A 144,179-nucleotide genomic window follows, 5' to 3' on the forward strand; every position below is an offset into this window, starting at 1 on the left:
TTCTTGGCCACAAGGAGGCAACAAGAATTAGTTTATGTCTTTCTTTCACGAGCTTTGCAACATGTAAAACTGGCAGGAATGGTAGGATGCATATAGCACATTCCCATGTCAATGAAAAGATAATGCATCCATCACTACCTCCGCTTGCCTTGGTGACTAACAGGTGACATTCTGGAGTGCACAACCCCAGGTGAACCCGGTAAAGCAGGGCTCTGAAAGCTGGAACTCCAATAGATGAATGCTTGGCTCAGAGCATTCATCATCTTATTTATCCTTTTTGATGTAAATCTTAGAAAAGAATGCCAATATCTATAGCCTGATGCTGGTTGGGCAGTGCTTCTCAGCACAGGAGGTACAGCCTTGCTTAGCCCTGCTTATTTAGATACCCTATGACCGAAGGATTGGCTGATGGTATGAGGAAATGTCTCGGAAGCAGACGTTTCTATGGAACTGAGGGACAAAAACAATGCCCAAAGTTCCAGCTAGCAGAAGTAGAGCATATCCTCTACAGTGAGACCTTACAGTCTGCAAAATGTGGGAGCCCAGGTGTACCCCCCAAAACAGCACCATTATGATTGTAGTCAAAATCTCTAAATGGCTTGGTTACAGAGAAGGAAAACCTACCAGAAGGCTGGTGAGGATTTATTCACCTCTCTAAAGCCCAGCAACAAGGATCCAACAATCAAATGAAGGTTTACAAGGGCAGGATAGCCCTGAAACCACTGACACTTCTCAGTATACAGCAGCACCTGCATTTTCACATATGCAAACAACTCTATGAATACTGTGGCTGCCACTAAGCCTACAACAAACAGTAAGTACCAAGCCTAAGCCCTTCACTACATCCTCACCCTGGATGCCAAGATCATTATAATTGTGGACTCTCCAAAGACCAGAATGACTGGCAATAAACTGTGATTTACCACATCCCAGACAGGCTTACTTTAAACTGGGGTCAGGAATATGCATTTTCCAATTTATGGGTTTCAACAGGAATTGCACCCATGGATGTGCTACATTAAGGCAGCATCTGGGAAGTCCTATCCAGAGCCAGTTGTACATGTAAAAGACCCTTTCTCGTGCAAAGCTTTTGGCCACCAGGGCAAATATCCTGATGAAGACTTCAGGTGCAAAGAAAAGCCAAAAAAGCAATAATTTGTACTGGAAGTGACACCCATCCCCAGCAAACCACAGTAGTCTCCTGTGCGGACTACAAATGCTAATATACCAAAATGCACCCATCACATCTGCAGACACCATTTAGGACCCTTATAGGAGCAAGTGCAAGGACAAGATCCCCAACAAGATGAAAATCCAAAATTAGGCATACCAGATGTGGAAGCTAACAATGAGGGCTAAAATGGAACTGAACTGTGTGCCCCTTTTCAGATCCAGGAAGAACCAGAATTAAGAACCCTAGTCCTTGTCTCTCCACAGGACAGTCTATTTGGCCCATTTCAGTGGTACAGTCTAGGCTATAATTGTATCCTAGTAGCCCTCATGGTTGGACTGAGCAGAAGTGGGTGTGATCTATGTGACTGATATGCCAAATGACTGTGATGTCATATACAAAAGAATCGTGATTGACTGACATGCAGATTTGCCAGTGACATCTTGTGCAAACTAGATACCCTAGATTTTACAACATTAAGCCTAAAATGAGGGAACAATATATTCCTTTTACGTACTACAACAACAAGAGCATGTACAGAATGTACAAAATCTGACATAATTAAATTAAATTATGTACATTAATATATTTTTGCACTGTTTACAAATCTCAGCTGTTTGTGACAGTCTGACAGGTACAAGTATATGATAAAAGTGAGACATATTGGAAAGATAACAGGATAAACCAACATTCTTGAAGCAGGCACAAATATAATTTATGTTTAATTGTATAATTCACTTAAAGTTGGGCTGTTCTAACCTGATGAATACATGATGAATATTCATTAGGTCAGTGAGGACATCTCCATGAATATTCATTAAATATTCATACACATCACTGGGTGTTGGGTGGTGGGTGATCTGTCTTGCTACTGTGCATCCCTGAGGGGTGCTAGGATACATTTATGCCGTGTCTAGGTCTGTCCCAACAGCTTCTCTGAAGTGGACTGATTCACCTTCAAAGCCCATCTGTGTGATCCAGCACATATTTGGAAATAATTCCATATAGACCCCACTAAACCCCTGTGAAGTTTCTCCAAGCTGGGGCAAATTCAGAGAAGAATCATTCACATTGGAAGCCCACAATGTAACTAGGAGTACTGTAGGCCCAATGGGTGGCTAGTTGACTTTGCCAGGAATTGGGGGGGGGGGGGCAAGACTACCTGATGCCTGAAGACCTCCCTTGAAATAACTGGTGCACAGGAAATGAACTAAAACTAAATGCTAAAATGTGCAATATTATTGCATTTGGTAAATAATCCCTCAACCCACCATACAGTGTAGACAACATCCCACTCCAAAATGAAGATGTTGTGAGTAACACTGGAACATGGGTAGATAGTTTCCTCTTCTTTGATCATCATGTTGCAACAGTAGTAAGGAAATTCTTCTGTTTAGCACAGATGATTGCAAACAGTATCTCCTCAAGATCCAGAGAAGCCCTTACTTCTCTGTATTCCACAATTACACTGATCAGGCCCATCATAGAACACAATGCTCCCTTTGGGATGTATCCTACTAGACATATTAGGTGGTTGGTGAGACCTCATAGGTTCCTAACAAAAAATATCATGGGCCTGAAAGGCCTGAGCTACCAGGAGAGGCTGGAGGCTCTGTCCCTGTATTCAGTGTCCTGTAGTCCTTAGAGGCAAGCTGTGCCTTGTTTTTGGGGCCATTAGAGATCCATCAGAGCAAGACCACTTCTATCTCTGCGAATCAAACAATATAATGAAAACTAGGACCAGAGATCTGAACCTACTTCATGAGATAAACAAATCACTGTGGAGCGACAGCTTTATCATGTAATGACTACCCCTTTACTGGAGCAAACTTCCACTTCAGGTCAAGCAATGTGACATACTATCTTCCTTTAAAAAGAGTTACATGAGATGAATATTCACAAATCCATCCCTAGTATGACTGGACAACCTCTCTTTGAAAAAAATGAGGTAAGGCCTGTACTTATCCGGAATGAGAAAAAAAGTCAAATGTTTATGTTTGCAATGAAATTAATTGAAAAGTGTTTTATTAGGAAGGCTATACTATTGCTATAATAAAGTAATGACTTGGAAAGCCAAAACTGAAACACAATTCAGAAACATGAAAATCTAACATTCGACCTCCATATCCATAGCAACATAAAAAAAGCACATAAAAAATTAGGTACCCTCTATAGACACAAATACTACTGTAATCTTCTTCTTTTGGCTTTTCCCTGTTGGGGGTTGCCACAGTGGATCACTTGTCCACTCATGGTTGGCAGTGGAGTTTTACAATGTCGAGTTGCCAGCCTGATGCCCAACCTTCCACAGAAGGCACACACATGCATGCACTCACACCTAGGGCCAATTTAGTGTGCCCAATCTACCTACAGCATGTCTTTGGGATGTGGGAGGAAACTGGAGCACCCGGAGGAAATGCACGCAACCACAGGGAGGACATTACTGCTAAAAAACTCTAGCATCATCCTTCCTGCTACTCTCTCTATTATATGGTGTCCCAATCCTCACCAATATCCAGTCCTCCCTGAAAACCAAACTGGACTCATGTTACAACAAGTCTGCCAAATTTGTAACAAATTCAAAAAACTCAGTACACCGCTGCTTATCTCTATAACAGCTAAACTGAGTCGAACTCCCACACTACCTCACGTATTCACAATTAACCGCTGCACATAAACTCATATATAAGCTTTCAACATGCCCCTGCCTCTCCTCCTTATTGACTACATACCACCCTAACAGGCTGCTAAGATCCAAAAACACAATGATTCTGAAAGTTGAAAAACATTGTGGCTGGTCAAATGCTGTACACTTTTACCATCTCAAAACTATGGAATGCCCTCCCACCTTCTATCAGAACAATCAGTAACCCTGCTGTCTTAAAGAAGTCTCACAGATCACCCCTCTCTTCTCTCTGGCAATGTACTTGTGCCAAAACAGTAACTCCTAACACCTGATGCACTACTATATCCCTCTACAATAACACTACTTAGGAGTTCTCTCTGAGTTGCTGAATTCAACTGCTTATGCCTACAAAACTCCAAGAAGTAACAATCAAAACTGCTACTCCTGACTAAACCCATCCTCAATGATCAAATTATACACAATGCTGATGCGTAATGTTTGTAAATAATTTGTACCATTGTGTTTAATATTTATTTCCATGCATTGAGACTGTATATACACTGTATATTGTGCTTTTTCTTGTATGGACTATTAATGTTATGTGGAGCTTTTCTCCCTGGGCCTCTACTGAAAATGGGCCCACCTAGGCCCAGTAGACTTTCCTAGTTAACAAATGTAATAAATAGTAAATAAATAAATAAATAAATAAACAAACCAACCACAGGCTTACTAGGTCTTTGAAGTGACAATGCTGTCTTCTTAAATCAGCAGTAGTGATAGCTATCACACCTAACAAGACTGAGAGGGACAGGGTGTCTGGAATTTTCTTTTTTATATAGTATGAGCTTTTAATATTGCTTTTCTCACCTCTTTTGTGTTGAAAAAAATGTAAATGCATTGTAAAAATGTAAATGTAAAAGTATGCAGCTTTTAACATTGCTTTTCTCACCTGTTTTGTGATGAAAAAAACAAATATCTTCTTAACAGATTTACAGTAATTCAGGAAAAAAGAAGCCATTGACATTTGTTTTTTCTTTTACAGATAAGGATCTAAAAGGCCAATGCCTCATGCATTACGAATGCTTATTTTTTCAAGCAGTCCACAATTATAGTACCACAGTAGTGTGAAATACCTCTACCTAGACCTGTACAGCAATCAAACTCCTGCAGCTGACATCATATCTATCAAGCAGACATCTCTTACCAGACTCAAAAAAAAAAGTTCACTTGTCCCCAACACCACTACCCTGTTATTAATGAACTGTGGTCCACACGCAGAAATCAAGTTATATGCAAGTGTTTTACATGTCCAAGTAGTACATTAGAAATCTGTCACCAGTACCCTTGCTGGCAGCACTAATTATTTTACTGTTCAGGTGCATTAAAATGGCTACCTGTGAAAAGAGATTGCAGTACCCCTGGGAGTACACCAGTACCCTACTATTCTGCACTATAATGTTATTTATTGTATTTCTTTTCTTAACCAGGATATGACAATAGAGCAAGAAAAAATACCCCTTTTCAGTGGTGGCTTGCAGAGAAGAGTTCTACACATAAATTTAAAATCTGAAAAAAAAAAAAAAACAGGTATTGTATCCAGGCACAGCAATACTCATTCAGGCTTCAAATGAGACACCCATCATTTGGACCTTCAGCCGTACCATACTATACCAACACAACGCACCACACCATATCATCTCATGAATCTCCATATATAATTTTGCCAAAACCAGGAGATAAACGATCATCTTCATTTGCTAACTAATGAATAACATTTGCCTTTGGGGAAGGAAAAAAATGTAAATAAAGAAATAAAAAAGAAGGAAAGAAAGAAAATGAAATGTACACTACTGATTACCACTACCAGCCAACGTTAACCTTACAAATTGTAAACGAAGCATACAAGACACAACAGGAACTGCCCATGCAATAATGCACTGATAAAAACAAAGCTAAGATTAACAATAACTGTACTGCAGCATATTAAAAATAAAATTAACAAAACACTTTATTCAGAATCTTGGGCTTCTGCAGAAGCTTTGGTTTGAAAATGTTTGGTAAAGTCATTCCATATCTCTCTGCATCATCAGAATTACTTCATAGCTATATCTTTTTATTCATGAATGTGTCGTAGCCCTGCGTAGGTGAAGGAGTGACCACAGAATCATCCTTGTACACAATACAACAGAAATATAACAGGTGCCAAAAATGAAACTGAAAAGAAAGCTTTGAAAGTGGGAGGAATTAACTGAGGGTTTAATTTAGTTAGCTTATTTGTTAACCAAGTTGGTCAAGTGGTCCAAAGGCAGATCTGATCGGTTGTGGTACAATCCTGGCACTCATTATGGAAATGAATATCGAGACTGCTTTTGCTACCTGGAACGAAGCACTAAAGAGTGTGGTATAAGTTGAAGTTTTGTAGCAAGCTGTCTGTGTCAGTTTTTAAAAGTAGAAAGTGTTTTTTTTTGTAGCCCTCAAGTAGAGGACCTTTTTTTTTTTTATTATTTTTATTTTTTTGCTCCTCAGTTTAGAGTGGAAGGGTTCCAGATCAGGAAATGGCACCAGGTGTTAGATGAGCCAGCTGTGGTTCTGATTATACAAGCAGGATTGTAGAATATTTATGCATAATATTATGTGAAACAAATGCAGTGATATATTGCAACAAGTTTTTTCGGTACTTTTCTGTTAACAGGGCAACACTTTCAACTTCCACGCAAACACACAATTGTAAGAAGAGTATCGCTTCATTTGCTCTGTTAAGCCATAGCACACAAAATATTGTTTGAGTATTGGTCTAAGTAAGCCATCAGCAGACTTATACTTTACTGCTATCACTATTATTAGCAAAAGTGTTCCTCCTAGTTGTTGTCAGAAAGATGGATGGATGTAACTGCTGTCCCGGACATTTTATTAAACAAGTTTGTGGTGTGTGTCATCGTGTTTGTGTGTGTATATATAGTGTCATTGCGTTTTAATATTTCAACTTTAATAACTGCGTTGTTTACCTCAGAAGAAGTAGGCTGTTGCTACATGTTTCACTGTAGAGTTGAAAGAGAGGTAGACATCATGTTTACGTGGGCATTTTAAAAGTCTATGGCCTCAGGATCTGGCTCGCCATTTATGTTTGACCTGTCATAAGGGTATTTGTTGTGTAATGGTGCATGTTTTTTTTTTTTGTTTGTTTGTTTTTTTTTTTTTTTATAACTTCCTAAGTTAGGGATCCGGCATAGCCCCGACAGCTTGGAAACAAACACAAAGCATCATCTGTCAAGCAAGATAGCTGAAATTATGCAGAAATTAAAGGTGTTCAGTCTCCTTGACGGCGGGGATTCCCCGCTGTCATTGCTACAGGAACAGACCACTTGATGTTGGCAGTGATCACAGAAAAGTTGCTCTGACATAATGTAAGGAAAATAAGGGTATCAGTACTAATTTCTGCTTTCTAGCCAAACAAAAAAAATTTTGTTTTCCGATGTTGGGCTGATTACGGAAACCGCAAAGCCATTCGTTAACAGTGTTGCCATGATAATGGAAAAGCACCGTTTTTTTTCTGATTATAATGTAATAGTATGGAAAAAATATTCTATACATCTGCAAGAAACAGAACACTAATGAAAATTAAAACAAAAAATGGAGGGGAAAAAAAAAGAAATATGACACCCTATCCCTTGACATGCAGAAGCAGAGGTTTGGACAGCAGAGAAAGCCTTAACTGATGTAGGGTGGCAGAAGCAAGAGAGGAAAACTTTGAATAGCTGTGACGGGATGGAGTGGTCAGCAGAAATAACCTTTAAAAAGGTACCAATAAGCCTGAGAGTATGTGTACAAGGTGGAAGGATTTATGGAAGTTCTGATAACGTAACTAAAAAAAGTGTATCAAAAACATGGAGAAAACCAACTTTAATTAAATAAAATGAGTGATGCATGGAGTAAGCACTTTCACCAGTCAAGTTACACAGAGTTCATCAGGCTACACATGTTAAAGACTAAAACCACCTAAGTAATAAGCATGAAATTATATGGAATAACCAAACACGAGTCTAAGTCCCAACTAATGTGAACCAAATGGTTACCATGGCAACATGTGCACTTAAAACACTGAAGTGTAATGAATTTAATAAACATACAATAATAAAATGCATTACAAAAATAAGAGACCTAATGCCTGTAATTTTTAATGCCTCTTTAATACACTTTTAAAATATAAATGTCATTGTAATGTGGAGAAACAGAAGCATTTTAAGCTATTTGCCAACTTTATTCCTTGTAATCAAGGAAATGTTATTGTTTTACATCTCCCAGTCTTAATGTAAAACACCACATAAAATGAAATCTTTTAAAATTAGTACATACCAAATAATGACAAAAGAAGGCATTATTATTTGATTTTTCTTGTACTGACCATATATGATCATAGATTCTCATACTCAGCCTTCCTGTAGTGCAGAAAATATAAAATGCAGTAGAAGTGCTACAATCTCCAATGCAAACTATGTTTTGTGTACAATGTTTAAAATACCACGGGGGTCCCATAACTTTTGTCAGCAATGACACAAAAGAAGGAATGGAGAATTGGAAATGAATGTGTGCTGTTTATACATGTTGCAGGTGTTATGTCTGTTTCCCCTCATATTACATTGTTGGGTAGGTTCATAAGTTTAGAGGTTCATAGGTTGTTACTAAGCTAATGACCACTAAGGCCCTTACAAGCCTAGCCATGCACCCAAACCATTTGGATTCTGAGTATCATGGGTGTCTATATGGGGGGGGGGGGGTCATGTTATTAGAGAGGTAAATAAAGGATTTGTAAGGTGGGTGTTAGGATAATACTTTTCTTATTGACGGCCTCTGTCCATAATGGACATGGGGCCCAGACCAGGGGTAAATGTATAATTTCCCATCCAATTGTCATGGTTTCATTTGAATAGGGTCAGGGATGAACTATTTTTACATGGGGAGCCTATTTCGTAGTGCAGGATCCTTAGAGACACACATCTGTCTCTCCAGCATGTTCTATTTATGTCACAAGTGAAGTTCAGATCCCTGAATCTAGTGTTTCTGGTGGCTGTTTGATTTACACATGTGCAACAGATCCATCAGGTCTGGGTCAGAGGAAGCCCTGTAATCCAGGCAAAGATCCCCTCTGAGCAGCCTGTAAAAGATTGAGTACAGAAATAGAGTCTTTTGGTGATTAGTGTAGAACATGGTATTCGTGCCCTGAACTCTTTTGATGAGAAACCTTTATGAAAATTCCAACTGGTGCAGGTGTCTGGTTAGATTCATGCCAAAGGGGGCTTTGTATTCAATGATAGGTCTGATAAGAGCTGAGCAGAGCAGTACTATGACTCCCCTGGACCTGGATGCCATACCTTTTCCTATAGGTTGGGTGAAATACAATGATTTTCTTACTTGCTTAGCTACATGTTGGTCAAAAGCCTGATTGCTGTTAACATATGTTCCAAGATCCCTTACTACTGGGTTGACTCTTAGGGGTATTTTATTGATGGAGTAATTATCTTGTGTTGACAGATTCCTAAAGGCATTATAATACACTTTTTGGCATTGAGTTTTAGGCTATGGCACTAGTTATTTGTCTGTGTTAAACCTTCTTGCAAGATGTTGGTGTCTTCGGGGGACTCTATAATAGCTTCCAATTTACAGTCATCTGTGAACTTAGTGAGCCAGAGGCCTTGAACATTAGCCCTGACTTCTGAGAAGTAAATGCCAGACAGGAGTGGGCCCAGCACGGAGCCCTGGGGTACTCTGCTGGTGACCTGTCTCTTGGTAGAGGTGGCCACACCGATCCCGACTTCTTAGATCTTGCCTGTGAACCAGATGACAATCAAGTGAGTTATTTAGGGATTTATGTCTAGCACAGAGAGCTTATCATCAATGCCTGAGTGGAGGTATTGTAGCAAATGCTTTGGATCGGTCAAGATATATAGTATCCACTGTTTTACCTTCATCCATTGCCTTACTGACCCACTCAAAGAAATATGCCAAGTTAAGCAGACATGACCTTCCCTTAACAAAGTAAAATTGTCCAATGTCTGTTGGTTGCCAATGACCTTGTTTATCATTATTGTGATAATTCATTCCATGGCTTTGCATATTAGACTTGTTAGGCTAATGGATCTGAAGTTCCCTGGGATGATTGATGGTCCACTATTCTGGAGGAGAATGACTATTGTGATCCTCAATTCACTTGGCATGTAGCCTGTTTCAGGGCTGTAGCTGAAGACTGCCTCAAGTGGTGCTGACAGGTCATGTTTTAGACTGTTCAGGATGCACCTGGGGATATTGTCAGGACCCATGGAGGTGGCGTTCTTGGCTTTAGTGAGTGCTGCCAGCACCTGGTCTCTGCTAATAGTTGTGAACAGTATATACTGGAGGGGATTTCACCTGGTGGAGCTGGGGTGGAGTGGGGGTGAAGTTTGAGATGAATTTATCAGCCAGTAAATTTGCTGTGTCACCCTAATCAGTGAAGGTGGTACCATTCACCACCAGTTCAGCACACTGCTTTGCATTACCTTTAAGGTTCTGGACATATCTGAAGAAGGCTTTGTGATTATCCTTAGCCTATGAGGATATTCTGACCTCAGAGTTGGTCTTGCTGGACTTAATTAAACCTCTTAGTTTCTTGTTTAGTTGTATAAAGAGCACTTGTCTTTAAAGGAGTTGTTCTTCCTGATTTTGGCCATGCATTTTCTTCTTTTATATACCCTGATTAGTTGAGGATTCCACCAGTGGGGTTTGTTTTTAGTGTTTATTTTGGGTTTACTTCTTGTGGGTATGGCAGCCTCCATGCAGCCATTCATATGTTTGTATAGGGACTACATGAATAACTGTGCATAAGCTGCTGTGGTCTTGGGGTTAGGGGGACCCTTGAATTTTGACAAACTGTCACTTAATAGGATACAGTTTGTTTTAGCATAGTTCCTAACTGTTACTGGTTTAGCTGGATTTTCCTGGTTGATTTTTACTTGAAAGGAGACACCTTTGTGATCTGACCTCACTAGTGAGGACATGACATTTGGGGGGGGGGGTCAATGCTCTCCCATCTTGGTGAGTACCAAATTCAGTATGCTTGATCCTCTAGTTTGAGCATGCAGTATCTATTCAAGGGAGTTTGTGTTAATAAAGTTCATGAAGCCAAAGTCATGGACGAGGGGAAGATGGTGCACACTGATTACCTTGACCTGGACAAAGCCTTTAACATTATTCCCCACTCAGGCATAATACATAAACTCTCTCAAATAAGCATCAATCCGTATGTTACCAGATGGGTAGCAAACTGGCTCACTGATAGAACCCAGCTAATCAAAATAGGAGAAGCCACCTCAAGTAGTAGACCTGTAACAAGTGGCATACCCCAGGGTTCAGTCTTGGGGCCTCTGTTATTTAGAATATACTTTTCTGAGGTGCATGCCAAAACCACTGGGCTATGGCTGACCAAGTTTGCAGATGACTGCAAGCTGGGCGCTGTTATCAATTGGATGTCCTCCAAGAGGGTCTCACTCAGACAAATGACTGGTGCCAGAAACATGGCCTCAAGCTGAATACCAAAAAATGCGTCATCATCTCTGTGACACCACTGCACTGGTCCAGTAATCAAGGAGCCTAAATCCTCACCACTAGCACCAGTGAGGGATGTGCAAATTGGGAAGATAACAAATATACACACACAGTACAGTACAGTTTTCCCTTAAGAGCAGACAGAGATCACAGTCAGTCTGGAGCTGGTTTCTCCCTCTTTCTCCAGATTGCTAATAAGAATCCCCACTGGCACAGCTATAGGGTTAAGATCTTAGCCAAGTGGTCAAGCCAAAACCTCCAGCACCCTCTCTGTCCAACCAGTGCTTCGTGTCCCTGCCCAAGTGGCTGACACACACACACACACACACACACACACACACACACACACACACACACACACACGCACACACATGCACACACATGCACACACACACACACACACACACTTTGAGATTTGATTTATATACAAACGCACAGACACTCCTAGGAAGGCTGGCATAGGTTTACTAGCTATGCCCCCTTCTGCCCAGATTATAGGGTAGTTATCACTCCCACCAACCACCCTTACTTATCAGCTACTATAAGGCCCTTACCAAAGGGTGACAAATCCTAATGTGTGATGTTACTACTATCCAAATGGTAAATGTGACCAAGACTTGCAAGGCTATTTAAGAGTGGCCTGTACAGTGTCGTGTCACCAAATACAAATGCAAATGTTCTAAGAGCTTACATATCTCTAAACAAACCAGCCACAATTAAAAGGTTTGGGAGAGGGTGGCCTAATGGTCAAGGTGTTTGCCTTACAATCACAAGGTACAGGGTTTGAGTCTCACAAGGGATAATTGGCTAGGCTTAAAATGGCTCGCAAGGGCAGTTAGCCTAGTACTGATCTATGGTTGGGGGGTGGCTTAATGGCTAAGGTGTTTGCCTTATAAACACAAGGTGCAGGGTTTGAGTCTCACAAGGGATAATTAGCTAGGCTTAAAATGGTTTGCAAGGGCAGTTAGCTTAGTACTAACTATGAACCTATGAATATATTTAATAATAAATAATAAAAGAACAAGACAATACTCAGAAAGCAAACAGTTACTTCAGAGTTCAGAATCACAGGAAATATTTTAAAACAGTATTGCAGGACAGTCTCACATAAATACAGAAAACATCTAAACTAATCTTTACTATAGTCCTATCTATCTCTAAGAGAGGTACTATGATCTAAGTCTTACTTACAGAGCAAGGCAAATGTAGTGCTGATGAGTGGATGTTTCTAGATCCAAGACAAGATACAAAATGTAAAGTTTCTGAAAGAGTTCCCACATTAACATCAAAACATTACTGCTGGGTCAGCTGGATGACATCACTATTTGTCACCTGCCTCCAGTTCCCAGGCTAAACAGATACCAACAGAATTTAACATTTCTCTGTGAAAAATACTTCTCTTGCAGAAGTTTGCCTAGAACTGGAAGTCGTAAAACAATTAACACTTTTACATTTGGAACCTACTAATTATTTCTGTTTCTAGACAATAGAAAAACCTCTAGCTTTAGACATTGTGCTTGCTTGCTGCATTGAAACTAACTTTTTTCATAGCACATCATAAAACACTTTTAACTTATTTTCCTGAGGTTTTGTAAGTTAATTATATATGTTCCAACTTCTGCTATTAATATTGTTTATATATATATATATCTGTTCTTTTCCGGTAGGGTACACTGTGGTTACATTCTTGAAGCTCAGTACATAACATACAGTTCAACACACACTTCTGCACTAGTAGTTTAATATCCACATAACATATAGTTCTCTTACATTTGTAAGACAAGCCTATGGATCATATTAATATTCACAAATGACATATGATTATTTAACAAATTCCAGATAGCTGGGCTGGCAGCCTCACAATCCTCTTTCGGGAGAGTGATGTCCCCACAAATTATCACATTAATAACAACGTCCTAAGCACCCAATCAGTCATGAAGGATTTGGGCACCCAGGTTGACTGCAACCTGACTTTTGACCACCATGTTGCTTCGTTGTACAGAAAGCCTTCAACATGGCCCACCTCATAAGTAAGGGTATCTCATCCAGGGACAAGGAGGTCATAACATCCCTGTATTCTTCCCTTATAAGGCCCATTATTGAGTAAAACACCCCTTTCGGCAATGTACCTTGCACAGCACATGCAGCAGCTGGACAGAGCACAGAGGTTCCTCACCAGGAGAATCCAGGGCTTCAAACATCTACCATACACAGATAGGCTAAAAGCCCTATCCCTCTACTCAGTTTCATACAGACTCCTCAGAGGTGACCTCTGTCTGGCATACAAGGCAATCACAGACCCCACCTTGATGGGACTGCTGCATATCTGCAAGTCAAGCTCCACTCGGGTAACCTGCACCTGTGGCCTCAACCTGGTCTGCGATATCAACAAGACTTGTTGGCAGGACAGATTTGTGTCCAAGAGACTCCCCCATCTATGGAATTGACTCCCTCTCCACATCAAGCTGAGTATGTCTTTACCCCTTTTTAAGTGCAACCTGGATATCTGGATGGGAAACAGAAAATATGCCCTTGGGATTCCACTCGTGTCCCTGCTGGCCAGAGGCATCGGGTACTGATTTGTCTATACATGGGCTAAAGTCTTGGCTAGGCTTACAAGGGCCTGGAGGACAATAGCCTAGTAACCTCCTATGATCCTATGAAGTGTAATGCCTGTGAGTTTGAGGCAGTGTTAGCTTCCCAGTCTACTCGTATAGAGGGGTAGTTAAAGTTACCCATGAACAGGGTATTTGGTTTGATGGTGAGCACCTCTAGTGGGTTTACGTAAGAGTCGAGAGACTCTAAGGGCATAGATGGTGACCTGTAGCTAACCATGATATGGTGAGGGAGCTTATCTATACTGACTTCCATGTGGATGAGCTCCACAGTATCATCTTGTTTGACCAACATGGAACTATGCTTGTTGTTAATGTTGACCAAGGCACCTCAACCTTTGGCCCTAGTCTGTGCTGTTGTTGGTCTAAATGTGTGGAAGGCTACATAGCCTTGAACTGATGGAGTACTTTCTATGGCTTTAAGCCAAGTCTCAGTCATGGCACTGATATGTACATTCTCCAGAGTAAGGAGAACTTGAAAGGTATGGAGTTTTTTGTTTATGCTCCTAGTATCGAACAGTTATGCCTTAAGGTTACTTGGAGACTTTTTCATTGTGTTGGTAGTTTTTTTTTTGTGGTATTGCCTAAAAAAGGCTCTAAGGATCTGTATAAAGTTTTAGCCATTATCCAAAAACTTAGGGGGGACAGGTGCAGTCTATCCTTGGCAAAGCAATGTGGTCTGTTGACCATGCCCTTCCGTGCTGACAGATATTGGATCCTCCTGGAGTGACACCAGAACTAAGCCAATTATTAAAATCAATCACTTAATGTTTATAATGTGGTGTCGTCCTTGGTGAAGGTAGAATACTGCTCAATGCAAGGCTCATAACTATCTGTGACACATATTCCAAGATCCATTATGTCTCTTTTCATGTAGTCTGATGAGGTACTTCTCAGGTCACTTACAACCACATGGACTATGATAGAATCTTATTGGTACCTGAGGTGCAGTGACTTGAGGGAGTGTGTGATATTGTGGATCCTGGCTCCAGATAGGCAATTAACTGTTATCTTCTGCTTGTCTAACATTGTGAGTGTGGTATCTGTGTGTCACACAGTGGAGTCTCCAATGACAAGAGTATTAGATAAAGTATCTGTTTGCCTTATGTATTTTGTTGTTGGGGGACCATTGGGTGTAGGATTATGTGAGATGCTTCTCTATAGTTGCCAAGTTTGTATTCCCTGAGTGTCAGATGCCCGAGTTGGAAAGAACTGAGGGATATAATGCCAATGACTGTTTTCCATAGTTTTTGGCTTTGACCAGAATTCTTGAGCAAAGAAGTTGAGAGGTATGTGCTATTTTGCACTCTGACGTCATCATATTCAGAGAAAGGCATTGAACTATCAACAGTTATTCAGTGTAAATTTAGAGGGGGTAGCTTCTATACCAGAATTAAGCATTAGAAATACTTCAGTTTAAATGGCAGTTTCCTTAGTTAAAAGTCTTATACCACTATTCTGTGACTATTTGCCAAAATAACCTTGAATCTTTGGATACTATTCCAAAATAATATGAAGCAGGGCTCTTTTGGTTCATGACATCTTACTTACACATCGCAATAGTACCTAGTATTTCCCTTTCTGGAAGGAGAAAATAGTTATGCACATATGAAATAAAAAATATGATTAAATCATTACATTAAAAGACATTTAATAGTCTGCAGTTTGTGTGTGGACAAAATTTTATGACACACACAAAAAAATGGAGATTCTACAAAATGCACCCGTTGAGAGTAAGATAAAGTATTTGTGATTTCTGTAGTCAGATGCATACTATACTATGCATACAACTTCAAAAATGTCAAACAGTTTACTTCACAGATTTAGATTAAAAATAAATGGTCTGGTGTCCTTTGTGGTGCCCATGCCCTGGCCCAGGAATCAAGGAGCCTCAATCCTCACCACTAACACCAGTAAGGGGCAGCTCATATAGGAGGAAAGGATAATGAATACACACAGTAAAGTGCAATTTCCCTTAACAGCACACATAGATCACAGTCAGTCCGGGGCTGGTCACTCCCTTGCTCTCCAGGTCACCATTAAGACTCCTTACTGGCACAGCTAAAGGGTCCAGATCTGAGCCTAGTGGGCAAACTAAAACCTCCAGCACCCTCTCTGCCCAGCAAGTGCTTCGTGTCCCTACCCAAGTAGCTGACAAACACACACACACACACACACACACACACACACACACACACACACACACACACACACACACACACATTGAGAAGAGTTTATACAACCACACAGACAATCCTGGGAAAGGCTGGCACAGGTTCTACAGCTGTGACCCTTTTACCCAGACTATACAGTAGAAATCACTGCCACCACCTAGCTAATGTTTATCAGCTACTCAAAGGCCCTTAAAAGGGTGTCCAATTATTACTGTGCAATATTATTATCCAAATGGTAAGTGCGACTGAACAGCAAGGCTTATTTGGAGTGACTTGGACAGTAATCACTATATACATGCAATGTACTCTAGAGCTTAAATTAACTCTACACAAAACAGCCACAGTTGAAAGGTTTAAAATATTTAATAATAAATACTAAAAACACAGGACAATACTTCTTACTGCACAGTGCTAGTCAAGAGTACAGAGATCACAGAGAAATACTTAAAATAATTCAGTAGTACAGTTCTGACATCACAGAAAAACACTTAGTCTAATCTGTCTAGTTTCTAGTTATTTCTAAGAGAAAACACAAGTCTAAGATAAACTTACATATAGAGCAAAGGCAGAGTGCTGATCAGTTGGATGGTCAAGACAAAAATGCTTAATGCTCTCTGATTCTCTCTGTTTTTAAAATCACATCCCTGGTTCACATTACATCATTCTTCACACTTCCCTGGGTTCTCAGGCTAACAGGCTTCATTCTTTAGTAAGCTCACACCAGGTCAGGAAGCAAAGCCATTAAGGACATTTATGCATGCAACTTCTGGCCATTAAATCTGGCCTTAAAGCAATAGCAATAATTCCTTCACCTAGACTGGCCGGAGCCGTGTTTACACCAAAGGGTCACAACATGCTTTACTTGGTCAGTAGAGTGCACTGTTGTTACATTTATTTCAGTTCCACATGTAACAGTATTTTTACTATTTAAGACAACAAGCCTGTGTTTACATTCATATTTACAGATGACAGAATTATTTCCAAAATTCTATCTGGCTAGGCTGGCAGCCTTCATCTAACTTCACCCAATATTCACATATCTCCCCCCTGGAGAACTCAAGCTAATTTTTCAAGTGACCCTTGAGAAACACTGCTTGTGGGAGTTAGGTCTATCTGAGCATACCTTACCCCATTCCCTGTCTTGAGAGCCAATCCACATTGGCATTGTTAATCCTACTGCGGTGCTGCATGGACATATATGCTTGCAACCCCAGGCTCCATCTTAGCAACTTGGCATTTTTCTGGCTGGCTCTGTTTAACCATGTTAGGGGATTGTGATCTGTCATAACAGTGAATTTCCTTCCATACAGATAAGATTGAAGTTTCTGCAGTGCCAACACTATGGCTAGACATTAATTTTCTACAGCTGCATAGAATTCCTCCCTGGGTTGGAGCCTATGACTGAGATAAACCACTGGGTGCTCCTCCACTTCTGAAGAAATCTGGCTAAGTACAGCCCCCACCCCATGGTTAGAAGCATCCACCTGCACAACAAATTCCCTGCTGTAATCTGGACTGGCTAACACAGGGGGTCCTCACAAAGCTTCTTTAAGCTTCTGGAATGCTTGCTCACATGCTGGGGTCCACACTACTTTATCTGGCCTGTTCCTCCTTGTCAGGTCTGTGAGGGGAGCAGCTATAGTACTATAACTGTGGACACACTTTTTGTAGTATCCTGCTGTCCCTAAAAATCACTCACCTGCTTTTTAGTAACAGGTGCAGGCCATGCCTGAATGGCTTCCACTTTGGCAGGTTCTGGCCTTATTTTACCACTCCCCACTCTATGTCCTAGGTAGGAGACCTCTGCCATACCCACCTGACATTTGCTCAGCATAATGGTCAACCCTACCCTCTGTAGTCTGCCCAGCACCTCTCTGACATGTTGAAGGTGCTCTTGCCAGGAATGACTATAGATGGCAATATGATCCATGTAAGCAAGGGCAAACCCGCCTGCTCCTGCTAGGATATGATCTACCAGCCTCTGGAAAGTTGCTGGGACATTCTTCATCCCAAAGGGCATCTTTGTGAACTCATACAAGCCAAAAAGAGTCACAAAGGCTGACTTCTCTCTAGCACTGGGAGTCAAGGGCACCTGCCATTAACCCTTGGTAAGATCAATGGTTGTAAGATACTTAGCCCCACCCAGATACTCTAGGGCCTCATCTGTCCTAGGAATGGGGTAAGCATCTGACTCTGTGTGACTATTTAATTTCCAGTAGTCCACATAGAACCTGGTGCTGCCATCCTTCTTTGGCACCAGCAACACTGGGGAGGCTCAGGGACTGTTGAATTCTTGAATCACCCATAGTTCCAACATCTCCTGTACCTCCTCCCTCAGAGTCTGTTTGACTCTCTCAGGCACTCTATAAGGGGCCTGCCTAATAGGCCTTTGGGGTCCTGTATCCGCCTGCTGCTGCCCCAGGTGGGTGCACCCTGGTTTCCCAGTGAACATGTCCCCAAATTCCTGCATCACTGCTTGGATTTCTCAAACCTGGGTAGGAGATAGCTGCTGGAACATTGCTACCCCTTCCACTGAGGTGTCAGGCCGAGCCTCACTGAGGAAATCAGTCCCCAGTCCTCCCTCAGACTCCTCCTGCAATCCACTGCAAATGTTCAGCACAAGGGCCTCCCTATCATGGTAAGGTTTCATCATGTTAACATGGTACAGTTTGTGCCCCTGACTTCTGCCTAGCAGTTCCACAATGTAGTTAACATTACTTACCTTTCTTACCCCCTTGTAGGGTCCCTCCCAAGCTGCTTGCAGCTTGTTGTGTCTGACAGGAATGAGAACCACTACCTGCTGCCCCACAGCATAGTCTCTAGCTTGAACATTCCTGTTATACCACACCTTTTTCTGTTGTTAGGCTTCTGCCAGGTTCTCCTGGGCCAAGCTCATGAGTTCCTCAAGCCTTCTCCTGAGGTTTAGGATGTATGCCACAACAGACTCCTTGTGAGACTCGCATCCACCTTCCCACTCATCTCAAATTAAATGTAGAGGTCCCCTCACCCTATGCCCATACAGCAACTCAAAGGTTGAAAAACCTGTGGATTCCTGGGGAACCTGTCTGTAAGCAAACAACAGGGCAAATATTTGTCCCTCTCTGTCTTAAACTGATCTGCAAACGCCCGTATCATGGACTTGATTGTAGAGTTTAACCTCTCAACAAGACCATTAGTCTGGGGATGGTAGGGGGTGGTCTGCATGTGCTTCCCCCACAGGACTTCCACAGACAAGCCAGCAGGTCTGACATGAAAATGGCACCTATGTCAGTCGGTATTTCTTTTGGGAAACCTACCCTGCTGAAAATCTCTAACAAAGCATTTGCCACCTTCTTTGCCTCAATGGTGGACAAAGCCACTGCCTCAGGGTATCGTGTAGCATAATCCACTACCACTAGGATATACTTTTCCCCTGTGGAACTTGGGGTACTCAGAGGACCCACAGTATCCATAGCTACCCTCTGAAATGGCTCCACAATCACAGGCAAAGGCATCAAAGGAGCTCTCACCTTGTCTCCTGCCTTGCCTACCTTTTGGCACTGCTCACAGGTCCTGCAGTACCCTGTTACATCTCTGGAAATTCCAGGTCAATAGAAGTTCAGCATAATATGCCTCTTTGTACGTTTTATGCCCATATGACCTGCAAAGGGAATATCATGGGCTATGGCTAGAAGCACCAAATGGTAGGCTCTAGGCACTACCAACTGCTGTACTCACTCACTTTCTAGCCCTACCTCAGGGGTCCACTCTCTGTACAGTAACCCTTTGTCCCATTATATAGATTCCCCCTTTCCTTGAGAATCAGGTGCCTCCTTAGCTACCTGCCTCAGGCCTTGCAGTGTAGGGTCTGAGAGCTGAGCCTGTCTCAACTCTCTCCTTGTAACCCTTCCCAGCTCCCCTTCCACAGGAAGTCTGGCATCCTCTGACAGTGGTGCCTCACGTCAGCCTGGGTACTGCTACTCACCTTTACCTTTGAAGTCACTCTGTCCAAGGGACCATCAGTACCCCCAAGCAGCTGTGGCTCACCTTCAGTATCACTGCTACAGGGTAGCTTCCTCCCTGAAGTAATCACCTCACCAGTCCTGGCTGTAAGTATGCAGTCTGCCTGGGTCTTCCCCAGGCTACCAGACTTACCTGCTTGTCTCCAAACCTGACTGTGTGTCATTGCACAAGCACAGGGTACTGCATTATCAAAAGTATCCCCCTCTTTAAATTGCAGAAGAAATTTACTGACCTTTTGTTCTTCTGGGGTCCAGTTACTCCCTTCCCCATTACCTCCATGACTCTGGCGAAGAGTCAGCATTTCCCTTTCATGCCTCCTCTTCCTCTCCTTTTCCTCGGCTTCTATCTCCAAATGCCTGGACTCCAACTCAAGTCCCTTTAGCTCCAGATGGATTTTTAAGTCCTCTGCAGAAAGGTTGAGCTGTCCATTCTCCAAGGGTATTGTATCTCCACTGCCAGTCTGATTGTCCTCCTGGTTGCTGTTTTCTGATGCAGCTGTAACCAAGGCTGTAATCAGGTCTGCCTTAGTCAGGGTTCCATGCACCAGTCCCCTAGCCTGGCACGTCTCCACCAGCTGGCTCCTTGTCAGCTTTCCATACTCCTCTGCTGACATGCTGCCTGCTCACCCTGACTAACTAAGCTAACAAAAGAAATAAAACATTTGTGATCTGAACTCTGAGTATTCACTGCGTGGCTGATTTAGAGTACAAAACACCTTCAAATCTCACTGTACACAAGCTACAGGAATTCACTCTATCCACACCACTACAAGCCAATTAGTATTTGCCAACCAATTAATATGTGGTGTGGATATCCCACCACTGCCAAACAATTAATATGTGACCCCCTGCCCTGGCCTAGCAATCAAGAAGCCTCAATCCTCACCAATAACACCAGTAAGGGGCAGCTCATATAGGAGGAAAGGATAACAAATACACACAGTAAAGTGCAATTTCCCTTAAGAGCACACATAGATCACAGTCAGTCCGGGGTTGGTCACTCCCTTGCTCTCCAGGTCACCATTAAGACTCCTTACTGGCACAGCTACAGGGTCCAGATCTGAGCCTAGTGGGCAAGCTAAAACCTCCAGCACCCTCTCTGTCCAACCAGTGCTTCATGTCCCTACCCAAGTAGCTGACAAACATACACACACACACACACACACACACACACACACACACACACACACACACACACACACACACACACACGCACACACTCACACACACGCACACACACACACACACACACACACACACACACACACACACACACACACACACACACACACACACACACACACACACACACACACATTGAGAAGAGTTTATACAACCACACAGACAATCCTGGGAAAGGCTGGCATGGGTTATCCAGCTGTGCCCCTTTTACCCAGACTATATGGTAGAAATCACTGCCACCACCCAGCTAATATTTATCAGCTACTCAAAGGCCCTTAAAAGGGTGTCTGATTATTATTCTGCAATATTATTATCCAAATGGTAAGTGTGACTGAACAGCAAGGCTTATTTGGAGAGACTTGGACAGTAATCACTATATACATGCAATGTACTCTAGAGCTTAAATTAACCCTACACAAAACAGCCACAGTTGAAAGGTTTAATAATAAATACTAAAAACACAAGACAATACTTCTTACTATACAGTGCCAGTCAAGCGTTCAAAGATCACAGAGACATGCTTAAAATAATTCAGTAGTACAGTTCTGACATCACAGAAAGACACTTAGTCTAATATTTCTAGTTTCTAGCTATTTCTAAGAGAAAACACAAGTCTAAGATAAACTTACATATAGAGCAAAGGCAGAGTGCTGATGAGTTGGATGGTCAAGACAAATATGTTTAATGCTCTCTGATTCTCTCTGTTTTTAAAATCACATTCCTGGTTCACATTACATCATTCTTCACACTTCCCTGGGTTCCCAGGCTAACAGGCTACATTCTTTAGTAAGCTCACACCAGGTCAGGAAGCAAAGCCATTAAGGACATTTATGCATGCAAATTCTGGCCATTAAATCTGGCCTTAAAACAATAGCAAGAATTCCTTCATCTAGACCGGCCAGAGCTGTGTTTACATCAAAGGGTCACAACATGCTTTACTTGGTCAGCAGAGTGCACTGTTGTTACATTTTTTTCAGTTCCACATGTAACACTATTTTTACCATTTAAGACAACATGCCTGTGGTTTACATTCATATTTACAGATAACAGAATTATCTCCAAAATTCTATCTGGCTAGGCTGGCCTTCATCTATCTTCACCCAATCTTCACATCCTTCTCTAATGGTATTGAATGATATCCTTGGGAGAAAAAAAATTAACATTACAAGGTGCTGATTTTAAGATTTTTTGCTAAGGGGATCATCCAATGCTATCCAAGGTGCTGATAGTGTAGTAAAGTTCTTTATTTCACAAAGAAAGCATAAAGAACCTTACTATGACCAGTCTAGTCATCTTCACAATTCAAAAAATGCTAGCTTCCCCATTAAAGTAACAAGTTCCATAGTTTTACATGTGATGCTAGTAGGAGTAATGGGTCTGAAGATATCAGTGCCCATCGCTGTTTACAAGTTATGGGACTGCTGTGGTATTTTAATCATAACACAAAATATAGCTGGTATTGCAGATTATTATAAATTAACTTTAAAGAAAGCTGGCCACCTTCAAATTTGAATGTTTATTCTTTTCATCTCCTGTCGTTATCAGCCAGGCACTTGGGCTAATGTCATGTGAGAGGCTGCTGCTTTTCTTAGCCCATTTAATTGGTAAATAAGCACAGTTTAAGACCACTTTGAAGTGGACTCCATTTTTGTTTTAGGGACTAGGTGCCTTATTCTTGACTGGGTGCACTGCAATAGCTAGTCATCTGGGTTGTGTTCAGTAATCGACCTGACAGCAGTCAGCAACACTGTTGTCATGGAACTCACTACTGTGTGCATGTATAATGACAGCTGTGATCGAGTTCTACAACAGAGTATACTGGACAGTAATTTATCCACATTTCAATATTTTTAGTTAAAAAAAAGTAAAAAAAAACACTTTCAGTAAGGTGTCTGCAGTCCACCAGCCAGTATCATGAGTCGCTACTGTCCTCTGGGATATACTGAGTAATAATAATAGTAATGATGTTGTTTAAATGAATAGGACAAAGCCATTTAAATGCACAGTTTACTACATGTATAGAGCAATCAAATGCACAGCTGATTAAATGCACAGCAAAATACAGGTAGTAAATATGTCAGCACAATCTAATTTAGCCACATAAATAAACTATGTCATTCTCATAAGCAAATCATCCTCAATTACTTGATAAATAAAGTCTGCTGTAATCCTCCTCTATTGGACTCCATTGTTAAAGACACTGCCTATGCCTAATATATATATATATATATATATATATATATATATATTGGAATGCCCTTATAAATGAAGCATAATACAAGGGAAAGAAATTACTTAATAGTTATAAGAGGTCTCATTCTAGTTACCTTAATATCGCATTTAAGCAAATAAATGCAGAAATGAAAGATTTAAATCAGCTTTAAAGTAGGCTATCAGATGTGGTGTACAGCCAGGACATAATGTAGATACTAAAGGAGAAGCTAGAAAAAGTTAATAACCATAATGTCAAACCTACCTACAGGTGGGTTTAACATTGTGGTTAAGGCCTTTACCTCAGAAACAAAAGGTACAGGATTTGATTCTGGCCTCAGTTTTATGGCTAGACTTAAAATGACTCTTCAGGGCAGTTATCCTAGTATTCTGTTAGTCAGTGCGTTTGGTACAATGGTTAAGGTTTTCACCTTCGACATAAGGTAGAGGGTTTAATTGGCTAGGCTTAAAATAACCCTTTAGTGCAATTAGCCTAGTATTTACCTTTGAACCTATAAATGAAGAGCTTAAGGGTATCATTGCAAAGCTGAAGCTGACAGTTGACTATGAAATTAAAATAGTTATCGAAACCAAAACTATTTATAATTCTTCTTTAACAATGTCAAGAACTTCAAACTAACACTTTGTAATGTTCCAAACTAGTCCTTAATAATACTGCCCACTTTGATCCAAAGGAAATATCTAATATCCAAGGTGACAAATTTAGTGCAAATTTTACTCCACTTACAGTTAAAATTGTTCCACAAATTCCATAGTGCTAACTTTCCCTGACAATTACTGTGGAACAAGTCATCTAAACCCTCTTAAAATCTAAGAAGCCCTCTTTCATTGGCCCTGGAAACGTATCAGGTTGAGTGACTATCCACACTAAATATGGCCTACCTGAATCCCCTGCTTAACCTTTTTAATCTAACCTCACCACCAATTAAATTCCTGAAGCCTTGTAAACAGCCATTTGTAATGTCCTCACACAAGGGTGACCTAGCGATGGGCACTGATAACTTCAGACCCATGATTCCTTCTAGCATCATATGTAAGCCTATGGAACTTGTTACCTCAGACTGCATTAATATGGACACTGAAAATCTCTTAACCCTGGGTCCCCATCAGTTCTGTTTTATGAAAGGAATGCCCTGCCTCCTTAACTCATTCATGCATATAGTACCTTTTTCTATGCATCCCTTTAACACCCACAGATCCTTATGGTGTCCTGACATTTTTGGGGTCATATTGCTTAACTATGTGCCTTACCACTTAATAATAGGCAACATAAAAAAGGGAAAATTTTAACTTACAATGTGACTCTAAGATTGTAAATATATGATTTACTACAATGGAGCCATTGATTGTTTTGTCACTTTCTATTTATATTTTATATTTAAAATTATATTTTTATAACTGATCAAATTGCTTACTTTTAAGGGGGGCTGTATGAAATATGGTGGGAGACTGAAAATACATTGTAACTGTCCATGTATAGTATTGTGTATTGAAGATATTGCTAGCCTCTTGTAAGTAATTATGAAGGCATATAACATTTCCATATGTACATTAATATTTCTAAAAATAAATGATGTACAAACTATTGCATAGCATCAGTTGAAATCTTAGATGAGTTTGAAGAAAATATATATTTCCATATGTACATTAATATTTTTAAAAACAAGTGATGTACAAACTATTGTATAGTATCATGTGAAACCAGAGATAATGTAGAAAACTGTCATTGATATTTACACTGTAGGCTGTACATCTTGAGATATTCAGTGTTATTTATATTAAATATACAAATAAGATTATTTTTCATATTTCTGTAAACATCTCAGTAAGCACAAACAAACTTTTTGCTTTCATGTGAATGCTCAAAGGGCAGAGTCATAAAAGTTGCCAAAAGGTGTACACTACGTGTACACTTAGTGCAACCTTTCTACAGCACAAGCATTGTGGTAGGACTGTTTTTGAATTTAGAAAGTGTATTCTCTGGCCTCACGTCTGGTTTATCAAACTTGGTAAGACACTATATGCCTATGTTGACAGTTTTCAAGCCATGAATAGCTGCTTCTAAAACTTTAGAGCAAAATACAATCTTGGGTTTGTATGTATTATCCAAACAAAAGAAACCTGAATGTAGCAAGCAAGGTCCAAGAAAACAATACTAATTAAAAAAAAAACAAAACAAAAAAATATAAATGGTAACAGGGTCAAAACTTTTATTGGCTACATCAAATAAAAACAGTAAGTGCTTTCATCTCTAAAATGTATTAGTCAAGACTGCTTCAAACTGGCTGTATTATAACATATTTCAGTACTGATGTAAAGACCATGAATACACCATTTTCAGTGTAAAGAAGACTTTTTAATGATAGCATTGCTGTTTGAACTTTTTAGTAACATTTACAATTCACAGTATATTTACATTTGGTTTATGTATGTACATATGTATGTTATGTATGTATGTATTTATCTGTCTATTTACATGTGATAACCAGAACAATTTAACTGGACTTGTAGTCCTTTTTCAGTACATTTCTAGGGAGAAAAGCTCCATTAAAGTAAAAATACAAATAAAAAAATATATATACAGTTAAGATAGGTGGAGATGCATACAAAATACCGTAAAATGCAATTTATGATACATTAATATACACAAATTATAGGAGAATTAAAATATGTAGAAAAATTATAGACCATTTTAGAGAAAAAGGGAATGAAAACATTAGGAACTGTTGAAAAGAGAAGGGAAAGGCAACATTATTAGTGCAGGTGAGTTGAACAAGTAGCAAATTATATAGTTAATCTGAGATGAGTTAATGAAGAGCCTTATATATAGGGATCAGATAATGGACGTCTGTGAGATTATCTGAGTCATTTTATATTTATTTATTTAGGATAAGTGGAATATAAATTTGCTGTGAAGGTTTATGTAGCTGCTAATGCTTTTCTAAACTTGATTTTTTTCAGAAAAATGCTCTGGACTGTAAGGGTATGTATATGCTGCTAAAGATGTGACACTCCACAGCTGAGAACTGCTAATTAGTTAACTTCATTAATTTATTTGAAAAAAAAATCAACAAAGCAGTATATAGCACATATGTAGTACATGGAGCATCTCTACTCTCAACTCCACTGTCATGCCATAATCATATTTAGCAGAATGGAAGGAATCTAAGAGCCGTTGTTACATCCCAGACCTTGGCTGTTGAAAGATGGCTGCCACCCTATTCATACATCTCAACTGTCCAGAACTTTGCAGAATGTACAGATTTTTGAAACATGTTTTAGTTTGTTCTGCCTAAAATTTGAGTTTTCTGGCAAATACTTGAGGACTGAAGTCACGAAACAATGAAAAACATTTGAGTTTCATACTTTACAGCCTTCAGAAAATGCATGCTAATGCAAAACCTGTTTTTCTGTTAACTTTCTAAGTTTATAAGACCAAAATTTCAATTGCATTCCTTATTTTAACCCCCCCATTATTTTGTTTAGAATTCTTGCTCCAAGGGGTTGAGAGATATGACCTAATCCTTATCCATCGTGGTGTTGGAGGTGTCTGTATGCCTGACAATAGAGTCACCTATTATTAAAACATTACCATGGTTAGATGTAGTCTCAGTGGGCTGTAAGGTCTTAAAGTCTGCATCCTTTTTGACTCTTAGAGTATATGTACTGCTTGTGTATGTGAAGGTTACAAGTAGGTATGTTGCTGTGTGAAGTAATATCTGATATTTATTAGTCTTTAGCCTGGGAGACTTTGGCAGTGTTTTTTTTTAACAATCTCAGCACAAGATAGTTTAGATGAAGTGCTCTGCGTCATGTTTTGTGTGTGTTGTGCTTATTTAATATGCTCTGAGGTCAGAAGGTAGCCACCTTGCTTAGATTACTTTCGAATACTTAGTAATTCTGTACAATATTTCATATATATATATATATATATATATATATTTTTTTTTTTACTTGAGACAAGTTTAAGTTCACTACTTCTACTACTATTGTTTGATCAGATTAATATACAGTGATTAACTAGAGATATATGGACTGAAAATCTTCCACACAGAGAAGTTTCTTACACTGTTTTGTTTTTGGACCCACTATACTTGTTTAGTGTGCTGTTTGAGACTTCAGGGATACCACGGAAATTACTATTATTTTTTTTTCAAATTAAATAAATACTTACACCTCTCACATAGTAAATTATTTTGAAGTAACAATAAAGAGTTTTTGGTAAATACGAGACAGTTACTAGACTGCTTTAAAATACCTAGTGCTATTAGTTTGAGTACAGAAGGGTCAAAGGCTGACTGAGATTTTATATCAGCCAGTGCAGACAAAAGAGTAGGTAAAATTTACTCCTTGGTAGGAGACAGACGGGGATAATTAACTGGACTGGAAAAATGTGATAATATGTGAGATGGGTAAAGGATACAAGAATGAGGTATGACCACTGTAGCAATCTCAGTGCTTTTATACAGTAGCTTAACTCCTGAAGGAGTTGTTAGGCCTTCCAAAACATCCATCTCTGTTTGCATTGCCACCCACTGTGGTCACTCCAGCAATCCCTGTCATTCAGTAGCCCTTCTGATGGGCTAGTGATGGCTAGACCTGTGCCCTCTCTGCTCATAGTCTCTTTTTCAACCCCAATGTGTTGTCAGTTTCACTGCCTGAGTGTTGCTGTTGAGCAATCCCCCCAAATAAATATATCCTGTCTGCATCCCACCTTCTGCAGGCCTCTGTACCCTTATGCTGTAGAACACTTTTACTATATTGAACACTCCAACAGTCTGTGTGAAACATCTGCTTGTTATACTGTATTAATATCGATAGCGATGAGCACGTCAATGGTGACCAGAGCTTTTATTCTGCTATTACTGGGCTCATGGCATAACAATTATGTTGCTGAGGTAATTTCAGTAAAATGATTCTGAAATGCATATACAGCAGAGTGTGATATATTAGCTCTGCATCACAATATGGGGCCTATGTCTACCCATATGCATGTCTGGGCAGCTCTGTTACAACCACACACCCCACAGCCTTTTTCAACCTAATTTGAGGCCTATAGGGATGTGATAGCAGGTCAGTGCCATGATATGCGTCATGTTGTCATGCTACTATACTGCATATGTATGTTGGCAGGAGCACACTACCACATGTGACGGGTATACATCTGCTGCACATTATGTTTGTTGTGGTTGCACTGCTGCACTTTGGTATTGGGCTACATTTTGCTTTTATGATGCCCAGCAATACATGTCACATGGTTTCTGAGATATACATTGAAGTGACTCAGCTACCATTTCCATCCTGGTATCACCCTGCCGAGTAGATATGGCTTCTGGAAGGGCTAAAGTTGGAAGGGTCCCACATGGTGCAATATGGGAGTGAAGATTTTTCTCAACTTGATGCATTTGCATCATTGCGGGCCCCAGTAAAAGGTGGATGCCAGGGGAGTGAATGATGCCATGGGTGACCTGGAGAGGCACCACTGTGATATTCTCCACAGATGAGAAGAAATCATTCAGTAGAGGGAGAACCTGAGTACTACACTGCATATACCTACCTGCTGACTGGATTTGCAAAATTAGGTCTTGCATAACTAGAAGCATTTACTGATGGCTAGTGTGTGTGTGCGTGTGTGTGTGTGTGTGTGTGTGTGTGTGTGTGTGTGTGTGTGTGTGTGTGTGTGTGTGTGTGTGAGTGTGTGTGTATGTGTGTGTGTGTGTGTATGTGTCTATTTGAGGGGTTTAGACTATAATTATTTTTTTCACTGCTTTGTGCCTTTTGGCACCTGATGAAATTTCAGAGAACAGACTGATGTGCCAGTGGAGGCAAACCTACCTGATCAGGTATCAGGATATGTATATTAAATTCCTACAAGCCGGTATATCACTTTGCTTCACATGCTTACCGCACCACTGCCAGGTTTGCAAACACTGCTAATTAATGTAATCACTGCATATAGTTTTGCTTTGATTTATATGACATATAAATTCAAGTGTAATTGTGTTACTGCCAAGTATTCCTAAGAGTGCCTTCATAATGCAGACTGGACTGACCTTGGGTATAGTTGTTTGCCTAACAGAGGCAAGGTACAGGGTTTGATTTTCACCCTTGAGAGAAATTGATTAGACTATGTATGGCTCACACTGGCAGCTAGCCTAGTACTTACAGGTGTTAGTGTTGGTATAATGGTTAAGGTGTTTACCTCTCAGACACAAAGTAGAGGGTTTGATTCTCACCTTTAGAAGGGAAATTGGCTAGGCATAAAATAGTCCATAATAGCAACTAGCTTATATATATGTGTGTATGTGTGTATGTGTGTCTCCATTTCTCTCCCTCCCTCTTTCTCTCATAGGTTCATAGGTGTATACTAGGCAAAAGACCACTTTGGCCTTTATAAGCCTAGCCAACTACCCCAAATGTGTCCCACAAACTATATGTTTTAGACATTTATATAGAGGTGATTGTTGGTTATGATATGATTTACTGACTGCCTCTGTCCATCAAAGATGTGCGTGCCAGACCAGGGGTGAAGTTTCGATTTCCCATCCAATGGTCCAAGTTATGCTTAAGTGGGGTTAGGGAGGGACTTCAAATCATATGGATGGGGAGCCTATTCCAGAGAAAGGGAATTCTCTGAGATACATATCTGTCTCTCCAACATGGCCTATTTATGTTGCAAACGAAATTTAGGTCTTCAAATCTAGTAGTTCTGATGTTGTTTATTTTACAGATGCGCAAAAGGTTCGTTAGAGTGGGGTCCAGGGGTGCCTTGTATGCCAGGCATAGATCATTTCTCAGTAGTCTGTAGGAGACCAAGTACAGAGATCGGGCTTTGAGGCGATCCACATAGGACATTGTGTTTATGCCCTATATTCTTTTTGTAAGGAACCATTGTGGACAATCCGATTGCTGCATGTGTCTGGTCAGGTACATACCAAAGGGGGCATTATACTCAGTGATGCCATGCACTTATTTATAAGTTCAGCAACACAGAAGTATTTCCTTACTACCTTAGATGCATGTTGATTGAAGTCCAAGTTACTGTCTACATATGTTCCCAGATCCCTGACTTGTGGGTCAACTCTTAGGGGTGCTCCATTGATGATGTAGATTCCTGGGGTGGCTGACTTCCTAACAGGTACTATAATGCATTTCTTTATATTGAGTTTTAAGCCATGGCTTTGGCACCAGTCATTTCCTCTTGTAGTGTGTGTATATATATATATATATATATATATATATATATATATATATATATATATATATATATATATATAGACATATATATATATATATATATATATATATATATATATATATATATATATATATATATATATATATGTATATATGGTTCCCATTCAGAAGCCTGAAACATCAGAAGCCTGAAAATCAAAATCCTGAAACCAAAAGCCTGAAAATTCAGAATCCTGAAAACTCAAAATCCTGAAAGCCCAAAATCCTGAAAGACCAAAATCCTGAAACTCAAAATCCTGAAAACACAAATAATGCTAATATGTCACTATAAAGACACTAATATCTACCAACTGACCCTGACCCTAACCCTAACCCTAAGGTCCGTCACTGTCGCACACTCACCTGACCCGCGCCCTAACCCTAACTCACTTAAACCGCCCCTAACCCTAAAATAAAACCAACCGCACACTTACCTGACCCCAACGCATGACCTAACACCACAGGGCTAACAATAGCAAAGCCACAATGACATCAGTATGTCTATTTTGTGTTTTCAGGATTTTGAGTTTCAGGATTTTGGTCTTTCAGGATTTTGGGCTTTCAGGATTTTGAGTTTTCAGGATTCTGAATTTTCAGGCTTTTGGTTTCAGGATTTTGATTTTCAGGCTTCTGATGTTTCAGGCTTCTGAATGGGAACCATATATATATATATATATATATATATATATATATATATATATATATATATATATATACAGACATATATATGGATGAGAGTAATATTATGGGGCATACAGTAATAGCTGTGAGTACTATTATAGGACATACAGTTACATGCTTCGTTTCTGAGAAAGTACTCCTTCAACTTTGTCTTAGTTCAAAGATTCTCATTACAGCTATGTAAGAGAAGGCAAATGACCAACATCCTTAAGTGGCAGGTGTTACAGGAGAGTCTAAAACATGAGTGGTGTGCCCAGATATGTTGACACTGCTTTGGAAGGGTTGCTGGTGACTGTTTCCATTTATGGATGAAGCTGCATATTTTTTGTGGATGAGCTGCTTGCTTCACACTCCAGAAATGCTCCTTCAACATTTTCTAAATTGTGAGTGAAAAAACAGGAAGATCCAAGTGCTGGCGGTTTATTGTAGAAATTTAAGGAGAAGACTGTGGTTATGAGCTGCTATTGTGTTTGATCCTATAATCCAGGGTTTGATTCCCTCAGCCTCCACTTGCCTTATCTATGGCTTTCAGCAAATTATTTAACAAGGCAATGCTCTTATGTTAACCACTGAAAACAGACTTTTGCCTAGTGGATTTACTTATCTAACAAACAAGAAAGTAAAGTAGGAAGAGAAGAAGCAGGACATTAATTAAATACAGATTGGGGCAGGAGATGATTGGCCTGAAACATCTCATGCACAGGACTGTAGAGTCATTTAACTTAAATTAAGCACATAATTGGAGAATGAAGAATTTGGAGGAGGGAGCTGAAAACCACCTGATCAAGTGTGCAGCAGGGAGGGCAGTGGTGATGGAGACCACTGAATCAAGAGAAGTCATTCAGAAGAAGAGATCACCAGAGGGGCTATGTCAAGAGAATACCGGAAGTAAATATGAGAAACTGAGATAAGAATTCCAGTGGGCCAGATAGGGGATAAAGTGATCTATCATTCAGTTAATTAGTTGGTTAGAGTGCTCAGTGCCAAGATTTGCACAGCATCACAATTAACTCAAAAGCAATTCAATAATTAATTAAAATTAATATACTAATTGTGGATGGGTTATTTGATACAATTCAACTTTCAAAGTAAAATTTCACAAATCAATTAAACATGAAATTAGCAACAAGTAAATAGCATTAAAATTTGTAAAATATGAACAAAATACTCAGCATAAGGTTTTATAATCAGTAAAGTTCTACTTTTAATTTCCAAAATACATACAGTACTTTGTATTCATTCCCTTAACAGCTGTTCCTTATCCATCCCAGTAATCAGTCTACATATCACTTAAGCCACAAACAGTCCTAAAAGGTGCAGACTGTGTTTATGTTGTCTAGTTTTGTGATGGTCTTGCAGTTGGCTTAGAACATTAAGGAGTTGTTAACAAGCTGTTTCCTGTGGTCCAGATGTGCAAGGTTTGATTCCCTCAACCTCCATTGCATAACTGTATGACTCTGAGGAAGTCACATTAACAGACACCGCTCCCGGGCTGAGTCTGAAAAAAGTCCATGGTGATCAGTGCTCCACCCCGGAAAACAAGCAGTCATAAATAAATAAAATAGCTATGCAATAGACCCACAGGCAGAAGGGCCCCGGTCCTCAAAAGTAAAATATCATCACAATAATAGTGTACCAATACAGTGTTCCAAAAGATTCCAAAATTTGCAAATTAAGAAATGTTACCAAACAAACAAGGATCTTCATAAAAAAGATGACTAAACACGTATGTTGCTATTTCAGGAAAAAATCAGGATACCCTGATCCTCATACTAAGCTAGTAAGCAATTGTCCAGGTACATCTCCAAACTGTCATCCTCTAAAACAGCCTGTTATTCAACAAACAGTATCTGAGGGCTGGCAAATGACTGGATCACAGAAGCCATGACAGAACAAAGTGACTCCAGAAAATGATTGCTTCAAGTTTCAGGTTTGTATAGTAGTCACATAAATAATATTAACAACTCTGGTTGCTCAATACCATGCGGGCAACATTTTACTGATGGCAGACTGTGCTCGCAAAACTCTGTTACCCTTCCACAACTAAAAGATTGGCTTACAGCAACTATTTCTTTACAGAATGGACAAACAAACAGGAGTGAGGCTGGTAATAAAAGCCTACATTATTTATTAGAGGAATTTGAATATTATTTACCTAAAATAAAATGTTTACAGCTAGACAATGCATATTTTCTTGAATGTTTGAAAGAAAAAGCTGTTCCAAAAGGGTTACGTATGTGGAGGTACCCTAATGGTTTAAAAGCTGGTTCTGTATTTTTTAACAAATTAACTGCTTTGTTTGATCAGCATGGGTTTGATTACATGAATCTAATTGTAAAAAATAATGATAAACTTATTAATGAATTAATTGAAACAGTGACTGAATTGGATCATGTTATTTGTGCACATAGGCAGTATAATGATTTTAAAAGTGAACATTTTAGAATTTTTAAAAGTATTGACCAGCTTACTAATGATATTAAAGTCCGTAAGATGAAGAAATTGAGTAGGGACAAAACAGAATATAGTAAATGAAGTGCATATCCCAATCCCCAAATATCCCAGGAATGGGGTAATAAGTTTAATGAAAATGATAATTATGGAGAAAGTGCTAATAATGCTTCCCAAGTACATTTTACACATGAAGAGGTGGAAAAAACTTTTTTAGACGAGGAGGAATACGCCCCTCTGAGACGTTCAGAACGTCTGAAAAACAGGGCCCCCCAACTGGACAATATGAGAACAGAGAATTACTCAACCCATCAATATCCGAACAATCAGCGGAACAGGGGGAATGGAGGTATGAACAACAACAGGGGAGGGAGTAATTTTTACAACAGAGGGTGGAACAACAGGAAACAGAGCAAATTTACTCTGTTGAAAACATCGGTGAGTCAACGGCATTTTCACCCCTTGAGAATGGTGACCATATTTTACCAACATGTAATGTCACTACAGATAGTTTGGGTGACTTTAAAGTATATAATTTCTGGAATATGAGTTTTAGTAAGGAGCATTGTGATGTGTTTGCCAAGGGCTTTACCTGTGTGCCTTGGCAGCATAGTAATGTAGCTAACACTCTAATGGATTTGAAATTATATACACGAAAATTGAATTTTAGAGTATTGTTCCAGAACTCATTTACAGAAGAGTTTATTACCCCCCTGGCAGTTTCTAGTAATTATAACCCCCATAACATCCAATGGTTTTATTATTTGAGAAAATATGTGAACTGGACATTCAGAATTTAATTTCTAAACATAGATGGGCTGATGACATGGACCTTAAGGAAGGAGCTATTATTAAGGAAATTAATGGTTTATTGGATAAAATAAGGATCATGAAGCCTGATAAGGGAGGGGGAACTGTAGTGATGAATTTGGATGATTATAACAAGAAAATGCTGTTCATACTTAATGGAAAAGCCTATGTAAATTCCTCTCTGAGTGAGCTGAATGGAGTACATTAAAAAATTAAAAATGAATTGCAGGATTTATTTATTGATGGTTTTATAACCATAGAGGTCCTGAACTATTTAACAGTCACACATCCAAGGGTATCAGTGATGTTTGGTCTTCCCAAACTGCATAAAGATCTACTACAACCCCCCATGCGCCCCATAGTGGACTCAAAAGGTTCCATTACACAACCACTAGCCAAATATTTGTACTCTAAGTTAAAGCATCTTGTATATAGTGAGGCCCACATTTGTAAGGATTCATGGGGCTTCTTGATGGCTATTAATGAAATTCCATTTAAGGATACTTATATATTTTTAACAATAGATATAAAAGATTTATATTCAGTAATCCCTCATAATGAAGACTTAGAGTGGTTTAATGAGTACCTATATGAGAAAAAGGTTGAACATTTTGATGTAGTAATGTATACACAACTTATGGAAATTATTTTGAAAAATAATTTCATTTTGTTCAATAATGAAATTTTCCTAAAGCTAGAAGGGGTTGCTATGGGATCAGCATGTAGGGGTTTGTATGCGAATATAGTAGTAATGCAGTGGGAAAATAAATATTTATTTTCGTCTGACTTTTTTACTTATACAAGATATTATACCAACTTTTTGGATATTTTTGTTTTGTGGTTTGGACCCTATGCTTTAATCAATGAATTTATAGCATATATTAATTCTACAACTCAGTTTTTGAGGTTCATACATAATTTTGACCCACATGAAATAGCATTTTTGGATATCATGTTAAGCAAGGATCATAATAGCAGAAAATTTACATCCAGAATATACAGAAAGGAGACGTACTCCAATTCATTACTACATTATACAAGTACCCACCCATTAAAACAGAAAAAAGCAATAGTAAAAGGGCAATTTGTCTGTGCTGCTTGAATGGTATCAAGCTTGGACGAATTTTTGGAAGAATGTGATTGTTTGAAAGGCATGTGTTTAAACAGAGGTTATCCTATGAAACTGGTTACTGAGGTCCTTCTGGAAGTTGTTAATAAAAGAGAAAGAAAGTTCTATGTAACCCTTCTATCTGAATTACCTACACAGGATGGGTACATGATTAGCGGAACCTGGGATAATAATGAGATCATGAACAGGGATTATAATACCTCTTTTATTACTGTATTTACAACTGATAGTTTGGATACAAAGAGGATTTTTAAGATGAATTGGTCTATTCTGAGACAGGATAGAAACATTAGACCACATATAGATGAGAGACCATCTATGATATTTAGGAGGGGTAGGAACTTAAAGAGTTAATTTGAAAGAAAATTTCAATTGAGCAATGTAAATAAATGTGGGCAGATGAATAAGTGTGGGATGTGCCGGTTTTATAAATATGTAAAAGAGGGAGGGGTATTCAATATTAATAATATTACCATTAGTATTAAGTGTAAATATAATTGTAACTCAGAAAGAATAGTATATTGTGCTTTGTGTAACCAGTGTAGTTTTTCTACATTGGTAAAACAGATAGGAAGTTAAAAAAAATGTGTATATGAGCACCTATACGATATAAAAACAAAAAGGAGACAAATGCATTATGTAAGCACATTTTGGAGAATGAAGGACATTCATTTTGTTTTTTTGTAATAGAAAATATTACAATAGATACCAGGGGTGGTGCTTGGTCAATTTTACTTGAAAGGAGGGAACTTTACTAGCAGTTGTTATTAGACTCTAGCAACTGGCCAGGTTTGAATGAGAACATCTCTATTAATTCCCTATTGAAATTAAAAGCTTTAAGAAGGTAGCAAAAAAAATAAAAAATAAATATACATAAATAATTATGTTATAGTTGTATGATTTTGTATTTTTAGAATGTGTATGCTTTTGTATTTATATATATTTATTATTTTAAAAAATGTATTTGTGTTGGATGTGATCTTATAGCTTTAAGGGGGTGTGGTTAGAAGTGAATATAGTACTTGTGATTGCCTTTAAAAGCCTTTTGCTTTTTTGTCTTAATTGTCTGATGAAGTTCTGTGGTTATGGGATGAAAGCGCTTACTGGCTTTCTATCGATTGGCATTTTATTGTCTTTTACCAATATACTTGGATTTTGCATCCGTGGATTGTGACATTCTCATTTGGAGTGGTTCGGAGACTTTCCTCATCCTCTGCTGCATTTTGTTTTGTTCAGTGTTTTTTTGGTGTTTCGTTTCCAATATTAACAACTCTGATAGATACAAAGTTCCTGGGATGATACGATATTGTACTATAACAGTCCAGACACTGGGTCCCTATTAATTTGACAAAACTTTAGCTTGTCAAACTACAAAAGATTGACAGCTAAAGATTGAAAGAGCCAAACCAAGAACGGCCAGCTAAGCAAATTTTTTCTCAGGGAAATAATTTGTTTGGACATTAATGGGAATTTGCCCTTTCTCCAATGTGGATCGATCTCGGAGTTAGTATATTTAGTTAGGGGGGAGTGGGGAGCAAAGCCCCAACTTATTTCAGGTTGAAATGTTGTTGTTTTGTGTAACGGCCAAGCAAATTTTTCCCATGGAAAGAATTCGCTTAGCTGATCATTCGCGATTTGGACGTTTTGTTCTTTAGCTGTCGATCTTTTGTAGTTTGACAAGCTAATGTTTCATCAAATTAATAGGGACCCCAGACACTCATATCATCATGTTACATCATGTATAATAATCAGTTCCTCTTACCAAGATCTTTAATATGAGTTACAATTCAGTTAAATCCAGGCAACAATTAAGAATAATTCTGAGGGCAGAATGTAAAAATTCAAATGAAAAACTGTCAGAATTTTGTCCACCATCAAGCTATCTGCAGCAACCTTGGATGGTCAGCATATAAATAAGTGGACACACAGACTGCAAGGATAAGAACAGGTAGCTATCAAAAGGAAAGCTGAGTGCTGACAGATGCTTTCTTTTACCTTTTACTTTAGTATGTGGCACTTCAGTATTTGGCCTGATGACCTGAGGACTGTAGAGAGATGAAACAGAGACATGGCACTGACAACCAGACTAGGGGAAGAGACGCATGTGACCAGACAATAACCCCAGATATGGGAAAATGAGAGAGCATTTTGATAAGTTGGCAGTGCAAGGATGGGAAAATGAGGAGCCTTGAAATTACAGCATAAATAAACGTATCTGATATCTGACAAAGGTAGGTTTTGTGTGTTTTATTCTTTTTTTAAAACACCGTTATTGAATTATCATTTGTGACATAGGCAAATTTACATTTATATAAAAGTAATCAAACTATTAACAAGTTCACGTTTATTTCATATATATTGCTATATATCATATAACCTAAGTAACATTACATAAATTATTTAATTCCTGCTTTTTTTAAACAAGAACCATCTTTATTAAACCATCACTTATGACACAGGCAATCATACATTTATATAAATGAAAACAAACCACAGCAACACAATCCTAGCTGCAAGCATTTTATATCACAACCAACTGATATTGCCAACATCCTGGCAGATAGGTTCAGTGCTAACTTTACCCCTCTCTCACCCCCTAAAGGACCCATCTCTATACTGGAAGAATGCAAAGTTCCTGTAATCACAGCTGCACAGGTAAAAACCACACTCTCCAAAGCCAAGAACACAGTATCCATGGGACCTGACAACATCCCAGGCTGTGTTCTACACAAACTACAGAATGAACTGCACCCCACCTAAGCACCATGTTCAATCACAGCCTCACCTCAGGCTTTGTGCCCACTGAATGGCGCACAGTGACGGCTATCCCAGTCCACAAAGGGGGAGCCACCACGGACCCCAGGAACTACTGCCCCATTAGCCTAATGAGCCTGGTCTGCAAAGCCATGGTATCATCATGGAACTTATAAACAAAGACATTGGTAATCTCCAAACTCTGGACCCCACCCAGTTTGGGTTTGTAAAAGGCAGATCATGTTTCCTAAACCTGATAGACTTCTTTGAAGCAGTCACCAAAGCCGTAGATGAGGCTAAAGTGGTTCACACAGCCGATCTAGATCTCGCCAAGGCTTTTGACACCATCCCCCACTCTGGGATTATAGATAAACTCACTAAACTAGGTATAAATCCCTATGTCACAAGATGGGTTGTCAAATGGCTCACTGACAGAACCCACACTGTGAAAGTAGCAGACTGCAAATCCGACTTCAGACCAGTGACAAGTGGAGGAGGTCATTGTCCCACTGTACTCATCCCTCATTAGACCCATTATAGAATACAATGCCCCATTTGGTATGTACCGCTCAAGACATTTGCAACAACTGGAAAGGCCACAGAAATACCTCACTAAAAGAATCACAGGCCTAAAGCAGATGCCCTATGCTGACCGCCTTAAAAAACTCCAGCTATACTCTGTCGCATATCGTCTACTCAGAGGCGATCTCTGCTTAACATACAAGGCCATGTGAAACCCAAAGCTGTTGGACATGCTACACTTAAAGAAATCCCAATCCCTCAGAGACACACGCTCCAGGGATCTAAACCTTGTCAACACAATAAACAAAACATGCTGGAGGGATAGGTTCCTGGCCCAGAGACTCCCCAGACTCTGGAATAGATTGCCCATACATGTCAAGCAGAGTGCCTCTTTGGCCCTCTTCAAAAGGAACCTTGATGATTGGATGGGAGAAAGGAAATTCACCCCGGGGATCATGTCAGTCACCCTGCTAGACAGGGGTCCAGGGAAGTAAATAGTGTGGGTAGAAATAGCCAGGGAATTGTTATGGCTAGGCTTGTATAAGCACTAGGGTTGATAGCCTAGTACCAACCTATGAACCTATGAACTAACCCCCCACCTAAACATGCTGTTCAACCTCAGCCTCTCCACAGGCTACATGCCCATAGAATGGTGCACAGCAACAGTTATTCCTATCCAGAAAGGAGGGGCCACAACTGACCCTGGTAACCATCACCCCATAAGCCTGACTAGACAAGTCTGCAAGGCTATGGAGCGCATCATCACAGAACTCATTAACAAAGAAATTGGGAACCTCCAAACACTTGATCTGACCCAGTTCGGCTTTGTTAAGGGCAGATCATGCCTACTAAACCTGGTTGACTTCTTCAAGACAGTCACCAAGGCCATAGACGAGGGAAAGGTGGTTCACACAGCCTACCTTGACCTCGCCAAGGCTTTTGACACCATTCCCCACTCGGGTATTACAGAAAAACTCTCTAGCCTGAACATAAACCCCTACATCATATTGCCAAAGTAGTTAGGAAATCCTTTTATGTGGCCCATCTAATTACTAAAGGGTTCGCATCTAGAAATAAAGAGGTTATAGTGCCCCTCTGCTCGTCACTCATTAGACCCATTATAGAGTACAATGCCCCATTTGGGATGTACCTCACAAGATGCTTCCAACAGCTGGAAAGACCACAAAAGTACTTCACCAAGAGGATTACTGGCCTCAATCATATGTCCTATGCAGCCCGACTGAAAAAACTCCAGCTGTACTCAGTGGCATATCGCTTACTCAGAGGTGATCTCTGCCTGACTTACAAAGCCATGTCCATCTCAGAATTGATGGACATGCTCCACCTAAAGAAATCCAAGTCACTGCGAGCCACGCGCTCTAGTGAGCTAAACCTTGCCACAACAATAAATAGAACATGCTGGAGGGATAGATTCCTGTCACAGAGACTCTCCATGCTTTGGAACAAAATTCCAAATTACATCAGGCAGAGCCCTTCACTAACACTCTTCAAGAGAAACCTTGACAAGTGGAAGGGTAACAGAAAATACACCCCTGGGATCACTTCATTGGCTCTGCTTGACAGAGGATTAGTTAATTAATCAATGGGGTGGCAAAACCTGACACACTCTGGCTAGGCTTATAAATGCCCTCGGGCAGATAGCCTAGTACCTACCTATGAACCTAAGTACCACAGGGTTCAGTCCTGAGTCCTCTCCTGTTTGGTATCTACTTTTCTGAAGTACAGGCTAACACAGAAGGTCTTTGGCTAATGAAGTTCGTAGATGACTGCAAACTAGGAGCCATAATTGAAACTCCTAACGATGTGGACATCCTAAAAAAGAGCCTCACTGAGACAGATGCCTAGTGTCAAAGGCATGGCCTCAAGCTCAATGCCAAAAAGTACACTGTCATCCCCTTTGGTAAAAATTCTGTACCCATGTGCTACCACATAGTTGGTAGTCTACTTAACACCGAAAGTGTGATAAGAGACCTTGGGTACACAGGTGGACAGTAGTCTCTCCTTTGATAATCACATTGTCACAGTAGTCAGGAAATCCTTTTACGTGGCAAACCTCATCACAAAAGGTTTCTCATCCAGGAAAAAAGAGGTCATTGTTTCCCTCTACTCGTCACTCATTAGACCCATTATAGAGTACAACGCCCCTTTTGGTATGTACCTCACAAGTCATCTACAACAACTGGAAAGACCGCAGAAATACCTCACAAAGAGAATTACCAGTCTCAAACAGATGCCCTACGCAGACTGTCTAAAAAAACTCCAGCTTTACTCCGTCGCATATCGCCTACTCAGAGGCAATCTCTGCCTAACATATAAAGCTATGTCAAACTCAGAGCTGCTGGGCATGCTCCACTTAAAGAAATCTCAATCCCTCCAAGCTACATGCTCTAGGGACCTAAACCTTGGCACTACAATAAACTGAACATGCTGGAGGGATAGATTCCTGTCCCAGAGACTTCCCATACTTTGGAACAAACTACCTATCTATATCAAACAAAGCTCCTCATTAGCACTCTTCAAGAAAAATCTTAATGACTGGACGGGAAATAGGAAATTCACCCCAGGGATCACCTCTGTGGCTCTGCTCGACAGGGGAATAGGAAAATCACTTTCTTGGGTGGCGAAAGCCAGGGTACCTTTTTGGCTAGGCTTATATAGGCCCTAGGGCCAATAGCCTAGTACCTACCTTTGAACCTATGAACAAATCATATTGACACACTCCAGCTGCAAACATTATACATCACTTATAATCTACCCAGTCATGTTCAATCAAACATTACATAGCTCATTTAAGTCCTGCCTTCTTTTAAACCTCATTCCTTCCCTGTATGTATTGTTCCCACAATTCCCATTTTTCCCTATGTAGTTTGCTCTTACCCTTTTCTAAAGATCTGAATTCCACTTGTTTTATCTCTGTTACTATATTCACTACTTCTAGTATAGTTGGTTTACATTTTGCTTTCCATTTTCTAGTAACTGCTTTGTTGGCAGCCACCCTAATTAGACAAAGCAAGGCCTTACCATGTCTAGGCAATTCCAATTCTGTATCATAGCTCAGAAAAATCATCTCCCTCATCACACCAATCTGCCCACCTAGCATCTCTGATGGTGCATCCTGCAGGGAATCCTTAAAGTTGGCCAACTCATTGCACTCCCAGAAAATATGTTACCTCTTTCTTTCCTGTCAGACCACCAGCATTTCCTGTCTACCTGGGGTATAAAAATATCTATGTAGACATTTCCAAGCAAAAATCCTAAGTCTTCTAGATGTTGTTGCATATTTGGGAGACATGCATATATCCTCCCATTGTTTCTTTGTGAATTGCTTATCCAATCTCTCTTGCCAATACTTTCTTACCTCCTCTGATTGATTCTTAGAGTTATCATGTAATATTTTATATGCTGTACGAATTATTCCTTTCTCAATGGCAGCTTCTGTTCTAGATTCTACTAAAAACTCTACCAGTACTGGTCTTTCATTTAGGACCCACATATTTCTTTCTCATTGCCTATACTCTGATATCAATCCCTGATAGGGAAGACAATCTTTAACCTGCAATCCAAATAAATTATTGGCATCTTCCTATTCTATCACCTTTCCCTCTCTAGTTATTTGCTCCCAATACCTTGGTCCCTTTGCCAGTTTTCTCCAATAAATTCCAGCCCCCTCTTGCCTGTTGTCTTTATCCCTAATTGTTGTCATCCTATTGGCAGAATCTCCTTTCTCCATTCTTGTATTGGCTTAGTTCTTAGGATACTTACTGCTATTTTATAGCTATAATATTTTGTATGATTATTGTTATTCTCCTTAAAGGCCAGCATCAAAAATCTCAGTCTCTCTTGTTTATTGAGCTTCCCCCTGTTTCATCATCATCTATTTCCACTTTGAATTATAGTTTTCTGCTTGTGCTATTTATAGGAGCCTTAACTGTGTAGCTTTGAAATACCCCTTCAAATCAGGTAATCTCAATTTGCCCTGTTCTACTGGAAGAAACAGTTTATCCCGCTTGACTCTTGCCATCTTCCCCTCCCAGATAAAGTCCTTGAGCTCTTTATTAATTGCTATCAACAACTTCTCCTCTGTTTGCTAGAAATACCTGCGTATAAGACTAATGGGATTAAAAACATTTTAACTGCTTGTATCTTACTATCCAAATCCATATAACAAAGTTTCCATTTTCTCAGTGTTTGTGTTATCTTTTGTTTAGTCTCTTCCCACATATCCTTAGCTACCACACCAGAATCATTTTTGATCCATACTCCTAAATACTTCATTTTATCATGTCCCCATAAATATGGATATTGCTGAATCAATTCATATGTGGGTACATAATTTACCGCTATTGCTTTTGTTTTAGCTTCATTAATTTTGTATCTCAGAAAGATTTGAAACTGTCCTAACATGTTCCACAACACTGTAATGTCTCTTTCTGGTTTTGTCAGGTATAAAATAATATCATCTGCAAAATGAGCCAGCTGTCCTTGATTACCATATCAGTTATATCTTTGAATTTCTGAGTCCGTTATTTTCTTTGCCAGTGGTTAATTCTCTTCAGCCCATGTAGATCCCCTCCCCCAAGTGACCACTTTAGCATCATGTCCAATAACAAAACCTTGATCACCCCAACCACCCACACTAAGCTGCTAGCTGTCGAGATAGATAACAGCCTAAAATTCGACATTCATATTGCCCAAACTATCAAGAAGGTCCACAAAAAACTAGGACTACTCTATTGGAGCAAACAATTTCTCACTAAACACACCAAAGCTACTATAGCTAGGACACATCTGTTGTCTACCCTCCTCTATGCATCCCCAATACTTCGCAAAGCTGACCTTAATAAACTAGAATCTTGTTACAATAAGATTGCTAGGCTTGCTACTGAGACCTCATATTGAACCCATCACTGTGTTTCTTTGAAATAACTAAATTGGTTGGTTGGAGCTGCCTCAACTACTTCAACTCAATTATCATTGGCTCACAAAGTATACTACCTCCCCAATAAAACCCCTGCACTCCAGAATATAATACTTCCTTATTCCCCATCTAGATCCCTAAGATCTAGTACCCAAAACCGCTTACAGGTCATAAAACATAACAATGATGCTGGGAAATCACTCTTCAGTTACTATATTTCTAAAACCTGGAATTCCCTACCCACCCACCTGACCTCTACTAGCTCCACTAAACAATTTAAAAAACTCCTCAAATCTCACTTTATGAATAACTGGTTATGCTCCTGTGTCTCCCCAGGTTAACCACTTACTTAAACTACTCTCCATCCATAATCTCATACTATGATTGCATCCCACAATGTATCCTATTCATAGTACTGATACGACTGATTCCCTGTTAGGCTTGATTTTTATAGTACCACAAAAAGTATATTCACGGTATGTATCCTAACAAAACTGCTGATAAGAGTGATACCTCTGCTAGGTTTGATCTCTATAACACCACAATGACTGCATCATTATGTACTCTAACGTAAGTGCTGATATGAGTGTTTCCTCTGCCAGATGTGATCTCTTAAATACTGCCATGAAAAATGCATTTAGGAATGACTATTGCTGTTTCAATGTATTGATGCTATTATGTTCTATGCAACCTATTCCAAAAGCTATATAATCTTTTGCGGTTTACTATGTTTTAAGTGAATATGCAATAAGTTTGCTTGTTAATACTAATTGCTGTATATATGTACTATGTGTAGCCTAATATTCACTGACTTTGCTTGTTAATACTTACTGCTGTACATATGTAACAATCTGGAGCTTTTCTACCCAGGCGTCCGCTGAAAATGGACCTGTGTCCAGTCGGACTTTCCTGGTTAACAATGTAAAATAAATAAATAAAAGGTTCTAAATATAATGCAAATAACAAAGCGGAAAGAGGACACCCCATCCTCATTCCTGTGCTCAAGCAGAAATTATAAGAGAGGACCATACCCACTTTAAATTTCGCCTCCAACCCCTCAGATATCCTCCTAATCAATCTTATAATTTTTTCAGGAAATGCAAATGCTTCCATTGCCATGCTCATAAAGTCCCAGCTTCCCCTGTCAAATGCTTTCTCTGCATCAAGACCCACCAACAGCAAATTTATTTTCTTACATTCTTCTTCCCCCTGGATCATCAATGTTCTGTTAATGTCAAATGTTTGCCTTCCCGACACAAAACCACATTGATCCACATCTATCAATTTTGGCTTTACTTTTGCCATTCTTTTAGCCATTATAGACAAGAACGCTTTATAATCATGGTTTAGTATTGAAATGGGCCTGTATGAAGCTGGATCTGATGGCTCTTTACTCTCTTTAGGTATTATAGCTACTACCACTTTTTCCAGGATGTTGGTACCTCTCCTCTTAAAATACTGTTAGCAAAATCTTCCTGATCTTTATCAGTTTTTTCCCTCCTGGCTTCCAAACATCCACAGGAATACCATCTATTCCATGGGACTTTCCTGTAGATTGGTTATATATCACAATTTTTATCTTATCTCCTCCTAGCCTAACCTTTAGTAATTGAGCCTCATCTGCCTATAACCTTGGCATATTTAATTCTTCCATAAATATTAATGTTTGTATCTTTTCCTGATTTCCATATTTATCTGCTTAATACAGACTTTCATAGAATTTCCAAAATATTTATAATACTTCTACAGCATGTCTTGTTACCTTCCTTGTTGTAGGTTCCCTAAGCTTGGCAACAGCCCTTTCTACTTTCTGTTGTCTCAGTCATTCTACTAAAAGTTTTTGTGCTCTAGTGTTATTGTCAAAAAACAGTTGCTTAACAGTCATCTTTCTAAACTTGGTATATTAAGGAGGTAATCCCTTTTTTCTTCTGTTTAGCATTCTGCAGTTGATCCTCTTCATGTTCTGTGAGATTCCCCCTACTCTGCAATACTTTAACATTTGTCAGTCTCTCTAAATAATTATTTTTACTTCTTAACCATAGCTCCCTTTCTTTTATTTCCACCCCTATTTTTAAACTCCACCTTAATTTTATCCTACTCCGTAGCTATAATTTCAGAAGTAATTTCCATCTTCTCAAATAGCTCCTGAATAATCTCATCTACCCATTCCTTAAATTCCTCTCTTTTCAACAGATAGGTGGGAAAGCACCAGTGTCTCATTTTTATTTCATTACCCTGTATTTTTATTTTAATTATTATTGATGCATGATCCGAAATAAATATTGAGTGTGTATCAAGACCTTCAGTTAAATGCATGTTCCTGTGAAATGTAAATTCTGTCTTGCCTAGCCCAGTTTTTATATATTGAGGAATAATATATAATTCATTCAGAACTCCTAGTACTGAATTCATGTCTTCCCTGTCAAATATTTTCATAAAATTCTTCAAAAATCTACCCTCTTTTGTTATACATTCCCTTCTGCTGCAAATCTAATCCCAGTTCTCACCTATAAATAATATTCCTTGCTGAAAACTGATTATTTCTCCCAGAATTTTCTTAAGCTTCATTATAACAGTTTTAGGAGGAATATGAATACATGCCAACGTAATCCTTCTCCCTTGCCAGTAGCTCCTGAGTACAAAAATCTGCCATTATTATCTTTTTATCCTCTTCTATCACCATTGAATCTCCTCTTGCAATTAATATAAGTATTCCTCTTTTCCTTTGTTCCAGATATTCCTCTGAATAACCACAATGAAAACATTTCTTTATCAAATTCACATGCTCAGTTCTTTCCACGTGTGTCTCCTGTAACATAGATATTTGTACTCTACATTTTTAATATAGTTTACTATTCTTTCTTTTTGTATTTATCTATGAGACCATTGACATTTAAAGACATTACAGAAAGTATAGTTGTATTAAAAAGTTATTATTCCCACCTTTTGTGTATAACACCTTTTTTCTAAATGTCTAGTTCCAGCTTTTGTATTACATGCATACACTGTCTGGCAGGTTGAACTTTTATATAGTTGTTTCTTGTCATATCCATTTTAGCCTATATCACATCTTACAAAAAAATGTTGTATTATTGAAAGTCCTCAAACAGATAACAAACTAGCCCCCAATACTCCCTAAAACCTATTAATGTAATAAAACACAGAAAACTATGTACATCTTCAAATGTTGAAGTTTTACTCTCCTAATAGGAAAAATGTCCCAAACTGAGAGCCATACTCATAGACTTGAGTTAACCTAAAAGAAAGGTTATCCATGATAAGATGCATGGTGCAGCCTGTGCTTCTAAGTGCTAACTAGTTTTGCCTTATCTTTATAGCTCTGCCAGCTGGGGAAAACCTTGAATGCTTTCAGAGAACATTATCTCCTAGCCAGTTTGTATTTTCTTTTTTCCCCCAGCCAATCACTCTCCACCAGACTGTAACTAGCTTCTCTTTATCAGATTGTCTCCATGGAGACATGAGAACTACACAGCTAATTTCTCATTATCAGACTGTCTCCGTGGAGGCATGAGAACCAGACAGTCAATTTCTCTTTATCAGACTGTTTCCATGGAGACATGAGGGAGGGCCAGATACAGATTTGCTACTAAGCATGCATTCATTTGGTAGAAGAAAGCCTAATAATATTCAATATTCTTTTCCATTGACTTGCTCTCTCTTAAAACTTGTTACTAAATCAAAGGTCCTTAATCTAGTCATTCCCCCATGCAAGAATGAAAAAAATCACATTACTTTTTCTTTGTTATGCTCTGTTAACCAGCCTTTTTTTACATTGCGGTGTCTATTTCTTACAACTGAACAAGAAGAAAGAGAGAATGGAGAAAGAAAGGGGGAAAAGAAAGAAAGAAAAAAAGCACCTATTTACAATCTCCATTACACTTAAAAATAACTGAGAATACTTTATATCATGGAAAGAAAACTGTACACCACACAAATAGTACTATTAAGAATAAAAGTGTTTTCTTTTCTTATAGTTAATTTTTCCCCCTCTTTTCCTCTCCCCAAACCATTTTTCTGAACATTAACGACATAAAGTAGGGCATATACTTTAGAGCCCCCCACAAGTCCAACAAATTCTGAAACATTCCAATATTTCTATATTTTCTTGGTCTGTCATATTTCACAAGCAAGCAATAATGCCTGACAGGGTGTGTGTTAATGTGTAATTAATGCCTGCCCAGTGGTGTTATACACCCTTGAAAGGGCATTAATTACACACTTTGCACACACTTTGGAGGGCATGATTGTGCTTAGAGAATGGGGTCTCTTTAAAATTGTTGTGTTTTACTAACTTATTTTATATTTGTGTTACCATATTATTTTTTTAATATATTTTGATGTAAAATAGTTCATCTGCTTAATGCTGTAGTATATGTAAATGGTGTTAGAGGAAGCATTTTACAATCCAAAATATATCACTTTTAAAAATATCTAGATATTTGCTTTATTTATTGGTTCCTTAGTGATAAAATGGTTTCTTGCCAGTCATTGGGGATTGAAGTCAGTAAATAATGACATATTTTGACTTTCAGACATTATTTCCATCAAATAATTCATATTAACATAAATCCTGTTATTTAACTTACTTTTTTTTTTTTTTTTAAGTATGACATTTAAAATCTGTTCCTATCTTTGAGCCTTTGTTCCTCCTTTAAGGGTGATGGGCAGAGCTGTAGTAACTACAGAGGGATAAAACTGATCAGTCACAGCATGAAATTATGGGAAAGAGTAGTGGAAGCTAGGTTAAGAAGGGAGGTGATTATTAGTGATCAGCAGTATGGTTTCATGCCAGGAAAGAGCAATACAGATGCAATGTTTGCTCTGAGTGTTGATGGAGAAGTACAGAGAAGGTCAGAAGAAGTTGCATTGTGTCTTTGTGGACTTAGAGAAAGCATATGACAGGGTGCCTAGAGAGGAGTCGTGGTATTCTATGAGAAAGTCGGGAGTGGCAGAGAAGTATGTAAGAGTGGTACAGGATATGTATGAGGGTAGTGTGACAGTGGTGAGATCTGCCGTGGGAGTGACAGATGTGTTTAAGGTGGAGGTGGGATTACATCAAGGATCAGCTCTGAGCCCTTTCTTATTTGCAGTGGTGATGGACAGGTTGACAGACGAGATCAGACAGGAGTCCCTGTGGACTATGATGTTTGCAGATGACATTGTGATATATAGTGAGAGTAGGGAACAGATTGAGGAGACACTGGAGAGGTGGAGATATGCTCTAGAGAGGAGAGGAATGAAGGTCAGACGGACTAAGATGGAATATATATGTGTGAATGAAAGGGAGGATAGAGGAATGGTGAGGATGCAGGCAGTAGAGTTGGCGAAGGTGGATGAGTTTAAATACTTGGGATCAACAGTTCAGAGTAATGGCGAGTGTGGAAGAGAGGTGAAGAAGGGAGTACAGGCAGGGTGGAGTGGGTGGAGAAGAGTGTCAGGAGTGATTTGTGATAGACGAGTACCAGTAAGAGTGAAAGGGAAGGTCTACAAAAGGGTAGTGAGACCAGCTATGTTATTTAGGTTGGAGACAGTGGCATTGACAAAAAGGCAGGAGTCAGAGCTGGATGTGGCAGAGTTAAAGATGTTAAGATTTGCACTGGATGTGATGAGTTTAGACAGAATTAGGAATAAGTACATTAGAGGGTCAGCCCAGGTTGGACAGTTTGGAGACAAAGCCAGAGAGGCGAGATTGCATTGGTTTGGATATGTGCTGAGGAGGGATGCTGGGTATATTGGGAAAAGGATGCTAAGGATGAAGCTGCCAGGTAAGAGGAAAAGAGGAAGGCCTAAGATAAGGTTTATGGATGTGGTTAGAGAGGACATGCAGGTGGTTGGTGTGACAGAGCAAGATGCAGAGGGCAGGAAGAAATGGAAACAGGTGATCCGCTGTGGCGACCCCTAACTGGGAAAAGCCAAAAGAAGAAGAAGATCTAGATTTCTTGAGCTAAAAGGTCATGAGGTATGCAAACCTCTTATCTGCTGCAGCCAGTGTTCCATCAGTCTCACTGTCTCTCCCTCTCATAGATACCACCCCACACACACACTTGCACTTCAAAAAATGCATGCTAACCATACCTCTTAACTGTCCAGATTTTTGCCTCATATTTTTGGTCTGTTCCTCATAAAATTTTTGTTTTTCTGGCAAATCACTGGGATCATCTGAGGACAGAAGTCACCAAATAATGACATACATTTGAGTTTCAGACTTCAAATCCTTCAGAAAACGTATTTCAACAGAAACCCTGTTACTCTAGCAACTTTCTAAGTTTATAAGAGCAATATTTAAAATCTGTCACTATTTTTGGGCCTTTGTCCCCCCATTTTGTCAGGCTTTGTCCAGATTTCTTGCACTAAGAGGTTGAGAGGTATGATGGTAACACAAATCCTATTATTGAAGCAACTTTGTGATTTTCTTAACCGGAATATGTTCCTGTTTTGAGCCTTTGTTCCCCATTTGTTTTAGGTTTTATTCACTTAACTTGATCTAAGAGGTGAGCAGTATGCAAACCTCCTGAATGCTGCTGCTGCCAGTAATGGATTGCTCTCATTTTTCACTCTCTCCCATGCATGCAAGCATGCATTCACACACGTACACAGAAACACACACACACACACACACACACACACACACACACACACACACTTTTTCTGTTATATTTAGTTTTATCCTCGCTAAAGAACAAAAGCACAGCTTAGCAAGTGTAAAATAGTAGCTCGATTGATCTCACTTTCACTCACATGCATGCATACACTTATGCATACGCATGCTCACACACACACACACACACACACACACACACACACACACACACACATTTTTTTTTTTTACATTTTACACTCACTAAACAGTGGATGCGCTTCTTAGAGAGAGTAAAATAATAGCCAACGTTAGTTTTTTCTATCTGAGCTCCATGGTAGCTTCATATGCGGCTGTGAAGTAGTTGACTTGTTTTTCAGTGGGCATTACTTGTACATTAATAACCTGCTAGAGAACGTTCTTTTACAATCAGGGTGCTCATGTCCAGTTTGCCCATTGTCTAAATATAATTAGTGCATTGTAATCCCACATTAAGATACTGGTTTTATTACTGTTCATCTCCATCTCCCATAACCTGTCTCTCTGCTTCATTGAATGTATTCAATGTATTCTTGCTTCTTCTAGACAACTCTTGTGCTCTCTTCCTTCTTTCAAACATTTTCCGTTGAAAGAGTGGAAAAGGTTTCACAAGTACTCTGTGGTCTTTAATACAGAAGAACAAGATGAGAATCTCCTTCTGTTTCACAGCTCACTTTATGTTGGACAAACGTTTGTATTTCCTCCTTAGCATGTACTTCCTTTAAAAATGATTTTGTCCCTCCAGGGAAGAATAGCTTGAAGACAGCTGGGTACAGCAGTTTGAATCTCACACCTGGGTCTCAACATTCCCTGAACAGTGGAATGAATTTACCCCTCTTCTGCTTGGTGTACAATGAGTAATCATTCTCCACAAACACTCTGTTGTCTCCTACTTTTGATATTTTGTCCTTCTGCCATAGTTTTGTCAGAATCACCTCCTTCTGATGGTAGGATTACATCTTTATTATTAAAGGTCTAGGTTGCTTTGTCATAGCCAGGTTTGGAGCACACACATGATGTGCCCTTTCAACTCACACCTCCTGCTGTGGAATACCAGTCCAGCTGCTTATTTGTGCTTTCACAAAATTAATGCAGTCTGTTTCTTCTAGCTTCTCTGGTACACCTGATAATCTCAGATTTTCCCTGCATGCTTTGTCCTCTAATTCTATTATTTTTTTTGAAACATCTCTTCCTGAGCAGTCTCATATTCAGTGAGCCTTTTCTTAATTTCATCCCTCTGAGTTTTGCAGTTTTATCACCTCATCTGAATGCCTGTTTAAAGCTTCTTCCATTTTTTCCAGTCTTTTGTTTTGTACTGATATACTCCATCAATATTTTGTTTACTTTAACCAGGTCTGGGTGCAGTTGTCTTATATCTTCCTGTAGGTTACTGGAAATCATGTCTGGAGGTTCCATTGCTTTTTAGACCAACACCATCCTGTCCTAGGAATAGAGATGGAAGCAATGAGGGACAGAGTCATGCTGGAACTGGTGGAAGATAAGGGATGAATGAAAGACAATGTGTCTGAAGGATATAATGGGGTACATTGTATGCAAGAACTGAATGCACTAGTGCAGGAAGAAGGGGAAAATACACGGGGTGGAATCAAGGCAGTATAGAAAGGAGAATTGTAGATTAGTTTGGTTAGATTTATAAAGAACATGAAGCAAGAGTGAAGGAGTGGATGAGGAGTTAAGGAGACTAAAATGTAGGCGGGAGAAGAAAGAAAGTTCAGGGAGGTAAGATAAATGAAAATAAAATGTTTCTACTATATGACCAGCTGGGAGTTACAGTGAAGGTGGAGATAGTTGAGTAAACAATGGCATATGTGTTTGGCATGTAGAGAAATGAGATGAAAACTTTTTGCAAGGAAATTGAAGGATCAAAGAAAGAAAAGATTCATGAAGGGCAGATCCTGCCTGTTAAATATGGTGGATTTCTTTGAAAGTGTGATCAAGGCCACTGATGAGGGAAAATCTGTGCACACAGCATACCTTGACTTGGCAAAGGCTTTCAACACAGTCCCATGTTCAGGCATTACTGATAAACTTAGCAAATTGAATGTAAACCCCTTTGTTGTAAGATGGGTTGCCAACTGGCTCACAAATCAGACACACACTATCAAAGTGGATGACTCCACATCAACCAGCAGACCTGTTACCAGTAGGGTGCCACAGGGGTCAGTGCTGGGCCACCTACTGTTTGGTATATCCTTCTCAGAAGTTCAGGTCAAAACTAAAGGGTTGTGACTAACCAAGTTTGCAGATGACTGCAAACTAGGAGCAATCATTGAATCCCCAAATTATGTCAGTATACTGCAGGATGGTCTAACACATATCAACAACTGGTGTATTAGCCACGGTCTCAAACTGAATGCAAAGAAATACATCATCATTCTCTTTTGCACAAACAATGTCCCCTCACACTATCAAATCAATAACAATACCCTAAGTACCCATGAAGTGGTAAGGGACCTGGGATCACAGGTTGACCCCAACCTTAACTTCAACCGCCACATGTCTAATATTGTAAAGAAAGCTTTCATGTACTTCACTTGATTAGTAAAGGCATTGCCTCAAGAGCAAAAGAAGTTATAACCCCTCTATACTCATAACTTATCTGGCCCATAATTGAGTAAATGCCCATTCGGTATGTACCGTACTAAGCGCCTACTGTAATTAGAGACCTCAGAGGTTTCTAACTTAGGAGATCAAGGGCCTCCAGCATGTGCCTTACATGGACTGACTAAAATCCCTGTCACTATGCTCCGTATCTTATAGATGTCTTGGGGTAGACTTATGCCTGGTCCACAGAGCAACTTGAGACCCAAACCTAATGAACTTGCTGCATATCTGTAAATCAAATGGATCTAGGGCTACCTGTTCCAGGGATGTAAATATGGCCTATAACTTAAATAGGACATGCTGGAGGGACAGATTTATCTTCCAGCGACTACCACATCTTTAGAACAGGATACCAATTTATGTGAGACAGAGCACCTCTATGACACTGTTCAAGAGCAACCTGGATGAGGGGATGGGGCACCATAAATTCTTACCAGAGATAGTGCCCATGACCCTCCTGGACATTGGCAGTCATCACTAAATGCAATCTTGTGTATTGACTAGTACCTTTATGGTATTACATTAGTTTGAAACGGCTAGACTTAAAATGACCACCGGGTCGATAGCCTAGTAATCTCCTATTAGCCTATGAACAGTACATTGGAAACAATCAGGGATAAACAAGAAAGGAGTACTAGAAGGAAGGAAGAGGAGGCAGGGCTCTTTGTGGTGTTTGGTGAAGATTTGTAGAACTCTTTCAGTAGACTGGAACAAGAAGGTGGAGTAAGGGATAATTGGAATAAGACATGTGCAAGCACAACCTTGATGAATGGATGGGAAACCACAAATTTATCCCAGGGTTTCTACCTGTGTCCTTTATTGACAGGGGTGACAGGTGCTGACTGATGTTTCTTTTTGGGGATAAACTCTTGACTAGGCTTGTAAGGGCCCCAGGGCCATTAGCCTAGTAACCGCCTATGATCCTATGATCCTATGTAGGTGGAAATACACTAAGGTGGGGAAGTTAATGAAGAGCACTTCTTGGTGATTTTGCAGGGGAACATAGAAAGACTAAGGACAGGACGATTTCAAACAGACTTCTTTAATATGTCACAGGGCAGGTAGTTGGTGAAATAAAAGGGATATTCAGTGAGGTGATGAGGAGAAGTCACCACATGCTAATGGCTCAGGCAATGTGACAGTACTGATACTCAGAGAACCTATTTTATGTTGCTTTAGAGTAATGGTTAACACTCTAGACTCTGAAACCAGCTGAGTTCATGCAGTATCCCAGTGGAACATCCAGTCTGGCATCTAGCATAGAATATTAAGGCTACGAGCTGTTTAATGAGTTAGTTCCTGTGGTACAGGGTTTAATCATTTGCCTTCTGTGTAACTGGGAATTTGGGAAAAGCTCCTCAGTGATCACCTGGATTGCAAGCCTAGTAACTACTTATTAACATATGCAGTTGGCAGTTGACAGCAGTAACACTGCAAAAATAGAGAAGAGGGCAGGGTTGACCCCACAAATTAGCTGCCAGTATCACTAATAAATGCAGACACCAAGATATCCATCTGTAAGTGTTAGCATGCAGACTGAAAGAGTAATAGGGAGATTAGTAGAAGGTGCGCAGAGAGAATTTATTACATTCAGGTCATTCACAGACTATTGGAGACAAGATTATATGGATTAAGTAAAATGAGAGACTGAGGCATTCCTACAAAAACAACCAAAACATTTGAAGTGAAGGAATGAGCATTTATCTGTAAGGTGCAGAAGACATTACCTTTAGAGAGAAATTCCTTAATGGGGTACGTACTTCAACTTCTTAGGGCAAGAAATCTGGACATAAGCTAAAATAATGGGGGATCAAAGGTCCAAAAGTAGGGAGAGATTTTAAATATTGCTCTTTAAACTTAGAAAGTTGCTAGCTTAACAGGATTTGTGCTGGCATGCATTTTCTGAAGGATATAAAGTCTGAAACTCAAATGTAATTTCCCAGGAAACAGCAAATTTTATGAAGAGCAGACCAAAAATATGAGGCAAAATATTGGACATTAGAAATACAACTTAAAAAAACAAAAAAAAATAAAATGATAAAATACCACCAAGACCACCGATCCAAGAAGTAAGCGAATTTAATGAAACACTTAGCGCCTCGGCTTACACAGCCTTCCAAGAGAAAAAACACTAGAAAAATACTGTTTGCTTATATATAGCATATTGCACAAAACAATCAATTAAGCATGCAATTCAAATCACATACTTCCAATTACATTCTTTGTTGAGTCCCTGAAGCTCCAAAGTACCATACTTTAAAATCAGTAGGGTTTCTTTTTTTAAGAGTTTGTTTTTTAAAAACACACATTCACCTATGCCAACTTGCAATTTTTCCAAGACACAACCCCTAAGAGAATTAGGGTTAGAGTTGTGTGCTATCAAAAAATGACTCCCAAGGAGACTCTCTAATTTTTTATTTTTTATGTCCCTAATATATTCCTGCAACCGGACCCTAAAACTCCTATAAGTTTCCCCTATGTAAAACTTCTTACATCCACATCTCTGCACATACACTAACCCCTCCGTGTTACAACTGTATTCATGCCTAGATGTAAACTTGATGCCATTAATATAGGGAAAAGAGCTTACTACATATTGACAGATGGAACAGTGCCTTTATTTATGCTTAAGCCTCTGACTGACATTAACATCTGGTAAACAAAATTGGTTATGTACCAGAATGTCAGACACATTCCTAGCTCTTTTATATGCAATACTCACAAAATCAGGTAGTATAGAGTTCAAAATGTTATCCCTTAGGAGCATAGGCCACAAGCTGCATGCTTTTTTAACTATTTCCTCAGTTATACCATTATAAGTTGTCACTAAGAAAACCTTCTTCTGCTCTCCATTGTTCACAGCTGCATTGGTAGACTGATTTCCAACTATACAAACATTATATTTTCCACTAGCACGGACATAATGAGAATCTCCCTGAGAGTTAACAGAATATCTCATGTCCATAATTTTTTGTTTAGATTCCCTGACCAACCGGACATCATAACCTCTTCTAATAAACATTTTTTCTGCTTCAGCTATCTCTAAATCAAAGTTCATATCAAGGATGCATAGCCTATGAATTCGTATGAATTCATTGTAGGGCAGTACCTTGACCAAATGTTTGGGGTGACAGCTATTCCCATATAAAAATACATTTCTATGTTAAAATTTCCTATGGAGACTAGTAGTAAATCCATCTAGGCTTATATCCAAATAAATTCACTTGTGGGCCAAGCTGTATACCATCAAAGCTTAAGCCTATAGTATAGTCATTAACAAACCCAAGGGTCTCTGTCTGGCTTCCTTAATATAAAAAAATAAGATCATCAATAAATCTAAAATATAAAATAACTTTTGCTCTAAAAAAATCATGTCTATAAATAACGTCATCTTCAAGTTTAGCCATGTCTAAATTGGCATACATGGGGGCGAAAGCCGCCCCCATGGCAGTGCCCTGCAACTGCTGGAAAATGTCTCCACTGAACATAAAAAAATATTTTTTAAACAGAACATATCTAAATCTATTAAAAAATGAGACATAGGGGAGTTCCCCCCAAAAATGGAACAAGGCCTGAATCCCTATTTCATGCTTAATATTAGTATATAGACTTTTGACATCCAAACAGAGCCAAAACATGTCCATATTCCAAACTTTACCCTTTATTTTGTTCAAAATGTCCTGGCTGTCCCTAATATAGGAGGCTGTACTCATAACATATATCTTAAGATGTTCATGTAATAACACACTTATAGTCTTCAAAAAATAGCTCTGTGCAGACACTATAGGTTGGCCACTAAGGTTAGTTAAACCTTTGTGTGTTTTAGGTAAGCAGTAAAAACTGCCACAGTGCAGTTTACCACTCCAAACTTCTTTTCCACATCCTTAGAGGTGAAATACCCCAACCTTCAACCTTTGTCTAACAAAAGTTGGTACTGCTTAATAGCTTCAAAGTAATCAGAAACATCACATTTTCTATAAATTTCCACATTACTCAAATGTTTATAACACATCTCTAAGTACTGTTGTGAAGTGCATGATTACCATCTGGTTGCCCTTGTCAGATGGTTTAACCACCCATCTTCTATCATTACCAAATTCCAATAGGGCTAGCCATTGCTGCTTAGTTACATTAAAACATGTTAGACTGATTCTCTATACAGGACCAGTACATTTTTTCAACCTCAAAATTAAAAGTAGCAAAAAATCCTTGCAAGGTATTATTTAGAAAAGGTGGAATAAAAGAGCTTTTAACAGATATAGCATCAGTATTCAGTTGGCAATAGGCATTAAAATCATTCCCAAACAAATCTTCCTGAGATGACAGGCATGAATAAAAAGAATCCTCATCACTACTTTCATAACAGTCATTAAACACAACCCCTCCCTCTTGTTTAAAGTAGAACATTAAATGCAGATTTCTACTAAAAGAAAAGGTTTCACTTTTAAGTACATGTAATCTCGGTAAGGCAGCTGGAATAAATTTGAGACTAAGACATAATACGAACATAACCACATCAGAAATGTCATGTTTGGACAAATTTAACACATGTAAATTATCACAAACTACATTAGTACCAACGTTTTTTCTTGTTGTACTGTCCCTTCTTGTTATAGTTCTTTTGCCGGCCCCATTCACTGCGGCCAAAAATATACTGGGCATTCTATGAAAATGATGGCTCTATACAGGTAACCAGGTTTAAACGTGCCAGTGAATGGGGAAAAAATCAATGGCAGCGAATTTGGGGATATGGATGTGGCACAGTTATACCTCGCAACTGTACAGGTTTTTGCACTGTCCAGACTTTGGCCTCGTGTTTTTGGGCCATTTTTCATAAAACTGTGGTTTTCTGGCTAATTAGTGGCAAATCATTAAAGACTGAAGTTAGAAAATAATGACAGACATTTGAGTTCCAGACTTCATATCCTTCGGAAAATTCATGCTAATGCAAAACCTGTTATTCTATCAACTTTCTAAGTTTGCAAGAGCAATATTTAAAAAAATGCCCCCTATTTCTGGGCCTTTGTCCCACTTTTATTCATGGCTTTATCCAGATTTCTTGCTCTAAGAGGTTGAGAGGTATGGACCATATTTGATTGCGTCAATGGTAGAGGTTCTGGCAAAAAGGGTGACCATGGGTGTGAGAAGTGTAAAAAATTAGGTACATAGGTATAAATATTCAGTTTACATGCAGTTAAAGTGGGATATTGTTAGAAGATTTGGGAATATCCTTCAAGTGATTCTTAAAAAATGTTTTTGTTTTGCAAAGAATGTAAAAGTGTAATTCCATTTAGTGAAGAATGTTATCATTAAATTTAATGGGGTGAGGACCCACAGTAGGAAATGCAGGTGACGCCATACTTGTCAAGTGCACCTTATTATGAAGAACGGCACTGCGGTGGTGGTGCTGCGGTAGCGTTGTCGCCTCACAGTAAGACGTTGTCCTGTTCGATTCTCAGCTAGAGCATCTTCTGTGTGGAGACATGTGTGAATGGGCATACCTTTGTTAAAGGTTGTGCATCAGGGCCGGCAACTCGGCATGTAAAAATCTACTGCCAATCATTAGTGGACCGGAGTTCCGCTATAGCGACCCCTAACCGGGAAAAGCCGAAAGACACAACAACCTCATCTGGGTCTTAAAAAGTTCATGTTCCTCAAAGTACCACATTGCAAAGATCTGTCACACTTTCACTGTTATGAATTTTTTAAGTGAAATCCATGGTAAATAGAAATGAATCATATTAATTCATTAAAATGTCTTCTTTTTAAGTAAAATCAGCATATTTTAACAATTTTATGACCTTCCTAGTTGAAGTTGTTAGTAAGCCATTAGTATGTGTTCCACATTTTGCCCATTTGTTCCACATTATGAGGGCTATTGCTCCTCATTTGGAGATGGAAGGTTGAGAGCTATGGGTGGCACAAAAAGAAGAGAAGTATTTGGGTGCTACACCCAGCCAAGACAGAGTAATTTAGGTTAGGGGTATTTTGACAGACAGACAGAAAGACAGGAAGAGAGAATTTTTGTTTGGCAGAAGAGCAAATGTTAGGATAACAGACATCTTGCAGTTTTCATATTGGTAAGACAGCTCCTGTCTTCTCCCATGTGGGGCTAATGGAGGAGGTGCAGCATGACACAGATTTGTCTGCAGGGTTTGAAAACACGGAATGGAAATAAGAGAATAAGGATGGAGGCAAGTTAGGAGGGTAGGCCCTGACATTTTACATTGCGTCATATCGGAGTCTGCGCATTTAAGTAACTAAGATAACATAGCAGACAACATGGCACAAAAAACGTAAAGAATGTACAAAAAGACAACAGGGCCAGCACTTGGCACAGCTCTTACTTTATGACTACATGTAACCGAGGCATTTCTCATTTCAAAAAGCATACTTTCATTTACAAGCATGGTAGAGGTATTCTAATGAGAAGACAAAATGTTTATCTCTCAGTTACACCACTTCAAGTGGAGCACTGAATCTGTGCACAGGCTGGAAAACACACCAGAGTTGTAATTAAGAGCGTCTTCTGAGTGACAAATCAATAGGAACATAGCACTAAACAGAGTCATGCATAATGCATAAGGCTATATAATTTAATATTTTGCTATCAGAGTGGCAATCAGTTGGATTACTCCATGCTTTTCAATGACAAACCTGAAGCCAAGGACAATGCCAGTGGACTGGTGGCATGATGCCCAGGAATGAAGCACTGCTGCTAGGTTAACTATGCAAGAGTGAGTGGGTAGAACCTTCATTCTTACAGTAACTCATCTTAGACAAGGGAACCCCCATAACATAAGTCAAATACTCTGTGAGCACACATTTCCATAGCTGTCTGTAATTACTACATCACTCATTTCTTTTAAAACAGAGACACAAGAAGCTGTATATACAGCCCTAACTCAACCTCTCAGTATCAGAACCAGGGACAAAATTAAAAATATTCAGAAACAAAGGCCTCAAATCAGGGACACTTTTTAAAGATTAGTACCAGTAATTTAGAAAGTTGACAAAATATAAGTAGAACTTCACACATTTTCTGAAGAAGAGACAGTCTAGAAATGGAGTAGATTTCATTATTTGTTGATTGAGAAATTTTTCTCAGAGTATCACAGATTTTAGGACAGACAAAGCAAAAGTATTAGACAAAGTCAGAGACATATGTAAAAATACACCTCTGATGTTCAGGGACATCCCTGATTTTGGTTCATTATCAGGTCATAATCTTAAAACCCTGTGTCTGAGCTAAACTGCTGGATATCAGAAACTGCCAGGTTTCAGTGACCTCTCCACAAACCTGCTCCCCAGTAACAACACCTGTTAGCAATTTATACTCAATACTTAAGATGAAGCTCTGTTAATGAGCATCATCTTGTTGTCCTGTGTTTGATTCTTCAATTTTAACTTGCAAATGATGTGACTTTGAGCAAATCACAGACCAAACTGTTTACCCATGTTGCCCCTGAAAATAGGCACTTGTGCCTTGTGTGTTTAATGGGTTAACAATTAATTAATGTAAATTACAAATTAAAAATGCATGGTAGAATGAAGTTAATTGTTTCCTATTCAGCAGAAACAAGCTGTTAGCAGGAGTTCAGTTCAAAGGAATGAAACCTGTAAAAAAGAAAAAGAAGTTAAGACATATAATGTGTCTGTGTAGTCTTTTACATAAGTAGGTTTATTCCCAGCCTATCTGGACTGTCTTAATTGCACAGGTGTCCCTGCTTCGTTTGGTACATCCTTTTGAGGCAAGCTCTACGGTGGCATACTTTTGCTGTCAGTGTTTCTGTTATCTTCTTCAGTTAGGAGCTTTAAGAAAGAACTCCTGTCAGGCATAGCTTTCAACCTCTCAAAGCAAGAAATCTGGACAAAACCATAAATAAGGGGGGGGGGGGGTCAGAGGCCCAAAAAATAGGGACAATTTTTAAATATTGCTCTTACAGACTTAGAAAGTTGATAGAATAACATGTTGTGCATTAGCATGAGTTTTCAGAAGGGTATGACGTCAGAAATTCAAATGTATGTCATTAATTCCTGACTTTAGTCCTCAATGATTTGCCAATAATTTCCCAGAAAACCAAAATTTTATGAAGACCAGATTAAAAATATGAGTTAAAAAATCTGGACAGTCTGAGAAAATCTGCACAGTTCAGATGTAAGCTGTCAGGGAGTGTGTTCCATCTGAGCTAGTGATTTTGTAGCATTAATGTCTTGCATCACATGGATATGGACTGCATAAAGAGGTTTGTTTGAATCATGTTCACAACACTGTATGTCCTGCCTGTAAATCATGTCCCCTGACTGTCACATCAGAATAAGACTTCATCTTTTGTTTCTGCTCACTATCTTTTCTTGATATTCCTATCTGTATGATATGACTTTTCAGCATACTCTGAGGTGACGATAAGCTTATTGTTTAACTGGTAGTTATGCATGGGACTGACTTTGTTTTTATTTCCCCTGTGGTGATGGTTGAGGGCGGGACATTTGTAGCCTCTTAACACTGTGAAAACCTGTTGCCTTGTTGCCAGGGGATCTTCTTAATGGTAGCCATGCTGATTGCTTTGCTAATATTGGCCATGAACCTTTCTATCAGTCCACTTTACTTTAGTCAGAGGGGTGCAGTTCTTATGCGTTGCATCTTAAGATTTGAAGAGAAGTACTTATTTAGTGTAAGCAGTACAAGAAAAGGTTCAATAACTGGGAGCTGCAAGTGCTTTGAGGCTACTACGCGAGTGTGACTGCACTACTACTGGTGAGTAACTGCACTACTACTAGTGAGTGACTGCACTACTACTGGTGAGTGACCACTAAATTTTCCTACCCACCTATCCAGTCCCGGTTGTGCTTTTAAACGTGGTGGCTTTTGAAGCTCCTCGTGCTACTAGGCACTAAAAGATCAAACTGGGAAGGCCTGCCCCTTTGATTGTTAAAGCTTGAGTTACCCTCTGTTTCACATCATCCCATTCACTTAGTGTGCACTGCAATACTCGAGTATTAATCACTTTTTTCCATCTTGGTTTTAAAATTGCTAACATCTGGGACAAAACTGTGACTCATGGGAGAGCCTTGGAACTATTTCTCAGTTATCAACTTGGGATCAGTGTATCTATTTTGCTCTATCATTAAGGCATCCATGCTGCCCCACCAAAAGTCAGTCTTCTGAGATATCCATGGTCACTCTTAACTGAAATTTAGTAGCAGTGATACATTGCAGCAAGTCCCTGTACCACATCAAGATAGCCACTTCCACAGAGGTCCATTCATACCACCCATAGACACACACACACTCCATCACCTCCCACACACCTTCCCAATCACCCCCCCACACATACAACCACCCACATGCACACACACCACCGCACACCACAAACACACACCACCACCCACACGTCACACACCACCACAATCAACACATGCACACACCATCACTCACACACACACACACACACACACACACACACACACACACACACACACACACACACACACACACACACACACACACACACCCACCACCACCCACACAGACAAAGGAGCTGCTGCCTGCTCTTGTTGTGGTGCATTAGCAGTCTAAAACCATTCACAACAAATAGCTCACAATCCAGTCAAAATGGGAATCCAGCTGAGATGTTAGCTGCTGTAGGTTTGGTGCCATTTAACTATACCAGTCTAAACCATTCACAGCAAACAGCCACAATCCAGTCAAAAGGAGAAGGCAGACTGAACCATTCACTGCAACAAGCCCCTCTACCACATTAAGATAGCCGGTTCCACAGAGGTCCATTCATACCATCCACAGACACACACACCATCACCGCCCACACACCCACCCACTCATTCCCCCACACATATGCAACCACCCACACACACACACACACACACACCACCACACACCACAGACAAACACACACCACCACCCACACGCCACACACCATCACCCGCACACACACACACACACACACACACACACACACACACACACACACACACACACACACACACATACACACACACACACACACACCACCACCACGTATACAGACCACCAGACACACACGCACAAACATATACACACCACCACCACCTACATGTGCACAGACCACCACACACACAAACATACACACACCACCACCACCCACACACACAAAGGAGCTGCTGCCTGCTCTTGTTGTGGTACATTAGCAGTCTAAAACCATTCACAACAAATAGCCCACAATCCAGTCAAAATGAGAATCCAGCTGAGATGTTAGCTACTGTAGTTTTGGTGCCATTTAACTATACCAGTCTAAACTATTCCCAGCAAGCAGCCACATTCCAGTCAAAAGGAGAAGGCAGACTGAACCATTCACTGCAACAAGTCCCTCTACCACATCAAGTTAGCCAGTCCCACAGAGGCCCATTCACACCACCTCTCTCTCCATGCAAACACACAAAATCACAGTGGACATTCAGACTTAACTGGTTATTGGAGCTGTTGACTGCTTGGGTATCGATGCATTAACAAAAACTGCCTAAACCATTTACATTACATTAGGAACCTAAACCCATTCACAGCAAGCAGCCCACTATCCATTCAAAAGGGGAAACCAGCTTGAACCATTCATAGCAGCAAGCTCCTCTACCACAAGATGGCCAGTTCACACAAAATATCACACACACACACACACACACACACACACACACACACACACACACACACACACACACACACACACACACAAACACACACATGGTGGACAGTAAGACCTAGCTGATGCTGGGAGCTGTTGGCTGCTCTGGCTTTGGTTATTTAACAAAAAACAGCCTAAACCATTTGCAGCAAGCAGCCCACAATCCAATCCAAGAGAAGGACAGCCATTGGAGGATACAGTTAGTGCAGGAAAATGTACAACCAGCCATGACTACTAAAGTACCATCATCCTGATGGGTTACTGTTTCACCTAGGACAGCCTTTAATCTGATGATCATTGCATGGCTGAAAGTCTTTCAGTACTTGAGTGATATCAACATCAATGTCATCATGTATGTAAAACAAGGACAACCCAGTTTATTTGTTTTATTTATTTATTTGACATTTGTTGACTGGAAAAGTCCGAATGAGCTACAGCCTTTTTCAGAGGAGGCCCAGGAAGAAAAGCTCTACAGAGGAACAAAAGGTTACAGAAAATAGCATTAATGAGAATAATACAGAGATCATAGAGTTTGGTACTCAAGTAGATTACATGAGTGAATCAATAGAAGTAAATACACACATGAACAGAGAAGTGTCTCTGATAACATTGATTGCAAGACGTATGATAAAGTAATGTAAACATGTTGGTAAGATACATATCTCAAGGTCAGGGTGGACAAAAAGAGTCAGAAGCAGGTTAGTTGTAGAAGTTGAAGGTGCAGTTATGAACAGAGTGAGACAGTGACTTGGAGAGTGAGAGGGAACCAGTAGTAACGTGGTTATAGGAAGTTGTAGTAGAGGACTGAGTCAGTAGGAGTGGTGTTGTTTAAACTGAGGTTTTTACAGTGACAACTCCAGGAATTTATTAGATATTCTTTTAGAGCATTTTTTAATTCATGTGCAGGGTGTATATTTCTGATGGGCAAAGGTAGTTTGTTCCAGGCTGGGGCAGGGGTGTTACTATAGAGATTTCGGCCTATAGATCTTTTGGGCTTATATATTTCCAAGAGTTGTTGGTCTGAGCTCCTGAGGGTTGTAGAAGGAGTATAAGGTGAGATGAGTGAGGAGATAGATGGACAGGTGGAGGGCTTGTTGAGGATGGAATAAATTTAAGTGTACATCACTCATTGTGTTTTGCAGCCATGTCTTAATGTGATGTAAGGCACTGAATTACCTCTCTGCAGATGTAACACTCACTGGCATGGTAACCAGAATTATTAATGCACTGTTTACATATGGATAAAATGCTGGGTTCAACTGCTGTAGGGTTGAAGGGATAGTGGTGGGTAGTTTTCCTGTGTAACTGCTTTCCATCTGACAATCCACCACTGAAGCTCACGTTTGAAGGTTAGCAGACCTGATAGGTCAGTCTTGTATGTGTTGTACAATTCCACCAGTTTCTTACCTTCCACCAGAACATGCAGCATGTTTGGCGCTAAATATTGTGCAATGAAACATTGGAGGCATTCTATCATTTGCTCTATTTTTTCAGATATGACACATTCCAGAAATGGTATGAATGTATCCTATCGATAATATTCCTCTGAGTCTATAGCACCAATGTCGCTTCTTTGAGTCTACCTCCCACAGATCCTTGGAACGCTTCCTTCTGCCATAATTCTGACTGGCAGCTGTTTCACTTCTTCATGTAATTCTTTAAAAGAATTATCAATATTTGATCTCATTACTTAAGTATCAGCAACAAATGTGGCTTCTTAACAAACCTGAATCAAGTCTATCTATTCCTGCTGCAGGTACAGATGAAGTGGATTAATTATATCAAGCACAGACTCAATTGTCACCAGAGCTACTATGAAATCAAACCTTTTGACAGACTACAGAGATCTGTCAGCATCTTTGTTGTACTGTGCAATGTTTGCTAAAGTGGCGGTAAGGGTGACATATTTTTTTCTTGAAGCTGTACAGGAAATCAGCCTGACTTATTCTTCAGGTGTTGGCAGTTGCCTGAGGTGAGGTGCTTCTGGCTTCATCTTCATATTCATATTCATACTCACATGGCAACTGCATGAATTACTTAACGTAAGCTAAATAAGTATCATAATGTTTAGACAAAGAATTTAACATGGAAATTACTTTTCAGCAGGTGTCAAGGGTGTTGGCCATGTCACAAATTGCACTTGAATGAACCATGGCAGTGTTAAGATTGCCTGCTTTGCTGACAGCCTACACAGCTTCTGGAAACAGGGCTCGAATTCTTGCCTGCACACCAGTGAAATGGCCAGACGTGTTGCTTCCTGTGTCATAGCCTTGGCCTCATAACAGCTCCTTGTTCACACCCCATGCTATGAATCTCTGTAGAAAGAGGCCAGCAAAGGCTTTTCCTGAAGGGTCACATGCCTCAACAAACTCAATGAAATCTTCATGGATCTCTACACTTCCATTAGTTCTATAAACATAACATAGTGCCTGAGTCACTTGCTTCTTATAAGGGATGTCAGTTGTTCCATCAACAATAAAACTGAAAAACTTTGCCTCTTTAACTCTACCTAAAATTTTCCTTTCAATCTACAACCCAATCAGGTTAATGGTTTTATTCTGAATTTGTGATGACATGTACAGTGCATTGCATGGAGCCTCCCATAAATGGTCTGCTAGGACAGACTCCACTTTTTCTATGCATTCCACACAATATGTCTCAGGATATGCACTGTGCATTCCTGCAATGTCATCTTTCTGTGCAATACACCAATAAGCTATTTACAGTTGGCCACTGCATACTCCTGGAGATGCCTCCACCATTGCAAGTGCATTTCCATGGTCCTTGGACTACTATATTTATTATTTGTTTTATTTATTTATTTTATTTTACATTTGTTGACCGGGATTGTTCGACTGAGCTGAGTAGCTTTTTTTCAGCTGAGGCCCGGGGAAAAAAGCTCCACAGTATTACAATGTGTTATATACATTAGGTTTATATTTGAAAGACAAATGACTAGATAAAATAGTATTTACAGAGAATAGTTGGCACAGATGACAATCAGACAAATACAATATTCAGTAATTCACTACAGAAGATAGTCAGCCTAAAGTAAATAATCAAATATCACAATCTTATATTTTGACTGTTATAGTGTTATGCAGTGGCAGTAAACATGCAGGCTAGAGACATTTATAATATAACAGACCTAACAGAAGTGGTATACCAAGAGCCATAGTTTGACTGTCTTCGGTTAAGGTGGTTGTGTGGACTATATCAGTCTAGAATCTTCCTTGCATTAGACCGATCTGTCACTGGTGTGGAGACTAACTCATACTGCCTTGCTGTGTTGACCACAAAGCATGGAGTGCAGAACACCCCATCCAAAGTCTGTGAATAGTGTGAAAACTTGAATTTGTGCAAAAGCTGTGGACTGAATCTTTTGTTTTGTTGGCTTGCTCCAGATCCCATGAAAAGCTTAGGGAATTCAAAGCCTTCAGGGGTTGCCACGGTATGGTCAAGATATTCTTTTTGTCTAACTCTGTAAGTTTATTGCATTTGTACAACACAATGTCTCCATCATCTTTATTCATGCTGTTATGCGCTACAGTATGGGAGATAGAATGTTTGGAGAGTTGCTTTTGTCCTGACGTGGTAAATGTGTGGTCCACCTCTGTCACAGCATTTTACTGAAGGCCATCATCTTGCTGGAGGATCTTACACATCCTTTTACCAAATTCCATCTTGGTATCTACCTTGAGCAGGTCATCACTGCCATTTTAGATGCTGCTGTCTGTAGTGCAGGCTTCCTCACATTCAGTTGAAGTCACGGGTTCAGGTGGAAAGAAGCAGCTTAGACTTTGAAGATCTATAGCTGCTTCTCCAGGAAGATTTGGTTGGGCATGTCCACTCAGCAGTGCATCTAGTGTATTACCAAAACTAAAAAGAAAGGGAAGAATAGCGAGAATAATTCCACTCAAGCATTTTAACAGTTTTACATCTGTGCAGAGTAAATATGGTATGAATGTAAATGCATTACCTACAGTGCTTTGTACAATGCTTTACCTGCTTGCATGTGGTCCTTTACCCAGCTCTGCTGCTTCACACAGGTGCTGAATGATTAATAAAATGCTTAAAACAAACAGTATTATTACTTCACAGTGCAGCGTATGATAGGACTGGTGCATCAAAAAACCAACACATAAACCTTCATGTGCATAGGTACTCTCCAAAAACCTACCTAAACACCAGAGACCTCCAAAACACATACATGCTACACCTAACACAATACCCAAAGCACCCAATATACATAAAAACACTAGCACCTGTGTGCCACTAAATAAGCCCTTAAGGCAATGCACAACTTTTTCAAATGATGTAGTTATAGGTGACACTATAGTGAGACATACAGATGCCCTATTCATTAGGTTGAATAAGGAGAAGGTTATGGTCAGCTGCCTGTCTGGTGTAAGGATTCACCAGATCACACACGCAAACAAATCTCTCAGCAACAAGTACCATTATGACTCTGCCATAGTTCATGCTGGTGTGAACGACTTGAGATGTACCTCTTTGGATTATATGAAGAGAGACGAGATTGAGCTCTCTGAATATGTACCCTTGGCAGGTATGTCCCTAGCTTTGAACAGCATTTTTACCATCACCTAGGATTATACCACAATATAAACAGAAAATGATTGACTTCAATAATTGGGGCAGCTACAGTGGTGCCACCTCACAGCAAAAGCAAAAGGCTCTCCAGTTTGATCCTCGGCTGGGGTGCCTTCTGTGCGGAGTCTGCATGTCCTCCCTGCAGTCACATGAGCTTCCTCCAGGTGCTCCAGTTTCCTCCCATATCCCAAAGACATACTGTAGGTGGAATGGATACTCTAAATTGGCCCTAGGTGTGAGTGCGTGCATATGTGTGCCTTCTGTGGAAGGTTGGGCACCAGGCTGGCAACTCGACACCATAAAAAATCTACTGCCAATCATGAGCAGATAGGTGATCCACTGTAGTGACCCCTAACCAGGAAAAGCTGAAAAAAGAAGAAGATTGAATTCAATAATTGGTGTAGTTTCTGGTGTCATTCTAAAGGGATCCAGTTCCTGTCAGCCTGGGATGACATGGTGGTTAGACTACGCTGCTTTGCCAGAGATGGTTTTCACCTGGCACCTCTAGGCTTTTGGTTGCTGGCTAAGGCACTTGCCTCCCCATAATGCCTTTTTTAGGCAAGGTCACAACAACAAAATTCCCAACGTGAAAATATCAAACACAAAGAAACTAAGATTCATGCTGCTAAACATTAGGAGTTTAAATCTGAAACTGCAGTCTTTGAAAGCACTCCTCTCCCTGGAAAATGTTGATGTCTGTGCAGTCACAGAAACCTGGCTCAAGGCCACAGAAAGTACCCTGGCCTTGTAAGGCTACAATGTCTTCCACACTTTCTGACAGCAAATTGCACATATGAGAATCAAAGGAGGTGGATTATCTATCTTTATGACAAACCGAAATGCTACCAGGCTAGCTAGCTGGAATTTTGTAAATAATCATATGTCATTTGTGAATATCAACATGATTCATATACTTGTCTTACAAATGTAAGAAAACTATATGTTATGTGTATATTAAACTACTGGTACAGAAGTGTGTGTTGAACAGGGTTTGTACAGTACTGAGATTCAAGGATATATCCACAGTGTACCTTACAGGAAAGGAACAGAAATGTATATAAACTATATACCTGTGCAAATGTATGCTTTAACAGTAGAAACTGGAACATACAGAGTTAACTTGCAAAACTACCAGAAAATAAGTTGAAATTAAATTGTTTTACAATTGTGTCATAAAAGTTAATTTAAATGCAGCAAGGAGATGTGATGTCTAGAAAAAGGGTGCCTTCTACATTGTTTTGTAAGTGTTTTATGTTTTCTAGCAACTGCAAACATCTGAAGGCTATATATTTTTCACAAGGAGATTTCAAATGCTGCAATGGGGGGGGGGTTAGCTTGGGAACTTAAGTCAGGTGACAAAAAGTGATGTAATCCAAGCTAACCCAGCAGTAATATTTGATATTAATTTAAGAACTCGCTCAGAGAGAGACTGTGGATTTTGTATTTTGTCTTGGACCTAGCAAGAACATCCACTCATTATCCTCATCATCTGTACTTGCCTTGCTGTAAGTAAAATTTAGGGCATAGTATCTCTCTTAGATATCGATAGGAATATAGTAAAGATTAGTTTATATGTTTTCTGTATTTATCTGAGACTGTCCTGCAATGTTGTTTTTAAATATTTCCTGTGATTTTGAACTCTGAAGTTACTGTGTTGATTGACTGAGTATTGTCTTGTTCTTTTATTATTTATTATTAAATATATTTAAACCTTTGTGGCTGATATTTGTGAGACATATTTAAGCTCTTAGAGTACTTACATATATATTTGATGACACTGTACAGGCCACTCCTAAATAGCCTTGCTCTTGGTCAGACTACCATTTGGATAATAGTAACATTACACAGTAGGATTAGACACCCTTTGTTAAGGGCCTTATAGTAGCTGATAAGGGTGGCTGGTGGCAGCTGGAACTACCTTATAGTCTGGGCTGAAGGGGGCATAGCTAGTAAACTTGTGCCAGCCTATCCCAGTTGTGTGTGTGTGTGTGTGTGTGTGTGTGTGTGTGTGTGTGTGTGTGTGTGTGTGTGTGTGTGTGTGTGTGTGTGTGTGTGTGTGTGTGTGTGTTTATATATAAATCAAACCTCAAAGTGTGTGTGTGTCAGCTACTTGGGCTGGGACACAAAACACTGGTTGGACAGAGACGGGGCTGGAGGTCTTAGCTTGGCCACTCGGCTGATATCTCTACCCTATAGCTGTGCCAGTGGGGGGTCTTACTGGAGATCTGGAGAAAGAGGGAGAAACCATCCCCAGACTGACTGTGATCTCTGTGTGCTCTTAAGGGAAATTTACTGTGTGTGTACTTGTCATCCTTCCAGCGTGTACTTCCCCTAGCTGTTGCCATTGGAGAGGATTGAGGCTCCTTGATTACTGGGCCAGTGTAGGGGTGTCACATATTAATTGGTGGACAGTGGTGGGATATCCATATCACATAGTAATTGGTTGACAGTGGCAAGATAGCCACATCATAAATTAATTGGCTTGTAGTGGTGTGGATATCAAATTCTTGTAGCCTGTGTACAGTGGTCATTGAAGGCATTTGTACTCTCAATCAGCCAAGCAGTAAACATTCAGAGTTTCACATCACAATTGTTTTATTATTATTTTTTTTTGTTAGCTTAGTTAGTCAGGGAGAGCAGGCAAGCATGTCAGCAGAGGAGTATGGAAAGCTGACAAACAGCCAGTTGGCTGAGATGTGCCAGGCTAAAGGACTGGTGCATGCCAATCTGACTAAGGCAGAAATGATTGTAGCTTTGGGCACAGCTGCATCATAGACCAGAGATCAGGACAACCAGGCTGGCCTTGGAGATGTACAACTCTCAGAAAATGGACAGCTCAACCTTTCTACAGAGGACTTAAAAATCCATCTGGAGTTAAAGAGAGTTGAACTGAAGGCAAAGTGTTTGGAAATAGAAGTGGCTGAGAGACTGAGACATTTAGAGGCTGAGGAAAATGAGAAACTGAGACGTCTTGAGGCTGAAGAAAATGAGAAACTGAGACATTTAGAGGCTGAGTAAAATGAGAAACTGTGATGTCTAGAGGCTATGGAGAAGGAGAGGCAGAGCCAGGATATCCCTGCAGATGTCCGGATTTTGATAACGCAGTACCCTGTGTGCATGCAGTTACACGCAGTCAGGCTTGCAGACAAGCATGTGGGTCTGGGAGCCTGGTGGAGACCCAGACAGACCGCACACTTGCAGCCAGGACTGGTGAGGTGGTTACTTCAGGGAAGGAGCTACCCTGTAGCAGTGAGACTGAAGGTGAGCCACAGCTGCTTGTGGGTACTGATGTTCCCTTGGACAGAGTGACTGTAAGGCCATAAGTGAATAGTAGTACCCGGGCTGACAGTGAGACACTACTGTCAGAGAATACCAGACTTTTTTTGTGGAAGGGGAGCTGAGAAGGGTTACAAAGAGATAGGTGAGGCAGGATCAGTTCTCAGACCCTACATTACAAGGGCTGATGGAGGTAGCTAGTGAGGCACCTAATTCTCAAGGGAAGGGTGAATCTGTATACTGGGACAAAGGGTTACTGTACAGAAAGTGGACCCTTGAGGGAGGGCTAGAGGATGAGAGAATACAGCAGTTGGTAGTGCCCGGAGCCTACCATCTGGAGCTTCTAGCCATAGCCCATGACATTCCCTTTGCATGTCATATAGACATAAAACATACAAAGAAATGTATTGTGCAGAACTTTTATTGGCCTGGGATTTCCACAGATGTAACAGGGTACTGCAGGACCTGCGAGCAGTACCAAAAGGTAGGCAAAGCAGGAGACAAGGTGAAAGCTCCTTTGATGCTTTTGCCTGTGATTGAGGAGCCATTTCAGAGGGTAGCTATGGATATTGTAGGGCCTCTGCGTAACCCAAGTTCCACAGGGAAAAGTATATCCTAGTGGTATTTAATTATGCTACCAGATACCCTGAAGCGGTGGCTCTGTCCTCCATTGAGGCAGAAAAGGTGGCAAATGCTTTGTTAGAGATTTTCAGCAAGGTGGGTTTCTCAAAAGAAATACTGACTGACAGAGGTGCCAATTTCATGTCAGACCTACTAGCTTGTCTGTGGAAGCACTGTGGGGTGAAGCACCTAAAGACCACCCCCTACCATCCCCAGACTAATGGTCTTGTTGTGAGGTTAAACTCTACACTCAAGATAATGCTATGGGCATTTGCAGGCCAGTTTAAGAGGGAGTGGGGCAAATATTTGCCCCATCTGTTTGCTTACAGAGAGGTTCTCCAGGAATCCACAGGTTTTTCACCCACTGAGTTTCTGTATGGGCATAGGGTGAGGGGACCTGCAGATTTGATTTGAGATGAGTGGGAGGGTGAGTGTGAATCCCACAGGGAGTCTGTGTAGCATATGTTATAAACCTCAGGACAAGCCTCAGGGAACTCATGGGGTTGGCCCAGGAGAACCTGGCAGAAGCCCAACAGCAGAAAAAGGTCTGATATGATAGGAATGTTCGAGCTACAGAGTATGCTGTAGGGCTGCAGGCAATGGTTCTCACAGACACAACAAGCTGCAGGCAGCTTGAGAGGGATCCTACAAGGTAGTAAGGAAGGTCAGTGATGTTAGCTACATGGTAGAAATGCTAGACAGGAGGGAGGGGCACAAATTGTACCATGTTAACATGATAAAACCTTACCATGATAGGGAGACCCTTGTTCTGAGTATTTGCAGTGGATGGCAGGAAGAGTTTGAGGGGGATCTGGTGACTGATCTCCACAGTGAGACTCGAACTGACACCTCAGTGGCAGGGGTAGCAATGTCCCAGCAGTTATCCCCTACCCAGGTTCGAGAAATCCGAGCAGTGTTACAGGGGTTTGGGGGCATGTTCACTGGGAAACCAGGGTGCACCAACCTGGTGGAGCACCATGTGGATGCAGGACCCCTAAGGCCTATTAAGCAGGCCCCTTACAGGGTGCCTGAGAGAGTCAAACAGACTCTGAGGGAAGAGGTACAGGATATGTTGGAACTAGGGGCAATTCAGGAGTTCAGCAGTCCCTGGGCCTCCCCAGTGGTGCTGGTACTAAAAAAGATGGCAGCAGCAGGTTCTATGTGGACTACAGGAAATTAAATAGTCACATAGAGTCAGATGCTTACCGCATGCCTAGGACAGATGAAGCCCTAGAGCAGCTGGGTGGGGATAAGTACCCTACCACTATTGATATTACCAAATGTTACTGGCAGGTGCCCTTGACTCTCACTGCTAGAGAGAGGTCAGCCTTTATGAGTCCTTTTGGCTCATATGAGTTCATGAAGATGTCCTTTGGGATGAAAAATGCCCCAGTGACTTTCCAGAGGCTGGTAGATCATATCCTAGTAAGAGCAAGAGATTTTGCCCTTGCTTACCTAGATTATATTGTCATCTACAGCCATTCCTGGCAAGAGCACCTTCAGCATGTCAGGGAGATGCTGGGCAGACTACAGAGGGCAGGGTTGACCATTAAGCCCAGCAAATGTCAGGTGGATATGGCAGAGGTCTCCTACCTGGGACATAGAGTGGGGAGTGGTAAGATCAGGCCAGAACCTGCCAAAGTGGAAGCCATTCAGCCATGGCCTACCCCTCTTACCAAAGAGCAGGTGAGGGCATTCTTAGGGACAGCAGGGTATTACAGAAAGTTTGTCCCCAATTACAGTACCACAGCTGCTCCCCTCACAGACCTGACAAGGAAAATCGAGCCAGATAAGGTAGTGTGGACACCAGCATGTGAGTAGGCATTCCAGAAGCTTAATGGTGCTTTTGGGAGGACCCCCTGTGTTAGCCAGTCCAGATTACAGCAAGGAATTTGATGTGCAGGTGGATGCGTCAAACCATGGGTGGGGGCTGTATTTAGCCAGGTTTCCTCAGAGGGAGAAGAGCACCCAGTGGTATATCTCAGTCATAAGCTCCAACCCAGGGAGAAATGCTATGCAGCTGTAGAAAAGGAATGCCTATCCATAGTGTGGGCACAGCAGAAACTTTAGCCTTACTTGTACGGACCATAATCCCTTAACATGACTACATTGAGCCAGCCAGCAAAATGCCAAGTTACTAAAGTGGAGCCTAGGGTTGCAAGCATATGATATGATAGTGCAGCACTGCAGTGGGGTTAGCAATGCCCATGCAGATGGGCTCTCAAGACAGGGAATGGGGTAGGGTATTCCTAGATAGGCTTAACCCTCTCAAGCAACATTTCTCAAGGGTCACTTGAAAAACTAAGTTGAGTTTTCGGGGGGGGGGTGACAAACTGAAATGCTGCCAGCCCAGCTAGCTGGAATTTAGTAAATAATCATATATCATTTGTGAAGATCAACATGATTCATGTGCTTGTCTTACAAATGTATGACAACTATATGTTATGTATATATTAAACTACTGGTACAGAAGAGTGTGTTGAACAGGGCTTGTACAGTCTTGAGCTTCAAGGATGTGTCCACAGTGTACCCTACTAGAAAAGAACAGAAATGTATATAAACTATATACCTATGCAAATGTATATTTTAATAGTAGAAACTGGAACATACAGAGTTAACTTGCAAAACTTCCAGAAAATTCACGCTTCTCTGGAGTTTTGCTGTGGTGGATTACCGAAGGCTTTTACCTTTTCTTGATGTCTAGAACTAGGGTGCCTTCTGTATTGTTTTGTAAGTGTTTTATTGTTTTATGTCTTCTAGAAACTGCAAATATCTGAAGGCTATATATTTTTCACAAGGAGATGTTAAATGCTAGAATAGGGAGTATAGCTTAGGAACTTAAGTCAGGTGACAAAAAGTAATGTCATCCAAGCTAACCCAGAAGTAATATTTGATATTAATTTAAGAACTCTCTCAGAGAGAGACTGTGCATTTTGTATTTTGTCTTGGACCTAGCGAGAACATCCACTCATTGTCATTATTTGCACTTGCCTTGCTGTAAAATTTAGGGCATAGTATCTCTCTTAGATATAGATAGGAATATAGTATAGATTAGTTTAGATGTTTCCTGTATTTATCTGAGACTGTCCTGCAATGCTGTTTTAAAATATTTCCTGTGATTTTGAACTCTGAAGTTACTGTGTTGATTGATTGAGTATTGTCTTGTTTTTTATTATTTATTATTAAATATATTTAAAAGTATCTTTGTGGCTGATATTTGCGAGACATATTTAAGCTCCTAGGGTACTTGCATATGTATTTGGTGACACTGTACAGGCCACTCCTAAATAGCCTTGCTCTTGGTCAGACTACCATTTGGATAATAGTAACATTACACAGTAGGATTAGACACCCTTTGTTAAGGGCCTTATAGTAGCTGATAAGGGTGGCTGGTGGCAGCTGGAACTACCTTATAGTATGGGCAAAAGGGGGCATAGTTAGTAAACCTGTGCCAGCCTATCCCGTGTGTGTGTGTGTGTGTGTGTGTGTGTGTGTGTGTGTGTGTGTGTGTGTGTGTGTGTGTGTGTGTGTATGTGTGTGTGTGTTTATATATAAATCAAACCTCAAAGTGTGCGTGTGTGTCAGCTACTTGGGCAAGGACACAAAGCACTGCTTGGACAGAGAGAGTGCTAGAGGTCTTAGCTTGGCCACTCAGCTGAGATCTCAACCACTGTACCACTGGGGAGTCTTATTGGGGATCTGGAGAAAGAGGGAGAAACCAGCCCCATACTAACTGTGATCTCTGTGTGCTCTTAAAGGAAATTCCACTTTACTGTGCATGTACTGGTCATCATACTTCTCAACCTAGAAGCATCAAAAATCTGGACAAGGCCCATGAAAATAGGTACAAATCTGTACGCTGATTAACATCTGATTTGCATAGATAATTATGTAACCCCACCCACTCCAATGGAATTGTGGGATATCAACTTTCAAATGCAAACTGAAGAACAGGCAACCAAAATATGGCACCAGAGTCCCCCAGCAGCCACTCCGATGTCCCATTACCTGGCTATTTTACCCCATTTACCATAAACACTAATGTGTGCATACTGCTTTACTTCTACAATGATTATTTGGATTTTATTTTTGCTGCACAACAATGCACAAACGCCAATACACATCTGATAAAAGCAATACTGTCTCACAATGAAAATAGACTTGGCATTAAAAGTTGTCTGCCCTTGACACTCTCTCGAGGCACTCCTAAAAATGGAGAACATCAATATCTGTGCAGTAACTGAGACCTGGTTCAAGGCTCCAGAGAGCACCCCTGCAATACCAGGCTACAACTCTTACCACACTTTTTGGCCACCAAACCAGGACTGAAAAACTAAAGGTGGAGGAGTGTCCATATTCACCAAGGATATTCACACCATCAGGCTAGTTGTGCAACACAATGCTTCTGAAATTCTCCAGGTGCAACTAACACTAGGTAAGACTGCAATCCAAATTGTAGCTTGCTACAGATCCCCCACCATGCCCCAAGATTCTCACTACACCTTTCTAAACATACTGGAAAATATTAAGATACAACCAAACACCCTAATATTGGGTGATTTTAACTACCCTGCCATTAACTGGGAAAACTAATCGTGTACCAACACCTTTGCCCAACGGTTCTTGGAATTCATAAATTCCAATAGCCTGGATCAACTAATCCATAGTCCCACCAGGGGCTCCAATATCCTAGACCTGGTCATTACCAACATGGGAGATCGATGCTCATAACCCATGGTCATCCCCTCGTTAGTCAGGTCTGACCATAAGCTAATCAGCCTTAACATCCACATCCAACCCCCACCCCCCAGCAAGGAAACCTCCATAAAAAACTTCTCCAAAGCCAACTTCATGGTACTCAAGTCAGAAGCGACAAACGTCATGGCACCCATGCAGACGGGAACTGAAAGTTCGACTGCTGAATCCTACACTAAGGCACTGTATGAGCACATCCACTCATGCATGAATCGTGCCATCCCAAATAGAACCAAGATGCTCTCCTTCAAAAAAAAGGAAGCAAATCTGGTGGTCCCCTGCCATAAACAAACTTTACAACAAAAGGAAGAAACTGTTGCAGAAAAAAGGAAAATCCCAGGATGCAAAAAACTCCATTACCAGCCTCAGTAAGAAACTGAGATCCTTCATAAAATCCTCCAAAGCTAGTTACGAAAATAAAATTGCCAAAGATTCTAAAGACAACCACAAGGCATTCTATAACTATGTCAAGAATCTAAATGGCAATGCTCAGATATGCTCTGAGCTAAAACAGAATGGCATTAAATATACTGAACCCAAGGATATTGCCAATATCCTGGCAGATCAATTCAGTGCCAACTTCACCCCCCTCTCACCCCCTAAACGGCCCATCTCAATACTGGAAGATTGCCAAATTCCGGTAATAATAGCCACACAGGTAAAAAACGCACTCTCCAAAGCTAAGAATACAGCATCCATGGGACCAGATGACATCCCGGGCTGTGTACTACATGAACTACAATATGAACTGGCACCTCACCTAAGTGTCATGTTTAATCATAGCCTCACCTCAGGTTTCGTGCCCACTGAGTGGCCCAGAGCTACAGTTATCCCACTCCACAAGTGGGGATCCACCTTGGATCCAGGAAACTACCATCCCATCAGTCTGACAAGCCTTATCTGCAAGGCCATGGAGCATATTATCATGGAACATATAAACAAAGACATTGGCAACCTTCAAACACTGGACCCCACCAAGTTTGGGTTCGTGAAGGGCCAATCTTGTCTCCTGAACCTGGTTGATTTCTTCGAATCAGTCTCCAGAGCCATGGACAAGGATAAGGTGGTCCACACAGCCTATCTAGACCTCGCCAAGGCCTTTGACACCATCCCCCACTCTGGAATCATAGATAAACTTACTAAGCTGGGCATTAATCCCTACATCACCCAATGGGTTACCAACTGGCTTACTGACAGAACCCACACTGTAAAAGTAGCCGACTCCAAATCCAGCTCCAGACAAGTGACAAGTGGAGTACCTCAGGGTTCAGTCCTGGGACTGTTCTTGTTTGGCATCTACTTCTCTGAAGTACAGGCCAACACTAAGGGACTCTGGCTAACAAAGTTCGCAGATGACTGCCAACTGGGAGCCATTATTGAATCCCCAAATGATGTGGATACTCTACAAAAGGGCCTTACAGAAACAGATGCTTGGTGCCAGAGCCATGGGCTCAAGCTCAATGCCAAGAAATGTATAGTTATCTCCTTTGGGAAAAAAACATGTACCTGTGAATTACAACATAGGTAGCAGTACACTAAACACTGAAAGTGTGATAAGAGACTTAGGGACACAGGTGGACAGTGGTCTCACCTTCGATAACCACATCGCCACAGTCAGGAAATCCTTCTATGTGGCACACCTCATCACTAAGGGCTTTTCATCCAGAAAAAAGGAGGTCATTGTCCCACTGTACTCATCCTTCATTAGACCCATTATAGAATACAATTCCCCATTTGGTATGAACCTCTCAAGACATCTGCAACAACTGGAAAGGCTGCAGAAATACCTCACTAAAAGAATCACAGGCCTAAAGCAGATGCCCTATGCTGACTGCCTTAAAAAACTCCAGCTATACTTTGTCGCCGCATATCATCTACTCAGAGGTGATCTCTACTTAACATACAAGGCCATGTCAAACCCAGAGCTGTTGGACATGCTACACTTAAACAAAACCCAATTCCACAGAGCCACACGCTCCAGGGATCTAAACCTTGTCATCCCAATAAACAAAACATGCTGCAGGGATAGGTTCCTGACCCAGAGACTCCCCAGACTCTGGAATAGACTGCCCATACATGTCAGGCAGAGTGCCTCTTTGGATCTCTTCAAAAGGAACCTTGACGATTGGATGGGAGAAAGGAAATTCACCCCAGGGATCACGACAGTCGCCCTGCTAGACAGGGGTCTAGGGAAGTAAATAGTGTGGGAAGAAATAGCCAGGGAATTGTTATGGCTAGGCTTGTATAGGCCCTAGGGCTGATAGCTTAGTACCAACCTATGAACCTATGAACCTATGAAACTTACATTCATTGAAACAGCATTGAAACCCACACCACAGCCAAAGAAAATGCATCTGGCCAGTGGTGGATAATAATTACCTTTGGGCTGTTTTCAAATCATTGGCCCCTTGGACACAAAACAAGAAATATACATGTGTTCTTTTCTTTGATGCACCTTCCTGAATTTATTAAATTATATTCCTTGTATACTACATCTGTTATAGTGCATTTTAAATTTATTGTTTAAGCATTTTTCCAGTAGAATGTACTGTATGCAATGAAACAAAATGCATGAACCACTAATGCCAAAACTGCCCATTCCGAACATTTTCCATCATAAAAGTTTATTTCCACATCCACACTATAAATAGAATGACAGTAGTGTAAGCCATAGGCATATTTCACAGCTTCGCACACATTTTCAATTTCATTTTTTTTAGGGGGGGACAAAGCATCAAAAACCAGTGACACATTTTAAACATTGCTTGTATAATTTTGTAAAGCTGCTAGAATAAAATGTTGTGTTACCACCATGCACTTCACTAGTAAGTCTTTAACCCAGGGCCCTCTGCATTACAGTCAGAGGAGCATACTACTATGCTAAATCAGCAACCTCCTGAAAAAACAGGAAGACTAAAACTTACTGGCTATCTTTTAGTGAATTCATTTCTCACTTCTCACCACAGCTCTCAGCCTCTTAGCAAAAAAAAAAAAAAACCTGGACAAACAAAGCCAGTAATGGGGGAATACAAATTTAGTTCTCACTATAGCTCTCAACTCTTAGCAAAAAAAACTTGGGGGGGGGGGTACAAATTCAGTTCTCACTATAGCTCTCAACTCAGCACAAAAACCTGGGGAATGCAAATTCAGTTCTCACTATAGCTCTCAAGTCTTAGCACAAAAAACCTAGGCAAAGCTCACAAGTGTTGGTGGCTAGGGACTTTAGGCTCCTTCTACCCTGTACTGAAAATACAGGGTTTGAGCCTGAAAACCTCTAGCCACTTACACACACACACTGTAGACTCACCCACCCAAAAAGCAAAGAAAAAACAGATAATATGTCGTGGCCCAACAGTTATTATTTATTTATTTTACATTTGTTTACCGGGATAGTCCGACTGGATACTTGTCCATTTTCAGGGGAGGCTTGGGGAGAAAAGCTTCACATAGTCAAACATACAAAAGGTTACACAAGAAGTTAGAAAACAATTAGAATATATAAAAACAAAGTGGTAATATATCTTATGTACATTGGTTTAGTAATGTTCTCTAGTAGGGACTCACAGTTCTCATGGACAGGCACAATTACAAGTAAGACTGTAACTCACAGTTAGTCCCTAGTAGGGACTCACAGTTCTCATGGACAGAAGCACTTACAAGTAAGATTGGATACATAGCATGGTGATGTAGTTAGATGTTATGATAATTACTGATTATGCTATTGTTTTATAACTTAATCCTGGTTGGTACATGGGCATAGCCAGTTCAATTTCAGATATTGTTTGAGTTTTTTTTTTTTTGAAGAGACATTTGGAGGATTGTAGGGTTATATAGTTTGGCAAGGCATTCGGGTTTTGCCAACAAAGCTGGTGAACAGGGATTTACCTGCTGAGTTATTAGCTTTGTGGGTTTGGACCAGTAATTTGTCAGCTGACTGTAGGGATCTCAGGTTGCTATATGGTTTAATAATATTTATAAGAGAGGGGGTATCTTTAGGGAGATACATTAGACAATCTCGACATACTGAAATCTCGTATTTCAGTACATCAAGACCGAATAGTGGAAAGTGCAGTTACTCGAAACTACACTATGCCGAATGCGGAAGTGTCGAATCTGCAAATGTCAAATTTGCCGCTATCGTGGTGTCGTGTTCATTATGTATGGTGTGGTTTGTGGATTTATCTGGGGTTTCAGGTAAGTGTTGTGTGTTTGAGGGTATTGGGTAGGGATTTTAGTGTGTGTGTGTGTGTGTGTGTGTGTGTGTGTGTGTGTGTGTGTGTGTGTGTGTGTGTGTGTGTGTGTGTGCGGTGGTGTTTTTTGTGTGTTTGTGGGTTTAATGTGACCTTGGAGTTACAATATATAAGTAGGGGGTGGGGGTGTAGGGGGGCTCCCTGCTTATAGGTAGGTTAAGTGTGTTTCTGTGTGTTGTTATGTTTGTTTAGTTAGGTTGGTGTATGTGTGTATAATTATGTCTTGATTTGTGTGTGTGTGTGAATGGTCGCGGTTGTGGTATTTGTGATTGTGGGTTTTCGTATATGTGGGTTTATGACTATTCAGTCTTGAAATACTGAAATTCGACATTTCAGTACTTCGAGATTGAATAGTGAATCCCTTTAGGGTGGTACAGAACTTTGTGCGCTATTAAGAGTTGATTGAATTGAATTAAGCTGGGCAGTTCTAGCTATTCTAGTTGTTTCAGGTTCTGGCAGTGATGGGTTCTACAGGTTGAGCCGGTGGCATATCTGGAAATATGATTGTAGCTATGGGACAGCTTACTTACTTTTGGTTTTTTGAAGTTTGAGAGTACAGGTGAGGCATTTAAAAGAGTAGAGAGTAGGTGTGATCGGGCAATTTCAGTCCTAGCCAGTGGGGTTAAGAGTGTCTTGTTTCTATACAGTGATCCAAGCTTCTTATTGATGGCCTGTACGGTTTTGTTGACCTGTAGGTCAAATCTGAGATTATTGCCTATGATAATCCCTAGATGTTTAGTGTGTTGATCTGGGGAGACAGTGGTTCCATTGTTAGATGTGACAGAGAATTAAAGTGTGGCAGACCACTAGTGGGGGTGAAGAGTAGAAGTTTAGTTTTATTGGGGTTCAGTAGTTGGCGTTGGTTGGTGATCCAGTTCTCAATAATGTTAAATGTATTTTGGGTTAAGATTTGTAGTTCGGATGGGGAGGTGGCTGAACAGATGAGAGTGGAATCATCTGCATATTGAATGCAGGTAGCTTTAGTGATAGCAGTGTGAAGATTATTGATAAAAATAGAGAAGAGTATTGGGCCTAGTATGGGGCCTTGAGAGACACCAAGTGTGAGAGGTAGCTGACTGGAGAGTTTGCCCTGCCATAGTACCGCCTGTTGTCTACCAGTTAGGTAGGACTGGAACCACTGGATAGTGTGTGTGTTAAGGGAAATGGATTTTAGAGAAAGAATGAGAAGTTCATGGTTGACCATGTCAAAGACTTTTGACAGGTCAAGGAAGAGGGCAGAGGTTAGCCTATTGTCATTTCTGTTATTGTTTATGGCATTAGTAAAGGAAAGGAGGGCTGAGGTGGTGCTGTGGTATGGCCTGAAACCATGCTGGGAGTTGGATAGTAAGTTATTCTGTGTAAGGTATTGCATTAGTTGCTTGTGTACACATTTCTCCATTATTTTGGCTAGTGGGGAAAGAATGGCAATGGGTCTATAGTTGGATATGTCTGAGGAGCTACCACCTTTATGGAGTGGGATGACATGGGATATTTTCCAGAGGGAGGGGATAGCATTTTCGAATAAGGTTCTGTTGCTAAGGATAGATATGGGATATGCAATGGCATCTGCAGCTATTTGTAGGTACTCTGCAGGGAGGAGGTCAGCAGCGAGGGTGGTAGGTTTTAGTTTTTTTAGGAGAATTTTGATAAAACTAGTGGATATTGGATGGAGGCTAAATTTGGGGGGATTTGTGGATAAATTAGGCATGTGGTTTAAGTTTGTGAAGGTTAGGTGATTTGCTGGGGATTGGGTTGTTTCGGTGAAAAAGTTATTATAAGCGCTAGCTATGGTCTCTGGGGAACTATGGGTATGGTTAGCTGGGTTTGGGATGGTAGAATGTCCTGGATGAAGTAGCTGATTTAATCCTGCCCAGAACTTTTGGGGGTTGTTTTGGTGTTTTTGTAGGAGATTATGGTAGAAGCTTTTTTTTATCCACATAGACATTGCAAAGCTTGTGTTGACATGCCAGTCTTGCATCCCATAGGAAAGAACCAGTGCTAACAACTCTGTTACCATAAGGTCCTTGGCAGAAAATAGCTGATGACCTAAGTGATTTCAAATGAAAACATTATCTTGTTGTACTTCTTATGAAGATATAGAAATCTTTAGTGTACAACAATAAATAGCCAGCAAAGCATTGCAAGACTCAAGACAATGGTTACTAGTAATAGCATACAAGTCAAGTAAATCACTAATAAGGGAGCACATTCTGTATCTGCAGAACTTAAGCAGATTACTGAGGATTAACACTTCCTATATACTATGTCATATCAAGCCTTTGCCATCCCAGTCGAATGGAGCCTTAGAGAGAATAGCCCAAATTGCTAAAGGAAAAAGGATTCTTTATCAGCTTGACCCTCACAAAGCTCTTATGTCTTACTGTGCTGCTTCACACACTGCAACCGGAGAGGCCCTTCACAGTTGTTGCTTGGCAGACGCATCAGGACTAAACTACCAATGCTGGAATCCAAACTTTGACCAAAAGCTAAAACTTTCAAATCCATTATGAAAAATGATCAGAAAGTAAAAGATGCTTGCAAATACTTTTAGCAAATACTTTTATGACAACAATATTTCCCCCAAACTATACCTGTTCTTCATTCAAGCCGACCAGTGGATCTAAAGCACGAGGGGGAGAAAACATGGTATACAGCTGGTATTGCAGTTCAAAATTAGATGAACTGTGCTCCTACATGATGCAAATGGATGAAGGCACACAGACTTATCCAGGCTATTCCTGTGGAGTCTAAGAGAGATATTCACATCTCAGAAAGCCATGCCCAGAGATTTTAACCAAGGCCTGTAAGGTCCTTACTATACTCAATAATAAAGTATTTCAAATGAACTGAAGACTCTACCACAAGCACCTATTCAAAATGAAGAAGGAATTCCGGATCCTAAAAGAGTTATGAAGATACTCAGATAATTTTATACCCAGATGTTACTGCTCCAAACACACACATCGAAAGCACTCAAATAGGAGTTCTTCATACCTTACGAGCCATTAGCTCTCCCTCTCTTTATAACTTGCATTTGCGGCCAAACAACTGATCCCAGCTTCTCTCGCTTGCATATATAATCCATAACAGCTCTGCACTCTTCCCGCTCGCATTTTGAACAGCTTCTTTTGCTTGCATATAATCCTGCAGCTCAATTCTGATTCCATTCTCTTCTCTCACCATATACTCTTCCTGCTTGCATTTGCGGCCAGCCGGAAATGATGTGAGCTCCCACAGCTCAATTCCGACTGGCTGGTAGCCCTGATGGCGCTGATGTCATCGCGCACGTGATGACATCAGCACTGACAGCACAAAAATTGAAAACAAAAGGGAAATAAATTGGAAATGAAAGGGTGCCACTCGGGAATCGTGACACTCCTTCATTTGGACCCCAAAACACGGTAGAAACCGAGTAAATCGGTATGTTTGGGAGGTATACTGGTCATCCTTCCAGTGTGTACATCCCCTAGCTGTTGCCAATGGTGAGGACTGAGTTTCCTTGCTTACTGGGTTAGTGTAGGGGTGTCACAATCTTCATTAAATATAATTACAACTCTAGACTGGTTAGACAAGAAAACTGTATGGCGCTACTCAAAGTCCAAATTACTGTGGGTAAGACCCCCTTTCAGGTCATTATCAGTTACAGGTCCCCATCCATGAACCAAGATGCCCACCCAGGTTATTCAGACCTACTCAGGACAATTAAGGTATAACCTAACACCGTAGTCATGGGAGACCTTAACTATCCTTCCTTTAATTTGAAAACTTATATGAGCCCAAACTCACTCACACAAAAGTTCCTGGACTTTGTTAACTCAAATGCCCTGGAACAAATAGTGCATCATCCCACAAGGGGCTCCAATATTTAGACTTGGCCCTCTCCAATATGAGTGACTGATGCAATGCCTCAAGTGTAGGTCCGCAATGGTTAAATCCAAAAATAAATCAGTCATTTTTGAAGTAGCAATAGCACCAGTACTACCCAAAGGAGAAATCAGGCTAAAAATCCTAACTAAAGCTAACTATACCCTCCTAAGGTAAGGTGTAATCAACTTCCAAGATCCAGTTTCCACAGATGGCATTAATGGCTGCACTACGGTATGCACTGATGCTGTATAGAAACATCTGCACAAATATATAGACACAGCCATGCCAGATAGGATTAAGGCAAGATCCTCAAGAAAAAACAAACCATCCTGTTAGATGGCTAGCATTAATAAATTATACAATAAGGGAAAGAAGCTGCTGTCTAAAACTACAAAAGCGAGATCCCAGAACTGGAAGAATACCCTCCTGAGCCTAAACAAGCAAATAAGACAAGTTGTAAAACCTTCAAAGGGCAACTATGAAAAAAAGTTAGCAACCATAACCAAGGATACCCTTAAGGTTTTCTTCAACTACATCCACAAACTAGAAGGTAGGAATCAGACGTGTGCTGAACTAATTGTGTATGGCATCACATACATTGAACATGCAGAAATTGCAAAACTGCTAGCAGACAGGTTTGGTGAAAATTTCACCCCCTATCCCCCCAAGCATACCATAATCTGCATCTTCATCATCTCCTCCTCCTTGCATCTCCAAAGAGCAAGTCATCAATGCTCTCTCCAAGACTAAGAACACAGCCTCCATGGGACCAGAAGGCATTCTGGGTTCCGTTCTTAATGTTCTAAAACAAGAGCTAGCCACTCCATTAGAAACTGTATTTAAACACAGCCTGAGTACTGGCTTTGTCCCCACTGAATGGAAAACAGCGACAGTTATCCCCCTCTACAAGGGTGTCTCAGCAACAGGCCCGGGTAACTATAGACCCATAAGTTTAGCCAGCCTCATCTATAAGGCAATGGAATGAATCATCTTGGACCTTGTAAATAAGAATATAGGTCACCTCCAAACCCTGGATCCATCCCAGTTCAGTTTTGTCAAGGGCAGGTTATGCCTGCTAAACCTGGTGGACTTCTTCGAGAACATGACCAGCACCATAAAGCAAAGCTGTGTGCTGAACTAATTGTGTATGGCATCTATCTTGACTTGGCCAAGGCCTTCAACATTATCCCACATTCGTGCATCATTGACAAACTAACCCAGATGAATAATAACCTATATGTTGTCAGGTTGCAAACTGGCTCACAGATCGACAATACTCAGTCAAAGTGGGAGACTCTACCTCTACCAGCAGACCTGTCACCAGTGGGGTCCCACAAGGGTCAGTGGTGGGCCCCCTCATTTTTGGCATATACTTCTGAGAAGTGCAAGCCAGAATGGAAGGGATGTGGATAACCAAATTTGCAGATGACTGCAAATTAGGTGTTATCATTGAATCCCCTAGTGATGTCAGATTACTTCAAAAGGGGCTTACGCAGACCAATGATTGGTGCCAAAGCAATGGTCTTAAACTAAATGCTAAAAAAATGCATAATCATTCCCTTCAGTAAAAACAATGTCCCTGCTGATTATAAAATAAGCAATAATACCCTAAGTACTAATTCAGTAGTGAGAGACCTGGGAACATAAGTTGACTGTGACCTCAACTTTGACCACCATGTGTCTACTGTGGGGAGGAAGGCATTCTACATTGTTTACCTTGTTAGCAAAGGTATCGTCTCAAGAGCAAAAGAGGTTATAAGCCTCTGTACTCTTTCCTTATCATGCCTATTATTGAATATGATGCTTCCTTTGGTATGTGCCATGGCAGACACCTGCAGTAACTTGAGAGACCACAGAGATTTCTAACTAAGAAAATTCAGGGTCTCCAGCACATGTCTTATATGGACAGAATGAAGTTGCTGTCATTGTACTCAGTAGCATATAGACTACTTAGAGGTGACTAATGTCTGGTTTACAGGGCTAACTCTGACCCAAATCTAATGGAAATGCTGCACATCCGTAAGTCAAATGGCACTATAGTCACCCATTCCAGGGACCTCAATCTAGCCTGCGACATAACCAGGACCTGCTGGAGAGACAGATACATCTCTCAGAGATTGTCACTCCTCTGGAATAGGCTTCCAATCCATATGAAGCAGAGCACCTTCATGACCCTGTTTAAGTGCAACCTGGATGACAGGGTGAGAAACTGTAAATTTCTGCTGGAGATTGTCCCAGCTTCTCTCTTGGACATGGGTAGTCCTTGCTAGAAAAAACTGGCCATAGATGATATCTCTCATTTAGTATTATATTGGGATTTAAAGGCTAGACTTCTAAAGACCCTCTGGTCAATAGCCTAGTAACATCCTATGAACCTATAAACCTATGATCATAGCCTCCTTGGCTGGGCATTCTTCTTATTTATTTATATATACTGATCTGTCTATAATGTTGTTATCTACTTAAATACAGAAAAAAAGGAATTGTCAGCACACATTATTTACATTATTCATATATCAGTCAGGAAGCAGTTCATTTGCTTTACATAGGTGTCAAATGTTCGCTGCCAGTCTGCTACTCATTCAAAGCTAATCCCAAACCATCACAGAACAGCGTGGGGTGCTTAAAATAAGTTTGCAGAAAAACTGGCTACACCTGGCACTCCTTATCTGGAATTAACAGCTCTATCAGTAAGTTGTTTTGTGCACTGGTAATTGTCACACCCATAGTTACTCATTCATAAATAACCACTATCTTGGCATCTACTTCCTTTCACGGTGCTCTCAACCTTAGCTGGGATATTATTTACTCTGAGCACTGTATCCTGCAGATATATCCAGCCTTAGTGAGATGTTTCTGTATTTATACTGATCCCCAATGCTTTTGTGAGTTTTTCTGGACTTTGTTTTTCTTTTCCTGACACCTATGGGCATGTGCACACACACACACACACACACACACACACACACACACACACACACACACACACACACACACACACACACACATGCAGACATGCATACACGAAGGGGGGAGAGAGGGTGGCATAATGGTAAAAGTCTTTTCATCGTACATACAAGACGTACCTCTCAACTGTACAGATTTTCACAGAATGTCAAGATTTTTGCCTCATATTTTTGGTCTCTTTCATAAAATGTGTTTTTCTGGTAAATTAGTAGCAAATCATTCAAGACTGAAGTTAGAAAATAATGACAGACATTTCAGTTTCAGACTTTATACCCTTGAGAAAATTCAGGCTAATGCAAAACCTGTTATTTTATCAACTTTCTAAGTTTGTAAGAGCAGTATTTAAAATGTTCCCTATTTTGGGCCTTTGTCCCACTTTTATTTATGGCTTTGTCCAGATTTCTTGCTCTAAAAGGTTGAGAGGTATGCCATGATTTGATTCTGACCTGTCTGGCTATTGGCTAGGCTTGTAACAGTCTGTTGTCTAATAGCCTAGTATTTGCCTATGAACCTATAAATATAAGACAAACACTATACCCTTCTGAATTATCACCTGTCCTGTCACATGCTTTGTGAATCATGAGAGGTTTTTTTCTGCGTCTTCTTGATTTTGTTTCAGTTCATTTATCAGATTTAAATTAATGTTACTACTGCTGAGTCAGATGCACAAACAGCAGGGTTCTTGATCTACAGAAGGAATGAGAAAGACAGTCAGACAGTGAAGGCTACCAAAGATTAAATACAATCAGTCAATAAATAAATAATAAACATACAAACAAACAAATAAATGAATAAATACAATTATAAGCTCAGGAGGTGAGGCCCTGCTCCTTATTTACAACTTCAGTTAAGCTAAGTTTTTTTTAAATCTTTTAATATGCTTAATTGCTTATCGCTTAATAAAGGCTAACTGGTTTACAGTTCAGAATTCTGTGTTTGCAGATGTTCAAAATGTTTGAGGTGTGCATTTTTGTGACATCTCAGTGAGTACTTGATTATATAGTGTTTGGAACCTGTACACTTTTGCAAGTGTGGTGCTTTTTGGACTATATTTGTGACTTTACATTGTTGGCATTCATTAAGTAAGACCTCAATATCATATCATATCATACTTTTGTGGCACACATTGTCCATATATTGATATATTTATTTCCACTGCATATTTACTAATATTGCTGGGGGGGGGGGTCTATTGGGTTACATCTGTATTTATATTAATGAGCTCAGTTATTTATGGGCTCATAGACTCCTGGATTGGATTACCAAGCTTTTAACCTATCGGCATTTAAGAAATGTTAATGTGTTCTTTTCTGTGCCACCCTTTTACTTGCTGTTTTGTTCTTTGAAAAAAAAAAAAAACGTTTAAAACAGGAAAAGAAAAACTGCTTCACAGAGGCCATAGAGAGGGTGTTAATACTGCCTGCTGTGCAAAGACTTGCAAATTTGGGGAATTTGCAGAACAAAGAACTACCAGTGCCTTTTTACTAGACACGTTTGGAATAAAATAGGTGCTAACAGGTTTCACTTAGCAATATTTTTAACTTGTCTGGTATTCATGCAATTAGGGAAAGCTTAAAATCTCAAACATGAAAAAAAAGAGTTTGATTACTGTAGCACAAGAAATTCATAACTCAAAGCTTCTTCTGACTGACACAGGAATACAGGCTTTACAGGAGTGCTCTTTCTCTGACCTTATAGGTATTGGAATCCTGAGACAGTATAACAATGGACTCATGCTGACCAACAACTCAACTAAAAAAAATCTACGAGTAACACATGTGAGGGGTGTAAAGACAGTGTTAAGTTCATGGCATAACTGTATGCTGGCCCAGATGTCCATTAGCAGTTAGTCCACCCTCCCTAAAAGCATAGGCAGAGGTTCTTATACATTCCAACACATCTGTACCCACACTGAGAGTCCAGACACCTAAACAGGCATTGCCTGCAGAGAAACCTGCCAGAAAGGGTTGCACATCCCTAACACATACACATTATCTTGATACCTTTATTAGTGGTATCATCATGAAACCACAATAATGGATGTTGATAGGATACTGAAAGGACTGCAGGATACCTGAGATGACTTTGATCTTGCTGGTACCCATGTGAGTAAATGATCTTATAGGTTCATATGTGTGTACTAGACTGACAACTACAAAAGCCCTTTTAAGCCTAGCCATGTATCCCAAATCTCTGACAGTTCTCGTACCCTTGATAAGTGTAAGCAGGGGCTTAGAAGATGAAACATATACAAGCAGGGGCCTGGGAGATGAATCATTTACAAGGTGCCTGTGTCCATTAGAGACATAGGTTTATAGGTTCATAGGTAGGTACTAGGCTATCAGCCCTGGGTACTATATAAGCCTAGCCAAAAAAAGTTCCCTGGCTTTCGCCACCCAAGAAAGTTATTTTCCTGTGCCCTTGTCTAGCAGAGCCACAGAATTGATTCCCAGGGTGAATTTCCTATTTCCCATTCAATTGTCGAGATTTTTCTTAAAGAGAGCTAATGAGGAGCTTTGCTTGACATGAATGGGTAGTCTGATCCAGAGCATGGTAAGTCTCTGGGACAGGAATCTCTCCCTCCAGCATGTTCTGTTTATTGTGGTGGCAAGGTTTGGTCCCTGGAGCATGTGACTCAGAGGGATTGGGGTTTCTTTAAGTGTAGCATGTACAACAGATCTGGATTTGACATGGCTTTGTATGTTAAGCAGCGGTTGCCTCTGAGTAGGCGATAAGCGATCGAGTAGAGCTGGAGTTTTCTGAGACAGTCTGCGTATGGCATCTGTTTGAGGCCTGTAATCCTCTTAGTGAGGTATTTCTGTGGCCTTTCTAGTTTTTGTAGATGTCTTGCGAGGTACATTCCAAACGGGGCATTGTACTCTATAATGGGTCTGATTAGGGATGAGTAGAGAGGAACAATGACCTCTTTTTTCTGGAGGTGAACCCCTTTGTGATGGTGTGCCATGTAGAAGGATTTCCTGACTACTGTGGTGATGTGATTATCAAAGGAGAGACTACTGTCTACCTGTGTCCCAAGGTCTCTTATCACACTTTCGGTGTTTAGTAGGTTACCGCCTATGTGGTAGCTCATGGGTACAGTGTTTTTTCCAAAGGAGATGACAATGCACTTTTTGGCATTGAGCTTGAGGCCATGACTTTACACCAAGCATCAGTCTCAGTGAGCCCCCTTTGTAGAATGTCTACATCATTAGGCAATTCTATTATAGCACCTAGTTTGCAGTCATCTGCGAACTTCATTAGCCAAAGACCTGCTGTATTAGCCTGGACTTCTGAGAAGTAGATGCCAAACAGGAGAGGACCCAGGAATGAGCCCTGTGGTGCTCCATTTGTCACTGGTCTGAAGTTGGATTTGGAGGCAGCTACTTTCACTGTGTGGGTTCTGCCAGTGAGCCAGTTGGCCACCCATCTTGTGACATAAGGATTTATGCCCAGTCCAGTGAGTTTATCTATAATTTTAGAGTGGGGGATGGTGTTGAAAGCCTTGGTGAGGTCAAGATAGGCTGTGTGCACCACCTTACTCTCGTCCACAGCTCTGGTGACTGCTTCAAAGAAGTCAAGTCATGTTTAGGAGACATGACCTACCTTTTACAAACCCAAACTGAGTGGGGTCTAGAGTTTGGAGGTTACCTATGTCCTTGTTTATAAGCCAAGCCAGGGACGGGTTTCCTGCTCCCCATCCAATTGTCCAAGTCACACTTGAATTGGGTTAGGGAAGAACTCTCCTTCACATGCATGGGAAGCTTGTTCCAGAGAAGATGTGTCTCTTTTATATATATATATATATATATATATATATATATATATATATATATATATATGTGTGTGTGTGTGTGTGTGTGTATGTGTATGTGTGTGTGTGTGTGTGTGTGTGTGTGTGTGTGTGTGTGTGTGTGTGTGTTTTTCCAGCAGATCTTATTTATATCACATGTAATATTTAAGTCTTTATAATGGATAATTCTGGTGCTGTTTATTTTGCAGACATGCAGGAGGTTCATCATGGTGGAGTCTGACAATACATTGAATGCCAGGCATAAATCTTCCCTCAACAGTCTGTAAGAGACAATACAGGGATAGGGCCTTGAGGTGGCCTGCACAGGACATATTATTTAAGCCCTGTATTCTTTTAGTGAGGACCCTCTGTGAACATTCCAATTGCTGGATGTGCCTGGTTAGGAACATACCATGGGGGCATTGTACTCAATGATAGATCTGATGACTGTTGAATACAGTGGAACAATGACCTCCTTGGATCGAGATGCCTTAACTTTGTAAGTTGCACAACATAGAATGATTTTGTTACTACTATAGACACATGATGGTCAAAGGCTAGAATACTGTCTGTGTGTGTCCCCAAGTTCCTGACTAAATGGTCAAATCGTATGGGTGTGTTGTCAGTATGATAGTTACCAGAGGTGGATGACTTCCCAAAGGATACTATTACACAATATTCACTGGAACAGATGCCGTGTGATATGAAAAGAATCTCTTTAACCCTCTCAGAGATGGGAAAGACTCTGGTACTGAGCAAAATCACTCCTTCACTAAGAATGACAGCTAGATTCAGAGATAAGATTATTTATTTTAATAAATATCTTTACTGTTAATGTCATTCATGGGTATTCAGTGCTTGTCTGCCTGATGAAAGATATGTGTCTCATATTCCTTCTGCTTTTGTGATGGTGTCCACCTCTCTCTATCTCTTTCTCAGGGGAGCAGGTTATGAGCAGAACACTTCTTGGCTTTAGTGTGCTTTTTGTACACAAGCTCATATTGTTAGACATTACATTCTAGAACTAAAAAAAAATAAAACAACCCCCCCCCCCCAAAAAACAAACAAAAAAAAAAACTTGAAACTGTCTCTTGCCACTGTCCATAGACATACTCTCATAATAATATTATAGAATTTGATTGTTTTCCCACCCCCAAAGGGTGTGGAAGGATGCACTGTAAAGTGACCTACATTAAGGATTCAACTAACATTCCCCAAATTATTGGATTTAATTCAAATCATTATTCAGATCAAGTGGGACATGGTGAAAGGATCTCCTTTGGTCATCTGTACATACTTTCACAAAGCACTACTTGCTAGATTTCTTCTCCAGGTGTAGGTCAGGCTTTGTTAGGACCATTCTCCAGGGATTTTGGACCATTTACCTTCCACCTACCAGTTGTTCTAAGCTATGGTAATCTACCCATATAGCTTAGGTTACTGTAGCAGTGATCAATATGACATACATTGTACAGATGTGTAAGTAAATTTACCATAAATGAAGATGTTTGAATGCTGCCAACCCCCCACCCCCACTTTTTGGTGTTCTTTTTATGCCAGGGTGTGGACATTTGTTTTTAGTTGTTCCTAGCAATGTCCTCTTAGGGCACATCCTCCCTGTCTCTGTTGACATGAAAGCTCTGAAGGGCTTGGCACACAGTTCTTTTAGTCAGCTTGCTTTAAGCTGGCTACCATTTTGGGTGAGTGAAAGGTGCCCTGAAGCATTGTAAGCTGGCCGGCTGTTATATCCTATGCAGAATATAATCCATATAGCTTTGATAATTTGAACATCTACTGTTATGGTAAGTTTACTTATAGAACTGTACTTTCTACACATTCAGTATGTGAGTCCCAGTCCTCATTAGCAGTGTCAGAATTGCTAATTTTCCCATCTCATGTAATTTCTACTGCTCTGCATCTTTACTGTCACCTGCTTGTAGCACTGATATACTGTGCAGAGGATCATGACTGAAATACTTTTGTCAAGGTATACTCTCTTGTATACAAAAAAAAAAAAAAAAAAAAAAAAAAAACAGAGAAATATGGAGAAAAGTGCCCAGCTTACCTGTGCAATCAAATTAAACCTACAGAACAGCAGGACAAAGTTAAGGGGAGATGCTGTGGGTGTCATGCTCAAAACCCATTCATACAGATGTGATTTGTGACTCACCTACAAATGGAAAACATTTGATACCATATTAGAGAAAATGACACACTGCTAGTGAGTTATTCTGCTTTATTGTAAGTTAATTACAACAATATTAGAAATAGTGTGGCAGCTTTTAATGTTGCCAGAGTAAGGTAGATAGTAACCGAACAAAATGTAAAGTGGGCTGGGGTTTTAACACCATGCATAGTACCTATCAATGTAGAAGCAGGGCGTGTGTGTGTGTGTGTGTGTGTGTGTGTGTGTGTGTGTGTGTGTGTGTGTGTGTGTGTGTGTGTGTGCGTGTGTCTGTGTGTGTGTGTTTATATTTGTTTACTGTGATGATCCAGCTGGGCAGAGGCCCTTCTCAGTGCAGAACTAGAGAGAAAGACTCCAAATGAATTTACATCAAACAATAAGCAAGATTTTACAGTACAATTTTCAAACAGTTGTACAGTAGAAAATCCAACAATTTATAAATACATATGAACAGCATTTTTTCAGTAAAGTGTAACAATTACAATATGCGTGTACCTTACATAGTGAACTGAGCTAAATTGGAGATCACAAACAGAAGTAGGAACATGGTTATAAAAAAAAACTCAAAGGAGATGGATCTGAAATAGCTGGAGGAGATGATATAGTAATAAGGGAGAAAGCACAGAATATCAGCTAGGGTTAAAATAAAGAAAAGCCAGAGGAGTTATTATAGGTTAATATAGGATTATGCAAGAAGAAAAAAATAGTTTTAGCTGGGGGAGGGGGGGGGGCAAGAGCAAGTCCCAGTATGCACGAGATGCACTTTTAGGACTGTTTAAAGGATTTATGTGAACTCTACTTTTATAGGGTGTGACATCCGGTTAAAATCCCACCAGACTGCCACCAATATGTGATGTCCACCACTTAAAACCCTTGTCAGTAATTAAGGAGCCTTAATCCTCACCACTGACTCCAGTGTGGGTGTGTCGCAGAAAACACTAGAGAACAGAGCACACAAGAGTAAAATTCCACAATTTCCCTTAAGAGCACAACAGGAACATGCCCTATTTCCTGGGACTGGACTATATACCTCTTTCCACCCCAAGTGTAATCCCTTATTATACACTTCAGAGCAATATGTTCCAGTTTAAGACCTCTGACTCACTCACACTCAAAAATAAATTCAAATCTCACATACTCCAACACTTATGGGAAGCCTGACACAGATTTCCAGCTATGTCCCCTCCCCAATACAAGTGGTAAATGCTGCCACCAGAGTCAGACAGGTCTACATGACCTTCAGATACATTATTAAAAATTAAATATCAAAATAAATGATAGCTGTGACCAGAAGCAGCCAGGCATTTAAGGTGACCTGGTATCAAATAGGTATAAGCACTCTCTAATCTCAAAAGAATGCACTGATTGTCCAGCCACAATGCAAAGTAATGAAAAACATTTACTAAGTAAAATGATTATTAAAACATCTAAATCAATAACTTTCAATAAACACCAGAATTCACTCACCAGAAATGTAAAATTAAACTGTAGGATATAAGTCCATAATTTTAGAAAAACTCTATATAAATAACTAAACTTTCCAAATCTAACTAGAGAATACTGTCCCTGATCTATTCTAAAACATAACAGCAAGACAAAGGGAGGCTTACAGCTTTTGGTGAGTCCTTTTTTGGGTATCCACTGCACAGCATTGTAACTGTCTGCAACTCTTAACTAACTGCTCTTCAACTGACTTCAGCAGTCTCTTTTATAGTCCATGTTAACAGCCTCAACTGTCTTTTTTTAACTAACAATCAGTTGTTTGAAAAAGTAATTTTTGCTGTGAATCATTTGTTCAAATAATCACCTAGCAACCAGGAACATTCTAATAACATCACCTACTGATCAGCTGAGTCTCCACAGACAGTTTGTACTTTAGAATCTCCCTCACAGGCATGTGTAATTACAAATGTATCAAAACACTGACAGCTTCATTAAACATTTTGTATAAACAGGGCAATACTCAGCATTTTAAAAATGTATTTACATTTTCACAATTAGACAAGCTGGCATACAATACAAGTTAATCTGAGAATATACACAAATCTCCTGCCAGACATGCTAACACAGATGACAGTATTTTCATTTCCTTCACATAGGGACTGAAATGGCATTTCAGATTTTTAAGACATGAGATTAGACTAGCGAGTCTCCTGCTGATTTATTTGATTTGGTCACACTTAATAAATGTACTAAGTAAGAATATTGGCCAAGTCTGAGCCTTTTTCTAAGCACTTTTGCCTTCAATAAAGGCACCATCAGGGATAAAATTAGAAGTTGGACTTAGAAATTAAACTATACTTGGTTACTCAATTGAGCTGTTTTCGGTCCGTTCATTTCAGTTGTCTGCTGGAGGAGTCTGGTGTGTTTCCTTTGCTAATGGAGTTTCACCTTACATTGAGCTACGTACGAGTGGTTACTAGTCATTTTTCAGGGTTGTGGATTAGAGAATGTGTCATATTCAGTTGAGATTAAGACAAGGGGTGAGGGAGTTCTAATCAGTTGAGCTTTTTAAGGGCTAAACAATGGTGTGACCTGTATGGTAGGCACGCTACAAATTTTGCAATTTTGTTATAGGACTGTTCATGTAGGTTCAGAGGAGTGGTTTGTAGCTTGATAAGTATGGGGCCTGTACAGAACAGATGGAAGTAGCTGTGGTGTGGCTATATGTACTTTTGCTTCTTCAGTTAAAAATGGGTTCAATCTGTAGAGGAGACCAAGTTTTGATGTTTTGTTTTAATGTTTCTTTTATATGGAGATCAAATTTCATATTTTTATCAATTACTACTTTTAACAGGTTGGAGTGTGAAGCAGTTTAATAATGGCATTGGAAGAGATTCTGGTGAAGTTAGGTTTCTCTTGGAATGTTTTAGGTGAGAAAAAAGGAAATGTTTATTTTTGAGGGTTTAATAGAAGCTGGAATTTATAGAGTCAAGCCTGTACAAACAGGAAAGATTCCTGTGTTAGTTGCTGTAATTTTCTAACAGCTTTAGCCAAACAGGTGAGTGTTGAATCATCTGCATACTGTATGATAGATGTCTTTTTGGTTCATTTGTGGAGGCCATTAGTGAAAATATTAAATAAGAATGGTCATAGGATATAGCCTTGTGGAACTCCTACAGATATAGAAAGGAACGAAGATATGTCAGTGGTCATTTGACTGTGTGGTGTCTACTAGATAAGTAACTGGACAACCATTCGAGGGAGGAAGTGTCTACTCTAAGGGAGAGGAGTCTGTTAAGAAGTTTAGGATGGACATTGTATTTGGACAGGTCAAGGAGTACTGCTGACAATAGTTTGCTGGTGTTATGGTGCTGGTTAATGTGAGTACAAAAACTGAGGAAAGCAATGTTGGTACTATAATGTGGGTGGATGTTGTGTTGGCAGGACAGTGAGTACATTATTTTCTAGTATAGATTTTAGTAGTAGATGATGGCTGTATTTCTCTTGGATTTTTGGCTTGGGGGTAAGAGAATAGCAAAGGACCGATAGTTGGTGAAGTCTATAGAGTTCCTACCTTTGTGAAGTGGCAAAATGCAGCATTTCTTCCAGAGTAGAAGGGCATAACTCTCATTGATGGGGTGATTGATTAGAATGCTTACTGCATAGGTTATTGCATCTATTGCTAGTTTAATATACTCAGGAGGAAGGTTATCTGGGATGAGAGTTCATAGGTTCATAGGTTTATAGGTTGGTACTAGGCAATCGGCCCTAGGGCCTATGCAAACCTAGCCATAACAATTCCCTGGATATTTTTTCCCCACAATATTTACTTCTTTGGACCCCTGTCTAGCAGGGCAACTGACATGATCCCTGGGGGGAATTTCCTATCTCCCATCCAATCATCAAGGTTCCTTTTGAAGAGGGCCAATGAGGCGCTCTGCTTGACATGTATGGGCAGTCTATTCCAGAGTATGGGGAGTCTCTGGGTCAGGAACCTATCCCTCCAGCATGTTTTGTTCATTGTGATGACAAGGTTTAGATCTCTGGAGCGTGTGGCTCTGAGGGATTGGGATTTCTTTAAGTGGAGCATGTCCAACAGCTCAGGGTTTGACATGGCCTTGTATGTTAAACAGAGATCACCTCTGAGTAGACGATATGCCACAGAGTATAGCTGGAGTTTTTTAGATGGTCAGCATATGGCATCTGCTTTAGGCCTGTGATTCTTTTAGTGAGGTATTTCTGTGGCCTTTCCAGCTGTTGCAGATGTCTTGTGAGGTACATACCAAACGGAGCATTATACTGTATAATGGATCTAATGAGGGATGAGTACAGTGGGACAATGACCTTCTTTTTTCTGGATGAAAAGCCCTTAGTGATTAGGTGTGCCACATAGAAGGATTTCCTGACTGTTGTGGCAATGTGGTTATCAAAAGTGAGACCACTGTCCACCTGTGTCCCTAAGTCTCTCATCACACTTTCGATGAGTGGCAGGTTTAAGTTTGAGGAGAAGTTTTTTGATGAAGGATGTTTGTATAGGTTTTAGAGATATTATATTTGGCTGTTCAACAGACTCTTCCATAGGTATAGAGGTAGTTTCTGTGTATTTTAAGAATGAGGCAACTGTTTGAACGAAGAAAGTATTGAATTGGCTAGCTATCAACTTTCTGTGAAGTTGGTTGTTATGGTAGTTGGTTGAGTTGATCTTATTTTTGGCCTGATTTCTAAGCTGTATGTAAATCTGGAGATTGGATTCATTTTTCATAGTTTCATAGTTTCATAGTAGTGTACTAGGCTATCTGCCCGGGGGCATTTACAAGCCTAGCCAACAGTGATGTGGCTTTATGCCACCCCATACTATGTAGTTGCGCCTCTCTAGTAGTGACACATGTGGAACCCCATTATTTAGTAAACTATACCTCTGTCTAGTAGTGACACTGAGGTCACTCCCGGGGTAAACTTGCGATCTCCCATCCATGCATCGAGATTTTTCTTGAACAGTGCCAATGAAGGGCTCTGTCTCACGTGAACTGGGATTTTGTTCCAGAGTATGGGTAACCTCTGTGTTATGAATCTATCCCTCCAGCATGTCCTATTCATATTTGTGCAGAGGTTGAAATCTTTAGCTCGTGTGGTTCTGGTGGATTTGGATTTTTGAGATGGAGCATGTCCATCAATTCCTGGTTGGACATGGCCCTGTATGTTAGGCACAAATCACCTCTGAGCAGGCGGTATGCTACTGAATAGAGCTGGAGTTTCTTTAATCTAGCTGGATAAGGCACATGTTTTAGACCTATGATCCTCTTGGTGAGGTACTTCTGGGGTCTTTCCAGTTGCTGCATGTGCCGGGTGAGATACATCCCAAATGGAGCATTATATTCGATCATGGGCCTGATGAGGGAGGAATACAGAGGTACAATGACCTCCTTTGATCTGGATGAGAATCCCTTCATGATGAGATGGGCTAGGTAGAAAGTCTTTCTGACCACTTTGGCAACATGGTTGTCAAAGGAGAGGTCACTATCGACTTGAGTCCCCAGGTCTCTGATTACATCTTCTGTATTCAGTGGGTTATTGTCTACGTGATAGTTTGTGGGTACTTTGTTTTTCCCAAAGGGGATGACTATACATTTTGGCGTTAAGTTTGAGGCCATGATTCCGGCACCAGTTGTCCGTTTCAGTGAGACCTTTCTGTAGGATGTGTGTGTCAGCAGGTGAATCCACTATGGTGCCCAGTTTGCAGTCATCTGCAAACTTTGTCAGCCATAATCCTTCCATGTTTGCTTTCACATCTGAAAAATAAATGCCGAATAGGAGTGGACCCAAGACTGAGCCCTGTGGGACACCACTTGTGACGGGTTTTGAGTCTGACATGGCTCCAGCAATTTTAACCTTATGGGTTCTGTTATTAGCCAATTTGCTACCCATCTTGTGACATATGGATTTACATTTAGGCTGCTGAGCTTGTCGATGATGCCAGAGTGTGGTATTGTGTCAAAGGCCTTAGCCAAGTCCAAATAGGCAGTGTGGACAGCCTTGCCCTCATCGATGGCACTAGTGACTGTCTCAAAGAAGTCAACCAGGTTTAAGAGGCAGGATCTGCCTTTTACAAAACCGAACTGTGTGGGATCAAGGGTCTGCAGATCACCAATGTCGCCATTTATGAGTTCCATGATGATCCTTTCCATAGCCTTACAGATCAGGCTGGTCAAACTTATGGGGCGGTAGTTACCTGGGTCAGTTGAATTTCCCCCTTTATGGAGTGGGACCACTGTTGCTGTGCGCCAGTGTTCAGGTACATATCCTGTAGTGAGGCTAAGATTGAATAAAGTTCTTAGGGGCGGGTTTATTTTTGTTTTGTTTCCAGTGACTCCTAAATTTGTATCTGTTTGATGTTAGTAGCTTTATATCATTAATCAAGGAGCTGGGTTGAATTTAACTTTTTTATTTCTAACAGGATCAAGATTGTTGAGTATATCTAGAAAAGTGCTATTGAAGTAGGATATACCTTAATCTAGTGGAAGCTGGTATACTAGTTGCCAGATGTTAAGATTATAATTTTAAGGTACTTCTAAATGTATCTTTATCAAAGCTAGTTGTGTTGTGAGATTGATTAATGCAGTGTGTTTTGGGGGTGAATGGATAATTCCTTACAATAAAGGTGGGTAGGTGTTCACTTAGACTGTCTGGTAGGGAGCCAATGGAAGTATTTCTTTCTGGAAAATTTGTGAGGACCCAGTCCAGGGTGCTTTGTCTGTAACTGTTTTTGCTGTATCTTGTTGGGGTATCTATTGTTGTTTTTCTTTCGGCTTTTCCCGGTTAGGGGTCGCCACAGCTGAACTCAGGTCTGCTAATGATTGGCAGTCGATTTTTACAGCGGCAATGTGCCAGCCCAACCTTCAACAAAGGCACACCCATTCACGCATGTCTTTCAAATGCCACTCGACCGCGGGGAGGACATGCAGACTCCACACAGAAGGTGCTCCAGCAGAGAATCAAACGGGAGAACCTCTTGCTGTGAGCTGACAACACTACCACTGCACCATAAGTTGAGTAAATCCATATAGGTTAATGCTTTTGTTAGAGGATATATATTTTTTTACTGTTAGCCAATCAATAGTAAAATCTCCCATTATGATAGTTTCTTGACAGGTAGATGAAGAAACTCAAGAGAGGAGTTCCTCAGCTGTGTCAGCGTTAGTTCTTGGGGAAAATATACTCTTACAATAGTTATGCTTTTATGGTTGGTTATTTTCAGAGTAGTCATCAGGATTTCAGCAAGTCCCACGGGGGAGGGGTAGTTGGATGAAGTGAGAGGTTGAGTGTTTGATTATATATGATGGCAACTCTTATCTGTTGTTTTCCTTTTTCTATCTAGTCTAGTCTAGTGGGGGAAACCACAACTTCAGCATGAATGTCCTGCTTTAGCCATGTTACTGTGGCTATGATTATGTCAGTTAGATGCTGAGACATCCTGGCATGTTCCTCTGACAGTTTGTTAGACATATTCTGAGACTGATATTGGAGAGGAGAAGACCTTTTGAATATGATGGATGAGGGAGAGATTGTGAAAGGAAGGGAATAATTTATGAATGTGGTCCTGGATTGGGATGGATGTCACCTGAGAGTTGATGCTTTAGTTTGTGAGGCTGTTGTGTGTGCAGCCACTTATATTTAGGTTTTGTAAGATGGTTGACTTGTGATTGGAATTGCAACTGGGGTAGACATGTTTGTTTTTGAACAGGTAGACATAAGAAGGGATAGAAGGGGTGGGGGTTATGAAGATATTACTATGTTTGAAAGTAGTTTGATGGTTAATTGAGGCAGAAGAAGGTAGCCAAATAATTTCAGGTAGGTACTGTGGTGAGGGTACGTATAGAAGCACAATCAGGAAAAATAATAGAAGTATGTTTGTGATTAGCATATTATAGTAGGGAAGAAGGAGATACTAGGTTAGTTTAAGGTTTAGGTTTATTGCTGGATGAAAAGAATTTGAGTTATGGGAGGGGCCAGTTGAGGAAGTGAATGTTATTGGTGTAAAATTATGTAATTTTATTGAGTGGGTATGGATGGTAGATGAATAGGTGCATATATATATATATATATATATATATATATATATATATATATATATATATATTTTTTATATGTACACACACACACACACACACACACTCTTCAGTACATGTATGCATAAATCACAGTAGGTAATACAGCTACTGAGAAGACATTTGTTTAATTTACAAGAGATAATCTGTCACAGTAACTGAACAAAGGATAATCATGAAAATCAGTGTGGCTGGTGCTGTGTTTCACCTCAGCTATATCTGAGCAACATAACTTTGAATAAAAGTCACACTAGAGCAGAGAAGCCTCATGTTGTTTATTGTTCTCACCATCTCTCTCAGCTACAATAATTACATTATTTCTAGTATGCTTCTTATATGGAAAGTATGTATATAGTAAAAGCAGTAAGTATAGCAATGTTCATAAAGCATCACAATACAACAGCGTTGTTATGAATTTATATATATTCTTAATATTAATTAATAATATTTCAAAACATCATCCTGAAATAGCAGTGTAATACATTTGAGTCCAATAGACTTAATTTTCCTATACCAGTTGAAGCCTGGCATGAGTAGTTAAAATATTCAGGACAAAATCAGTATAGCTCAGACAAGCTTTAGTTAAAATTATGTGCTTACAGTAGCATTTCTTAATTAGGTTAACTGCTTGAATAAGTTTGTTTGGCAAGGAAGTGGTCTGTGTGGATTCCATTACCCAGGACTGTAAAGTCATTTGGTACTAATGCATTAATACAAATAGTCTTAGGCAATGGAAAACCATTCAGAGTAATCCTAATGCACCTACAAAGAAAAGAGAATCTTGGGGTTTCTGGCTTGTAATATTTCTAGAGAACAACAGTGGACTATCTTACTTTAAGCATGGCCTCTGACTAAGTCTCATACAGAAGGCTGATTGAAACCTTAGAGACACTGCAGGTAGGACCAATGTTAAAAAAATGAATAGCTGCATGGTTGAAGAGTCTACAAGGTACCTGCCATATATCCACTAAAAAGAATGAATCCTGTTTTTAATCTTAGCCTCTCCACTGGCTACATTCCTGAAACTTGGAAAATAGCTATTGCAATCCCATTACACAAGGGTGGCCCAGCCATAGACCCTAGTAATTATAGACCCATTAGTCTCACTAGCCTCATATGTAAAGCCATGCAGAGCATTATTTCAGACTTCATTAATCTGGACATTGAAAATCTCTCCACCCTGAACCCTCATCAATTTGGGTTTATCAAAGAAAGGTCCTGCCCTTTTAACCTCATTAACTTCTTATAAAAAGTAACTGAAGCAGTGGTTAGTGGTTATGCAGTGCAAACAGCATATCTCCACCAGGCCAAGGCCTTCGACACTGTTCCCTATGTAAGCATTATTGACAGACTAGTAAATCTGAATATAAATCCTTATATGGTATGATAGATAGCTAGTTGGTTGTCTGGCAGATCCCATGTGGTTAGAGTCACAGGTGCTGCTTCTGAAAGCAAAATAGTTACCAGTGGTTACCACAGGGCTCACTTTTGGGCCCTCTCCTATTTAACTTTTATTTCTCAGACCTTCAGGCTAATATTTCTGGCCTATGGTTAGCAAAGTTTACTGATGATTATAAAGTTGGTGTTATTTGATCTTCAACTGCCTCGTATTTGCTCCTTCATGGCTTAGACCATGTTAACAGTTGGTGCAAGGACAACGTCTCATATTAAATGTAAAAAATGTAATATAGTTAAATTCACTTACTGTATAGGAGATGCACACCTCTAATCAGACACTGTTGTAAGGGATCTGGGTACTCTTGTTGATAATTCCTTATCATTTGACCATCATGTCTCCACAGTAGTTTGGAAAGCCTTTTATTCAGACCATCTAATTTCCAAAGGCATTTCCACCAAATCCAAAGAAGTCTTAATTCCACTTTACTTAAATTTTATCAGACCAATTATTGAATATAACACACCTTTTGTCATGTATTTATCTAAACTTATCACACAACTTGAAGACCTCAGAGATTCATAACTAAAAAGATCAGTGGCCTCAAAAATCTTAGTCTGGACTCAAAAATCTTTCAGGAGAGACTGACACACCTTTCTCTGTACTCAGTCTCTTACAGACTCCTCCATTAAGATCTGTGCCTATCCTTTTGAGCCATGAAAGATCCAACACTGTTTGACCTGCTGTTCCTTTGCAGAACTAATGGTATGTCAAATACTCAGTTAAAGGAATTAAACGTTCATCAGCAGATAAATAAAGCTCATTGGGGTATTACATTAGTATCCCAATGTATTCATCAGTTCTGAAACAAACTTCCATTAAATGTCAAGTACAGGAGCACCCTTACCACCTTCAAGGTAAACCTAGATAGTTGGATGGGTAGCCTCAAATTCTGTCCCAGTCTATCTTGTCCTGTCCTCCCTAGAGGGAAATATTGCATATGGATTTTTGGTTAAGCTTGAAGTGGTCTGCAGACCAATTGCCTAGTACTTCCCTACAAACTTATGAACCTAAGGCCTACGGTACTTCTCTAATGGCAAACAGGGGGTATAACATTAACTAGTATCAGCTTTTGATATTTTTACCATTTACTTTAATGCTTGTAAACTTTCTGCTAACCCCATCTTTCTGGAGATGGTACACTGAAATGTTTAATTTTTGACCTTAAGGCATTGGCACAATTGCTGTAGTATTCTGGAAATAAATGGAGTCTCTTTGTTGTTGAGTATTTCCTTAGGTATCCCTCTTCTGAACTATAAGGCTAACTCTCTAGCCTTACATATGGTTAAAGCCTCAGGGTACTGAGTCCCTTAGTTCAATATAACCAAAATATATTGGAACAGCAATGTAAATAGCGGAATAGTACCCATATAATGGACATTGGAATCAGATGATTTTTAAATCTTGTGTGAGGGCTTGTGTTCTGGCATTTAGGGCATCCATCACAGACATTCTTAACTTCTTTCATTATTCCTGGCCAGTAAAACCTTGCTAGAATCATTGCTTTAGTCTTGTCTATTTCTATGTTTTCTCCTAATATGTGACTATGGGTCTACCTGAGAAGACCAACAAGTGAAAACACCGACAATAAGATCACCGACACTGGAAGACCGACAATGGAAATACTCGACAGTTTGAAATCCCAATGCTGAAAACACCGACACATGAAATGAGCACGACTGTGTAAGTGTGCGATAGTGATGGACTTTAGGGTTAGGGTGCGGGTAAGGTAAGTGTGCGATAATGACGGACCTTAGGGTTAGGGCTTGGGTTAAGGTTAGTGCATAGATAGTTGTGTCTGTAAGGTTTAGTGTAGGTTTGTAAGGTTTTGGTGTGCTTGTGTTATGTGTGTGTATTTTTCGGAACAGTGTTTTGTTGACTGTCAGGATTGTGCTTTGTCGGGCATATGAACTTTCGTGTTTTTGAACTTTTGGTTTTGTAGTGTCGGTGATTTCGTTGTCAATGTTTTCGCTTGTTGGTCTTATCAGGTAGACCCGTGACTATATATAGACTTCATCACTACATCAAACCATTTTCTTTTCCATTTTTTGCACGTGGGGTTGGGGTGTCACTTCAACAGTGACAGTCATCTAGAGCCAATGTTCATACTGCTGGGTGGCTAACCTAGCTGTGGTTGTTCTTCCATACCACACATATGCAGTCACACTTGCACCTATGGCTAATTTGACTGGCAGATGGGAAACTCCTCATCCTTCTTCCCCTCCAACTCCATAAAGCTGTATGGTTTCAACCAACTTATCACCTTCCCTACCTGAATCTACCAAAGTAGTGGTAGACAATCCACCCTAGACTAGATGCTTACTTCAAAGTCAAAGAAAATAAGCAAAGCAGGATGCTTAGCAGATTCAAGCAACCATATATTAACCTACACACATATATTTATATAACCAAGTACATAATTTATCTCTACTCAATGAGGAAACATTCAAAAATAGCCTAGCACAATACAACTGGAACAGACTGAAAACAATCCCACTACATGATGATGTAACTGAATTCAACACAGCATTTCTTTAACATATTAAAACTAGCCCTAGTAGGAACTAAAATAATACAGTCAAACCCAGCCCCATGGCTCAGAAGGGAAACCAAACATTGATGATACAGAGAGATAGAGCCTGGAATAACTGTACCCAAAACAAAACACTATGCAGCCTCCAAAATTTTAGACATCTATGTAACATTGTAACAGACAAAAAATCAGAGCTGGTAAAAAATCTTACCATGCTGATCTCCTAAACAAAAAATAAAATAATTCCAAACTTTCCTGGGCATCAATAAATAAGTTACTAAATCCAGGATGTGCCACCACACTCTTTCCCACCTTTACAAACACTAAACACAATATATAGCCACACAATTTAATAACCACTTCTTACAAACTGTTCTTTCCTTACTGAATATTCACCACCTATCTCTCAGTCTCAATAAAAACTCTCACATCCTTTCACCGTTCAACCCGTGCCAATCTCCATAATCAAGAATCACCTACTCAAACTAAAACCTTCAATCTTAGCTGTAGATAATATACCCCCTGAATAACTTAAACTTGGTGCTTCTGCCTTGGCCTACCTCATCTCAATCTTATTTAACTGCTTCATCACTGAAGACTATGTTCCAACTCTCTGGAAAAAATAGTATTTTGTCAACTCTAGATAAAGGAGGAAACTGCGCAGAATTCTTCAGCTAAAGCCCCATAGTCATATGTCATCCCTCTTTAAAGTCCTACAAACATACATACACTCTTACCTTCTTGAGCATCTAACAGTCAACAATCTTCTCTCTAAAGCCCACATACACTGGTACCTTCTCGAGCATCTAACAGTCAACAATCTTCTCTCTAAAGCCCACCACAGTTTCTGCCCAAATCATAGTGCATCAGCCCTCATCAATTTCAAAAGTACTATAAATTTACACAAAAACTCCAGTAACCTAATATCCTCCCTTTTCCTTACTCTATCCAAGGACTTCAACAGTATCTCCCATTAAAAACGAATGCAACTTTCCTCCAATGGTCTCCATCACTCTTCCATGTCTTTGTTCCACGGTTATCTATCAAACAAGCAGCAGGCAGTTATATTGGGAAAGGCACTTCTGCATTCCTGTCAGTATCCATTAGAGTCCCTCAAAGATCAGTTTTAGGTCCCATAGTTTATAACATTTTCATAAATGATCGCTTTTCAGCAATAAAACAAGCAACTGTAGTACAATGCAGATGACCCTGCACTTATCTGCTCTTACCCAACTCTCTGAAGTATAAAAGAAAACTCCGGACTCCTTCACATCAATTGAAACATGGCTTTACACTGCTGACTTACTATTGAAACCCCCCCCCCCCCACCATAAAAAATGAATACTCTTCTTGCCAAAATAACTCTCATTACAAAAACAAAACTTTTATATTTCATACACAGGCAAAACTATGACTGAAGTAATAACACAAACTAAGCTACTTGGTGTTACCATAGATGAATACCTTAAAAGAAACCATCACATGCTACAAGCCATTAAGAAAACACATATGAATCTTGGCAGCTTGTACTGGGCCCAACCCTATCTAGCAGACAATTCTAGGAAAAGTATTGCCTCCTTCTACTACCTTCCTACCCCCTCCTCTGTGCATCACCACTCCTCTCAAACTAAAATCAACCTACAGAATGAAACCAGAAGCCTGCTACAACAAAATAACCAGTTTTGCTGCCAACCTCCCAAACAACACCCATCACTGCACATGATGTAAACAGGTGAAGTGGACAGAGCTACCACACTACTTATCCCATACTTAACTGCTAACCACTCATATCGTCATCTACAAACAGGACTCCTGACCACCCCTAAAGAGCATCATCCTACTATATACAGAGTTAAGATCTAGAGAGAAATCTCTTTTAATCTGTATCAAGTCAAACAATTCATCAGCAGACAGTTTATAATCTAACTATGTCTCAATATGAAACTCCCTCCCATCTCACCTAAGGCAAATAGATAAATAATATCTTCAGATTACATCTACGACAACACCTTCACAAATCTTGGCTGTCTACATGAAACTCACCAGGATAACAATAGAATATATTACTCAAACGAGCAATGCCAATAGTTTAGTCCCAACATGTGCATTTTGATCCCCCGCTTACCTACTCTTTAACAAAAAATCACCTTAGAATGGGAGTAATCTGTGACCTTTATGTAAATACTTCTATGTAAATATATTGTACTCCATGTAAATATCCTTACCTTTTACTCACTATGTAAAATACCTCTCAAGTGTACCTCATTATGAGGAATGTACCTCATTTGGGGTCTTAAAAAGTTCATGTTCCTTGAAGTTCCACATTGAAAGGGTCTCACACATTTAGTGTTAGGATTTTTTAACTGATATTCATAGTAAATATAAATGAATCATATTAAATCATTAAAATATCTTTTCTATAAGTAAAGAGAGCATATTTTAACCATCCTATGACCTTCCTGGTTGAAGCTGTTAGTAAGTCATAAGTATGTGTTCCACATTTTGCCTATTTGTTCCAAATTATGAAACAAGAAGTTATGTACTCACCATAACGTTCGATGTATGTAGTCCATCTCGCCTCACATTCTTACCCGTGGGTTCGGAGCTGAATATCAGCTCCAACTCGGCCTATTTTACTAGCTCAAAAGTCTCTGATTGGCTGGACTAAGAGGGTATCCCATGGTACTCTGCTTCGTATCCCCAGATCTAGTTTGCTGCTAACAGCATAATTACTGCATACATACCATGCATCCATACAAACAAAAACTATTCAAAGGGACTCTGCAGGATACAATTTAACTTCCAAATCCTCCAGGCAGGGGGAAGGCGGGAGGGTAAGTAAGAATGTGAGGCGAGATGGACTACATATATCGAACGTTATGGTGAGTACATAACTTCTTGATGTTATGTAGTCCTATCTCGCCTACATTCTTACCCGTGGGACAGCGTCCCTAGCACCTACATCCTGGGTGGCTCATAGGAAAATACTCCTAAGAACTGTGGAGCCAAATGAAGATCTGCCCCTGGAAACCATGTCCAATTTGTAATGAGAAACAAAGGTGTGAGGAGAAGCCCAAGTGGCCACAGCACATATATCATCCATTGACAATCTAGCTTGATAGGCTGTGGATGTGGAGACCGCTCTTGTGGAGAGGGCTTTAGCTGGAAAAGGCAAAGTTTTACCTGCTGTCTGATAGATGAAGGAAATACAGCTGGCTATCCATCTAGAGAGCGTGACCTTGGATACCGGAGAACCAGACCGGTTTTCCGAAAAGGAGACAAAGAGTTGGTCAGATTTCCGGATATCTTTCATTCGGTGTTGATAGAAGAGTAACTGTCTATGTATATCCAATTGGTGAAATCTGAATTCTGCCTTGTTAGAAAAATTGGGGAAGAAAACTGGCAGCTCAATAGACTGATTCATATTAGACACAGAAGCCACTTTGGGAAGGAATGATGGGTTTGGTGTAAGAGAGACTCTATCTTTATGGAAGATCAAATATGGGAGTTTGATGGAGAGGGCTTGAATTTCAGAGACCCACCTCACTGAAGTGACTGCTGTTAAAAATGCTGTTTTCCATGTTAAAAATTTTAACTCGCAGGTAGCTGCAGGCTCGAATGGTGGAAGAGTGAGGGCTTGAAGAACAAAATTAAGGTCCCAGGGCATGACAGGTTGGGATACTGGGGGACAAAGTAATAGAGTACCTTTAAGGAATGCTTTACATAGTCTGTGTGCTATAAGGCTAGGCTCATTGGCCATGTGGAAGTTGGATATAGCTACCAGCTGAACTTTGATGGTGGCTGATGCGGACCCTTGATAGAACAGCATAGACAAAAACTCCAGAATCGAATCAATTGGAGCCGTGTAGGGATCAATGCCTCTAGAATGAGCCCAGATAGAGAACCTTTTCCATTTGTTAGAGTAGATTTTTCTAGTGGATGGTCTATGAGAGGACGATAATATATGGACTACTTCCGATGAAAAATTGTGACATCTGACTAACGATGGAAGTGGAGTAGCCAGACTGTCAACCGGAGTGTCCTCAGAGAGGGGTGGAACTGTCCCGACATATGCGTCAGTAAATCTGGAAGGGGTTCCAGAATCCAAGGGGTATCCACAATGTAAGGTTGAAGGAAGGGGAACCATACCTGACGAGGCCAGTGTGGGGCAATCAGAATCATTCCGTTTCCCAAAGATTGTGCTTTCTGAATCACCCTTGAGAGAAGGGGAAACAGAGGGAAAGCATAAAGCAGACCGGAGGGCCAATTGTGAGCCAGAGCATCCCTGGGTGATTCCCCTGGTGGGGGGATCAGTGAGAAGTAGTTGCTGCATTTCGCATTGAGAGGGCTGGCAAAAAAGTTGCAGCAAGGTTGACCCCATCTGCTGAAGATTCGCTCTGCAACCAGGCAATTCAGGGACCACTCGTAGAGCATAAGAATCGCCCTGCTTAGCTTGTCTGCTATTACATTGGTCTTCCCCGGAATGTGCGTTACCACCAGAAACCAATGGGAAGCTATTGCCCAATGCCACACGTGCATGGCCTCTCTGCATAGTGGGTAAGATCAGGTTCCCCCTTGCTTGTTGAGATACCACACTACTGACATGTTGTCTGAGTGTATCGCAATAGTCCCTAGAAGAAGAACTTCTTGAAGTGCCTGCAACGCAAGAAGCACCGCTCCCATCTCCAGGACGTTTATGTGCAAATGTATCTCATGCTCCTGCCATGTGCCATGGACCGTCCTGCCAAGATAATGCCCCCCCACCCCATCTGGGAGGCATCCGTGGTCACCGTGGCAACAGGGACAGGTGAAACAAAGGGCTTTCCTCCATTCAAGTTGTTGGTGCACAGCCACCAACGGAGGTCCTGCTTGCATCTGTCTGTCATTAAGATTGGATGGGATAGTGGGAGTCTTTGGAGAGACCACTGGACAAAGAGGGGCCATTGAAGAAGTCTCATGTGTAATCTCACTAGAGGAACCAACATGATAGTCGCCGCCATGGTACCTAGGAGTTGTAGAATCAGTCTTGCCTTCACATGTCTCAGGGGCATCAGCGTGAGAATTTGTTGTTGCAACCCTGTGATCCTTTCTTGTGGTAAGAATGCTCGCATTTGAATGGTGTCCAACTCTGCTCGTATAAAGGTGACACGCTGTAAGGGCAATAAGGCAGATTTTTTCCAGTTTATTGTGATGCCTAATTGGTGACATAGACTGATGGTAGAGTCCCTGGTCTGAATTAGTTGATGCCTGGTGGGGGCAGTGAGGAGCCAGTCGTCCAGGTACGGAAACACCTGGAATCCTTGACGTCTCAAGTGAGCCATCACCACTGCCATACACTTGGTGAACACCCTGGGCGTTGTGGTGAGACCAAAGGGCAGGGCTCAAAACTGGAAATGACTGGCTCCCAGCCAGAAGCGTAGGTGACTCCTGGATGTCCTGTCCATTTTGACATGGTAGTAAGCATCCTTGAGGTCGATGGAGCACATCCATACTTCCTCTCCCAACAATGGGAGAATCGATTGTAGAGTGACCATATGGAATTTGGACTTGTGTACATAATTGTTGAGTTGACTGAGATCTAGTATGGGTCTCAGGTCCCCTGTTCTTTTCGGCACCAAAACGAATCTTGAGTAAGTCCCTAATCCGATTTGGTTTGAGGGGACTGGTTGGATGGCTCCTTTCTCTAGCAGCTGAGATATCTCTGAGGCTGCTTGATCCCTTTGACTGGGTGGATCGTCTGGGATTTTTCTTATTGGAGGGGGTACTCAAGAGAATGGAATGAGGTAACCTCCAGAAATTATCCTTAATACCCATCGGTCCTGGGTGATGTTTTCCCAGGCTTCCGGATACAAGGAAATTTGATCCCCGACTGGATCCGGATAAGCACAGCCAGGCACACCCTCAGGAATGAGAGTATGGGAAGCCGCGGAAGGATTTGCAGTCTCAGGAATTGCGGGGGCCCCCTCTGCCTCTGGGGCAATGTCTCCCTGAATAACTCCCCCCTCCCCTGCCTCTGGAGGGGGGTTCACCTTGTGTGGCAGGAAAAACCTTTGTGATTTCTTGAACCACATCTCCCCCCCCCCCGCTGGGCCTTGGGATAATGCCTAGACGGAAGGGAAAAATGGACCTCTATGGCAGACAGGGTTTTTCCCTCTTGCTCGCACCTGGTGAGGGTGTCTTTCACTTTGGTCCCAAACAAGGAGGAACCATCAAAAGGGGCATCAGTGAAGGAAGACTTGAAGGCCTCTGCAAAGTGACACAGGCGCTGCCAGGCTTGCCTTCTAAGGGCTACCCCTGAGCTGGCCAACCTACTCGCTCCCTCGGCCGCATACGAAATGAGTCGCATGGGCGAGTTTGCGATGGAGTTGAGGGTAGAAACCTGCGCGTTAACTGTCTGAGCCACCACCTCAGCTATGTTACCCGCAAGAGTATCTCCCAGTTCTTTAAGGAGATCTCTCTGGAGCCGAGTGAAATGAGACAAGTAATTCAGAGACCGTAACGTGAAGGTGGCTGAAGACAGGGTACGCTTCCCGTACCGGTCCACAGTCCTAGACTCCTTGTTAGGAGGATGGACCAACGAGGAAGACTCTGAAACTTCCTTCTGGGTGGCTGCCGCAACCACCATGGCATCTACAGGGACTCCCTTTGACAGAAACTCTTTTCCCTGAGGGGTGGAGAGAAATTTGTTGGGATGCCTGGGTACGGGCTCCACAGAATCAGGGTTTTCCCACGCCCTTCGACAAATAAGGTCAAGAAGTTCATCGAAGGGTGGATATACCCAGGAGGCAGTGGGTTGAGTGCCAAAAGCCTTAAGGAATACTGACTCCTCCTCAGAAGGGGTTTTGGAAGGCCATTCTCCTCTTTGTTTCAGTATCTCCAGGATATCGGAGAAGGAAACATCATCAGAGGAAGACTTGGGGGATCCCTCCGATTCCTCGAGGTCAGTATCAGAAGTGAGAGACTCGTCCTGGGAGTCTATGTGTTTCCTCTTGCACAAATTCTTTCTGGGAGGTTCCTCAGGCACTGGCTTTGAGAGACCTTCAGAAAGTGGGGGACCACTCGTGGGGGTGTCCTTAGGGCCTGGCACTCTACTGTCCAAGGGTAGGTGAGTATCAGAAACTCTCGCCGGAGTGGTAGGGGATGTAATAACCGACCCGAGTGATGTAGCTGATGATCTGGCCAGCGTGCTCTGCATGGCCTCAAAGGCAGGTCCCCCCCGAGTCCTCCAAGGCCACGACCGGGACCGGGGTCCCCCGAGCCATTGCACTGAGTGGGAGACTCGGAAATGAAAGATGTCCCGAAGTATCTCCTTTGGGCCCAACCGTGGAGACCCGAGTCTCGAACCCTGTGGATGGAACCGACACGGTCGGAGCCGAGATCGGCACCGATAAACCCAAGGGAGGTATCGGAGCCGGCACAAGAACATCACTCGGAGCGGAACATACCAGCTCTAACAACAAAGATGTGCTCAGAGAAGGTATCATCGAAACAGCCATAGGAACTGGCTCCGGAGTCGACTGGGTCAGAGCCGAAAACAATTTAGCCAACACCGGTGACTGCAGGAGCCTCTGCACTACCCTATCCACATCCAAATCAGAACGCCTGGAGGATTTGGAGGAGATGGATGGAGACTGGGATCTCTTACCTGGTGAACCATGCCTCACACTAGGCGACCGGCTCCGAGTGGGTTCAAGAATGATCGGAGCGGAAGCCAATTCACTTAACACAGATACCTCCTGCGGCCCCGAGGACAATGGAGCTGAGGAAGCAGAGTCCAATATAGTAATCTTTTCCGGAGACTCCGAAGATGCAGATGGAGCCGGAGATCTCTTCTTGGCCTTGGAGGCTTTAGATTTCGACTGAGAGCTGGAAGCCGAATCTATAGCTTCCTCAAAAGAAGGTTTAAGCAGTCCCTTTAAAATCAATTTGTTTTCCCTCTCTTGGAGCACCCTAGGACTGCAGGCGTGGCAAAAGCTACACGACTCCTGTAAATGGATGGCTCCAAGGCAGTAGACACATACAGAGTGTCCATTTGTGATGGACATTTTATATCCGCATTTTGAACATTTTTTAAAGCCAGAAGGCTTATGTTCCTTCTGATCCTTAGACATTATCTGCTACTCTAGAAAACAGTTAACAAACTTCCAAACGGGTGGGAAAGCCCACAACGTTCACTACAGTTAACAAACATTAAATATTGTGTCATCTTATGTCTGTGATCTGTGGCAAATTACAGTACATTTTGTTTTTTCTAATACTATTTCTCAATTGTTATGAGACTCATTTACTCTTATGAGTGCATCTGGTGGTTGCCACCCTTTTCCTGGTTAGGTAGTGATATATCTATAGGCTTATTTACTTGTTGGATATCCTTCCTACATTGATATAGGGGTCAAAAGGAATAACTTCTTCCTACACCACAAATCTTTAAAGTGGTGAAAATCTTACTACATAATCACATTATGGGTTACATTAGGAACTACTGCAACAGGGCACATGATGTGTCAAAAATGCAGCCATATTGCCTGAATATAGTAGTCCCTACATTTCCTGTCATAAATTAAGGTATTGCACTTACCTGACTTTACTGAATCATAGTATTAGCATGACTCGCCCAAATATGTGACCTCTTTCTGCATTTAAAATGGAATATGTCTACAGCTGATAGTTTTTCTTTGTTACCAGAACTTGACACATTTTTACTGTAGGTCTATAGGTCTATACTGCTCAGTTTTAAACATAGTTTTATTGTATAATGATCTCTCTACCAGTACAATAAAATCTTCAGCATTCTTAGGTCAGTATGAAAAACTCATTTTTGTAAGGAAAAAGGCAAAGCACTTTTAAATTTATAACTGAGATCTGACTGTTTTGTAAAGAGAAAATGTCTAGCTATGATAGAACAAGCTCTGGCTAACAAAGCCTTTTTTTTTTTACTTTCTAATAGTTGTAATATTCAATCCCTTTTATGTCCATAAAAGCTTATAAATGCTCCCGGCAAGCTGAGCTGAGGGAATTCTAGCCTAGTCACTCAAATCCTATTCCTTCTGCTGGGCATACCCTCAAGGGCTATCAAGTAGGTCTTCCTAATTAGTGTGATTTCAGTGACAGAGCTGTCTTTCATGTTGCCATATCTTTACCTATTGAGACCACACCCTCTTCTACAGCAGAAGCAATGGTTTGCAGCAGTTGGTCAGTGATTGTCATCTTGGCATAAAGACAAATAGAATATATGTGCACTCCACTCAGAAGCTTAGAGCAGTCTTCACAGGAATGCTTAAATTTGCTTCAGTTTTACATAGCACATAACCACAGTGATGTTGCCTCTTTGTGTGAGGAAAATTTTCTCAAACAGACTGATTTTTTGCCAGTAGGGAAAGGTGAAAGGTCAGGTGTGGCATAAATGATGCATTGAAAAATATCCCCACATTCTCTACCACTGTGGTATAAAGATGTCAGCATCAATGTGCTTATAAGTATTCAGAGTTTTATTACAATTGAAAACAAAGGCAATAGAATAAAGCAAAATCGCATACTGCTTATCCGACAATGTCTTTATATAGTTCATGAGCCCCACCATTAAATGAGGGCTTCAGTAACTTTCTAGTAAATAAAAGCCTTTTCCACTGTATTCAGTTGCTCATTAATTGGGTCTCTCCTCTTGGGCTTTACTGATACTGATATTCACTTGAAAAATATCCAAGTCTTCCCTTCATGAAAACAGCAAACGATTTTTCTGCCTGTAGCATGACACCTAGAACTGATGGGGTCTATATCAGTTCACCGAATCATCTGAAATTTGAACACCATTTGTTCGAACTGCTAACCACGAATTGCACAAACATCGAAGTCTTAGAACAGCGATTTTTTTTTCCCAGGGAAAAAAATCACTGTTCCAAGAAACACACACACAACACAAGCACACCAAAAAAACATCAATCCACACACATACACTTAAAATCCTACATCTAACCCTACACGAAACAGTACATATACTACTATCTATCCACTTACCTTAACCCTAAGGTCCGTCAATATCGCACACTCATCTGACCCGTGCCCTAACTCACCTATCCCGCCCTAACCCTAAAGTCTGTCACTATCGCACTATCGCACACCCACCGCACCCGCGGCCTAACTCACCTAATCCGCGCCCTAAACCTAACGTCCACACAATCGCACACTTACCTGAACCCAACCCATAACTTCCCACCACAGTCCTGATAATCGCTGGTTACAGAATGCCCACCAAATTCTTTCTCTGGGAAAGAATTTGGTGTTCCACGGCTTCGCGATAATCAGTGTTCGAACTTCACAGTTCGAACATCTGGTATTTGATAGTCAGCCGTTTCAATGGACTGATATAGACCCATACTGATGTCCTGGACAACCATTCCCCCTTTACAAGAGGACAGTTTCACTGGTTTCCTAAGGCTACAGTCCTCATTTTATACACAATTTAATCACATAATTGGTCTTATTAACCGACCCATTCAGGAATTCTTTCTACTTAACAGCAAAGAGATATCTGACTACATAAAGAACCGCTGTTATGTACAGCCTGAATATATATATATATATATATATATATATATATATATATATATATATATATATATATATATATGTGTGTGTGTGTGTTTACATATATATATATATATATATATATATATATATATATATATATATATATATATATGGGTCTATTTCAGTTGAGCGAATTTTACAAGTTCGAACCACATATGGCCGAGACCATATGTTCGAACTTGTAAAAGTTCAAAAACTGGCGTAAAACCATGAAAAAACAGAAAAATACAAAATTAAAAATGTATAGCAGGGGGCTATGCCCCCCCCCTGCACCCCTCACACCCTCCTTACTTAAATATACCAACTCTGAGATCGCACTACTTTGCGGAAATGGGAGATGTTCTCTTTCAGCTCTGTACAGAGATCTCCATTCAGTCAGATCGGACTTTTATAAGTTCGAACATATGGTCTTGGCCATATGTGGTTCGAACTTATAAACATTCGATCGACTGAAAGGGACCCATATATATATATATATATATATATATATATATATATAAAATGTATAAAATATAATATATATATATATATATATATATATATATATATATATATATATATGTATATATATATATACAATTTACATCAGTTTTAAAGCACCAGTTCCATTTCAGCTGTTTTCAGACAATGTTTATATTATTTTACATCATATTAATACTCTATTCTGATGAGAATCAGCATATTATGTGTGTGTGTGTGTGTGTGTGTGTGTGTGTATGTGTGTGTAATATATTGGCATTGTCTGCCCTCTTGATATTGATAAAAAATATATAAATTTATATTTCGTTTTGATACATTTGACATATGTTGACATATACTCTCCTTGACTATGCGAGCATGTTCCTTTTTGCACTTGTTTACACATAATACAGAGAACTCACATTCTGTGAGCAGCCAGAACAAGCTGATGTAAAAGGAGACATTATACACTCTACACCTAACAAGCATCCTGTATTTCCCATCCAGTTTATATCTCTACTACCTGTAACCACAAATGTCTTATCATGTACCTCCTCTGTTCATAACCATAAATGCCTTATAATACTTCTCATGAAAGTCAAACCAGGTCCCCTAGCCATAGACAACTTTCCACAAGATTTTTAAAAAAAAATATGGCAGCTGTCTAAGCTTAGCTAGTCACTGTGCTCATTTATTTATTTTGTTTGATTAATGTTGTTGCCTCACAGCAAGAGGTTCTCCCTTTCGATTCTCGGCTGGAGCACCTTCTGTCTGGAGTCTGCATGTCCTCCCCGCAGTCGAGTGACGTTTAAAGACATGCAGGTAGGTGTGTGCATGAATGGGTGTGTCTTCCTTGAAGGTTGGGCATCGGGCTGGCAACTTGGCACCGTAAAAATCCACTGGCAATCATTAGTGGACCAGAGTTCCACTGTGGCGACCCCTAACCGGGAAGAGACGAAAGACATTACTTTTACCAGGGAAGTACACAGATCATGATAAACCATTTGCAGGCACAGTGCAGGTGAAGAAATCCACAAAAAAAAAAAAAAAAATAGAACAAATTCACAAACTAGACTAATCATAGAAGGTAGATATTCTAATAGACAGTATGCAAATATTATTAGCAGAATAAAAAAAGAAATGTGAATTAATTTTAGTGGTAATTATGAAAGTGAAGGAACAGGTGAGAACAGTGGGTCATTCAGAAAAATGGATAACTCAATACCTTTTATTGTATCAACTTTCTAAGTTTATGAGAGCAAAATGTGTGCCTATTTTTGAGGCTTTGCCCCCCCCCATTATTTTTGGCTTTGTCCACATTTTTTGTGCTAAGAGGTTGAGAGGTATGCTGCACAGGACAAGATCTCCCTGACACTAAGCATTCTGATTTGTGTAATCCACTCCATTTCATCTCAACCAATCTCACCACAGTTACAGGTGCTGAAATAAGTAAAATTCCCGACCTTATCCCCAACAATCAACTTAATGTCAGTTCCCATGTATACAACACAGATGGAATGGAATGGCATCTCGCATGCAGCTGTGATGGACCTTTTGCACATCTGCAAATGAACAGCATCAGAACCACTAGATCTAAGAAATTAAATGTTGCTTGTTTCATAAATAAGACATGTTGTTGAGACATATATGTGTCTCAGGGGATCCCCATATCCTGGGACAGGCTCCCCATCCATGTGAAGCAGAGTCCATTCATAACCCTTTTTAATCATAACCTTGACCGATGGATGAGAAATTTGAAATTCACCCTGAGTCTTGCCCCATGTCTCTGGTAGTCAGAGACAAACAGTAATGCCCAAACTTACATACCCCCCATAACTTCTGGAAATGTCCTAACTAACATACCCCATACTAATAAACACCCATGATACATAGGGACATAACTCGGTTGGATTACGTGGCTAAGCTTATAAAGTTCCTGGTGGTCATTAGCCTAGTATACACCTATGAACGTATGGAAAGCAATCCTCATTTGGACAAACTGTACAGGGTTAAATCTTCCCAAACAACAAAAGCTACAATCTCCACATCTAGATCAAACTTTCTACACTGTCTCTTGTATTACTCTCACCTCTTTAGTAACTTAGACTCATCACTTCAAAGCAAACTGAAACAAGTATAAAAAACAATTATCTGTTTTGTTTTTGGGTACAGTATTCATGCCCACCACTGTCTCTGTCTGCATGATCTCAGCTGGCTTGAGTATAACTACTGCCTCACTGCTATATAGCTACGCGTGGGTCATAAGTTCCTCTACTAGCCAAACTGTCCATCCCTATCTAAGGTTATTACCTGCAGGACCAGTGAAGCTTTAGGTGGTCTGCTCAGCAGGTCATCCATATTCCCATGTTCTTCAGTAGATGTGGTGACTGGAGTTTCTTCCTGAATAAGAACTACCAAAGATAAATGGATGTTAAATCACTTTTGGCCTCTCACGTTAGTAACTGTTAGCTATGTAGCTGTAGAATCATCTAAGTGATTCATTCCCTTAATATAACCCTTGATATAAAGTTCTGCAATGTCTCTCAGCTAACCTAAATTAAGGAGCCCTCCTCATTTACTACTAATTTATATCAATATTTGCTGTAGAAAGTTTACTTCATCTAACACATAAACGTGCATACTTTAATTTCTTTTGTTACAATATTTAGCACTACGATATGTACAATAGATGAATCATGTCTTGCTTATTATTTAACTGAATAATGGTTACTGTAACTTGTTGTTTACTGATTGTTGTTTATTAATCCACCAAGAAACAAAAAACAGTTCCAAACTCAAAAAATAAAAAAGGGAATGCAGTACCAGATTGCACAACTGTTTTTATTAGTAAAACAAATAAACGCTTTTGTTCCGAGCTTAATGTATTAGGAACGTCATCAGATTTACAGTGTTTCCTGTCACAGTAATTTAAATCACTTCAAAGCCATGACATCACATCCTACTGCTATTAAAGTGCAACAGTACATCTAATGTAAATCTTATAGACTAGCTTGTTTCAACCTCATAAGTACACATTCAACAATAAATTTTATAAATCATAAAGTTAAAAATTGAAGAATACAAAATTGACTTACAATTAGATACACACATATATATATATATATATATATATATATATATATATATATATATATATATATATAACCCAAAGTTCAAGTTATATAAATAACATTAAAACTAACTAAAGTACCTATGCTTATAAAACCTTCAAAACAAGTTCTTCTAACATACTCCTATACAAGCATTTCCAAAATACAATTTTAAAATCATATTTCTTCCCCTAAACAAGTTAAAATATTAACAGTTCTGATGACATAAAAGCTCCTTTGTTAGTAAATGGCATCATTTTCTTAATGCCTTTAGTTTAAGAAGGCTACTAATGGACACACTGTCATTTAGTCCTGGCCAATTTAGGGCATTTAAATGTAACTGCCATGTAAGTTCTAGTCTTTCCAACAAATATGTCCAAGCGCCCCTTCTTTCAGATATTTTTAAGGATTCCAGGACTATAAATTTGGACCCGTGTCCAGGATTTCTGGAATGTTTAGCTAGGGCATTAAATTCACACCCATCCCTTATATTTCTTAGATGTTTGCTTATCCTGTTCTTCAATTTCCGTTACGTTTTGCCCATGTAAAAACATGGGCAATTTTCACATATATTACAATAAAACCACCCTTTCACTACTACAGTTAGATCCCTCCTTGATATTTATTTGGACCCCATTTATTTCTAACCTACTAGTCTCCAGAATGTAAAGGCAAAACTTACATGTACCACATTTCAGCATTTGCCCGAATTTGCGAATATAATAATGGTCGAATGGGAGAAAAGATTTTAAGAACATCTCCATTCTTTATTTATTGTAATACATATATACGTTCCTGGATGACATCTTTATTTTATGGAAAGGGCCAAAGGAGGTAACAGCTTCTTTTGTGCAATATATTAATGGTATAACAAACATTTTAAAATTCACTTGTATTATTGATGAAGATAAAATCCCGTATTTGGACATTTTATTAAAAAATGACTATGTGAACGAAGGATTTCTACCTGAAAGTTTCTGTTAGAATCCCTATTCTAACAGCTTTCTTCATTTCAACAGTTGTCATCCCATGGCACAAAAAAGAGCTGTCCTAAAAGGGCAGTTTGTGCAAGCAGCACGGATGGTAACATTATGGGAAAATTTTATTAAGGAATGTGACCTGTTAAAAGGAATGTTCATTAAAAGAGGTTACCTTATGGAACTAATAGATAAAATAATTGATGAGGTTATGACAAAAAGGAAAAATAGGCATTTTGTTGCCATTTTTAATGTAAAAACTAGACCAGGACCAGGACAAGGAAATGTAAATATAGAAGAATTGGTGGAAATAGGAAGACAAAATAACATAGAACAAACCACACATCTAAGTGTAGAGCGACAAACTGTTACTACTAACACTGAACAAATAATGACACCTTAGCAGTCCAGTTTTTTTAACAACTTTTTCAAGGGATGCAGTTGTAATTAAAAATATTTTAATGAAAAACTGGAACTTGTTAAGTAATGAAAAACATATGAGGGAATTGTTAGGTGAGAAACCTATCTGTGTATACAGGAAGGGAACTACAATACAAAATCTTCTAGAACAAATGGAAAATAACAAGAGGGAAGGGAAAATGTTTAAATGTGGTACATGTAAGTTTTGCCCTTACATTCTGGAGACTAGTAGGTTAGAAATAAATGGGGTCCAAATAAATATCAAGGAGGGATCTAACTGTAGCAGTGAAAGGGTGGTTTATTGTAATATATGTGAAAATTGCCCATGTTTTTACATGGGCAAAACGGATCGGAAATTGAAGAGCAGGATAGGCGAACATCTAAGAAATATAAGGGATGGGTGTGAATTTAATGCCTTAGCTAAACATAATTCTGGAAATCCTGGACACTGGTTCAAATTTATAGTCATGGAATCCTTAAATATATCTGAAAGAAAGGGTGCTTGGCCATATTTGTTGGAAAGACTAGAACTACATGGCAGTTACGTTTAAATGTCCTAAATTAGCCAGAACTAAATGACAGTTTGTCCATTAGTAGCCTTTTTAAACTATAGGCATTAAGAAGATGATGCCATTTACTAACAAAGGAACTTTTATGTTGTCAGAACTGTTAATATTTTAACTTGTTTAGGGAAAGAAATATGATTTTAAAAGTGTAATATGGAAATGCTTGTATAACAGTACGTTAGAAGAACTTGTTTTGAAGGTTTTATAAGCATAGGTACTTTAGTTAGTTTTAATGTTATAAATAACTTGAACGATGGGTTATGTATATGTATTTAATTGTATGTCAATTTTGTATTTTTCAATTTTTAACTTTATGATTTATGAAATGTATTGTTCGGGCTGGCACCTTGGCACCGTAAAAATCTACTACCAATCATTAGCGGACCGGAGTTCCGATGTGGCGACCCCTAACCAGGAAAAGCCGAAAGAAGAAGAACATTGTTGAATGTATACTTATGAGGTTGAAACAAGCTAGTACATAAGATTTACATTAGATGTACTATTGCACTTTAAGAGCAGCAGGATGTGATGTCATGGTTTTGAAGTGATTTAAATTACTCTGGCAGGAAACACTGTAAATCTGATGAAGTTCCTAATACATTAAGCTTGGGACGAAAGTGCTTATTTGATTTACTAATAAAAACAGTTGTGCAATCTGGTACTACATTCGCTTTTTTTATTTTTTATTGTTGTTTATTGCTGTTTAATGAACTATACTGATGCATTCTATCATTGTTAACCTTTTGTTATCATATTTACTTTGTATTCCTATGAGATAATCTGTAATCTATATGTGCAATGTGTAGCTTGTATTTGTATTTTTCTGGAGTTTTTCTCCCCAGGACCCCATTTTATAACGGGCTCCTTGTGGCTCAATGGACTATCCTGGCAAACAAACTGCAAATAAATAAAATAAATAAATATTGTCCTGGAGTTGCATCCCTTAGACTCCATTGAAAATGGGACTTCTTAACCAGACATTTTCAGTTAACAAATGTAAACAGATAAATAATAAATAAAGACCAACATTTTGGAGACAAACAGTACATTGTGAGACAAAGAACATCATCATCATCATTCTGCAGTTACTGACTTAATTCATTTCAATGGGTCAGGCAAGCTGGAACCCTTCTTGGCAGTCATTGGGCCTAGGGCAGGAAACTAATTCTGGGTATGCCAGTCATTGTGACATACACACACTAACTCACATGAGGAATGCTGGCATATACCTAGAGACAATTTGGAAGATCACCAGTTCACCTATGGCATGTCTTTGGTTTGTGGATGGAAGCCAGAGCACATGGTGAAAACTGACAAGGACACAACAAAGACATGCAGACCTTGTTTAGAAAGTATCTGAGCTGAGAACCAAACCAGATCACCAAGCACTGTGAGGCAGCAAGAGTAACAGCTTCACCACCTTTCCATACCAGCATGGCAGCACTCTTCAAGATAATTTAGGTTCATATAGGTTCATGCGTACTTACTAGGCTATCAATCCATGAGGAGGATCTTTAGAAGCTTAGCCATACTTTGCATGAAGTTTTTAGCCCTTACATTTATGTATGAAAAACCCAGAGATGAGCAGAACATTTGTTTGTTGTAGTAGAACAAATTGTAAAATAACTCTAACAACCTAGAGTAATGAAAGAGCACTGATATTTATAACAACGCAAGATATGATAACAAATAAAATATATATATTTTTTATTTTCTGATCTTCACAGTCATTTGAGGGATCACGGTGCTGGGAGCATAGCCACTGACAGAGGTAAAAGTATGAAAGTAGTGGGGCAAACAAGGAAGCATGCATTTCTAATAAGCAGAGTCACTAGAAAATTGCAGAAATGTTTAACAAAAACTGGAAAATGTTTTGCAAAAATTGCATACCTCAGTACCCAGTCTTACTACCCTGTAATAGTTCCTTATATCATAGGCTGCAGCTTGTATAGTTCTTTATATTATATTAATCCCCAAGGACTTGCCATAGCCCTGTCCATTTTAAATCTTCTCTACACTCTTACTTCTCCACTTCCTGGAGCTGTACTTGCTCCCAATCGTCTACTAACCTCCCTGCCTGAAACGTCTTAACTCTTCTCATTAACCAATATACATTCCTTAACTCCTGTCTAGCATCCAGTAAAAAACAAAACAAAACATGGTCTATTTGCTGATTAAACAATGTTTATAAATGGCTAATTCCTAAAACTTGATCTCTAAATGCCAATGTATGATATTACTGTCCATGTGCTTTTCAATTTCTATACAAGTTACAATGTGTTAAAAGATCTAATATTGTAATTGTTTAACTCTACTTTATGATTTTACTGTTTTCTGCTTGTGTAACCTCTACATTACTGTGGAGCTTTTCTCCCCGGGCCTCCACTGAAAACAGGCTCAACTTGGCCCAATGGACTTCCCCAGTCAACAAACTGCAAATAAATAAATCAATAAATAAAGTAAGTAAGTAAGTAAATATGTGCTTCATTTTATATTTATCACATAGGTTACTAAACAGATGCGTTACTATTTTACCTTGGATGTTTCTTAAATGCAGTGCAGACTAACCTATACTTAGTGCATTTCAATGTCTCTAATCATCACAGGAAGTGCTATACACATGGGCGAGTACGTGTGCACACACATACACACACACACACACACACACACACACACACACACACACACACACACACACACACACACACACACACACACACACAGGCGCACACACACACACACATGCACACACACACACACACACACACACACACACACACACACACACACACACACACTAGCCATTCATTCAGGTATTCATTCTCAACTAGGTTTTAATACAAATCTAATGTCCTGTCTTTGTGATGCTGAAGTATTGAAGTAAAAATAAAACCTATACCCCCAGCTAAAACAGGAATATTCAGGAACTATTCTAAGGCTAACCTCCTGTTATTAAGTGAGAACCTGGCAGAATTTCAAGCACCTATAAACTATGAGAACACTTCTGCTTATGCAGAACTGTTCACAGAAACTCTGTACAAGCATGTTAAAAATGCATAGAGGTAGCTGTACTCAACTGGAGAAAGTACAGAACAAACTCAAAAAACAAGCCACCTTGGTGGAATCACAAAATCAATCGGATGTATAACAAAAGGAAGAAAATCATGGCAAAAATTAGGAGGTACAACACCCAGCAGGATAAAAGCACTCTCATCAAACTAAACAAACAAATCAGAGCACAAATAACGTCTACCAAAGCCAAATTTGAGGTACGTTTGGCCTCCCAAGCCAAGGACAACCACAAAGCATTCTTTAGATATGTCCGTAACCTCAAAGGCAATACACAATTATGTGCAGAGCTCATTGTAAATGAAGTTACCTATACTGAGCCAGAAGATATAGCAAACCTCCTGACTGATAAAATTAGCTCCCACTCTCCCCCTCTCTCCCCCTCAACCTTCCCTCATGAAATATCTTCAAATATAACTCCCCATACTATCACTAGGGAACAGGTCCTTAATGCTCTCTATAAGACCAAGAACACTGCATCAATGGGCCCAGACAATATCCCAGGATGCCTTCTTAATAGCATGAAATGACCTATCAGGGCGTCTGGAATTACTATTTAACTGTAGCCTCCAAACTGGTTTCTTGCCTCATGAATGGAAAAAGGCAACAATTATCCCTCTGCCCAAAGGTGGGCCATCTACAGACCCATAAGTCTCACTAGTCTTATATGTAACGCCATGGAAAGAATTATCATGGAGATGATCAACAGAGATATAGTAAGCCTCCAGTAACTGGACCCAACCCAGTTTGGTTTTGTCAAGGGCACATCATGCCTACTCAACCTGGTGAACTTCTTTGAGAAGGTAACTAAAGCAATGGATGAGGGCAAAATCATTCACACTGCCTACCTTGACCTAGCCAAGGCATTTGACACAATACCCCACTCAGGCATTGTTGACAAACTCAGGAGGTTAGGTACAAACCCGTATGTCACCCGGTGGATAGCCAACTGGCTCACAGACAGGACGCAGGAAGTTAGAGTTGAGGAGTCCACATCCACAAAGAGGCCAGTCGCAAGTGGAGCCCCTCAGTGATCAGCCCTTGGACTGCTCCTTTTTGGCATTTACTTCTCAGAAGACAAGGGCAATATCAGTGGTTGATTAAAATTGCAGATGATTGCAATTTAGGAGCTGTCATTGAATCTCACACTGACATAAATGTTCTCCAGGAGGGGCTGACACAGACAAACAACTGGTGTCAGAGTCATGGAATAAAACTAAATGCCAAGAAATGCATAATAGTATCCTTTTGGAAGTCATCCATCCCTGGTAACTATCATATTGACAACACACCCCTTAGAGCTGACCCAATAGTCAGGGACTTAGGGACACACGTAGATAATAATCTAGCCTTTGATCATCACGTATCTACAGTGGTGAGGAAATAATTCTATGTTGCGCAACTTATAAACAAAGGTATGGCATCTAAGTCCAAGGAGGTCATTGTTCCACTGTATTCAGCATTCATCAGACCTATCATTGAGTACAAGGCCCCCTTTGGTGTGTACCTAACCAGGCATATCCAACAACTGGAATGTCCACAGAGTTTCTTTACTAAAAGAATACAGGGCATAAGTAATATGTCCTATGCAGACCACCTCAAGGCCTTATCCCTGTATTCTGTCTCCTACAGGCTTTTGAGGGGAGATGTATGCCTGGCATACAGGGCATTGTCAGATCCCACTCTGCTGGACCTCCTGCATATCCACAAAACAAACAGTACCAGAATTACTCGTTCTAAAGACTTAAACCTTGCCTATGATATAAATAGGACCTGCTGGAGAGACAGATATGTTCCCAGAGACTACCCTATCTATGGAACAGACTCCCCATCCATGTGAAGCCGACTTCCTCCCTAATACAATTCAAGTGCAACTTGGACAATTGGATGGGAAACTGGAAATTCATCCCTGGTTTAGCACCTATGTCTCTGATGCAAACAGGTAACCTGTAAATGGTTCATCTCCCAGACCCATGCTTACACTTATCAAGGCTATCAGAACATGGCAGAGATTTGGGATGTATGACTAGGCTTAAAAAGGCCATTGTGGTCATTAGCTTAGTAAACACCTAAAAACCTGAAGATTGAATTTATAAAGCAGTTAGCGAAATTTTACCTTCAGGCAATTGCAGTAGCATTTAATTCACTAACCCTTAACATGCAAAGAACATAAATTGTCAAAAATATAACAGCACAGCCTTCATGAAAATGGTTACTAGTAAGTTTTGATATGTGTTTCTTTGTTTGATGGGTGTGCAATTAAGTCACTTAAATTTTTATGCAATCACCAAATTCAACTTATTAGAACACATGTAATACTCAGCAACTAACATGGATTTAATTAACATTTTGGATAAATAATTTGTAGCAGACAAGCTCTCAGACAAACATAACAAAACATTGTTATCACAGTCTCATTAATGTGAATGAGGACATTTTCACCTCTTCTCACACCTATTAATTCTCTTTGTCACTGAAAAATCCTGTGGCTGAGTGTTTTAACCCAGGGATCATATGATCAAGAGCTCTTATACTTAGATAAGAATGATGAAAGCAAGGTTAGATTAAATCACTTCAAAGTGACTTGCTACAGCTCTCCTTACCATATGCTACAATATGTTTTAAGCTGTTGCCATCCTTCATTATATTTACTTGACTCCTGGTTATATTGTACTGTAGAACTCCACTCCCCAAGATGCACAGAAGTCAACCTCGCCTCTTTGAAAGCCCATATTAACTTACTGCCTGTCCGCATGCATACTTGATTGACATAGATTCACTTAATTCATTTGATAGCACAGGGTTGCTTGCTCTTAATGGCAGTTGCTCAGGATAAGTATCATGTGTGTGCATCAGAAAAACTCAAGATAAATATAAAAACATAGCATAGTCATAGAGTGTAATTAAAACTTATTATTTATCTACATACCTCTCAACCTGGAAACATCAAAAATCTGGACAAGGCCCATGAAAAATAGGTACAAATCTGTATGCTGATTAACATCAAATTTGCATACACAGTTATGTAACCACGCCCACTCCAGTGTGATTGTGGGATACCAACTTTCAAACGCAAACTGAAGAACAGACAACCAAAATATGGCACCACCAGAGTCCCCCCACAGCCATTTCAATGTACCATTAACTGTCTATTTCATCCCATTTACCATAAACACTAATGTGTGCATACTGCTTTACTTCTACAATGATCATTTGGATTTTATTTTTACATTTTGTATCACAATGCCCAAACACCAATAGAAATCTGCTAAACAAAGCAATACTGTCTCACAATGAAAATAGACTTGGCATTAAAACTTCTCTGCCCTTGAAACTCACATTAATTGAAACAACATTGAAACCCACACCACATCCAAAGAAAATGCATGGCCAGGCAGTGGCGGATAAAGATTACCTTGGGCTGTTTTCAAATCATTGGCCCCTTGCACACCAAACAAGAAACATATATGTGTTCTTTGATACTCCTTCCTGACTTTATTAAATTATATTCCTTGTACAGCACACTTGTTAGAACGCATTTTAAATTTATTGTTTGAACATTTTTCCAATAGGCAATGAAACAAAATGCATGAACCAATAATGACAAAACTGCTCAATTCAGAACATTTCCAATTCCATCATAAAAGTCTACTTTCACACCCACACAATATATATCTATATATAAAATCGAATGACAGTAGTGTAAGCCGTAGGCATCTTGCACAGCTTCTTGCACATATTTTCAATTTCAGTTTTTTTTTTTTTTTTTTGGTGGGGGCGACAAACATTTTGGAAAGTTACTAGAATAAAATGTTATGTTACTACGATACATTTCACTGCCAAGGCTCGAACCCAGGACCCTGCACACTACAGTCAGAAAAACAAACCACTATACCAAATCAGCAGTTTCCTGAAAGATAGGAAGACAAACTTAAATGGCTATCATTTAGTGAATTCAGTTCTCACTTGTCACCATAGTTCTCAACCTCTTTGCACAAAAAACCTGGACAAAGCCAATTATGGGGGAATACAGAATTCATTTCTCACTTCTCACCATAGCTCTCAATGTCCTAGCACAAAAAACCTGTACAGAGCCAATAATGGGGGAATACAGCCCCAAAATAGGGACAAATTTATCTTATAAACTTAGAAAATTGCTAGAATAAAAGGTTTTGTGATACCATTTATTTTCTGAAGAATATGAAATCTGAAATTCAAATGCCTGTCATTATTTAGTGAATCCAGTCCTTTAGTGATTGCCACAAAAATCCTGAAAACCACAGACTTTGAGAGACAAAGCTGGAGACCTTGCAGATTTTTTGCCTGGTGGTGCTGCGGTAGCATTGTCGCCTCACAGTAAAACGTTGTCCTGTTCGATTCTCAACTAGAGCGTCTTCTGTGTGGAGACGTGCATGAATGGGCATACCTTCGTTGAAGGTTGTGCGTCAGGGCTGGCAACTCGGCACATAAAAATTTACTGCCAATCATTAGTGGACCGGAGTTCCACTGTGGCGACCCCTAACCGGGAAAAGCCGAAAGACATAACAACAAAAATATTTCAACCTTTAATAGCTATGGTAAAGCATGTATGATGTAACAATGTGACCAGGCATTATCAACTTACACAAACTTGCTGTAGGTCTTCTGTTCTTTTTTTCCCTATACGAGCATTTTCATAAAAAAAAAAAATGCTTCTAACAATGGCAAGTTAGGTACTATGAAAGTATTCCCTGGATTGTTTAAAAATAGCTTTCCTGAAGAGCTCAACATGCTGAGAATTGATGATTGGACTACAAAGTTACGGTATCATGTAAGTGAGAGAGGAAAAACAGGCTACTACTTAGCTGTGACGTGATGGTGACTGGTTTCTGCAGCGTACTAGTTTTGAAAACTTCTGCAGAATTACATGCCTCCAGTAGGATATTCCTACACAGTATCATCTGCTAGAAGATGAAGTCTTAAAATGATAAGTTCTAATATGATTTGCTGACATAAAAGGAAGGTAAATGCATCAACCTTACAAAGAAAATGACATAGTTAAGATTCTGTCCTAGAGCTGCCTTGGAAAATGAATCATTTTCTACTGCTTCTCATAATTAATGTTCAAACATATATGTAAAAAAAACAGAATGTATATAGTATATATACAGTGGCACTCCGCTAATTAGATCAGTGGAATAAAATACATACATCTCATATGGCTCTAATCGAGCTACTACATTATATTGAATCTAATGCCCATTTAGGAAATTCCAAGTGAAAAATGCTTGACAAGAAAAACACAAACACCACACACACACACACACACACACACACACACACACACACACACACACACACACACACACACACACACACCCTTCCTCCAAACAGAAGTCCTGCTCGCCAGCAAGAAAATCTTTCACTCTGCAGCGAACAAAACCTGCTCATCAGCAAACAAAACAAAATCCTTCACTCTGTAGCCCAGACTGCACACACATACCCTTCACTCTATTGGGTACCTTTAGAATCAGAACAGAAGTCCTGCTCGTCAGCAAGAAAATCCTTCACGCTGCAGCAAACAAAATAGAAAATCCTTCACTCTGCAGCCCAGACCGCCCTTCGCTCTATTAGAATCCAAACAGAAGTCCTGCGTTCTACCAGCAAACAACTCCTGCTTCTCACCCAGAAAATCCTTCACTCTGCAGGCAGTAAATCCTGCTCATCAGACAGCAAACAAAACAGAAAATCCTTCAGTCTGTAGCCCAGACCACTAAAATCCATTAAATACCAGCAAACAAATCCTGTGTTGACTCTGCAGTTATGGCGTTTATCAACAAAAGCCCGCCGGATAGGGCACAACTCCTTCAAGGCAGTCCTCCCAGTATTCAAAAAGACGCGCGTCATATGCACATCCAAGCTTAATTCCGACAGGCTGGCGGAGCTGATGTCATCACATACGTGATGACATCAGTTCAGAAAAGCACGGAATCTAAAATTATATTGAAAAATCGGAAATGAAGGGGTGCCACTCGGGAATCATGGCACCCCATTACTGGGACCCCAAAACTCGGTAAAAATCGAGTAATTCGGGACTGTTGGGAGGTCTGTTTATCTATCCTTTGACAACTGGCTTCATCCCACTAGGCTAGTACCCTCTTCTCAGGGAGACCTAAGGTGATATTTGTACTACTAGGGAAATTTGGCTGGGACATCAGGGAACTTCCCTTACGTTTCAATAGGTGCCATGGGATCTTTTACATCCAGTTCAGCTGCTAACAACTCAGGCAGATGGAGTCTTGGTGTAATGTCTCATCTGAGGGACATGAAGGGCAAGATGAGGGAGTAGGGTTTCACACTGCCTTGAGTTTAATGTGTATGTCTGCTGTGTCATTCCTAAGCAACTTGATAGTTGTAAGTCGGTCTCTTCAATGTCTCAGCACCTGTGCTCTCCAGCCTGGATACCAGGTTTAGGTTTACTATGATGATCTATCCAGTGAAACAGTATATAGATTATTAACTGCACAAATGTCTTTACCAACTGTAAGTTCCCTTTTCTGACTATCCTTCTTGACAGCCATAGGACAGATATCAGAATACTCCCCTGGAGCCCAAAAGAGTGTTTTTTTTTTGTTAACTGAGTATGCATGGGCTGTTACCCTTTTTAAAGTCCTTGTAAATACAATGCAGGATAGTTGTTATGAACTTCACTTTCTGATCTCTGATGAACAATTTGACAGGCAAAAAATCTCCCCCAGCATCAAGAAACAGGGTATGTGTGTGTGCACATATATATATATATATATATATATATATATATATATATATATATATGGTTCTACCTCACTTCAACGACACGCCAGAACATCGACAGGGAAATCGCGAGCACCAGAAGATCGACAGTGCAGAAGACCGACGCAACGGGACCTAGAAGATCGACAAGCAGAAGACCGACCCGACGGATGAAAGCACCGACGCCGAGGATGCCGAAATGGGAAAAGGCTGTGTAAGTATGCGGTAGTGATGGACGTTAGGGTGCGAGTAAGGTAAATGTGGATAGGGGTGGGTTAAGTGAGTTAGGGTTAGGGAGCGGGTCAGGTAAGTGTGCGGTAGTGATTGTGCTTGGGTTAGGGGCGGGATAAGTGAGTTAGGGTTAGGGAGCGGGTCAGATAAGTGTGCGGTAGTGATTGCGTTTGGGTTAGGGGCGGGATAAGTGAGTTAGGGTTAGGGAGCGGGTCAGGTAAGTGTCGGTAGTGACGGACCTTAGGGTTAGGGTTTGGGTTAGGGTTGTAGGTAGTTGTGTATGTGAGGTTTAGTGTGGGTTTGTAGGGATTTTGGTGTGCTTGTGTTGTGTATGTGTTTTTTGGACGGGGAATGTGTTTTGTTTGTTGATTGTGGTGTGTGAAGTGTATGAGGTTTCGTGTTTGTGTACCGTCGGTTATTTCGTTGTCGGGCATGTGGGATTTCGTGTTTTTGTACTGTCGGTTATGTGGTTTCGGTGATTGCGTTGTCGGTGTTTTGGTGTTTCGTTTATGTGAGGTAGAACCATATATATATATATATATATATATATAAAAGTTTTTTTTGCTCCTGTGGTGGTGAAAAGTTCAATAATTACTTTGAATGAGACTGACTTATGGTCTGACCTTACCAAGGAGGCATCACACAGTGAGGAGTGCAGTGACCCCCCCCCCCCCATGTTGGTGAGCACTGTGTCTAGAACATTTCAGCCCCTTGTGGGGGTGCAGACTATCTGTTCCAAAGCATTTGTATTGCCAAAGTCCAGGAGCCTCTGGGCAAGCATGTATGTGCTCATGTATGTCACCCAGTCGATGGAAGGATAGTTGAAATCTCCCATTACTAAGGTATTGGGCTGTATGGTGAATGACTCCAGTAAGTCCAGGTAGGCGGTGTGCTTTTCATGGTTCATGATGGAAACCTACAGATAGCAATGATGTGGTAGGGTATTATGCCTACAGTTAATTGAACATGGAGTAGTTTGAGAAAGTCGTACTGGTTAACCAGTCTCAAGGTGTACTTGGCTTTAATGAAGATGGAGAAACCTCCACCTTTGTTTTTTTCATGCTCATTTTGAGGTCTGAATGTGTGGAAGGCTTTGTAGCCTTGCACAGCCAGGGTCCTCTTTGTGGCCTTGAACTATGTCTCAGTGACTGCACAGATGTCAACATCTTGCAAGGTGAGGAGTGCTTCCAGGGAGTGCAGTTTCATATTTAGACTTCTAGCATTAAGCAGCAGAACCTTGAGTTTGTCTCAAGCGGATTTTGTTATGTCAGAAATGTTGTTGTAAGTACTAGGCAATTGGTCTGTAAACCATTTTAAGCTTGGCAAAATACCCTTTTCAAAATTCCCCTCTAGCCTCAAGGAGGGCAAGGCAAGATAGACTGGAGAGAATTTGAGGTTGCTCATTCAATTATTTGAGTTTACCTTGAAGGTGGCAAGGGTGCTGCTCTGCTTGATATGTACTGGAAGTTTGTTCCAGAGATGAGGGGTACGTTTAGATATGAAACTATCATGCCAACGTGTCTTATTTATCTGCTGATAAGGTTTATTTTCTTTAACTGAGTATTTGATTTACCATTAGTTCTGCAAAGGAACAGGAGATTGAATAAGGTTGGATTTTTCATGGAGCGCAAGGCTAGATATAGATGTCCACAGAGAAGTCTGTAAGAGACTGTGCACAGAGTAAGGACTGCCAGGCTATCCAGATAACTACGATTTTTGAGGTCACTGATCTTATTAGTTATGAATTTCTGAGCTGTTTTAAGTTGTGTGATATGTTTAGATAAATACATGTTAAAAGGTGTGTTGTATAATAGAAATGGTCTGAAAAGATATGAGTAAAGGGAAATTCAAGACCGACTGAAAACATATGAGTAAAGGGGAATTCAAGACCAAATTGTAAGGCAGTTAAGAGCACCGAGGACTTAGGATATCATTCGGCATGTATTTACTAAAATGCTACTCACTACCACAATCCTATTATACATTCGGGAATATATAGTAATTGATGTTTATCAAGGCTTTCAGGTTGACATATTTTTTGTAAATTTTGTAGACCCAAGAAAAAACTTTGACAATGTGAATCATGACTTATTAATTAATAATACTGAATGTTTAGGTCTGAACATCTGCATCACTAAATAGATTAGAGAGTTGTTTTTGGATAAAACCTATAACATTTGGGTTGTGAAGTCAATGAGTGATAAATTTCCAGTGAAACTTGGTGTCACTGCAGGATCTGGTTTGACCCCAGTACTGTTCTATCTGTATGTCAGTGATTTTCTTCTGGATGATACTGCAATGGCCTGTAAACACTCACAGGATATTAAAAGAGCCAAAATTAAAACAAACAGTGGGGAGCTTGATGGTACAGGCAGGGAAGATGAGCATACTCATCCTGCTGGGGTGCGCTCACTTGGATGCACCTTAGTGGTTGATCGGCAGTAGATACTGGGGATAGGAAGTGGGGTGTTGTTCCCTGGGGGGTATAGAAGAAGTAGGGCTGTGTCTCAGCCATGTGCACGTCTGTGGATGATACATCTGCATAGCTCATTGCAGGCCTTTCTCTGGGTCGGTACAAATTCACATGCTCTTAGGAGAAAAAACACTCCCATGCCCTGGCAGAAGTATGATGCTGTACCAGAAAGTATAGAGCTCCTCACTGACCCCAAATATGGGCGGAGTTAGTCCAGGGTTGCTAAGCCAGGTTTGTAGATCTTGTGAATGAGGAGAGGCCCTGGGACCAGCTGATGGTCAGCTGCAGTTCATTAAAAATTTGGCAAAATTATATCAGTGAGAATTGTAAAATTATGTAAGATGAGGGAGCCAATGCCTGTCAGCCTGGGATGACATGCTCAACAAGCCACGATGCTTCGTTAAGGATGGCTTGCACCTGTCACCCCTGGGCTTTCGGATATTGGCAAAGGCTCTTGCTACCCCATAGTGCCTTTTTTCGGCAAGGCTCAAAAGACAAACCCACCTCCATAGGTATCACAAGGGATAAGAAACTAAGAGTAATGCTACTCAATGCCAGAAGTCTAAACCTCAAGATGCACGCACTCAAAACTCTCCTTAGCATGGAGAACATCGATATCTGTGCAGTAACAGAAACCTGGTTCAAGGCTCCCGAGAGCACCCCAGCACTACCAGGTTATACCTCATACCATGCTTTTCGGCCCCAAAACTTGGACTGAACCACAAAAGGAGGGGGAGTATCAATATTTGTCAAAGATACCCACACCTCCAGGTTGGTGGCACAGCACGAAGCATCAGAGACTATCCATGTGCAACTAACAGTGGGTAAAACTGCCTTCCAGTTTATAGTCTGCTACAGACCACCCTCCCAAACCCAGGAACCCCACTCGGCCTTCCTGAGAACACTGGAAAATATGAAGGTCTCTCCAAACACCATTATATTGGTCGACTTCAACTACCCAAACATAGACTGGGAGCATTACTCTAACTCCAACACCCTAGCTCAAAGGTTCCTAGACTTTATAAACTCAAATGCTATGGAATAACTTGTTACCACTCCCACAAGAGGGGAAAACATGCTGGACCTGATCATCAACAACATGGGGGCTCTATGCTCCAGACCAGAAGTGTATCCCTCACTGGTAAGATCAGACCATAAACTAATCTCACTGGATATTCACATCCTGACCCCACCTCCTGCCCAGAAAACCACAGTGAAAAACTTCTCTAAAGCAAATTTCACACTCCTCAAAACCGAGGTGGAATCCTTCAAAGCCCCCGGGCCTGTGGAAAATACGGCCCAGACTGCAGAATCCTTTATAAACGCATTCTATGAACACCTTCAGGAATGCATGGATCATGCAATCCGAAATAAAACCAAGACCCAGTCCTCCAAAGGCAGGCGTCCTGTCTGGTGGACACCAGCCATAAACAAACTATACAATAGAAGGAGGAAGCTACTACATGATAGAGCAAAATCCCAAAAAGGGAAGGCATCTCTGATCAGTATTAGAAAAAAACTACGGGCACTCATAAAATCGTCTAAGGCCAGCTTTGAGAGAAAAATTGCACAGGACACTAGGGATAATCACAAGACTTTCTTTAGTTATGTTAGGAACCTGGGTGGGAATTCCCAGACATTCTCAGAATTAGTCCAAAATAACAAAAAATACACCAAACCCACAGACATTGTCAACATCCTAGCTGACAGGTTCAGCGCAAACTCCCCCCCCCACCACCAAAAGGGCAAATATCTATCCCAGCAGAGTGCTGCCCCCCCTGACATCTCAGATGCTCAGGTAAGAGCTGCCCTCTCCAAAGCAAAAAACACAGCATCAATGGGACCAGACGGTGTCCTGGGCTGCGTCCCACATGAACTCCAAGAAGAGCTAAACCCAAACATAAAACTACTGTTCAATCTCAGCCTTACTACAGGATATGTACCCAAAGAGTGGCGTACAGCAACAGTGGTCCCTCTCCACAAAGGTGGTGCCTCAACAGATCCTGGAAACTATTGCCCCATAAGCCTGACTAGCTTGGTCTGCAAGGCTATGGAAAGGATCATCATGGACCTCATAAATAAAGATATTGGGGACCTACAGACACTGGATCCTACCCAGTTCGGCTTTGTTAAGGGCAGATCCTGCCTCTTAAACCTGGTCTATTTCTTTGAAACAGTCACCAAGGCCATTGACGAGGGGAAGGTGGTCTACACAGCCTACCTGGACCTCGCAAAAGCCTTCGATACAATACCCCACTCGGGCATTATAGATAAGCTCACCAGCTTAAATATAAACCCCTATGTGAATGAAGAAATAACAAACCAGTCCTGGGTAAAGTGCCTCTTAAGACAAAGAACACTAATATCATGAAAAAACAAAAGAGGCTCTCCACGACTAAAAACGGCAACACTTTATTCGAAATGAAAAAATATATAATAGTGGTAGTAGTAAGCGCTTTCATGTTTTAAAAACATTTCTTCAGACTTTTTTAAAACATGAAAGTGCTTACTACTACCACTATTATATATATTTTCATTTCGAATAAAGTGTTGCCGTTTTTAGTCATGGAGAGCCTCTTTTGTTTTTTCATGATAAACCCCTATGTCACTAGATGGGTTGCAAACTGGCTCAAGGACATAACCCACATGGTTAGAATTGCTGGAGCCATGTCAGACTCCAAACCAGTTGCAAGTGGCGTCCCACAAGGCTCAGTCCTGGGACCTCTCTTGTTCGGTATATATTTCTCGGAGGTACAGGCCAACACGGAAGGACTGTGGCTGACCAAGTTCACAGATGACTGCAAACTAGGCACCATAATCGACTCTCCAGCCGACACAAGCATCCTACAAAAGGGCCTCATAGAAACAGACAACTGGTGCCAGAGCCATGGCCTCAAGCTAAACGCCAAAAAGTGTATAGTCATCCCCTTTGGCAAAAACAAAGTGCCCACAAATTACCACATATGTGGTAATCCATTAAGTACGGAAGAAGTAATTAGGGACCTGGGGACCCAAGTTGATAGCAATCCCTCATTTGAAAACCACGTGGCCAAAGTGGTTAGAAAAACAATTTAGCCCACCTAATCATGAAGGGATTCACATTTAGATCAGGGGAGGTCATCGTGCCTCTTTACTCATCCCTCATCAGGCCCATAATTGAGTACAATGCCCCTTTTGGGATGTACCTTACCAGACACCTGCAGCAACTGGAAAGACCCCAAACGTACCTCACCAAGAGGATCAAAGGGCTCAAACAGATGCCATATGCTGCCCGGTTAAAGAAACTCCAGCTCTACTCAGTGGCATACCGCCTGCTCAGAGGCAATCTGTGCCTGACGTATAAAGCCATGTCCAACCCGGAATTAATGGACATGTTGCACCTCAGAGAATCCAAATCCCATCAAGCTTCGCGCTCGAGAGACTTGAACCTCAGCACTGAAATAAATAGGACATGCTGGAGGGACAGATTCATAACCCAGAGGCTCCCTTCACTCTGGAATAAAAAAACAGTCCAGGTTAGGCAGAGTCCCTGATTTACTCTCTTCAAGAGGAATCTTGATGAGTGGATGGGAGATCGTAGGTTTACCCCTGGTATCACTTCTGTGTCACTGTTAGACAGAGGCACAGTATACTAACCTCGAAAAATGGCATAGCAAACTTCATTGAAAATGGGTGGCGAAAGCCAAACACACTCTGGCTAGGCTTATAAATGCCCTAGGGCAGATAGCCTAGTATGAACTTATGAACCTATGAACCTATGCTGCTCAGACATGGTTCAAGCTAGTTAAATGAGCGGGAATGTCATCTCGGAAAGTTAAATTGTTTTAATGGAGTATAAGGGAGGAAATGGCCTTTAGACAGAGCATCCCATTAGTACAATGACCTATGTATACTGACAGAAGGAAACCTAAAACTCATCTCACACATAAATCATCTATGTACTCATTTAAGTAAGAAAACTGGTTCCATTCTGACATATATTAAAAACAGTTCAGCCATGTTATGGTCTTTCTTCATTCCACCATAATTTAACTAAACTTACAATAATCTGCTCCTTTGTAGGATCCCACTGTATTTATATGAAGAACCAGGATTAGGAGATACACCACAAATGGACCCAGATAATTTATGGTTTTCAGTACCAGTATTACAAAGTCAGACTTCACAAATTATGCCTGTTCCCTTTCATATCATAGGGTGAGAAGAAACCCAGTGATTGTCTATAATTTTTTCACAATGACTATCTATTTAGTCCTTTGCGTTTGAGGAATATTACCCTGTAATCACATGCATCGAGATGGAACGTGGTCTGGGAACCATTGCAGCCACATTGGTACTTAACTACTTAGCTTGTTGCAGCTTGTTGTACAAGGTTGCCATTGCTTCTGTCTGGCTCTCAGCCTGAAGAAAGATCATTAACTCAATGGGCCTTGAACAATACACACACTCCTCAAACTTTAAAGTGGTGTTCTCTGTCTTTATATAACATCTGAGTGTAGTCACCTGAGCTGACATCGACTTCCAGTGATCTATTTATTCATTAACCAGATCCACGGTTTAATAGACTGTTTAATAGACTGGGGCAGAATAGCAATTTACCTAAGATTGCAGTGACTACATAGTCTTACCACTTACTTACCCACTTAACTACATAAGCTTACAAGTAATGCAGGGCGGGTTATAATTTAATGAAACTAGAACAGCAAATGCAAAATGAGTTACAAAGAGAGAATAGTAGTTTTTTTCTATAGGCTCACACAAAGGGAGAAATATTGTTATTCTCGACAGGGATAATTATGTTTCTGTATGTGTTTACACTTACTGACACAAATTAATACCCCCTCTCCCAAAATGTTTTCACTCCTTTAGATCACAATTCTGAATGTCTTGACATTTTGAACACAATACAAATGCCGATCATTTTAATAAAACAAGGGCATCATAAGAAATACAAGGCGACTGAGTCTTGCAGGCATTTATGCCTTGCCAGTACCCACAATTATATCATACATCCTTTTCTGAAGGAGGCTATGCTACCTGAGCCAGGAGTATATTTATGAATACTCATCCAGTCATCCATTTCCCTTTTGAAGGAAGATAATGTAGCGCACTGCTTAATTTGCAGCTGGAATCTGTTCCAGAGGAGGGAAGGCCCTGCATAATTAACTTAACTCTCCATTGTGTTTTGCTTGTTTGTTGATAAAAATTTAGAACCCTTGTTCTGGTATTTGTGGGACTAATTGATTTGTAGAGATAACAGGAAACCGAAGACCACTTGTTCTTTAATGGCATTGAATGCAGACCCAGAGCTTCCCTCAGGAATCTTTAAGAGTGAATAAAGATACAGAGCTTTTAGTCTTTTCTGGAAGCTTAGGATTTTTAAGCAACAGTCTTCTTAGTTAGGAACCTCTGGGGCCTTTGTAGCTGTTTGATAAGTCTAGTGAGGTACATTCCAAAGGGGACACTTTATTCAATAACTGGCCTAATCAATACTGAATATAAGGGGACAATGACCACTTTAGATCTGGATGGCATTTCTCTGGAAAATTAGCTGCCCTATGTAGAAGAACATTGACTACTGCTGTTATATGATGATTAAAGGAGAGGGAGTTATTAACCCAAGTTCCAAGGTCTTTTACTGCATGCTGAGTTTTGAGTCCAGTGTTATCTATGTTGCATGCTCATGAGAGGGGTTGTCTACTAATTGTGACAATGCTGTACTTTCTAGCATCTAATTTGAGACTATTTTAGTGCACTAAGCATTTACTAGTATAAGTTCTTGCTGAAGGGTTTTGGCATCAGAGGGGTTCTTAATGACTCAAGACTTACAGTTGTCTGTAAACTTGTTAGTCAAAGGTCTTGGTTCATGATCTGTCAGAAAAGTAAATGCCAAACAAAAGAGGTCCCAGCACTGAGCACTGTGGGACACCACTGGTCACATTTACACTATCTTATGAGGTACCTGCTACCTGCATTATGGGTTCTTTTAGCTAATTTGCTGTGCAACTCACCACATATGGATTTGTTTGTAATGCATTAAGCTTACTAACTATTTTAGCATGGGGGATTGTGTCAAATGACTTATCCAGACCAAGGTTCACCACGTGGACAGCATGACTGCTGTTAACAGGCTGTTTTACTTGTTCAAATAAGTTAAAAAGATTCCTTAGATAGGATCTACCCCTGACAAAGCCAAACTGGTGCTTATCTAGCTTGAGGAGACTTTTAGTATTATAGTTTATCAGGTGAGTTATAGTATGTTCCAAGGTTTTGGAAATAAGGCTTGTCAGGCTGATGGGCCTATAATTCCTGGGGTCAGTGGTAGGGCAATCCTTGTGGAGTGGCATCACTATTGATGTGCACCAAACTTCAGGGACAAAGACTGTGTCTAAGCTCAAGTTAAATATTTTAAGAAGTGGCTTTGCCAGGGTTGCATACACATTCAGGTATATTGTCAGGTCCCATGGCGAAAGCATTTTTTAGTCTTGGAGAGCACCTTCAGTACATGTTCCTTAGTGTTAATGGGGGTTTCAGAGCAATTCATAATGATAAGTGGGCTTTGGATAGTTGTCTCTGGGGTAGAATTTACTCTGAATTTGTTTGTTATGCCATTATGAATAGGGTTAGAGCAATGTTGGGCATTACTTCTTAATTTCCTAATATAGCTAAGCAAATATTAATAATTATCCTTAGCTTCAGATACTGACCTAAGTTCATGGGCTGCTTTATAAAACCTAATACCTAGTAGTCCCTTACCATGTCCTGGCAAGCTATAGGTCATTCTGTATGTCCCTAGAATTCCATAGTTCATACCTGGACCTACTGGAGACACTCACCATTAAAATAAATACCCTATAAATTGAAGACTTTAACCACCCCTCTATAGACTGGGAAACAGACACCACCTCATACTCACATGCACAATTCCTGGACTTTATTACCACAAATACACTTGACCAGATAGAGTGCACACCCACCAGTTGTTCAAACATACTGGACATGTTACTCACCAGTATGGGAGAGCTCTGCCCCCTGTGTCATGTCCTCATTGTTGAGATTGGACCACAATGCTGTCCCCTTTGAAATAAAAAATCAACTCAGCAACCTCAGCAAACCTTCTAACAGTTAGGATCTATTCCAACTCAAACTACATCTTATGAAGTGCTAGTTTGTCAAAATGTAATGTCCCTCCCAACCTTGAGTTCACAACACCCTATGCGGAATTGCAAACAGAGATCCTGTACAACCATGTTAATGGCTGTATATAGGTTGCTTTACCTTCTAGAAGTAAGCCCAAAACAAACCTCTAAAAGCAAACCACACTGGTGGAATCCTAACCTTAACAGGGTATGTAACAAAAGGAAAAAAGTCATAGCTAAAATCAGGACGAGAAACTCTCATTAAGTTATTTTATTTATTTATTTATTTATTTATTTGCTTTTGTTTACTGGGAAAGTCTGTCTGGGAACTGAAATACCCATTTTTATAGCAGGCCTGGGTAGAAAAGTGCCAAAAAGCAAGGATAAACATACATGTTTGACAATTTGGAAGAAAAAAAGGTCAACAAACATTATTTATAAAGTATTTCAAAGCAAACGGTCAACAAACATTATTTACAAAGCAAATCAGATTAAAGAAATACACGTTTTCAAGATATTGCTGTAGAATTAAGAATATTATATTAACACATTGTATAGTATCCATAGAGGACAGCGTTAGGACTGCATACTTCATACTACAGGTATGGTACAGCTGCATAGTTTATTAGTTGCCAAGTGATGGGAAAAGTTTTGGAGGCTAAAGGTGACTGCTAATTTTGATGTATGTGCTTTCTAGTCTGTGTTTGGTGGAAGAGTTATTTGTGAATGTTGTTGAGGCATATAGGAGTCTGAGAAGGAGAAAGGAGATGGCTTTGGTCTGTAAAGAAAGCCTAGTTTGCAGTGTGTCCTCTTGACTTCAGTGTCCATTTGCAGATCAAATTTTAACTTGTTATAAGTGATAAGTCCTAGTAATTTTATGTTGTTGATGTTTTCAATGTTTGTGTTTTTGATGAATAATATTAAAATCAGTGTTGTTTTGATTTATGTTTTTGTGAAGGAAAAGGATTAGTTTGGTTTTGTTGAGGTTTAAGAGCAATTGAGATTTATTTAGCCAGTTTTCTATAGAGATGAAAGCTTCCTGCGCGATGGCTTCTAAGGTGGGTAGATTTGGGGCTGAGTCATCAACATATTGTATTATAGCGGTGAGGTTTGATTCCTTGTGATGTCATTAATGAAGACATTGAAAAGTATTGTCCCAAGTACTGAGCCTTGGGGGACTCTTGTAGTAATTAGAAAGAATGCGGAGTGGGAGTCATTCCATTTTACAGCCTAGGTGTGATTGTTTAGGTAGGTGGTGAACCAGTTAGTTGAGGGTGTTTTGAGCCTATCATTTAGTCTTTGGAGGAGAAGTTGATGTGAGACTGTTTCAAAGGCTTTTGACAAGTCCAGGAAAAGGGTGGAGACAAAATTACCTGGGTTTTTACTTTGATTAATGGTATCTAGGAAATGAAGCAGGGTAGCTTTGGTGCTGTGGTGGGGTCAAAAACTGTATAGGAAAAATCAATTGGTTATCAAGTAGAAAGGTTAAGAGTTGTTGATGTATGCATTTTTCAAATGCTTTGGAAAGCGGAGGAAGGATTGCTATAGGGCTAGTCTGACAGTTCAGTGGATGTGCCACATTTGTGTAATGGGATTATGAGGGAAGCTTTCCATGGGATCAGGATGTAGTTTTTTGTAGTGGATCTATTAATTAGGATACATACAGGGTAGTAAATGTTGTCAGCGTCTATAGTGAGGTATTTGGGTGGCAGATTGTCAAGCGCTAGTATTTCAATGTATTTTTTGATTGTATTTGTCTGGATGGTTTTTAGCTTGAGTTGGGGTGTGGTGCTATAGTCTGGGGGTTAGGTGGGGTGGGTTTAGATTGTTATTGTCTGAGTTAAGTAGAGTACTGGATATAAAGTGTTTGTTGAATTTGTCTGCAATGTTCCTGCTGGTTTCAGATGGGAAAGGATTTGGGGTAGATTTTCTACCTGGTTTTAGGAGGTTGTTTAAATTTCACCAATACACACACACACACA

Source organism: Protopterus annectens, chromosome 1.part2, assembly GCF_019279795.1.
Source record: "Protopterus annectens isolate FY-2018-M chromosome 1.part2, PAN1.0, whole genome shotgun sequence".
Classification (NCBI taxonomy): Eukaryota; Metazoa; Chordata; order Ceratodontiformes; family Protopteridae; genus Protopterus; species Protopterus annectens.